Genomic DNA, 121,896 nt, shown 5'->3' with positions numbered 1-121,896 from the left:
TGACCAACTTACTTGCAAATTAATAAACACCCCTTGAAATTTAATGTGGTATGACTTGAGCATGCGTTTTCAGCATTTTTCTGAATATCTTCATGTAGAAGAGTTCTTTTTAAGTACCAGGTGATATTTTAACAGCTCTTCAGCTGGGACTCACAGACATGTATTGCTTTCAATTCAAAGCCAAGGGCCATTATAGTGAAAAGATCTGAGTTTTATTGTGCTTTTCACCGTCAGCCTCTGATACATTGCATAGGGATGACTAGAAAGTCTTCGGTAGCTGCACGTGTCTTACAGCAGTTTAAAACAACCTCTGGGGATAGAGCAAACATATTGGCCTTCTTAGAATCATGGAATGGTTTGGGTTGGAAGGGACCTTCAAAGGTCATCTAGTCCAACCTCCCTACAAGGAGCAGGGACATCTCCAACCACATCAGGTTGCTCAGAGCCCCAGCCAACCTGGCCTGGAATGTTTCCAGGGAGGGGGCATCCACCACCTCTCTGGGCAACCTGGGACACTGCTCTACAACCCTCATCGTAAAAATTTTTTTCCTAATATTTAATCTAAATCTACCCCCCTCTATTTTAAAACCATTACCCCACATCCTATCACAACAGGCCCTACTGAACAGCCTCTCCCCATCTTTCTTGTAGGCCCCCTTTGGGCACTGGGAGGCCGCTCTCAGGTCTCCCCGGAGCCTCCTCTTCTTCAGGCTGAACAGCCCCAGCTCTCTCAGCCTGGCCTCACAGCAGAGCTGCTCCAGCCCTCTCAGCATCTGCGTGGCCTCCTCTGGACCCTCTCCAGCAGCTCCACGTCCTCCTGATGTTGGGGGCTCCAGAGCTGGACGCAGCGCTGCAGGGGGGTCTCCCCAGAGCGGAGCAGAGGGGCAGAATCCCCTCCCTCGACCTGCTGGCCATGCTCCTCTTGATGCAGCCCAGGATGCGGTTGGCCTTCTGGGCCGCAAGGACGCATTGATGGCTCATGTTGAGCTTCTTGTCCACCAACTGGATTTCTAGTTTTCAACTAGAAATACTCAGAAATACTTTGGAGATAAAAGGCTCCGCCATTTAACACCCACAAGCCCAGTCTCTTATATTAGCTGCTGTTGCTTGAGCTTTCTCTCTCCAAAGGGAAAGCTAAACAAGCTCTTTTAACCACACATCTGTGGCTCTAAATTACATTATTTAATAGGCATTCAGTGGCAAAACTTAAGTTTTTCCTCTTCTTTAAATAGCCCACAAACCTGAAGTATTTTGCTCTGCACTTGCAATCATTCCGTCCATCGGTGAAGCGTGTTTGCTCATTTGAGTGATTTTGCAATGACCTCATACCCCAATAAGAAGCACGTGTTACTCGGTCTACAGCAGAAATAGGAATTACCCTCAGCCACAAGGTCATTGCGTCCTTTCCCAAAGCTTCTAGCACGCCAAAGCTTGTGATAAACTCTATTAAATAATCTCTGTAATGACCTGCAGGCAGCATCTCTCCATCACAAGTCATTTGAAAGGACACTTGCCCATGTGTCTCCAATTCGGTGCCACCAAGTGAAAAAAGCACTGATATAGTAGGGCTTCAAAAATGACACTTAAGTTTTCAAACAGCATTTCTCACAATTCCTAAGTGGTGTTTCATCCAGCATTCTCAAAAGGTTTTTTGAAAATGTGCTTTATGCTAACAGGCAATTTACCCTGTTTTCTTAAAATTGTATTTTGAAATTCTGTTTATAATAATTTTAATTGTTTTCTGGTCTTCCTTTCCACAAACAAAAAAAAATTTTAAAAGAAGTCCATAAGAAACTGTTTCTTGCTTTCCATAAGGTTAAAGTGAGGAGCTGCTGGTGTGAGTTTAGACCACATGTGAGCACAAGACCTGCTCACTAATCATAGAATCACAGAATGGTTTGGGTCGGAAGGGACCATTAAAGCCCATCCAGTCCAACCCACCTCAACCCCCCTGCAAGGAGCAGGAACATCTCCAACCAGATCAGGTTGCTGATTCCTGGCCTTGAATGTTTCCAGGGATGCTGGAATCCACCATCTCTCAAGGCCACTCTAAGGTCTCCCTGGAGCCTCCTCTTCTCCAGGCTGAACAGCCCCAACTCTCTCAGCCTGTCCTCACAGGAGAGGTGCTCCAGCTCTCTCATCATCTTCATGACCTCCTCTGGACTCACTCCAACAGGTCCATGTCCTTGCAGCACCTGGTTGAACTTCATGAGGTTTGCACGGGCCCACCTCTCCACCCTGTCCAGGTGCCTCTGGACGGCATCCCTCCCTTCCAGCGTGTCGATCGCACCACCCAGCTTGGGCAGATGGGCAGGTCATGGCGATGGGAGTGCTGCGTGCAGCCGCGCACTTGCTGCAGCCACAGAAATTTCATCTTTTATGATAATCATCCACAGGAACATCCACTGGGATGTAATAAAGGTCGTGCTGTGATCTTCAGAACGATGTAGACAGATAATGCCGGCCTTTTCATGTGGCTGAAAAATTCAAATTACAGTTTCCTACGGCGTCATTAAATTACATAGGGTCCTATGTAACGCCGCGTCTGCGGCCGAGATCGGCAGTACTGCTCCAGCATTACTGCTCCGCGTGACTGTTCCTAAACCAGGGATAAAAAGAAACCACAATCATCCGTGGCTGCAGCTTGCAAATACCAATCCTGATTAATTAACACATTATTTTAAGCCCAAAAGGGGTGATTATTTTGTTCTAATTCAAGCGCAACCTGGGTTATTAAGTGACTCTCATCTTTTTGAATAGTCGCTGGGCTGAACTACGCAAGGGATGGACTTAACCTCTCAAAGCTGATGAAAATCAAATGTAAAATTGAAACCTTATGCCTAGAAACTCCTCATTTTATAACGCTCTTGCAAACAGTTCCTTGTCACGCGAAGAGAGCAAAATGCAGAGATAAGTCTGCAACGTAGAACACGAAGCCAAAACCTTAGGTAGCATCAGCTGGAGATCTGCAGGGACTTCTTTGGAGCTGTATCGGTTCCTCTACTATAAAATGATTAATAAATTAACATGGGGTTTGGGGTCGTATTTGAATTTTCTTCTGGGGGGGAAATTTTGCTCTTTAGTCCCTGAATTATGGGTTAGATGTCTCCGTGTACATTAAGCAGCAAATTAACTTCAGTCTCCATGTACAGGGCATGCGAGCAGCTATGTTAAGTGATTCATTCGACTCTTCTAAACATTAGGATTTTAAGAAAATTTTGAGATAGTCATCTACTCCTGTGGAAATGAAGAAAAATAGGAAAATCCTGCTGTGGTACTGTTGTATGGACTTTAAATTCACCAGATCAGCATAACTTGGTCATAGAACAGTCACATATCACCCAAGGATTGATTTTTTTTTTTAAAATCCTTTGATATTTTGGGCAAACAAACAGTGGCATCTTCATGCTGTTTCCATAAACTGTTTTTAGTGATTTATCTCAGGAATAACTGTTCTTACAACTGTCATCCTCTCAGATTTTATATATAATTCTGAGCTAGAACTAGTTCTGCCAACTGGAGGAAGCACACCTAAAGAGCTTCAAACTCATAAAACATTCCCAAATGTCTTGATTTTATGATAATTTTTGTCATTCCAAGTGCATTTTTCACACCTTGGGCCAAAAAAAAAACCAACCAAAAATTCATATTAAATAGCAAGCTTTGATCCTCCAAGGTGAAGATGGAAAGTTCCAAAGGAAGGAGCACATGCATTGTAACGAACCAGAAACCTGGAGGTGATTCAAACTCATACAAGTCCAAAATTACAATGTTTGAACCTCCTGATCTCCAGAACGTCTGCATCCTTGAAAACAGTGCACTTTGAGAAGAAAACAGTGCATGAGAAGAAAAAATGGAGATGCACTCTTTCTCAGAAGATCTTCCAAAAAAAAGTCACTGTGTTGAAATTTCTCCTAATCAGTGACAGCAACATCCAGAACTCAAGCACAACTCCAGGCTCACAATGTCTAAAATTTAAACTCTAGGCATCAAATTTATTTGGGACCCACATGTAAAATCACACAATTTGATTAAAAAAGTCCACAGCAACGTGTCACTTTATGGTGAAATGTGGAATTATCGAGGAGGAGAGTTTGGCAGCTCCATTTTCCACAGGAAATACTTTGGAGAACGACAGTGCATGGTGAGCGGCTGCAAGAGAGGGTGAGGACGGAAAAGGATGGAAGAGGATGACTTCTCCAAGGATGGTCATCAAACTCCAGAAAACTTGACTTTCCACTCCACTTTTCACTATTCTTCCTCTTTTTTTTAATGTATTTTTAATGAGTTCACCATTGAATACTCAAGACCAAAATGCATGCTGAAAAAAACACCAGTACAATGCACACGAACACAGCATGCACATTGCAAAACCATGAGTACTGCGGGTGAACGAAGGCTTGGTGGCCATCCAGTGGTGAAGATCTCCATGGTGTGTGAGATGCAGAGGGCTGGAAGGGGAGAGAGGAGAGGAGGACAGGACTTTCCAGCACTGCACGCCACACTCAGTCCTTCCAGAGCCGCCCAGCCCGGTGGGAACAGGCATTTCCAGTGCCGTGGCGTGTGCTGGGGACAGGCGTTCCCAGTCCTGCTGCTGGGCTGGTGGGATGGGCGTTCCTGGTGGTGTGGGGACGGATGTTTTGGCACAGCCCGTGCTGGTCCCCAGCAGTGCAATGGGGATGAGCGTCTCCAGTGCAGCTGCCTATGCCGGGCAGGCGTTGCAGGGTGCTGTGGGGACGGGTAGTCCCGGCAGGGTGTGGGGACAGGACTGGCGCTCCCGGTGCTGTGTGGTATGTGGGGATGGTGCCACCTTGGTGGGGATGGTCCTTCTGGCCATGATGGATGTTGCCTGGGTGGGGTGGGATGGAGGTGGGTGTTGCCAGGGGATGGCTGTGTTGGGCTTCAGTGAGTGTTGCATCAGGCCTGACGCAGAGTGGGTCGGTGTGGTGTGGGATGGGTTTGGTGTGACGTGGGATGGGTTGGCATGGTGTTGGGTTGGTGTGATGTGGGACGGGTTGGTGTGGTGTGGGGTGGATTGGTGTGATGTTGGGTTGGTGTGGTGTTGGGTTGGTGTGGTGTTGGGTTGGTTGGCATGATGAGGAAAAGGTTGCCCTGTTGTTGGTCAATTTGGTCTTCTGTGGGGCAGGTTGGTGTGATGTGGGGCAGGTTGGTGTGATGTGGGGCAAGCTGGCCTGCTGTGGGGCAGATTGGTGTGACATGGGACAGGTTGGCTTTCTGTGGGGCAGATTGGCCTGCTATGGGGCAGACTGGCCTGCTACAGGTCAGGTTGGTGTGATGTGGGGCAGACTGGCCTGCTGTGGGGCAGGTTGGTGCGATGTGGGGCTGATTGGCCACCTGTGGGGCAGACTGGCCTGCTACGGGGCAGGTTGGCCTGCTGTAGGGCAGGCTGGCCTGCTATGGGGCAGACTGGCCTGCTATGTTGCAGATTGGTGTGATCTGGGGCTGGTCGGCCTTCTGTGGGGCAGGTTGGTGCGATGTGGGGCAGACTGGCCTGCTATGGGGCAGGTTGGTGCAGTGTGGGGCAGACTGGCCTGCTATGGGGCAGACTGACCTGCTAAGTTGCAGGTTGGTGTGATGTGGGGCAGACTGGCCTGCTATGGGGCAGGTTGGTGCGGTGTGGGGCAGACTGGCCTGCTATGGGGCAGACTGACCTGCTAAGTTGCAGGTTGGTGCGGTGTGGGGCAGACTGGCCTGCTATGGGGCAGGTTGGTGTGATGTGGGGCAGACTGGCCTGCTATGGGGAAGGTTGGTGCGGTGTGGGGCTGGTAAGCGGCAGGGCCAGGCCGCTCCCCGTTGCCATGGCGACAGTGCCCCCTCCGCCCCCCCCGCGCACCCACCCAGCAAAATATTTTCGTCCCACCACGTGATAAAAACAGCTTCCCCCCCGCCACACGTGACGGAGGACGACCGACGTCAATCAAAAACCACCTTCCCCCAATCATCATCCGCTCCTTCAGGCGCCGTCCCGCCTTCCGGAAGTCAGCGCTCCAATCGGCGCCGGCTCCCTTTCCAACGGTTTGACAAGGGGCCGCGGCGAGGAGCCTTGATCGGCGTCGGGCGCAGCCAGTAGCGTCTCAAAAACGCACCCGGGCTCCCGCCTCAGTGGAGCGCTGACCAATGAGCGAGCGGAACGCTGCTTCCCGCCCGCCCCCCCCCCCCCCCAGCACTGCGGTAATATGGCTCCGTAGCGAGCGGCCCGGGCCGGTGCTGTTGCCGCCATTAACCCCTGGGTGCTCGGCGGCGGAGCGGCCCGCGGGGCTCATGCGCAGCCGTTGCCCGGCCGTTGCCCTGCCGTGAGGATGAGCTCGGCCGCCGGCCCCGCCGCCTTACCCCCGGGCCCCGCCACCCGGGCCTTGCATGTGGAGCTGCCCTGGCAGCAGGTACGGCGGGGCTCGGGGGAGCCACGGGCCGGGGGCGGCCCTCAGCTGGGGAGGGTGCCCTGAGGGGTGGCGGGGGGGGGAGCTCCCTGAGGTGTGGGGTGCCCTGAGGTGGAGGGAGAGGGGTGATCCCTGATGTGATGGGTGCCCCGAGGGGCAGTTGGGGTGCTATCTGAGATGATGGGTGCCGGGAGGTGTAGAGGGGGAGCTCCCTGAGGTGTGGGGGTGCCCTAAAATGAAGGAGGGGTGCTCCCTGAGGTGTGGGGTGAAGGGGAGTGCTTCCCGGGGTGATGGGTGCCCTGAGGTGGGGGGGGACTGTTCCCTGGGGTGATGGGTGCCCTAAGGTGAAGGGAGAGGGGTGATCTCTGGGGTGATGGGTGCCCTGAGGTGAAGATGGGGAGCTTCCTGAGGTGTGGGGTGAAGGGGGGTGCTCTGAGGTATAGGGGCGTGATCCCTGAGATGTGGGGTGCCCTGAGATGAAGGAGAGGGAGCTCCCTGGGGTGTGAGGGTGCCTTGAGGTGAAAGGGGGGGGGTGATCTCTGAGGTGTGGTGTTCCCAGAGGTGAAGAGAGGCTGTTCCCTGAGGTGATGGGTGTCCTGAGGTGAAAGGGGGTGCTCCCTGAGGTGATGGGTGCCCTGAGATGAAGCAGGGATGCTCCCTGAGGTGATGGGTGCCATGAGGTGAAGAGGGGATGCTCCCTGAAGTGTGGAGTCCCTTGAGGTGAAGGCGGCGGGGGGGGGGTGGTGTGTGCTCCCTGAGGTGTGAGGGGTAGGGTTCCCTGAGGTGTGGGAGTCCCTGAGCTGATGGAAGGAGGATCCCTGAGCCAAGGGGGTTTGAGCACCCTTTCTCTTGGGCTAGTAGGAAGATGAGAGGCTCTGCACTGCAGGAGGGCAGGGGTCTGTTCACCTCTCCTGCCAGGACTGGAGCATCAAGATGGGAGTCCCATCTCCCCGAGAGGCTGCTTCTGTGCCCACAGAGGTGCTGGGCGTGAACCGAAGCTGGGAGTCGCAGCACAGATAACACCCAGATAAATTGGCTTTAAGCCTGGGTCACTGATGAAGCGGGAACAGCTGGGGTGCCCTCTCCTCTCCTGCGGCGTCTCTTGACGAGAGGGAGGGTGAACATGGATAAAACATGCAGTGTATTCTGAAAAGTGCTGAAATGTTCCCTCCCCATCACATCCTTCCTTCAGCTAACTCTGTTTTTCCTGTTTGCTGATAGTTGGCTTTTGGTTTACTGGGCAACCGTCCCACGTTTTAATTTTGGAGAGCATTAGGAAGAAGGTTAAGTGAGGAAGTCTAGGCTCTGCGTAAGGGTTTAGCAATCCGTATCAAACTAAGTCCGTGCCCTTTCCCCTCTTGCAGGCAAGAGGGGAAGACTTTTATTGTACGCGTCTGGTCAGCTTAAGCAGTGGTGGAGGGGAGAAATAATTACTTAGTGCAGGCGTGCTTTTCTTTAGAAAGACTGGAAGATGTGAGTCTGCACTTGAAGTTTTGCTTCATTGCCTTCGTGCTGTTGATGTTATTAAGAAGTAGACTCCTAATCTGAGTTACTGGAGCTACGTGCTTCCAGGTGTGAAAATGAAGAGTTACTCGAGAAAAATCAATAGATGTCCACTTGAAAGGAAGATTTAACTGCTCCTCAGATAAACATGACTTACTAGACGTCCACTTTGGGGTGAAGGGAGGGAACGGAGATGGCTTTTGGCCACCGGAGCTGTGAAGCATGACCCTACTTTGAAAGCAAGTTCTGATTCTAAAATATGGGCCTGTTCTATAAACACGAGCACTGCTTTGGATAAGCATTACAGGGAGCTGGGGGTCATTCAGGAGACGAAGTACAGCCTTTTCCCGGTTGAATTTTTGGTTTTGTTCCTTCCCAGGCTTGTGCAAGAACCAAGCGAATGCTGCAGGGAGAAGCCTTAGTTATTAGTCATTGCCCTTCGTTTGTGAAAGTGAGACCAAAACACTGTTTTTTTTTTTTTTTCTAGGAACAGAAACTTTTGTAGGAGTTTGTAGGAGCAGAAGCTGAATCATCAATTATAAGATGTTCCAGTCGAGTAAATATTTAGTTTAAGTTATGTAGGATGCTGAAGAAAGGTCAATTGTAGCAAGCGCGAGCCTGTGACAAAGTCTGAGGAATTGTTTTGCTGTGTGCTCTGCAAATACAAGGACCATGTGCTGAGGTATCTGCGTGCTGTGTCAGTGCTTGTAATGAAATCAGGAAGCTCTGAAACTACAGTCAGATACGCCGATAACAAATCCTCATCATTATCTGAGCTTAAAAGTCTGTTACTGAGTTTTAAGATGCCTTACCTTGAAGGAGCTGTTACCCTGGAGCTATTTTACTGCAGAATCGTGAAAAAGAATGGAAAAGTCATTCCGGTCTATTGTAGCACTTCTATAATGCAAAAATCTGGCTGATCTGAGTGTGGTGCTACGTAATGCAAGGTAATTGTTTTCTACCTGCCAGCACAGAAATCAGCCCGGTGATTCGTTTTAGTCGGCAATTTTCTCCAGAACACTCGGTGCTGCGTTTTTTGACTATAAGGATGAGAGTAAGATGATCTGAGTCATGGCTATAAATCTATCTAAAGCACCAGTTCTTAAATGTGAACTTAAGGGGAGTGCTTTTAATGATTGAAGTGACTTTAATGTGTAAGTAACTGAAGCATAGAAGGTGTAATCGAGATTTAGCCTAGACTTAATTGTGCCAGTGAAATTCACATTGATTAGAAAACAAAGCTCCTGCTGTTGACACATCTGTAGGAGTGAGAAGTCGTGTCCAAAACCTTTTGCCAGTGTGGCCACACTTCTCTGCCTAACCTCTTCTTTAACTTGTTCGTTGGTGGCAGGATGACCTGGCCCAAGAAAGCCTTTTGCTGTTGTATTCCATGTTTTAAGTGGGAGAAATGGAGGATGTGGCTGTAAAATACATCTGGTTACGCATAAAATTCCAATTTGTATCCCAAAGTAATTGTGCCAGGATGTCATTTACTTTTGCTGGAGTCTAACAGAACTGAAAATGTGTCGTGGAGTAACTTCACTTCAAAAGCAGAGATTTTTTAGGACTATCTCTTCCTAGTTGTTGGTGGAAGAAAATCAGGAGTGTCACGATAACTTAGTGATTTCTAAACAAAAACAAACTCAGTCCTGTCGTTATAAGCAGTTCCAAGCAATGGGGAGTGGGGGAGCCAAACCTTTCAGACTCATATTCGAAGTGGAAGGAGTTGGATCAAAAAAATGCAGTCTTAACAGAGAGCCAGTCATGCTGCAGTCAAATGATCCGTTGAATGTTACCGTGCTAATTGCTGACCAAAACAGATGTCATGTGTGGCTGTCTAGAGTCCGGCAAGCACATCTTTGCGGGCTCCAGAACCAGTGTCTCCCGCACTTCAAACTCTTCTTTCATGCTGAAATTGAGAAGCTTTTACTATCAATTCCAACATGAGAGAGACTGAAGCTTTCAATGAACTGTGAGACAGCGTTTGAAGACTTGCAAGCTGCAACTTGAGCTGCGTGTACTGTTGTACAAACAGCTGTACTGATGGACAGTTTGTGGTGAGTGATTAGGGAGTTGTAAGGAAGAAAAAGAACTCATACTTTTTAAAAACCAAATGATTTCCAGTCAGTCTGTGATTCCAGGCATTCGGTCAGATCCATGTCTGTAGACTGAAGTGTCCCTTTTGTCTAGATGGCTAACCAGGGCATGAATAAACTGTAGGTATAACTGACCTTGGATGGAGCAGAGGAGGATCCCTCAGAAATAATGGCTAGAACCCTTTTAGAAAATGACAAAAATGTCCCCTACTACTTTATTGTGGTAATGATGGATGACACAGGAAAAGTGAACAAAACCCAATGTGGATTCCAGTGTCTTAGGTGAATACTAAGTCCTGGGTGTAACAGCTTAGCGCTTCTGTGACTTAGAATCACAGAATGGTTTGGGTCGGACGGGACCGTTAAAGCCCACCCAGCCCAACCCCCCTGCAAGGAGGAGGGACATCCCCAACCACATCAGAGCCCCGGCCAACCTGGCCTGGAATGTTTCCAGGGATGGGGCATCCGCCGCCTCTCTGGGCAACCTGTTGGCTGATTGTGAAGTATTTCAACAGCTCCTTCGCAAGGAGTTTGACTGTACACCAGCCGCACAGAAAATGCTCATCAGACAGTTGCGTTTCTGCCACCAGTACTTGCCAGTTGTGAGCTGGAGAGTTTGATCTGCTGGTGTTGCTGATTTCCACTGGCCTAATTGACAATCAGCCTCAAGAAGCTTTCTTCTGCAGATCAGCTATGGTTTACTTCAAAATTATAGGGGGAAAACAATATTTGATGTTTAGACTGTACATACAGCATTATCCTCTAATGGGACCACAGATCACCTCCATCTCTATCTGCTTTTTTTTTTCCCTAGGAAACAGTTCAACTTAAAGCCATGTTATTGAGACCTTGATGTAAGCAATCTTCTGCTCACTGGAGATAGCCTGGGTAATGGGGGGGAAAAAAGCTAGGTCTTATCGATACTAGGGGATGCACTAGGAGCTGTGCACGGAGTTGGGTTTTTTCCATCAGAAGTTTTCGTTCCCGTTCAGTGTCAGTCAATCACGTTTCACCGTGCCCTGTTTAGTGATGTCCAAGTGGGATTTCCAAGATGAGCTGCTCAAAGGCTTTGGATGTATTGTGTGCCAGGGTGCACGTGAGGGAGTTAGACATGCTCTGGTGAATATGGACGTGGTGGTAAGGAGGGAAGGGGTAAACTCTGGCACTGTGCACAGCTGGGAATAGTCCAGGTGACCCGATATCGTCTGTATCTTTCAGTTCATAGACACCTCTTGTCAGATGGTGAAAGTTTCTGTAGAAAGGAGCAGGAATGAGCTTTGAGTCACACAGAAACAGGTGTTTCGGGCAGAGCAAAACAGAGCAGTTAGTGAAACTTCCAAGGCTGCTCTGGAGCCTCCATTCACTTTTAGACTGGGATTCCTAAAGAACTAGTTGGAATTGGAGTGTGATGGATTTTTTAGGAACCTGAGAGCAATGCTTAGCAAACACAGTTGCTGTGGGTTCCATGCTAGCTCTGGGAGCAATTCGGCTCACATAGTGCAGGGCAGAGGTTTGAGATGGTAGGGGCCCTGAACTGGTTCCATGATGAGCCACGCAAGGCTTCTTTACACTCTGAACTTCAGCAAACTGCGGAGCATCATATTTGTTTATACCCGGTACCGATACAGACTTGTCGGACTAGATCCATGTTGGTGTTTCAAATAGCCAGGTAAAAGTATCATGTGGCCAGGATATGTTTTCTTCTGTCCCACCACTGCTCAAACAATGGGTTTTCCCCATCCTAAGCCTGTTTGGCAGGGAAGGATCCTTTGTTTTGAATACGGAAGATGCAAATCTTATTTAGGAATTGAAAAACTTCTCTCAGCCAAACAAAGTTCTGGAGCAGACCCCTAAGTGGTAGGAAGAAAATCCCCCAAAATCTACTTTGAACGTGAAACTGTACTGTAATGTTTACCTTTCATGGACTGGTTGCCTGAAACTGAGAGATTGAATGCCAAGCCTGTGAAGATCCTTTTCAGGTTTATATTCTTATTCTGTGGTCCTTCCTGTGCAGAAATGTGAAGTTGCTGATGAGCTCTGAGTATCTCATTAATGACCATAGAAGTAAAGATTCTGTCCATTCTGTAAAATTTCCTCTACAAGAAATCATTCAGTTGAGCTGCATTTGAAGAAATCTTATATACTAAACATTGAACAGTCTTTGAGCTTCTGGGATTTTAGTAATTACGTGAATTTTACATGCACGCTTCAGAAACTTGCGTTGCTACCCTGTTTGAAGCCAGGATGCAAAGGAATGGAAGTCGTGAGTGAAGTGAAATTAAAAGCAAAAGACGTCTTTTTTTCTTGTAAAAGTACTTCTGGAAAGAACTTCCCAGGAAAAAAGAAAGTACTTCTGAATTGCAAGCATTTATTTCTGTATACCAATGAGAAATAAAACCATATTTTCAGCAGCTGGAAGACAATCCAGTGTAATCCAGTGCTTTGGGTAAGTGTTTAGATACTTGAGATAATCCAAGTGAGCAGAGGTAAAACAAGATGAGAAGAATGAGTGAATTGGAACAAGGTTAAAATTTCGTAGTTTTCTATAAAAATGTGTGCGACAACTTGGGTAACGTGGCAGAAATGGGTGATTCAAAATGCGCTGGCAAATGAGTTTTGGAGGTCTTGTATGTGGGAGAAGTGAAGAAAGCTGCTGTACAGGCTCAGGGCTGCACATATACTAGTTTTTCAACTAAAACAGTGTGAAGAGAGCATCTTTTTTTTTTTTTTTTTTTTTTAATAGTCTTAATATACCTGTTGTTACATATTCCACTAAGTAATATGAAAACAAAGACTGACTCTTAAGCATTTTGCTTCCTGTTTCCTACTAAATATGCTGGGGGAAAGCAGAATAGCGGATAGAAAGTGTCATATTTGAATATTGCTTTCACTTCTCTTTGACGTGCTCTGTCTTTAAACACTGAGCAGGGAGGGAAGTGCTGCTCCAGTGAAATACCACAGTGTGAGTGCTGACCCAATGATCTTACGCAGTTGTATCCATGCCCACCTGTATCAGTGTCTAGTGATTGTTAGAGATAATTAGGAGGAAATAGTTGTTAAAAGTTACTGTAAAATTGTAGTTTTGGTTGTTCATCTGGGACTAGATTTTTACTCTCTACAGTGTACTATTTTTTTTAGGTTTTTTTTTTTTTCCCCCCCTAAGGAATGCAAGTGTGTTTTGCAGCCTGGATGATCTGTCGGTAAGTTAGAGAGAGACTGTTCTGTCAGAAAGCTGTGGTAAATCAGTTTTGATGCTTTGAGAGATATGTGGAGGATTAGGGAATAGTAATTGTGTGAAGGAAAGGTCTTGGTAGCTGGTAAGTAAGGACTTATTCCTTGTTTGTGGAGGGAGGCTTACTGGTCTGCCCTTGGTTTGTCATCCAGTAGCATGATGCACATTAATATGCTTCAGGTTATTAATCAGTGTACGCTGTTTGCCTGTGCAACTCGGTGCATACTGAAAATCAAGTGGTTCTTTAAGGTCAAAAGTACCTTTGCTTTGATTTTGTTGATGCTTTATTCCGTAAAGCCCTGTTTACGGGTCCTTCCGGGACTTTTTGGGTCCTTCCTTCTGAGCATCACCTTGTTTTCCGTTGCTTAACCGGTATTCCCAGGTCATTCCCACAACTAATACAGACTAATGCTCTTTTGCCCCAGGTGATATTAAGAGGCTTAAGAGACTTCTCTGAACTGCTCCGGTGTGTTATTAATGAGGTGGGACTTGCACCCCAATGTTCTTTTCTACCTCGTGGTGTGGTTTCCATGTTGTGCGAAAGAAGCAGTCACAGTTTTGGCCTTTCAGCTTGCAAGGGAGTAAATATTCCTTTAGACAAACTCAGAGGAAAGCTTCAGTAAGGAAAGATGGTATTTCTAGCTTCTGCTTCTTAAAGGTCTTGGTTAAAGTCCCTTGGTATTTGTATCTTATATAAACAGCTAGCAAGAGGAGCTTTGTCTGGCCAGTGCTTGTAAGATTTTTCTTAACATCAGTTTAGAGCAATTTTTTTTTAGGGTGTGCTGACAGTTTTTATTCTTTAGAGATGTGGTCTTTGCCGGCTTGCTTGGTCTGTCGCTCTTGATGTTGTAGTGACCATAACCAAACACAGCTGTTGAAACAACACACAGAAAGAACTTGACTTGCGTAAGTCCCTGTATGGGCTTATGACTTTGGTTTTGAACCCTTCCTGCTGACAATACATTTAAGTAAATTCTGTGTTTTGAGTCTTGTTTTGTCACACCTAACCAGCTATCATAGAATCATAGAATGGTTAGAGTTGGAAGGGACCTTCAAAGGTCATCTAGTCCAACCCCCCTGCAAGGAGGGGTATCCTAAGACTGAATACCCGTGTCTTCTGTACGTGTCCCTACCTTATATTTTAAATAACAGGCTCTTTCAGTCTTTCTGCAGAAATGAGCACAAAATATGGATGTAGAAAGAAGGTCAAGGATGCAGAAAATTAGTGAAGAGTGTGAACGCTGTGGGCTTACACTGAAAATCAGTTTTGCTCTTAGTTGTCTCATTGGTTCTGAGCCCTAAAATAGTGATTTTCTACGTGTGGTTATTGTGTACAAAGAGGTTTCTTGCTCCTGCTGAGCAGATACCAGCTGGCTACGTCATTGCTCTGAGCTAGAAGTTGAGTTCACAGATGTTCATCAGTGTAAATTCAGTTATTAGTGAGGAAAGAGTTCAGTGGGCTAGCTAGTAAGCGAGGGTGCAACGGAGGACATACCTAAGAGTAATATACAGCCATCTTAATTTTTTCCAGTTATTATGTAATTAGCTATCTTAATTATTTTCTCATACGACTGTTGCTGTTTTAATTAGCATTAAAGGAGCAGACTGTGCCATAGACTGGCATATTTTGCCAGATATGACATTGACTTCACACGTTGCATTCTTTAAGTGTAGGTTGAACTAATGAAGGGCTCTTTTACACTCAAGTAGCTGGAGAATAATTTTAATTTGGCATGGGCCATGTCAAATATACAGGTATTCCTTATTCTTCCTCTTTTACTTTCTCCCTATATGAATTAGGGAAGACTTGGTGCCTTTTGGACCAGGTCTTTCATTTGCTGGCTGTCCTTGTTGAAACTTAGTGCAGTACAGAAACAGGAGTAGTGGCAGAGTAGGGATGATTAGAAACCTGTATTGAGCCTTAATGTCTTTAAGTGAAAGCTTTATAGGTGTTTTCTGTCTAAAATGAACCTTTCAAAAGCCTTCCAGAAGTGTAAAGGAGAGGAAACACCTTGATTTAAGGAACCCTAAATTGAAATCCACAATTGCATGTCTGTGAAAACTTCAAGCCCATGTTGATGAAAGTAGTCTTGACTTGTGGTCATTTAGTTTGGGTAAATCACACTGCACTGGCTCAACGTGTCTCATTCCTTGCGTCAAATCTTTAGGAATGTGAGGGAAGAAGATGTTATGTGTGTATGTTGCGTCTTCATAGAAAAAAGAAAAACACGCAGTTACATTCCTACCATGCATCTTTGAGCTGGTGATGGCCTTGGGTATGATTCATAGCAGGCATAACTTTTTAGCTATTTTCTGGCAACAGTCTTTAAACCTGAGAAAGAGAAATGAGTTACGGAACTGCTGCTGAATCCCCTCACTCGACATGAGGAAGTTGAGATATGAAGGGGGTGCAATTATAAGGAGATCCGCAAGCGATTCGTTGAATTAGTGATGGTGGCGTAGCTTTGAGGGCCTTGCTGTCTTCCAGTGTGTGCTGAAAGGGCATCACAACAGAATTCCTGAAATTCCTTATGGTGTGCCCTACAAAATTGCATATCAAACACTTCTGAAGTAGATCTGAAATCACGTGTGATTCTCCTGACTCTGAGCTGTCGAAAGCTCGTCTGTGAAAAAGTGTTTAATTACAAAACTTCTGAGGAAATCTTCCTAGCAAGCGTGTTAACTGGAGCACTACTGGAGTGTATCAAATTGGGAAACACAGCAGCTTGAAAACTTATCTAAAATTGAATTAAGCATGAATTCTTGTCTACCGTTTGACTTCCAAGATCTCGAATCACATGATTGCCTCAAATATTCAAACTGGTATAGCTACGTAAAAGCAAGTAGTTAGTGAAAATCTGAGTAATTATTTTGATATATATCTAATTTTTTTTTTTGTAGGGCTTTTATGCTTTGTAAGAGAAGAAAACCAGCCCGACCTGAGTGCTGTGTGCTACAAAACACACAGAGCCTTGTGTTTTTCTGTGACTTAATTATGAGAAGTATTCGGAGCCTCAAATACCTGACCTTGCAAGCTCAGTTTTGTTAAGTTTGAAGCAACTAGATTTGCTGTAGTAACGTTTGTGTTGCTAACTAATCTTTGCACCCCGCTTTGATGCTAAAATAGTTGGAAGGATTTTACTTAAATTCTTCTAGAGCTCCTGTGGGCCCTAAAGTAAGCGAGCAGGGAAGCTCGTGTGGAAGCCAGGTAAAACCAGAATACATACCAGCCTGTACAGAGGTCAGAGCTGATCCTGACCTGAAAAGAATTTATGGAATATTCTCTCTTGAAACAGTCAGAAGGAGGGCAGCAGTCGGAAAATCAGAGATGATGTCCAGAGATGAAGATTATGTCTTGACATTTATGTTTTAAAAAAAAAAAAAAAAATCTGATAAGTAGGATGCCGCATTAAAGGCGAAGTAAGGAGAATTGGTGCTGAAATTGTAGCCATTTTTTTTAAAGTCCTATAGAGTAGTTCTGTTTTTCTCCAGTTCTTCTGGTAAAAAAAAAAAAAGTTTGCTTTTCAGGTAATCAAGCCTCTGTGACAACCTCTGTGAGCGGTGATTTGCCTTCGGCAACTTTGAGCTTTTTAAGTAATTTCTGTAAATTTTGACTTTCCTTGTACAAGACGACTTCCCAGCCTTCTTCCACTGGTTTTACACTTGTATTTACACTTCAGGCAAAAGTAAGGTTGTTTTTTTTTTCCTTTTTTTCCCCTTTCTGCTTATTAGAAACACTCTCTTAAACTTGTATGGTGCTTTGCACTTTACATGCGTTACATGGAATGTCGTCAGGAAGGTGGCAGTGATGGGATGGAGGGGGAAAAAAAACCTTCTTCCAATGCAGCCACAGATTTATAAGGATTTCTTCCTGGGCAGTTGAATTTAAACTTTGTTCTTTCAAAATTAGACTTTTCCAACAGAATTTCTGAAACTTCCTCATGGGCATGGATGAAGTAGGCCCACTGTCGTTCTTTTATTAACATCTGGAGGAGTTTTCAGCCTAATTCCCTTTTCAGAAAGGGGGCTATTTAACAGCATCATGCATGGCTGTTGCTGGAAGAAACTAAACTGCCCACCTTGCTTAAGTTTAGATGCTCCTTTGATGCCTTTGCAAATTTAATGTGTCAAAATGCTAGTGTTTCTGTTGGGAGCAAGAATTTAGGAATAGTTTTGCAGAAAGAGCCAGCGCTAAAGAGGGCAGACCATGCAGCTGGAAGAGAGGGCAGGAGAAGACAGATGTGGTACAGAAAGAAGACAGACCTTCCCCTTTTTTCCGGTAGTGAGCCATGAGATCATCTCAGCTGCTCCATGTGATGAAGAAGAGGCTTAGCTGTTGCCCATGTTGATGGCCTGAGCTTCACAATTCATACTTGGAGCCTGAGCTAGTCAGTGTGGTAGATCAGTAACGAAGATAGAAAAACAGTGTGTGGCTGTGTTCTCATCCAGCTCGGATATACTTCCATTATTTTCTTTTTTTCCCAGGGTCATCAGAGTCTTGTAAGAGAATAATAAAGCGGTTAAGATGGAAGAGGAGTCGGAACTCTCCCTACTTGTTTTTGCTGCCCATAGTGTGACCTTGAACAAGTAATTCTGAAACTCCTTGAATACTTCTAGGCTGTTGTAGGTAGCTGCTGGTCTCCTTGTGGTTCCATGAACAATCCAGGCCTCTTGTAACAACCGTGCGTTTCTGTCTTGTTTTGACTTATTCCCTTTTCTTCCCTTCCTCCCCACTCCCCGTCTCTGCAGTGATTTTTGTTAATGGTACCAGATTGTTAAACTTAACCCAACCAAAAAACCAAGGGAGTAGCTTTGTCACTTCAGTTTCTCAGGCCCAGAGGGAAGCAGAGCAGGGTGTCTGGATCAGTTTAAGCCATCAAGAAACTGCAGTGTTTAAAAAAAAAAACTCCACCGCCTTCTGCTCAGCCCTGCTTTTTTTTTTTTTTTTTTTTTTTTTTTTTGCCAATTGTAGCGTGGATAAATACTCTGACCCTCACTATGACACAGCACAAGTGCACGAGAAAGCATTGTGCAGGATGGGGAGAGACTCTTCAGCAGGGCCTGCTGTGATAGGACGAGGGGTGATGGTTTCGAGACAGAGGGAGGTAGATTTAGCTTAGATATTAGGAAAAATTTTTTACGCTGAGGGTGGTGGAGCACTGTCCCAGGTTGCCCAGAGAAGTGGTGGAAGCCCCATCCCTGGAAACATTCCAGGCCAGGTTGGCCGGGGCTGTGAGCAACCTGATGTGGTTGGAGATGGCCCTGCTCCTTGCAGGGGGGTTGGGCTGGGTGGGCTTTAAAGGTCCCTTCCCACCCAAACCATTCTGTGATTCTGTGGGAACAGGTGTCTAGATGCAGAAGGTGATATTTTAGGCAGAGGTAGTGAAAGATTGTGGTATCTTAGTGCTGAGGGAACTAAAGCATGAAGGAACCAGGCAGTTTCAGTCCTTTAAACCTCAGAAAACATGACAGGCTGTAGAGTTCTGGGATCATCTGATGAAAAAGCAAAGTATTAATAAGGATGTTGATAAAAATACCTTATTCTGTAGCAAACTGACTTGTTTATGGCCTGCGGTAAATCTGGAGAGGTTCCCAGAAAGTCATTGAATGGGAGCACTAGATACATTAAACAACTGATAATAGTTCTTCAGAATGATGAAAACTGAGTGCTTTTCTTAAAGGAGAAAAGAGACCCCTGACTTCTGAGAGAAGCTGGTTGTTGCTGAGCGTGGATGAGCTCGCTGCACTCTGAATTCCAGGAAGCCGGTTTTGTGGGTCTGCAGGCACGAGGGGTGAAACCTGATGGTAGGCTCTGCTCTTCTGACCTCATCTGAAGCTTTTGTGATCAGCTTTCCTGTGTATCTTTGGGATAGCTGTGTGCTTATAACCTGGGGTATCTTTACCTCCGGCGGTGTTCTTAAAACATAACCTGCTACTCAGGGTTTCCTCTAAGGGAAAATGAATGGATCTCTCCTGGTTTGTAGTAATTTATTTTCAAGGTAGAAGGAAGCACTGATTACCTTCATGTAGGTCAGCGTAGAGTTGCTGTGTAGCAGTTGCTTTTACTCCATTGCATCTTAGATTGGCGATTAAATCAAATGATCACAAGGCCTAGGGTGTAATTTCACTGCTCCACTGACTTTCTTGGGAAGTGCAAAGGACTAGGACAACGGTGGTGATCAAAATAACTTGTGTAACTTGTATCACAAAACCCTTGGAAGGAGCTGTTAAACCTGCTCTACTGCTCTGCTAAGGAATGATCCAGATACACATCGTCGTTCAGTCTGCGTGCAGTAAGTTCAGAGCTGTTGGAAAAGTTAAATACCTTTTTAATGGCATCATTTCTTCTTGTTGGAGCTTACCTAAATAACTGCTCTGCTGAAAAATAACATTTTTTACAGTAGGATATCTGACTAAGGTGCTTAGTGTAGTATCAGAGATGGTCAGTACTGCGTTGGTGATAGACTGTCAACTGTTTGAGGAGATAGAGGTGAGAATTATCTATACTCATCTGCATATTTTGCTTATCTTTTTTTTTTGTCCTGCACTATCAGCTTGCAAACACAGCTGGCCTGTCTTAAGTTATGCGACTCGCAAGGCTGCCACAGCACTTGTCGTGTTTTTTAGCGCTTGCATTTTGATTTTTAAGCTGGGCTTTTTGGAATGGCTGTTCCGGTTGCACAGCATCTCATCTGTGGGGATCCCTCCTTGTGATAAAGGATACTTTTATAGAAAGGTACTTTCTGATACTCCTGAAGAAAGAGCAAATAGCTAAAACTTACCTCCTAATGAGAAGTGACTACTCTTTCACGCTTCACCTAAAAGAAAAAGGAAATGAAAGGACTCAGGATTATTTGCAGCTACTGCATTCATTGTAATGGGTCACTTCTCCATAAAGAGTTGCTTTTGCAGCGTGAAATGCACTGGTACCTCATGGTGAACCTCTCTTCGCTTTGAGTACCAGGCTGTATGGAGGTCCACACATATTTTAAGCTGGCGGTTTCATTTAAGCGATCCTGTCTGTCTTTAGAATCATAGAATGGTTTGAGTGGGGAGGGGCCTTCAAAGCCCAGGGATGGGGCATCCACCACCTCTCTGGGCAACCTGGGACAATGCTCCACCACCCACACTGTTTTGGTTTTTTGGTTTTTTTTTGTTTTTTTTTTGTTTTTTTTTGTTTTTTTTTTTTCCCCTTATGATCAAGCCTGAATCTGCCTCTCTGTTTTAAAACCGTTACCCCTTGTCATATCACAACAGGCCCTCCTGAAGAGTTTCTCCTCATCTTTCCTGTAGCCCCCTTTAGGCTCCAGCCCTCTGATCATCTTCGTGGCCTCTCCTGGACCCTCTCCAGCAGCTCCACGTCCTTCTGCTGTTGGGGGCTCCAGAGCTGGATGCAGCGCTGCAGGGGGGTCTCACCAGAGCGGAGCAGAGGGGCAGAATCCCCTCCCTCGCCCTGCTGCCCACGCTGCTGGGGATGCAGCCCAGGGTGCCGTTGGTTTCTGGGCTGTGAGCGCACGTTGCCGGCTCGTGTTGAGCTTCTCACCCACCAGCACCCCCAAGTCCTTCTCCTCCTTCTCCCTCTCCTTTGATTACTTGTTTCTGCACTGTTCCCTCTTTCATCAGCACAGCTGCTCATACGGACAACGTTGTGAACCACACTGAGGAACCGATCTGGTGAGGCTAACCCAGCGAAAGAGGGAGGTGGTTAGTTTTCATCCAGCTCGGTTCCCGGTCTGATGCGCTGAGCAAGCTGCACAGGTGCTTATTTACGGCGGTACGAGTGAGGGGGGCGATGCAGCAGTGGAAGTAAGCAGCGGGGTTGGCAGCAGGGCAGTTTGGCTGATGCCAGTGATAGCTGAACTACACGGTGGGGTTTTTGTTTTGCATGTGCTAACGTCTTGAGCAAAAAAAAAAAAAGATATGAAACACATGGGACGTAGCACTTCAGAGATTTGCAAATGCCCTCAAAATAATACTTACTGTTTGTCACAGAGCAGCTGCAAGCCCCTGATGAAGAATTTTAGAGGCTATTTGAATTGTCTTTTAGGTATGTCCTCATAGCTGATGGTCTCCTGGCCAAAGCTGATTATCTTTGGTCAGGAGAGGTTAATTAGCTCTGAGTGCTGCCTCTGCAGAGTTCTGAGGAAATCTGAATCAACAATGTAGTGGACGAACTGGAAGGTTTATTTTCAGGATCCAAGTCCCTCTGTCATCATGACCTCGTACTAAAGACTGTGAACAAGAAAATTATCCGTATAATTGGAAACTGGTTCCCTATCAGCTAGGCTAAATGGACAAGTACTGGGGCAGCGGGAAGGAGGAGGGTGATGACGAAGTTGGTGATTTAATTAGACATTCATTACCTGTTGCGTGTTGAGTCCTGAACTGTGGTGTGGTCTCACAACCCCAGATTTAATGCTCCTCTTTCAACTGGTTTGGGAGAAGTGAGACTTTAGACTTGGGGATAAACTCCAGACTTTGAAGAATGTGAAGAAGTTGCAAACCATGGAGATAAGGACTCCACTCTTGTCCAGAGATGCAGCTGTTTGACACTCTACAGCTTTTTCCAGACTTCGTTGCTTGTAGTGAAAGATTAGAAACATATTTGGCTTTGCTTGAGGGCTACTTCATTGTAACACACTACTTAAACCAGTCACACAATTAAGTTTGCAATCCTAAAAAGACCTGGAGAAAGTTATCCTCTTTGTTAGATGCTATCTGGGCTATAATTCTTGGGTTGTAAGGGACAAAAAAAAAAAAAAAAAAAATGAAGGGAGGAGTGAGCATGGTAGATGATTGATTTGTATGCTACTGGAGTTAGTTAAGGAGGAGATATGGCACATAAAACCCTTAAATCATTTTTATAGGGATTGCAACGTATGTTCAAAGCCATTTCTCATGCAGTGTTTAAGTTGCTCATAAAAATGGCCAGCAAAACTACGCAGCTTTAAGATTAGATTTGAAATAATGTCCAAGGTCCATATAGTATTTTTTAAGTCAGACTTAATCTTTCTGTTGAGATTTTTTTAATACCGATTTCTGACAAAATAAGACCATGTTGTTCTGCAATTAAGCACCTTAGGGGTTTTTTTTAAATTTTATATTGCATTTATATGTTATAAGTATCTGAGCATGTCATCCCAGGCTCTGTTTTTAGTCTAACTCTTAAATAGACTTTGCAGGAATGAATCCACCGGTGGCTTTGATACTATCACATGAACAGAAATTTAATATTCTCCTCATATATTTCCAGGAAGGAAAACTAATATGTCACTAATATAAGTGATATTAAGTGAGATAAGGTGTCATATGATGATTCCAAAACAGATGATGGCCTTTCAACTCTTGTTAAAAGCCTTTTGGGACAAGCTACAAACAGAAAAATTGTCTTTTAGCTTCAAAAGCATTTTAAATTTGCTTTTGGTAAATGTGAGCGTGTTCCTTTTAAAGTGGATCCAGACTTACAAATTAACAAGCTTTTGGGTAAAAGCAGTGTGCTGTAAAATGAAATCTGTGGTAAAAGGAGGCACTAAACCAGTTGTTTGAAGCTTGTAGGTGGTTTGTGGTGATCCAGAAAGGATAAGGAGCAGTTTGTCAACAGCCCCATGGTCGATGGGTGAGACACGGGTAGGTTGAGATCGGTTGGGAGAATATGATACTGAAGGGTTTGGCCATTTGGCACTTGACAGGCAGGGATTGATGGAATCTGATTATTTTCCTTCAAGATATAGGATTGTGGCAACCTAACATAGTGTTAGAGTTGGGTGAAATAACTCAGCCTGAAGATTTTAGTGACGTATTCCCGTGTATTCAATCCAAGAGGAAAGGGCTGTGTTATCCAAGCAGGAGGTAGCTGACAGACATCACAAATTGTCTGTGCCCTTAATTTTCTCTGAAAATTTCAATGTGTCTTTCTGATGTATTTTACTTTTGATTTATGTTCTTACAGCAGTTTCCAGGACTGCTGTAAATTCAGGAAGTTTTATTCAGCCAGTTACGTATGGCTCTGGATTAGGTGGTGGTTTATGTTGGAGCTCTTTGTTTGGTGTTTGTTGGAAAGAGCTTTGGCTAGGAAATATTTCCAGTGTGGTGGTAGAGAACACCTGGGCGATATTACCGATCTTTCATGCTGATAGTGTCATGTGTGTGCTTGAAACTACTCGAATAGTTGGGATGATTTTAGACATGTGGAATAAAAACGATGTACAGGATGTGAGTAAGGATAAGCTTGTCTTGTGTATCGGTTTTGCTTAATCTGAGCTCGTGGGTGCTGGTGTTGCTTGTCCAGCCAGTTTCCTATGGCTTTGCTGAATGCTTATTGTTCACACTAGTGTTCTGGGAATCATTCAAATGCTTTAATTAAAAAAAAAAAAAGTTTGATTTCAATCTAAGGAAGTTCTTAAACTATTCAGGCTTTTTTTCTTATTTTTAGCGCCGGCTTCGTCATCTTCGGAATATCGCTGCACGTAACATTATAAATAAGAACGGTTATCGCCTCTTGGATACGTACTTCACTCTTCACTTGTGTGATAATGCCAAGATATACAAAGGTAAATCAGGCTTCTATCAATTTTTTTACTAGTTAATCTTGGAATTCTTACGATAGGAATTCTCTATCCTTTTTTTTTTTTTTGCCTTGACAACCTGCTGCTGTTATTTGCATCACATACACTAGCAGTGGAAAAGAGCTCTTCGGTTTCCTAAGCTTCATAAAAGCTTTCAATGTTAGCAGCCAAGGAAGCAAAACAGATGACAGATTTGCTGGAGTTTTTTAAACGAGTCTATTTTTGTTGTTGCTCTCCTCTCCCCCTCACCGATAATCTGAGAAATGTGGGAACTTCCAAGAACACCAAGAAGTTGAAGCTTTTGGAGCCTTAGTTGTGTTGTGTGGGGGAGAGTTCCACTCTGTGTGTACCACTTATTTTACAGAGCATAAACCAGCGCTTACTATCATCAAAGTTGTCCAAAAATAGAGTTGTCAGCCAACGACATGAAGCATCCAGGCATCTGTTCTGCTTTCGATGGCTGTGTTTGAGTGTTAGATCTCATTTCTTTTTAATGCTTTGCTTTCCACTACAATGTATTGTTCTTCATTGTGGAGAGATGTTATTAAAATATATGTTTTAATATTCCTTTTGATATGATCAAAACTTGGAGCTTTGCAGGTGAATTTTGTTTTTATCCTGATTTTTATTTTCAGCTAGTGTAGTTGAATATTAGTTCTTTTTTTTTTTTTTTTTTTTCCAAGGTTACTACTTTAGAAGGATAAGAATACATGACTTCAGCTTGCTATCTAGACATTCTTGTGGTGACTGTTGAACCTGTAACTGATCACTGCTTCTGCTGTCTTTGATGTATGAGAATATTCTGCAGTCCATCAGAGCTTTATCCTTTGACTCTAATGGGCTGAAGAATATTGTGCAAAATCTGTATTCCAGCCTCCAGAGCTGTCCGGCTAAAGAAAGCCAAGGTCCGTGCGTCAGCAGTTGCTTATTTCCATTTAAATACAGGTTCTTGGCACCTCTGGGAGGTAATTTGGCTGTTCACTTTCTAAGCATCTGGAACAGGTCACCCTTGCTCTTCAGGAAAAGCCATGCAATCAGTTTATCCGTGCTCCGCTCCTCCAGGAAGATGTCGGATGACAGTGGTCACTTTGCAGATGTCATCCAAGTATTGTAAAGTACTGGGGCACGTTCTTTGCCCAGAAACCAAAGCCTCAGTAAATCCTGAGGATTATCTTTGGGTATAAAGATGAAACGCTAAGTTTAAATAATGACTTCTAATAATTAAGTGTGAATGAGTCCTTTTACTCAAAAGCAGAGTTTAAAATGCAGTAATTTCTCATGGATCTGTTACTGATAAACTAGACCCGCTAGCATTTGTCTTTCATGAGTGTTACTTATTTTAGCTTTTTCTGTTTCAAATACTAAGATTTGTGTCACTGAAGCTAAACTAAAGGTGTTTTTTTACTCATTTTTCTTTAGAATTTTATAAGAGTGAGGTGATCAAGAATTCTCTGGTAAGTCATTTTAATATGGAAAAATCTTTATTTTAAAAATTATATATTTGCTGCAGCATCTTGATTTCCCTGCTGAATACCACAACTGTTAAGTGTGTATTTCCACTCTTCAGTTCTACTAGGAGCATCACCTTCTCCTCCTTTTGAGGTTCTTTTCACAAGGGTTGGAATAGCGAGTTAATCAATAGTAGACTTGTGTATTTGTTTGAACAGCTGTGGAGCAATGGTCTGTTGGTTGGTACTCCTGTGGACAGGACTAAACGCTCCAAGGGTAGGGCATTTTCACGTGAAAACTGTTCGGTGCTCAGGGTAAGCTTTGCAGTATGTGTCCATTTTAAATATTGAGAACACCAACTAGGCTAAGTAATGTTAGCTGGATTTTTACTGGTTTAACTTGGAATCACAGAATGGTTTGGGTGGGAAGGAACCTTTAAAGCCCACCCAGCCCAACCCCCCTGCAAGGAGCAGGGACATCTCCAACCACATCAGGTTGCTCAGAGCCCCGGCCAACCTGGCCTGGAATGTTTCCAGGGATGGGGCATCCACCACCTCTCTGGACAACCTGGGACAGTGTTCCACCACACTCATTATAAAATATTTTTTCCTAGTATCTAATCTAAATCTACCTCCCTCTATTTTGAAACCATCACCCCTCGTCCTGTCCCAGCAGGCCCTGCTGAAGAGTCTCTCCCCACCTTTCCTGCAGCCCCCTTTGGGCACTGGGAGCCGCTCTCAGCTCTCTCCGGAGCCTCCTCTTCTCCAGGCTGAACAGCCCCAGCTCTCTCAGCCTGGCCTCACAGCAGAGCTGCTCCAGCCCTCTCAGCATCAGCTTCTTTCAGTATCTGAGAACTGTATGCACGATAATGCAGGGTTGTTTACAGTTCATTTTTTTTTTTTCTGCTGTTCTTGCTGGTATTAGCAACAGAAATAGCTGCTCTTATTTAAATATCTGCAAATTACTTATTCAAGTAATGCTACTCTGCTTCATTAGAAGCTCATTCATTAGCAGCTCATGCTGTTTAGCAGCTTTGGTGGAAAAGCAGAGGCCCTGCTTGCATCCCCCCCCCAAATAAAGGGAGGGTCACACAGTGTTGCAGTTTATACCACTGATTTCTTTAGACATCTTTTTATTATATAGGTGAACAGTAAGGAACCTGCATATATAAACATATATCCTCTTTGAAGAGCTAATATCTTTAAGAAAATGAAGTTTGAAAATGTGTTAGTTTCTAAATTTTCTGGTTCAGATGAGTGAAGGGACCAGAGCTGTCTGATTTATTACAACTGAGAAGTGATAGGTCCTTTGTGGGATTAGGATGTTGCAAGTGTTGGGTAAGGGAGTTTGAAAACTTGCTAAACAGACTAATGTCTACATTAACAAGGAAGAACTACTCAGTTTAGAGCACACTGGGCTGTAAATGCTTTGAAAACCTCCTGAATGGAGGAGAAGCTGTCTACATCCACAAGGCTTTTAACCTGACCAAGAGACAAATTCCTTGAGACTTTAGGATTTTGAGTCCTGCCTTGGAAATCAGGAAAAGGAATAGCAAAAAGGGAACCTAACCAAAGGAAGTATAAGGTGCGATGACAAAAATCTGAACAAAGGATGTCTTGAGCAAATTCTATACAAAACTTCTGGATATTTTAATGAGCTGGTATTCCTGTGCCTGAATAGCTACCAAATATCCCTTCTCCCTAGGAAAATTTGATGAATGCATTCCTTCTGTAATACTTACTGGGTAACTTTGCCCCTCCCTGCTTTTTCAGAGGCATCTTACTTTAAATTGCTTAATACCTGTTCAGAGATACTTGGCCTGTTCCAAACTACCTAAGCACTATAGGGAAAGGCTTGTTCTTCATGGGATGATGGGTTCCTACCTTTTATTTTGGAGGAGCTACCATTTCTGTATGCAGGAAAAGAGGGAGATTATATATATAATCTATCTATCTCGATATATATATGATTGAAATGTTATCAGAGGTGAGTACAAGTTCTTGGAATGCCTTGTGTTTGCAAATCTGACTTCTAGTGGAATAGATACTTGCAATTTAGCTTATCGTATGCTTCTTCTGTAAAGCTGAGATGTAAGTCTAACCTCTTGGAGTAAAGAGGAGCTCTCTGAGGATTGCCATCAGCATCAGTCAAGGAGGAGAAGAATGTGAACAAACCTGTCAATAAATTATGCAAACGTAATTACTGGGGCATAGATAAGAGTTTTAAATTCGACTTTTGCAATGTAAGCTATACCCTAGGTTTCAAAAGCTGAATTACAACTTGGAAAAGAGTGTTACTTCCACTTTTAAAATTCCTGATTTGGCAATTAGTGAATTCTAAATTAAATTCTTAACATCTTGTCATGGAAGGAAACAAAGCCCACTCTGAGTTTCTGAAGTACGTTACAGCGTGTTACTTTTAACCCAGGATTTCTCTCTAGAAAAGGATGCAGCAGAACCTGTTGGCTTCAACTCTGTGTAAACTTTGAAATGGCTGATGTTCATTATTCTTAAGGGTTTTTTTTTAATCTTTGATATGGACTTTGCTACTTTCTAAATTGTCAATTTTAGGACTACTTTCAGCTTGCTTGAATTGTTGTTATCCCTCTTTGAATACCTACAGAATCCAACGTGGAGGAGTCTGGACTTTGGAATAATGCCTGATCGTCTTGATACCTCTGTCTCTTGTTTTGTTGTGAGGATCTGGGGTGGCAAGAAGGAGCACTTTCAGCTTTTGATTGAGTGGAAGGTCAATCTAGATGGGTTGAAGTACTTGGGCCAGCAGGTAATGTGAAAGGTTTTTATCAACTTCTTACTTACAGAAACAAAACATCTGGATGAACAAAAATATAGAAAGCTAAGAAAGGAAATTAATGCATTTGGAAGGGTGTATTTTAAAGTTTAATTGCAGAGATTTATATTGGCTTACTTCAGAGCTTTAAATCTTGACTAGCTGAATATTTTAAGTTACTGTTGCTGACTGAATCTCTCAAATGATACTGCTAGCTCTCAGTGCTTTAAATTGCAATGCCTCCATTCATATGACCATGGAATGGTTTGGGTTGGAAAGGACCTTCCAAGCCCATCCAGTCCAACTCCCCTGCCAGGAGCAGGGACATCTCCAACCACATCAGGTTGCTCAGAGCCCTGGCCAACCTGGCCTGGAATGTTTCCAGGGATGGGGCATCCACCGCCCCTCTGGGCAACCTGGGCCAGCATTCCACCACCCTCAGTGCAAAAAACTTCTTCCTTTTATTCACTTTGCATCTCCCCTCTTTTAGTTTGAAGCCATGACCCCTTGTCCTATCACAACAAGGCCTGCTGAAAAAGTTTATCCCCATCTTTCTTATAAAGCCCCCTTTAGGTACTGGAAGGCTGCTCTCAGGTCTCCCCGGAGCCTCCTCTTCTCCAGGCTGAACAACCTCAGCTCGTTCTGCCTTTCTTCACAGGAGATCACCTGTTCTTCATAGGATTCAAGGAAATAGCAATATGATTGTACTTATAGCTAAATGAACATAGGTCATAATGTTTGTGTATCTTTGAGTTTTAATCCATTCTCATAGTAATGACATCCCATCAAACATCTTCAATCCAAGGAGCTTACTATGTAAGATCTGTTTTAGTCCTGGTATTTATCTCTCAATTGTAGCCTTTTAAAAGAGGTGAAAAGTGAGGTGTGTTCTGTATTGTGGAGCTTATAGTGAAAGCATCTCAAAAAAGAAACCCCTATCACTTAAATAACAAAAAATCAAAAAATACGGTGCCTTTTGACTCAAATAGGTTGTCCTAATCCCAGTGGACACTGTTTCATTGGTTAATTGATAGGATCTACTTAGAATAGATCATCATTTTTTTCTCACTTTAAATTATTATTATTTTTTTTTTAATTGGGATGTTTCAAAGCCTGGGAAGAAAACTGTAGGAAATGACTGCTCTAGCTTCACGTGGTGCATTGATCCTGGCCAGCACCCCCTGCACTGCTGGACTGGGAGAGAGTGAGAGGAGCAAAAGTGAGGAAAAACTCGTGAGTTGAGATGAAGACAGTTTAATAACTGAAAGGAAAAAATAAAACCAAACCCCCCCCCCCCCCCCCCCCCCCCCAAAAAAAAACAGAGCGAAGGAGAGGAGAACACCACACAAGTGATGCAGAGGTAGTTACTCACCACCTCCCTGTATTTCACTGCTAAGCGTGATGTTATGGGGTATGGAATATCCCTTTGGTCAGTTCAGGTCAGCTGTCCCAGCTTTGTCCCCTCCCAAGCTTTTTCACACCCGCAGCCTACTCGCTGTGGGGGCAGAGTGAGAAACGGAGGGTCCTTGATGCTCTGCAAGTGCTGTTCAGCAACAGCTGAAACGCTGGTGTGTTACCAACACTGTTTTAGCCGCAGATCGAAAACACAGCGCCATATGGACTGCTATGAAGAAAATTAAATCCATCACAGCCAAAACCCAGTACCCTTCATATTGTACCTTTTCTTCCCTTTTGTTTTTACTGGGCAGAAGAAATGACTCCCTAAACAAAATGCTGTAGGGCATAGTTTTATTTGAAATAACGTTCTTTACATTAATAGCACGATATTAGCTATAATACTGAACACTGATTTTGTGTTTACTATGACCACAAAAGTCTAATATCTAATATTGTTTTAAGTAATAAAATGTGAAAGCTTATTACTCTTGAGACTTATCTCTTTAATTAGTTTCCTCGTCTTTTAGTTATTTTTGTCAGCTGGAAATAGAGCAATAGGAAAGATGCTCTGAACAGTGTTTCTGATTTCAGGGTAGAATGGCTGAACACACTCAGTGACTGTTATTAAAGCTGTGAAGCAAATGCATTTTCTACGGTTAAATTCAGTTTTCTCTGAAGTTTCAGGTGCTTCTAGAATTACAAGTGCTGAAAAACTGCAACAGAGCAATTTAGGCTCACTTACAGTATGAAGTCATAGAAAGCTGACTGTAAAATTATTTGTTTTCGTCTCTTCTTACAGATACACGCAAGAAACCCCAATGAGATTATTTTTGGTCTCAATGATGGTTATTACGGAGCTTCATTTGAACAGAAGGTAAGGGTGTCTCGTATTTGTTCTGGCTTGTTAGTACCAGTGACGAGCTGAAATGCAACTTCTGAAATTAAATTTTCACACTTGGATGCTCAGAACATTAAAATGCTTAGTTTTCAGAAAAAAAATACTTTTTTGACATGACAGATAAGAACTGTTATCTTGCCTGTGTTGTATGGACATCTGAGCTGTTTTGGAAGGAGTTAGAGCGTAGCATTTTACATCTTAAAAAAACCCTCGATACCGAAAATAAGCCTTGACTCGATTCTTTGAGGCAGACGTTTCATTCAAACGTAGAACATTTTGAAAATGATGTGGGCTCATTTTTGTGGCAAATATAAAAGCCCATTAAGTTTAGATTATCAATTTCAAAACTTGACTTTGTAGCTCTTAAATGGGAAGCTATTTATTTGCTCTGTTGCAACCGTTTCACCACATTTGTGGTTCCCCCTCCCCACCCCCCCCCCAAAGGCTCCACTGTAGTATTTGTGTTTGTCCAGCCAATATTGTGACTGCAGGCAAATTAATTACATGGCAATGCTGATGACTCTTGACACGCAGCTACGGTTTCTCTGTTAGTCACAACCAACCAGTCCAGTCTTGTGGGGATCTGAATGGAGACAATGGCTTTATAGTCAGCAACACAGGGAACCGTTCGTATGTCGGGGGAGTGGAGCAAGGGACGAGGTGACCATCTGTGCGAAACTCTGTTTGCAAGCCTCCAAACTGTGTTTGATATTTTGATGGTTATCCTTCAAATTGTAGATGGTTTGGCACACAGCTCAGACTCTGCTTCCTGTTAACTCAGTTTTCCTGAAGCAGGATGCAATTCTAGTTTTTCATCATTTCAGTATTAATAACCCGGGCCTGACTTCCATGATGCTGTCCTCTTTGCTGATGGCTTGTTGTCAGGACTTGCTCTCTAGCTCGTAGGGTTTAGAAGTTTTGGTTCCTGTACGTGCTCTGTAGCCGAGTTGCAAGTACAGTCGTAGCCGATGTAGAGCACAAATAATTTCCTTCTTTGTCCTGCCCTATAATTGATTCAGTTCTTTCTGGCTGCAAGAGCTAGAAATTTATTTTGTCACCCTGTTATGAAGCTTCCGATTGCTTTGTCGGTTCCTTGACCTAAATGTCTTCTGGTACAGTACATATCTCCCGTGTTTTGATGACCTGTCTGCCACTGAAGCCAAACTAGTTGGCACAAGCAAACTCTTCCTTCAGAAGCTGTGTGCACCTAAGGGATATTTCTGCTCTTAGTTGATCTTGCTTTAAAATTTTCCTGTCAATGCTGTGTATTCTGAATGTTACGCAGCCCCACTTTGGTGGTTGTACTACATACTATTTATGAAGCACCACCTGAAACCTTCTGTAGGGAGGGATTTTTTGGTGTTAGGTTTCTGATCTGCTACAGAGCTTTTTTTTTCTTTCTGGTGGTCGTGGTGAGTCTGTGTAATACTTCAAGGCATCTTAGCCTCAATTTTTGAGATAATATGTGGATGGAATAGCAGTTTTAGTTTCTTTGCACTGCCACATATGAAACTTTATTATGAAAATAAATGTGTACAAATACCATTTTGCAAGTCTAATGAAAACCTTGTGCACAAAGACACTTCAGTCCATGGTGGACTCTATGTGTCCTCTATTTTTGCACATCTTAGTATGGACAAAGTTCAGGTACGGTACTTTTTTTAACATTGCTCCAAATAACCCTTGTTACTTCTTTGGACTGCCAATTAAATTGCCAAAGCAGATCTATGGAATCTTACAATAAAGTGCTCTTTATTAGTGTACTAAATGTCTTTGTCGTTAATTAAGACCACTTATGAGCCAAAATAAGAAAACTGTTGGAAGCTGACTAAAACCTTCTGGTGACATCTCATGATCTCAGACTTTGACAACATGCTATAGATGTACTTGATCCATCTGGAGATAAATGCAAATTCCCATTTTCTGCCCTGCGAACTTACCTGTGATAACAGAGGTAGGAGCTTGAAAGCAATTGTAGCAGAATAAACTGAAGTGGGGCAGGAATATTAGGCACTGCCACAACTGTTATTTCTATTGATGAAAATTGTAGGTTCATTGATTAAATGGGTATCTCCTTGGTAATCAAACAGCAAGAACAACATGTCCCTACAGGAATATTATAGTTGCTAGATTGTTTAATTTAAAAGTGAAGCACTGGAAGCTTACAGCTTCACTAGGTGATGCGCTTTCCCTGCTATTTTAGAACCTTCAAGCCCACTTTCATGTAAGGTAACCTTCAAGCTTTTGCTCAAAATGCTTGCTTTATAGGAAGCGAAGTAGAAAACTCAGCGATACAGGTGGAGATATTCTAGGTAAACCACGCAATTACAGGATAGCAATTGTCTTAGCAGACTAAAATAACTATATCCAGGTCCTGTTTATTGTTATTAATATCATCACTGACTCTTCACTTCTTTTTTTTATCTGCTGGATGTCAGAAAGCCTTTAAATTCAGTATCCTTGGCGATACTTGGGTATTTGGAATTTTACCTTTCTTCGTTGCTTCTGTCCAGCAGCAGCCTGGCTGTTGCTGATACACAATGCCAAAATGAACGTTTTCTTTGGGTAATGTTCTTATTCAAGTTGCAGATTTTTTTTTTTTCTGCAATAGATACTTAGCTTATGGCAAAAAAAAAAAAAAAAAAGTTGAGAAATAAGGTTTCAAAAGCCCTTGCGTGTGCCTGCTGAGCCCTGAGGAGTATTAGTGCTTTACTGCAGGTGTCTAACAGTGCTCATGTAGCTCATCTTTTACCATTTACAGCTTTTTTTTACTCAGTATAAATCCAACTATGTGCTGCCAACATAACTGTGTTCTTCTTAACCACGTTTGACTTCCATATAATTGTACCTCCAACTTATGGTTTTGTTCTGGTATGTGCTTTTTGGGGTTTGGGTTTTTTTTTTTGGTACTGAATCATGCAGCAATTTTGCTAGAAGATTTCAGCAGGATTCAGTTTCTTTCATCACAACCATGTCCAATTTATTTTCCTGTTTCCTTTCTGGCATGGGACCACTGGAGCACTTGTTTCTGTCTTGGTTTCATCTTCTTTAGTAATGATAGGGAGAGAGTCTATTTGGATTTGCTTGAACTGGACCAATGTTTGAAAAAGATAGATGTGAGCTTCAGGGATTTTTTTTCTTTTTTTTTTTTTTTTTTTTTTTTTTGAAGCTGTTAACCTGGACTTAAAAGGATTCTCAATCCTTTAGCTTGTTTTTTTCTGGGACTGCATGCTTGTGTATAAAGCCACTTTTTACCCAGATTCAACAAAATCAGTCCTGGGTGCTATCCTAGCTTTCTAAAAACAAGTTTCTTCTCTGGTTTCCTCAATGCCTTCCTGGCTTTCAGATTTTCTTTCAACCACTTCATGCTTGTTGCTGCTAACCGATAAGACTTGCCCTTGATCTTACAGTGATAACTTTTCAGAAAGTACAATTAGGAAACCAAGTGTAGCTTTTAGTTAATGAGTAGCCTTCTGTTGTGTCCTTAAAGAAATAAAACCAGAACTAGTCTGCACAGCTCTCCATAACTCAAAACATTTGACTGTAGTTAGGGGTATGTGGGAACAGAAGAATAAGTTATATTCTTCAGGAATACCGAATTGCGGCTACTTTTTCAGCCATCAAGCAGGAAAGACCCTTATCTTTGGAAATCTGCATCTCTCTCTCTCTTTCTCCATTATATACCCCCCATCAATGCAGGCAGTCTTTTCCTACATCCACATTTTAGGTTTTTTTTAGCAGCTAGATCCTGGACACTGCTCCTAAGCAAAGCCTTTTTGTGTTACCTGTATCTAATAAATGCTGTGGCAGAGAAGATAACAAACTCCCTTTTCACAGGGCAAACATCTGTAATAACTAAGTGTGAAACTCTTCCATTTGCACGTTCTGCAGGTTTCCTCAGAGTAGAACAGTTTGTATAGACCACTTTGTGTCTGGCTCCTTGGGAATTTCCTTTCAACACACTATAGTATGGGGGAAAAGGCAGCAGAAATATATTGCTACTCTAAATTCTTTTCCTCCTGAAACTAGTTATTCTAGGCCACTCCACTTGTTCTCTGAAAAATTTTGCGCTTTACTTTCTGAAGGCAGCGTTTTCTTAAAACGAGATCGACTTCATGGTGTAAAGTGGTGATGCTGGTAGTTGTGCTTTTTTTTTTTTTCCCCACCATCCTGGTTCATCCAGGCATTAAAACATATATTTTGATATCTTTTCAGGGGATTTATGTATAGATTTCAGTTTATAGGATCCAGCATCTTGAGACTGGAAATGAAAAGCTGAGGCAGCTGCTAATATGGGACATCTATTGCAATATGATGCATAATGTAGTGTATAGATCTCACGATTTAGGTGGAACCTTATTTTTGGTGGAAAGGAATGTCTGCTGCATGGCCTGTGGCTAACACATTTGTGTCAGTAGATGTTGACCTCTAACTCTGCATTTCAACATAGAATCATGGTGGGGGTTGGAAGGGACCTTTCAAGGCCACCCAGTCCAACCCCCCTGCCAGGAGCAGGGACATCTCCAACCACATCAGGTTGCTCAGAGCCTCATCCAGCCTGGCCTGGAATGTTTCCAGGGATGGGGCATCCACCGCCTCTCTGGGCAACCTGGGACAGTGTTCTACCTCTCTTGTTGTGATTCTAATTTGAATCTACCTCCTCCTAGTTTAAAACAATTACCCCCTGTCCTGTCCCAGCAGGCCCTGCTGAAGAGTCTCTCCCCACCTTTCCTGCAGCCCCCTTTGGGCACTGGGAGCCGCTCTCAGGTCTCCCCGGAGCCTCCTCTTCTCCAGGCTGAACAGCCCCAGCTCTCTCAGCCTGGCCTCACAGCAGAGCTGCTCCAGCCGTCTCAGCATCTGCGTGGCCTCCTCTGGATGTGGTCCAGGAAGCCTTCTATACAGAAACAGCCTGTTGAGGCGGGAAAGAATACGTAGGCAGGGATTGTGGTACCTGGAGTACATCTCTATCACTGTTGGAAAATTGGCTGATCATGTACACCAGCTGGGGCTACTTTATACATTAAGATAAATCCCTTTTTTTCCTATAATCCATAAACTTTCTGACAATGCTGCCAGGTGGTTTGACCTACTTAGAATTTGCTTTATCACGTGAAGGAACAGTTCTGAGTTTGCAGCATTTCTGGGAATTTGTGTGACTGTGCCTGATATGGAAAAGCTCGGTATCTGACCTTTGCAGGTTTTGGAGAATTGCTCTTCATCTTACTGTTTGGTGCCTCTTTTTTTAGAGTGTACATAACTTTTTATTTTGTAACTTCCAGAAACTTGTTCACATCACTCAAAAGTAAGACTGCTTTGATCTTTTAAAAATATTACAGCATGGATAAAGAATAGAGCTTTATCTCATGGTCTCGTACATCTCTGGGACATTACTGACTAGGCTTTCAGATCTGCAGCTGAAGACTGGCAGTACTCTAAATTGCATCCTTCAGTATTTCTGTGCATAAAACTTGTGCAGTAATTGATTATGAAGTTCAAAAAAAATACACTCCATGTCTGGAGCACAAGTCTGATGAGGAGCAGCTGAAGGAACTGGGGTTGTAAAGTCTAGGAGGAGGCTGAGGAGAGACCTCATTGCTCTCTACAGCTCCCTGGCAGGAGGGTGCAGGCAGGTGGGTGTTGGTCTCTTCTCCCAAATAACTTGTGATAGAACGAGAGGAAATGGCCTCAAGTTGCATCAGTGGAGGTTTAGGTTGGATATCAGGAAACAATTCTTTGCCGACAGAGTGGTCGGGCACTGGAACAGGCTGCCTGGGGAAGTGGTGGAGTCCCCATCCCTGGAGGTGTTCAAAGAATGTGTAGACGTGACACTTCAGGACATGGTTTAGTGGGCATGGTGGTGTTGGGTTGATGATTGGGCTTGATCATCTTAGAGGTGTTTTCCAACCTTAAGGATTCTGTGATTCTATAACACAAAGTGATTGGTCATTAACATCTTTATAGGTAAGTGCTGCTCCTGTAGGCCAGACTTGAACTTGGTGTTATTGCCACCTTAAATTGTTTCTAAAACTGTATGAAGACATTTAAAATACAATAAATGCAAGATCATTTGTTATCCTACCAAAAGTGCATGCTTTTAGTCATGATGGAAAAATTTTTGATTCTTAAATTAACATTATTTCTTTGCCTTAAGGATCACTCAGGTACCCTGAAGAATAGTCTTCTCCAGGTGGATCAGAACTGTGTTCGTAACTCTTACGATGTCTTCTCTTTGCTTAGGTAAGGTTTTTGAGAATATTCTGTGTAGCTATTGTAACTTCTTCAGCGTGTGTGGAAGGAGCCTTTCCAAATGTTAAAAAAACAAAACCAAAAACAAACCCTTCTGGACTGGAATGTGCAAAGGAGATATCTAGGTAGTGCTGATTTACCACTGGTAGTAAGATGGTTTTTGATGTATGTATGTTCCTTGGTGGTCTCCATGTGGGTGCTTGAGGAGGCTGTGGAGCCTTGCGAATGTTGCAGTCATGGAGCTTCTCTGTTGGAGAGCTTCCGTGGAAAACCCCTACTCTATTCTCCTCAGCAAAATTTATTTAAATAAATTAGAACGATGGACAAAAAGCAACTTGCCAAAACTTAACTTGGTAGAATGGTGCTGTAGTTGGAACAAAACAGCTAAGCACCTAAGTGCACGTGTGAATTTATTTATTTATTTATTTATTTTAGTGTTGAAACACTAGATTGAATTTACCTTTTGCATAATTCTCCGTTCTAATCCAGAAAGGAGACACTTCATAGTCAGGACCTAGTTGCTCCGACACGTGCGGTATAAGCAAGGTGTGGTAACTGCGCTTTTGGGTGATTACTTAGCTGTCTCTGGTGCTAAAAAAAACCCACAAAATGCTGGTATAAAGGTAAATAAGAAGGCTTTTTTTCAATTCTACAGTAATTATGGTAGTTCAAGAATGTTAGCTGCGGGAAAGTATGATAGAGGTTTGAAATACTGTCAGCGGGTTGGTTTTGAGGAATTTGTATTTAAAAGGCATTTTACAAGGCGGGTTCTGCAGTAGTAGCAATAGATGTGCTGCAAAGGAAACCCTTGAAAATGAAATGTTCAGTGTGCTTTCCGAAGTCCTTGGAAAAACGCATTTGGTTTTATCAGCTGTAAAAGTTGAATGCGTTTGATGGTGTTGACAGTAGGTGTCACTGTTGCCTGTGCGAAGCATCAGCCCTAGAATCTACAGTGAAGGAAGCGATAGGAAAAGTTAACTCTAGGATGCTTATTCAGAAGTCTTTATTTTATAAGCTCTCTTAAAATTTACATGTGCTCTTTCTTGATTCTGTAAAGCATATTTAAACTAAAGGCTGCTTTCTAAATATCTGTCTCCTGTACTTTTGGTGGAAAGCAACCAGGAGATGTTGTGAAGTTCCAGTTACATTCTGGCACAGTCCATTAGAGCAGAGCTCTTATACTGCCTAACGTTAAGTCTTTGTTAAATAGAAAGAAAAAAATGTGTGCCGGTCATCCTGACAGCTTTGTTCATGCATTTTTTTCCCATTCCCTTTACATTTCTTTGTAGTATGCAGCACACTCCAGAAAAAACACTCACTATTATACTGGCTGGTCATGAGCTTGAACCAGCCGGAGCCCTGTCTAACCTTTTCTGATCTGAACTATGGTCCTTGTGAAAATGTCAGCTGTCTATCATAAAGCTGAAAAGAAATGAAGATGTCAGCTTTGGTAAAGCTCCTCTTGCTAGATGCTCACAGTGCTGTTTTGAAACCTGTGCTCTTTGCTCTGTCTTGGGAAGGCGAGAGGCCAGGCACTGTCTCTAACAGTTTCCAGGTATGCTGTTGGATGTAGCTCCTGTTTAGCCCTGCCGCTGAGCTAAGGCATCCTCCTTTTGTTTTTGCTTTGTTTTAAAAGAAGCAGGTTCTCTCCCAGTCCTTAGCACCAGACCTGCTGCTGGTTATATTTCAGTGGATGCTGTGTACCCTATCAAGGAGTATATATTGCATTGTCTAGTTCCAACAAAAGATAGAAGTTATAATTTTTGACTGTACCTAGGTGCTATTTTTTGCCTGCTTCCTTCCTAGCTAGGAAAGTTCTTCAGGAACTGATGCTGAGAGGGCTGGAGCAGCTCTGCTGTGAGGCCAGGCTGAGAGAGCTGGGGCTGTTCAGCCTGGAGAAGAGGAGGCTCCGGGGAGAGCTGAGAGCGGCTCCCAGTGCCCAAAGGGGGCTGCAGGAAAGGTGGGGAGAGACTCTTCAGCAGGGCCTGGTGTGACAGGAAGAGGGGTGATGGTTTCAAAACAGAGGGAGGCAGATTCAGACTGGACATAAGGAAGAAATTTTTCACACTGAGGGTGGTGAGGCACTGTCCCAGGCTGCCCAGAGAGGCAGTGGATGCCCCATCCCTGGAAACATTCCAGGCCAGGTTGGCCGGGGCTCTGAGCACCTGATGTGGTTGGAGATGTCCCTGCTCCTGGCAAGGGGTTGGACTGGATGGGCTTTGAAGGTCCCTTCCAACCCAAACCATTCTATGATTCTGTGAACTGAGGCAAATTCTTCTGTGTAGTCCTGAATCCTTTCTATTCCCTCTCACGTTAACTCTGCTTTTTTACAGGTATGCTTTCTCTACTGCTGCTTAACTTGATATCTGGCTTAAAAGACTGGTGATGGCATGTATTTCTTTAAAAATAATCTCTAGTCTCTTTTTGTCAGATGTCCTTTTTCTCTTACCAAGCAGTCTGGTTTGCCACCTATAGTAACTAACACAGTAACTCCAAAGTTTTTTTTTGTGAGAGCATATTCCCCTTACAACCAGAAGAGAGAGGTGGGCATAATTTGAGTTGTGATTCATTTGACAGGACATGTAATTTGGGAGGAAATGAATCGCTGTCTGCCTGCTTCTGTCCATTGGCTATAAAGAGAATAGGGAGGTGTCTGCACCGTAAAGATTTGTGTCTGGTCCCATAAATCCCACGTTTTGACGACTTTCTCATTATATGATACTTGTCTGTAGTAAAACTTCACATGTGGTTTCCTAATGTTTTCGTGAGACACGTGAATATGAAGAACAGCTTGTGCTGGCTTTGTTTAAACTCCTCAAAAAAGGAGGATATCTGGCGATGGTGGTGTCTGCGTCCCGGTTAGTGTGGTGATGCCACGCTGCCGGGTGTGACATAGCCACTGTGTGTGGCTGTACAGCGTGGAAATTCATTGAGAGAGCAGGTTCTGCCTCAACTCTTAACTCTTTAAAACCAGCAAAAAGAGAACTTCTATGGTTGATCTCTGTCTGCTACCAAAACTGCTTTTTGGGGAAGAAATGATTTTTTTTTTTTTTTTTGGTTTCCTCAGAAATGTAGGGCTAAAACTTTTGAAGCTAATGAACAGGCCTTAATGAAAAGCATGTGCTTGGCTCCAGTTATGTTGATGAAAAAAACATTAATTAGGAACACTAGTGCGTGTGAACAGTAGAAATTATTTTGAGTGTTGGATTAAAATAGTGCCTGTGTGCTCAGATGCTTAATTATGTGGATTTACAGGTTAATTAAGTAGAAGGAAATGTTTAAGTACCCAGGCAGCTTAGCTTTATGCGAGGAAGTTCTCAGCATCTCTGTAGCTCGTGAACCTTCTTGTTTTGGGGCAGGGACAAGATCCTCAGGCAAATTTAGTGGTGCTAATAAGTTACTTATGCCATATGGAAATGACAAATGTTCTTCCAGCCATTTTTTTTTTTTTAAAAAAAAAAAAAAAGGCTAACTAACAAAAATTAACCACCTCAAGTGGAAAGCTAAAATTTTGAGGATTTTTGTCCCATGGCCATGTTGTCAGATTTCCTGAAAAGAGGTCACTTAAAGGCTTTTTAAATATTATGTAGCTGGTAGTAATAGGTTATACAGTAAGACGTTTCACCTTTCATATAACACTCAGGATGGGCCAAATTCATCTGAGGTCATGTTCTGGACGTGTCTCCGTAATCATGCGCTCGGCACGTTTGCAGCACTAATGGGAATAGGTTTATATTTTAGTATTCTCTTTGTTTTCTATCCTTTCTTTTCTTGAAACTTTGAAAAATAGACCTTTCAGGACTACGTGGTGTGGGGAAGATGGGATATGCTGACGATCACTAAGAAAGGGCTTAAAATCTTGTATGTTAGCATTTTACTTCATAAATACAAAAAGTTTTATCTTGTTTTCCACAAGAGCTTTTCATCATGTTGTGACACTTTGAAAACTGGCCTGCTAATACCTTTTGTGCCTCTGAATATGTGAGCGCCTGAAATCCTCCCAAATTCTGCCTGGAGACAAAAAGTGCTCTACGAACTTGTGAAACCTGCCCCTTTTTGAAATTTTGCTTGCTACATTTTTATCTCTCCAGTCAAAACCTCTTTCTCTATGGTTTAAGCATTCCTTCAGCAGATGGGATGGCATGTTTGTGCTGTTTGGCTAGTTAGTTAGGGCAAAGTAAAAACACTCTGGCTGTATTTTTATTTAAAAAAAATGGTTTTTAACAACAAAATCTGACATTGATACAGTTTGAGTGCTGGAGATGAGTAAAAGACCTGCTCCGGGCATGTGCTGTGATATTGCTAATATCTAACCTGGCTGAAGTTGATTTTAATATTTCTAGGTGTTAAAGGGTTCCTCTGCTACTGCTGCACGTGCATCTGATCTGCTGGATTAAATCTGGAAAACTAGAGCAACTCCAGAGACCACACAGGCTATGCCTTCACTGAAAACAACACATTCTCACAGTTCTGGTGATAAGCAAATGAATCTGGTTGCAGTGCCCTGGACAAGTAAACATGACTTTTCGGACCAAATTATAACAATTTCCCTGTATTTTTTTTTTTTTTTTTTTGCATCACAGCAATGATGGCCCAGGTTCAGTGACTTTAAGTGGTCCAAGATGACAAGATAGTGACAAGACCCTACTCTGAGGAGGACCGCAGCTCAACTTCTGAACTAGCAACTAGTTACTGCTTTCTGTATTAGGGGCACAAAGAAACTTGCAGTGCACTGTTGAACATTGGGCATGTTGATACATGACAAGTAGAAATATAAGTTACTAGAAATTCTCTTAAAGCCCACCCAGTCCAACTCCCCTGCAAAGATCAGGGACATCTCCAACCACATCAGGTTGCTCAGAGCCCCGGCCAACCTGGCCTGGAATGTTTCCAGGGATGGGGCATCCACCACCTCTCTGGGCAACCTGTGCCAGTGCTCCACCACCCTCAGTGTAAAAAAAAAAAATTTTCATAATGTCTAATCTGAATCTACCTCCTTTTTTAACTTTGGTGGTGTTGTGCAGTGTCTGATAGCAAACCCAGAGGTAAGGCACATAAAGCTCTACTGTCTCTTGAATTTTCCTCCAGTTCCTTTACTTCTGTCCTCATCTCAGTGAAAGAAGTGAACGGAATGGAGCTGTGCAGTGGGTAGCATTCAGCCTCTTGCCACTGCAGTTCTGACTGCTTGGAAATATCGAGTGTCTCTTTGCTACCCTGTTCACTCTAGGGTGCTGCTAGCAGATGTGTAGTTAGAAATAAGGGGAGGTAGGAAAGAAATATTTATTATTATTTTTTTTTTAATTTAAAAATATGTACTGACAGTTAATTCTTGTTTCTCGCTTTTTCCTTTGCTGTTCTTTTCTCAGAGAGGATCCCAACTCATAGCTGTGACCAGAGCCTTTCTAAACGTTGTAGTTATGGACGTTCATGCAGTAGGAACAGTGCCACATCCTGTAAAGGATGTGTGTGGCAGGAAAATAGCCTAATGCTCTTCCAGTGCCTTGCTCTAGCTTTTCCTGTGAGTATCTTGGCAATCAAGTTACTGGCTCCCATGACAGACTTTCAGGCTTTAACATTGCTACTGCTGCTGCCGTCACCCATCTCAGCAGATGTCTCAAGTGTGGAATGGGCAGCAGGATTCCTCTTAGCCTGAGTTATGCTCTTAAATCAGTAAGTTCCTCTGCTAAAACTTCCCTTTGCTAGTGACAAGCGTGGTTGGTTTTCTGTGGTGGCCAGGCTTGGTGTTTCGAACTAGGAAAGATTTCCACCTGGAAGACTTGGCGCTCTGTCCTGTGTAGACAGCCAAGACAAGGCAGGCATCCCCTTGGCTTTGGATGTGAAAACCAAGGTGGCCCAAGGCCAGCGTAAATAAATAAGAACTGTAATCGGACCTCTTGAGTGCCTCTATATACTTTAATAAGCAGTGCTGAAATGGGTGAACAATATAACAAGTGTCATCTCTCTTGGCCTCAAAACCATGTGAGCTGGAATTGTGGGATGGTGTCTTCCTGGGAAGTAGCGATGGAGATGGAAACTGGGGTCTGAATTTTTTTTTTTTTTTTTTTTTGGAGGCATTCCTTGGGGGTTTTCATCTGTGGAATCAGACTTTTGGACAGGTCTGTTCCCAGGCGTTTTACTTGTGTGGTGCTAAGCTATATGGAAGCTGAGGCTAATCAGTCATCAGAATAGTCAATTTACAAGCCTGATTTTTGCCAAAATCTGTAGAAGAGAGCGGTATGGGTCATAGCAAGTTGAAACAGTCCATGAAGCATGTGAGAGGTGAGGTTTTTTTTGGTATGTTGACTTCACTGCAGGGTTATAGTTGTCTGCTGCTGCTGTTCTTATCTTCACCTTTCCTAATATGCCATATGAAATAAACTGCCCCTAAAGTGACGGGTTTTTAGCATAAGCTTGATAAGCATGTTGCTAGCTCTTGATCAAATTTGGTTTCAGAGCACTGTTTAAGAGAGAGATTACACAGAGCTGTGCAGAACTTCAAAAGTAGCTTTATCCTGCTTCTTGATTTGTGACGGCCTGTAAAAGTCCGTATCAACGAAACAATGTCCAATTAGATTAGAAGTTACAACCCAGTCCTCCTCTTTTTTTTCTGGCTTTATTAGAGTGGATGGAAAACAGAGCACGTCACTTAGCTGAATAATCTTCTAACAGGTACATGAAGGTGTTTAAGAAGAAGGATATTATGAACGGTGGCATTGGGACTCTTCCTTATTTTTTGTTACGACTCTGTCCTGGATATGGCTGTAAGAATGGTGCTGGTAATTGCTCTGTCTTTCAGCCTGAGCTTCTCTTGGAAGTAAACTTTGGTTTGAGTTTGGGGATGGCTTCCAGGAAAAAGTTCAGCAGTATTCAGGTGAATATTGACTGATGCTTCTCCTCCTTCTCCCTCCAGTGGGTAAGGTCCGTGCTCACTTGTCACAAACACCTTGGCAGTTGTGTGGGCTGCGACTGGAAGAACGCAGTCAACTTGAAAGCAGCTCTTTCCTTTTTGAGTTGAGCCTGTAACCCATTCAACCTGAATTTATGCATCTTCCTTTTTGGTTGTGCAGTGAACTCCAGTCTTAGGCTTGCTCACTGTCTCAGAGTGAGAATTTAAACTTGTATTAATATTTATTGGCAAGTTACACGCAGCTGAAGGCTGTTGGATTCTGCTACTGGATTCTGTCGCTATCTTTCTGGTAGGAGTCATCTTTACATATTTATGCCCTTTGGAAATTTGATTTGCATGTAATTTACCTTTTAGTATATACAACATCTTGAATGTGATTGTCTTTTGCTCTGGCAGCAAGGTTTCTGTAAGCACAGACTGATAAGCACCAGTATAAAGAACAAAAAGAAACTTCCTTTGTTATTTGACACCAATACATTTATTCTTTGAATAAAAAAATCAAACTGTAAATCCATCCCAGTGCTGGAGTTAAATCTGTGAATTGGAATAAAGGAACTAGAGATATCTCAGGTTTTGTGATTTTTTTTTTTTTTTTTTTTTTTTTTTTCTGGAAAAAAGAATTGTTTAATGTTAAGATTCTCCTCTTCCATTTGTGCTCTGTGTGTTTGAAGGTGATCTGTATACTAGCTACCTCCTATAAATATTCCTCACACCGGAGACGAGTGCCTCCCCTGCTGCCAGTCTGGCAGACGTGGTTTTTCCCTTTTCTTCTCCGTTTGCAAATGGTTCAAAGCACCCAGTATTGCAGTATCCACATGGACTTGATTATACATAAACTTAATTTGAGTCTTAGACATGTAAATCAACTCAAAACTGTTTGAAGGAATGGTGGAAAGTATCTATGCTTCAACAGCACTATCTTATTTGAGTTCCTTACAGCACTGGCTCTTGTAGAGGTTTAATGCCGTAAATGAACAAGTCAGACTTGCATTTTATTCTCTTCTTACTCCCTGCTGCCTTCTCTCATCCTACATCTGCTTTTGACAAATTGTAGGTATAGGTTTCCGAAGAAATTGGGAAAGGGAGTGTATGTTTATAAATTAGAAAAATTTTTCTTGTGGGAAAGCAGATGTAGCAAATGATGGTTTAAGGAGCTATGTAAAAACTATGTTATAGCTGCCTGGCACGCTGCATAATCTAATTTCTGGACTGATCTAAAGTGGTGTATGTTCCATTTTTTTTTTTTTTTGTATTTAATAGGAAAGTCTTGGATTTTTTTTTTTCATAATAGGTTTGAGTATTTTACTTCCAGGATCCTACGTCTCTCTTACTGCCAGAAGTGTTCTGTTCTATTTTCTAAATCCCTGGTAATAATTCCCAGTTTAAATTTAGTCTCGTTGTAAACTAAGGTTGTTCTGGCAAATAAGACCACAGGCATTTATTTCTCATGTGAGAAGAAGCTGTAGTATGAGACTGCTGTAATTAATTGATGTATTTATGGCTTAAAGCTCCGTACATGAACAATCCAGATGTCTGATAGAAGCAAATAGATATTTGGAGTATGTGACAGAACTACAAAATCCTGTATCAAATGTCCAATAAAGTTGAAACTCTTTCATTAATGTAAATATAAGCATATGTTAGCTTAATAGGCACAACTGTCACTGCACTCCAGCTTTCAGTTTTTCAAAGATTGCAGCCAGGAACGAACTTGCTATATAAACTAGTAGATCACTAGACTAATTTATGACCAAGAGGGGGTATCTCAATCGCAGGATACTGCAGCATGTCTTAAAGGAAAGTGCTTCAGCTGAACCTTCAAGCGTTGCCTCAAGCTTACTGCAAGCTGAAGGAGAGCAAACGTTGTTACGGCACATTCCCAAGTTGTAAAGTCAAGTCATGCTGGACCGTCGCGTTGTGCAGTCTTTGGGATGTCAGGAAAACTGCTTCATCTTGCAAACAAGACAAGGATATTGTTGCAGAAAAAAAATCCTGTAATGGTGAACAAGTTCAAAACTTGACAACTTTTCTTTTTTTTTTTTTTTCCTCTTTGAGTCAGTACCCAAGTTGAATTGATTGGCAGAACGTGGTACGCTAGAATTGTTTCAAATCTTATAGCCAAGGTAGAAAATACAGGTTTTTTTGAGGGAGAAAAGAAACTTTTGTCAGACTTGAAAAGCCTTGAAGAAATACCCCAGATAGCCAGTCTTTGAGCAACTTGGGAACTAGCAAGTGAGGAGGAGAGATGCTGAAATTTTGCCAGCTGGTTCTTCCTAGATAGATTCGGGATGCAGCTTTTGTTGGTCTTAGCTTACAGTTCATAGCTAATGTTTTTGTATCTATCCCACTGCCTGTTAAACTTCCAAAGGAAGGGAGAGAATTTTGTTTCCTTTGAGTCTCCCCCATCCTAGAAAGCAGGTGATGCGAGAATGGAAGTAGAACAACAGCTTCATGGATCTCCACCTCCACACTCTATTAGGGTGGTAAGGAATTTTAATGTCTGCTTTGCTTCCCAGCTCTTTCCCAGGCAGCAGCGTGCAACTCACCTGGTGCTGGACAATTGCACAGCAGCTCTCAGGGCCCCAAGCAACAGCGGTAAATCTGTCAAGTTTAACGTCCGTATTGCTCTGCTGCTGGCTGACAATGTCTGTGAGCTGCTGCAGAAACACCGGAGCAGGCTGCAGACACAGGATGACGACACTGTTGGCTAAGCCATCTCTTTCAAAAGGCTTGAGTTTCTGCTGGAACTGGCTTGGCTTCCCTCACCGCCGAAATTTGGTAGCAGGCCAGTGGCCTCTTGAAGCCCTGAATTAGCTCTTAAAGTGCTATGGAAGTGCTAATTTTAATAATAAATAATAAAAACCCCTCTTGAACAATCGAGGAAGAATCTTGCGTTGGCTGATGGCGTGTAGATTATGCCATAAGTTGGCTCTTCGTTGTCAATTACTAAACCAAGCCAGATTATACTCAAAGCACAAATTGTGCTCGCTTTAGGCTGTAGCCTTGGACTTGCGTTCAGACTAGAAATGGAAACAATATGGAGTCTATTAGCGTTGAAGTTTCTCTCCATTCATTAGATGTAAAATTTTAATTCAGATTTATGGCCTCAGCTTGCTGATCATTGGTGCGATCATAATTGCCTCCACTGAAGTCTATCTTGTGCATGCAGAAATGATGGAGAGAATTTCCACGATGATATTCTTGTGGCTTAGTTTGTGTTCCCGTTGTTGGATGACCAAAGATTTCCATGCGAGTGCAATGGGGGCTTTTTTTGGCTGAGGAAGGGACATAGCGGTTGACAGTTGCTGCTTTTGTGGCACGAAATCTCCAAAATTTTAATCTTGGAAGGCTTAACTTCAGATGTGGTCGTGATTTTGCTGTTACCGTTTTAAAGTTCTCAGAACAACAATTAACATTCTGGGATTGTGTCAACCATTATCAGCAAGTTTTCTGTCTTGCAATGTAAATAGCACTATTTGGCATCAAGGCAGCCAAGTTTAACTGTAGGGGGTTTTTTTATATAACAAGAAATAACTGCATGATGTTTGGCTTGAAGTAAAAAATCAAGTAAAAAAACTTGATTGCTGAATTATTATCTATAGCAGTCTTTATGGGTTAGGAATATACATTTAGATACTTTTAGAGAAGAGGAGGCTCCGGGGAGACCTTATAGCAGCCTTCCAGTACCTCAAGGGGGCTGCAGGAAAGGTGGGGAGAGACTCTTCAGCAGGGCCTGGTGTGGTAGGACGAGGGGTCATGGTTTCAAAATAGAGGGAGGCAGATTCAGATTGGATATTAGGAAAACACTTTTTACACTGGGGGCGGTGGAGCACTGGCCCAGGTTGCCCAGAGAGGCGGTGGATGCCCCATCCCTGGAAACATTCCAGGCCAGGTTGGCCGGGGCTGTGAGCAACCTGATGTGGTTGGAGATGTCCCTGCTCCTGGCAGGGGGGTTGGGCTGGGTGGGCTTTGAAGGTCCCTTCCCACCCAAACCATTCTATGATTCTATATAGATTCACCAAAATGAAGAAGTATCCTAAGGTACGTGCTGATTTGAGAAGTCGGTGTGTGTAGATGTTTGTTCCTTATACTTGGGCATGGGCAGAGGCACTTGAAGCTTTTACAAAATTTGTAGGTTGTTAGCTCAGTATCACTGTGAGGAGCTCACATGGCAAATGACCCTACTAACAGTTTATAAGTTTCATAAATATTTTTTCAAAGAGTAAAACACTTTTCAGCAGTCAGATTTTGCTACTTACATGGTGTGACGTGAAGACTTGTAGAATTTCTTTCTTAATCACCTAAATCAAGAATGTTCTTCCAGTATAAATTTAGATGAAGGGCAGAGAAAGGGAAATGCCACTCAGTTAATACTCTTTACCTCAAAGTTTTAGCTTTGGGTAATGGTTTCTTATGTCTGGAAAGAAAAAGTTCCAGACTTTTGGAAACGGACAGGCTGGAAACTGTTGAAGTAGGAAACTTAGACCCTGCTGTATGATGTGACAGCAGAGCTCTGATGAGGTTCAGGATGGTCAGCAAGCCTTGGCTTTGACCTGTGTAACGGTATGTTACGTAGCCAACAGCCTTGAGGTGGATTTGGGAAGGTGGGAGGTATAAGTAGCTCCCAGTAGGAAATAAGTGTTTCCAGGAGGTCCCAGTACTCCATCAGGGATGTGAGACTGAGCCTTTGGGTGACCCAGCACCGTTTGCCTCAGTGGTCTTTTTGCCCCCCCCAGCAGCCTTTAGCAGGCTGCAGAGCCGTGCTGCTCGCTGTGTGGTTTAGGTGGGGTACAGCTACCCCTAAACCCGCTCTTTGGCTGCATGTGCTGTGAGCAGTCTGAGAAGCTCTAAAAAACCCCCAGTGGAATCACTTAGCAGATATTTGTTTCAAATTATACTACAGAGATTAGGAGAAGCAATAGTGCGAAGGAACTAAAGGTGTCTGGTGACTTAAATATATTAATTTAAAGTTATGACATGTAAAAATCCTCAATCACAGTGACCTTATTTAATATTGCTAGCACTGCTTTTCCCCTGTTGTCTGTGTATAATCTCTTCTCTGTGTATTTTTTTCTGGCCTAGGTGACTTTGGCACTGTCCTCAATACATACCAGTATGTAACACGTTGAGTTGAGATGAGATGCTGAGGGGAGGTGGTGAGAAAAAGAGTAATGCTTTGTGGTTTCTCATACCTGAAACGTGTAGCCTAATGGTCTTGGTCTGACTGCATACAGACCGTTAAAAATTGTTAGCCAAAAACTTTAAATAGCAATACCTCAGTTGCTTATGAATCTGGAAGAGATCAGAGAATGTGAAAGGAGCTGAGCAGCCTCTTCTGTGTGCTCTAGTGCTTTGGTCCTTGGCTCGCAGAAAATTTGTAGCCTTGCTTTAGAAAAATTAATCATTCTTACGAAGATGCAAAGATTTTTAATTTTAGCAAAGCAGAGATGGTTATCAAAGCACGCGTTGAAATAGGCTTGGTTTTTTCATTACATTTGCCTGGCAAAGCACTAATGTCACACCGTAGGGTTACCTGACTGTGGTTTTGCTGTTCTGACCTTCGTTAGGTGGTTAACCCAGCAGCAAGGCTGCCGGAAGAATATCCTTACAGAAGGAGAAGCTGTTAGTAGTGAAACTATGAATGGGAAAAGTAAATCTAGATTTGCGTGCCTTAAGACATAGACTGTATCTGCAGACCAACTCTCATTTTTTTTCTAATAAATATATTAATTTCCACTCCATGTTAATTTCAAGAAAGATGTTAGTGCCTCTCTTAAACTTGTTTTTGCTATTACTTTCCTCTGCCTGTTTGGTTTTTGGGTTTTTTTTTTTTTTTCTTCAATAAATCTGGTAAATAGTCAGTTTTCCCTCTTCACCCTGAAGCCAGGGCTAATGATCAGAAGGAAGCACATCATCATCATCATCTTTTTGTGCATCAAATGTGATTCAGTTAAAGAAACCTGTGTTTTCGTTGCAGAAGGGCCCATAGCACGTTTGGAGATACTAAAGGGTAGTTACGCAGCGTTATAACTTAATTGTTACATGAGATCCCTCTAATTACCTGCTGTCTCACCTACAGCTTTGCGTTTTTGGCATCTGTTGAATTTAATAAATTAAAAGAAGATTTGGTACTTGATCGAAGGTAGAAACTTGCTGGTTTGCTTGGATGCTCATTTGTATACTGTGCAAGTTACGATTCCTCTTTTAATGGTTTATTTCAAAATAGAAGCTGGCAATCTGAATTCATATAACTGCTGCTGGTTTTGAGGCGGCTGGCGCGTTCGTTATTAGGGGACGTGTGGGGAACCTTCAGTACAGCTGTAAACTCTCTTCTCGTTACAGGCTTCACAGAGCCCAGTGTGCAATTAAACAGACTCAGGTAACTGTTCAGAAAATAGGAAGGGAGATTGAAGAAAAGCTGAGATGTACATCTACAAGCAACGAACTGGTAAGTCTGATTATTTAAAACCTTATTGTACAGGCTCGCTGCAGCATCCAGCTGATGTCTTGACCTTAAGCTAGTTTCTTTTAAGACTTGAACTTGAATTCTTTGTTTAAATCTGTCCTTTCAAAAGGGAACTTATCTGAGAAGTGTAATGTGATGGGATTTAGATGTGTGTGTTACTCAGGTGGATCGACAGGTCGCTTATCCTATTTTTTTACCTTTATTTTGTATAGTTGCTTTTATACTCTAAAAGCATAAACATTGCACAGTGCACGACAGAGGTTTATCAGGAAAAACAAACTTTTAATGATGTAGATAAATCTTGACAGGAACCTGTGGTGGATTTATAGTGAGGTGAGTCTTCTGGCTGTATCTTCTTGCACCCTACTCCCTTTGGGTGAATAGAATCCACACAGAAGCTGTCACTCAAGTGACTCATTCATTTTAAGCTGGAATTGTATTACATCTTGCAATAGCTTTTGACAGTTTGTTTTGCCTGTCCTCTTCCCCTCTCCAAAGAAATGTGCTGGCACTAGTTTCTGCTTTTTGCCCAGAAAGGCTGAGCTCAGGTCAGAGCAGTGAGTTGACAGAGCAAGAGTGGCTCGTGGTGACTTTATTGTACTGGTACTCACTGGCACATGTCTGGTGCTTTGGGTAGGAAAGGGAAAACTTGTGATATGAAGTTACTTTATTGCTGTAAAGTAGATTCTGGGTTGACAGGACTCAGCTGATTTCCAGAAGTGTCAAACTGGTTTAAGGGTTTGACAAAATGGAAAAATAGGAGTGTGTTTAGCCACCCTAATGATAGGGTTGCGTTGTAGACAAGGAAGCAAAGAGTCCAGTCCCTTAAGGGGCAATATAACATCTCCTGTGAGTGACTCTCGCTTCTTTTTCTGCTGGTATCTTGACTGTTTAAAGGTTTTAAACCATCTTTTTTTTTTCAGTTACGAGTATTCTTGTCCCTACTTGGAAAGGCTTTTCCTTTATAAAGGAAAAAGAAAAACAGTAAACCCCAAAATTACAATACTCATACATGTGATGCAACTTCTTAGCAATCAGAGTTTTACAGTATAAGGAAACTTTTACCTATTTTTCTTTTCCTTTTGTTCAGTAGTAGAAGCTGTTGTTGGGCTTCCATTCCCCTTTATAAATATATGAGCTATAATTTTATTCCTTCATCTTGAGTCGTGTTTCCAGCTGCAGTCTCGACCCAGAAACCTGAGCATAGATGTGTTATTGCATCAAATATGAAATGGAAGGAAGAGTTCAGCAAGAGCTGACTTTTTTTTTTTCAGGCAGCTAGCGTTGAAGTAACATTATCTGCATTACCTTCTTGAAAAGGTAGAAGCTGACCGAGTTATGCAAAGGGACAGTGTCTGGTAGTACTTACATGAGACTTACTCACAAGTATGTCTGCCCATCCAGGCTTTGAACTCTATCAGGAGTGTGGTTGAAGGGGTGTAACTTCTCTTTTCCATTTTGAATCTGTCTTCAGATATTCTCAATAAGTGTCTGTTAATGGCAGACATTCCTTCCTTAAAACAAAACAAAAAACCACTCGTAATAAAAAATTCTGCTTCACTGCGCACGTGGCAGCGTAATTTCTTAGTGGAGACAGTGCATCAAAGGAAAGAACAGATTCCTTTTAAACACAGGAATAGATTTAGAGTAGGCACAGGACAAATCCTAAAACTTTTAAAGAAGGGATCCTTCAGATATAATTGTGTATAATCATCTGCTCCTAGCTAAGTGTTCTTTTTCCTTTTTAATCTTTTTTTTTTTTTTTTTTTTCCTTATCACCCTGAAGCTGGGAATTGCATCTAACAGTGCAGCTCAGACATTTCCAACCTTTTTCCAGCTCCTTGCCTCCGTTTAGTATAGGCTCCTCATTGCTCACCTTCCCTATTGCTGCTGAACCCTTTGCCAGGGAGCGAACGCTCATCGTCGTGCTGCTGGCGCTCTGCTGTGAGTCTCTATGTACATGTCCTGCGGAATCTTCCTCCCACCAGCTGAGTTTCTGTCCTTACAAAGCAGCAAAATTATTAGTCTTTGGTAATCTACTGCCTGTGGTAATCTGTGATCTCAGCCTAGAGTCTGGTTAACTAATCTTGTCCTATTTTTCCCTTCCCTCCTATCACCCCTTTTATGGAACTATTTGTGTGCAGAAAAAGTTTTATATTTAAAAAAGAAAAATCTCATTTTCTTACAATAGAAAAAGGAGAGTGAATGTTTACAGCTGAAGATCCTGGTGCTACGTAATGAACTGGAGAGGCAGAAAAAGGCCCTCGGTCAAGAAGTAGCCTTGTTGCATAAGGAAAAAAATACTTTACTTGACAGAGGTGAGTGTGGAAATGTTACTGCTTCTCTTGCAGATATTCATAATCCTCTGATCAGAAGAGTAGTAGCCTAGCTTTTCGTCATGGTGACCAAAATGAAGGTGCTGTTTGTTTTTTAATTATTTTTATTGGTCTGGCTCTACTGTGCTCCTGTTTTTCTTTATCTGAAGTTTGCAGCCAGATATAATCTCTTCAGCATCTGTGTTATACTGAATTCTGGACAGCAGTTCCTGGTATCCTGTCTCTAAATAACTTCTTAATATGATACTGTTCTAAAGCAATCTTTAAATCTGTGCTTAAGTAAAATTGGATGAGAAAATCAGAAAAGCTGTACTGTAATGCAGTAAACAGCAGCTTGATGCGGGCGCATGATGATGTCATAAGGGATGTTATTGTACCTGCGATTAGGATTCTATTTTAAGTGTTAGAAGACAAAAATCACTCTTAATAGCTTATTACAGAAGTGCAAGGTGAAATGCTCAGTCTTCTTGCGATTTTATTTTACTGGGAAAACGTCCTATAGTAAACTGCTGCATCGTTGTCTCTTTGGAGCTCACCAGAGACCAAGCTGCACACAAATTTGATCTTCTTGCAGGACTTTTTAATTTATTTTTTAAATACCTAGTTGAGTCTAAAATAATTAGTCACTACCAAAAAATAAGGTGTTTGCCATTTATTTAATTCTGGCTATGCAAATATTGAGGTGCCATTAAAGCACTATAGTGCCTTAATTTAATTACTCCACTACGGTGGACATGAGGTGGACAGGTGTTAAAGGAGAATGAGGTTTTGTTGGTTGTATTTGCTTGGTGAATGGTGTGTAGTGTGTGAAGAGTTGTGTTCCTCCTGCGCTGTCGTTCCCCAGTGTGGCAGGATGACATGGAAATGGGCATCTAAGAGTAAATGAAGGATTATTGCCAACTTGTGTGTCAGTTTTCACTTGTAAAAGTTCAGATAAATAAGAAAATACTTGATACTAATTTTTTTTCCTGGTTCCTCATGTTGTTTAGAAAAGGCATTTGAGACTGAATACCAGAAACTTCAAGAGCATAACAAATCCCTGCATGAATTACGAAAGGAATGCACTGATAAGAGGTAAAAGAACCTATGCTGCTTCTGCAATTGGAAAGGAAGGACAGGCTTGAGAGTAGGACATTTGTAGTGGGACCAAAGGCACCAAATACTTCCTAATGTTGCCCCAAAACTTCTGTTAAGACATCTCTGCTGCAGTATAGAATCATAGAATGGTTAGGGTTGGAAGGGACCTTTTGAAGGCCACTCAGTCCAACCTCCCTGCAAGGAGCAGGGACATCTCCAACCACATCAGGTTGCTCACAGCCCCGGCCAGCCTGGCCTGGAATGTTTCCAGGGATGGGGCATCCACCACCTCTCTGGGCAACCTGGGACAGTGCTCCACAACCCTCATTGCAAAAAACTTTTTCCTGATATTTAATCTAAATCTCCCTCTCTCTATTTTGAAACCATAAGCCCTCGTCCTGTCACAGCAGGCCCTGCTGAAGAGTCTCTCCCCACCTTTCCTGCAGCCCCCTTTGGGCACTGGGAGCCGCTCTCAGGTCTCCCCGGAGCCTCCTCTTCTCCAGGCTGAACAGCCCCAGCTCTCTCAGCCTGGCCTCACAGCAGAGCTGCTCCAGCCCTCTCAGCATCTGCGTGGCCTCCTCTGGACCCTCTCAGGCAGCTCCACGTCCTTCTGATGTTGGGGGCTCCAGAGCTGGACGCAGCGCTGCAGGGGGGTCTCACCAGAGCAGTGTAGATAGGGTTGGAAGGGACCTTTAAAGATCATCTAGTCCAACCCCCTGATCACTTTAGATATCTGAAGTGATAACTGAGATAACTAACAATGGCAAGTGTAGAAGAGAAGAAAAGAGGTGCTTGGTTGCACGTGTAGACTGTGATAGGACTTTTAGGTCTGCTTTGGTGAAGCACAGCTTTGTAATACTTAATTGTCAGAATCAAAATATGCCTAGAATATGAGGTACAACTGAAAATGAAAAGTTAGCTATGTCTTCTGTAGTTATCTTTGTGGAATTACCTAGCTTTTTGGGAGAGGGGAGCTGATTCTTGGGAAGCTGCAGAAGGGATAATGAGGGCTTGATACCTTTACTTAAAGCTTTTGAAGAAACTAATGGTTTTGGGATCTCTTTCCCCAAAGAGAACAGTTTTTGAAGACAAATGCCCAGCAGACTATTCGATGCAAGCAATTGCTGTCGGAGCTATCCTATATCTACCCTATTGATCTGGTATGTTTTTAACGTTCTAAAAATCTGCTGGATGAGAAATGAACTTCCTATTTATTACCTTTTGGGCAAATATCGAGCAAATATTATGTTTTATTCGTGGTGAAACTTCATCTTCAGTCATGCTGTTTTTTCCGGCTTTTTCTTGGATTTGGTCTTTAGTTTGGAAACCTCATGGGGGAGAGGAGTTATGCCAGCATCTCTCAAATAGTCTCCACTATAAATCTAGAATAGCTGTAATTAAATGGATACTTTCCATTTTGTTTACTGTTATGTAAAGTAACCCTGACAGTAGGCTAGCTGAACTTTAACGGAGTACGCATAAACAGATGTAAAAATATTGAGCTCCAAAACCTATCATATAATGAATTGACTAAGATGAAGCTCTTCCTTCTTTAAAAAAGTTGCATTTGTTTCTGAATTATGTGAAATGTGGACTAAAGCACTATGTCAAAGTCACTTTGAGTTTCATTGAATATTTAGTTTTTTTCTTGACAAAAATGCTTTATTGTCATCAGATTTTGTGCGGGTTTCTGTTTTCTGGATGTTACTGCTCCATTCTCATTTTCCATTGTTGATTTTAAATTTACAGAATGATCAAAAGGATTACTTTGTTTGTGGAGTCAAGCTTCCTAATTCTGAAGACTTTCAAGGTAACTGGATATTCTTAATTTAGTCGTTACAGTTGACACTGCTTCTAAACTTTGTAAAAATAAGTAAACTGGTAGCAATGGCTTAGGATCCAAATTTCCGACTGGAGAGATCTAGACTGGAAGAAAACTTATGCATTATTTATTCCTGCTTCCTAGCTAGTACAAGGGAAGTTACTGTTGACTCTTAGAAAGGTGCCTCTGTATTCTAAGGCTTGATACTGAAACTCTGGAACAGGTTACCCCGAGAGGCTGTGCGGTCTCCATCCTTGGGGATTCTCAAAACCCAACTGGATGCAGTCCTGGGCAACCTGCTGTAGCTGACCCTGCTCTGAGCAGGGGGCTGGGACTATGCCCTTTCCAGAGGTGCCTTCCAGACTTCAGTATTTGTGTTTGACCTAAAATTCCATTGTGGCTACTTTCAGTCCATAAATCTTGATGGGGCAACGTGCACCAATCCCCATTCAGTTTGTTGTAGGTGCCCGTGAACTTACCAAACAAATACTTTGCGTAAGTAAGGCTTTAAAGCTGCCTGACAGCATGGAGTATTTTACAAGCCAGCCTCTGCTTTAACTGTCTACAGTCATCCTTTTGCAGAAGCAAATATATAATATCCCAGTCTGTGTAACAGTTGTACAGGTAACTGCATGCGTTCATCTCCAGATGTTTGGCGTGAATTGGAACGTCATTAAAATCCCCTTGAGAATTTCTCTCTCCCAGTACTTGCTCGCTCTGCAAGGCATGTGGTTTCTTGGGCAGCACCTCCATCAGTTGTCTAACTCTTTAAAGCCATCCCATAGCTGTTAACTTGAGCTAACGACATGTAGCTAGAACATTGGATGCTAGAATAATGGAGGAATAGATTTTAAAATTTAATTTGTCAGTGTGACAAAAATCAGTTCATTACTTAGTTTTCCTGATTGCATTAATGAACTCAGTTTGGTAATTCTTGAGAAATCAGTGACCTGCATCTTTTGGCCCTTTTTCAGTTTGCTGGTATTAATTATTTACAAAAGAATTACTAATTCTTTATCAAAGTCTCTAGAAATATTGTATTACAAGGAAGAAGTACTAATCATTCAACTTGAGGAAATGTGCAGTTAAATTTGGAAACCAACTGTCTGACCTGTATCTTATTTCAGACTCGTAGTAAATAATAACATTTTTTTAAAAAATCCCCAAGAAGTAGTTTTGCTGCAGATGTTGAAGACTTTTTACGAAATCCTTTTTGAAAGGGGTTTAACTTTTAAATCCTTATGTCATCTTGTGTTCTGATAGAGCTCAGTATGATTTCATAGTTGTTGAACATCATAAGCTTTCTTAGAAGGTCCTCTATTTAGTTGATTTCTCAGGACTCCCTTGTGCCTCGGAAGGGATAAGTCTGTTATGTTGTTTGTATTGGTGTGTTCACTGACAAAGAGGAAAAATAGAGAAAACCAAAAGGAAAAGCCCTAACGTGGCTAACGAGTGCAATTTGAATCGAAAGACCTGCGTGTATTCCCGGCGAGTGAAACTTTAAGGTTGAAACCTTAAATGTCAAATTGAAAATGATGCTTTAAAACAATGGGATAATCTAAATTATTCCAGCTATTGGCAGAGAACGGAGTTCATACCCTGGGGTCAGTGTCTCTCCAGCAGATCTCACTAATGAATGAAGTTACGGAGGATTGCTGTTTTGTTTTTTTTCCCTGACCCTGGTCATACACGTCAACTGCATCCAGAGAAACACAAAAAGTTTTAGACTTAAATTTTGCCTTGGGAATTTTGTTTCACTTTTCCCATCTCTTCTTTACCCTTCCCCACCCAGCCAAATGTCCAGAAGAGTAACTTTTAGCTTTGAAAGTGTAAAATTGGAAGGATAACAAGCCATCATCTATTTTTACATTGCCCTTTAGTGATCGAGGCAAATGGCAAACTGCAAACAATTGTAGAGCAGTCTAAATTTGTTTTAGACTTGCACCTATTCTTAAGTTATAACTTCTGATCGCTTCATTAATTATATCATTCACTAAAAAATAAGAATGAGCTTATGCTGAGCCTGCAGTGAGATCCAGTTAATGACATAATGGAATCTTTTTGTTATTGACAGCGAAAGATGACGGAAGCATTGCCGTTGCCCTGGGCTACACCGCTCACTTGGTTTCGATGATCTCCTACTTCTTACAAGTGCCACTCAGGTATCCTATCATTCACAAGGGCTCCCGCTCTACAATCAAAGACAATATCAACGACAAACTGACGGAGAAAGAGCGAGAGTAAGTATGTCGTGAATATGCTGATGTACTTTCTTCACAACAGACTATTCAAAAATTTAAGGGTTTTTTTTTTTTTTTTGAAGTGACACAGAGTTTGAAGTTATTTGTCACTGCTTTCAGTAGCCGTGGGACAATTGTTTGAGTTTCTCCTGTTGGAATTTTGTGATTGAACAGAGTAGCTAGTCCAGCTTTGTCATTCTAGGTCTGTTGGCAGACATATACCATTGTTTAGGTAACAGAAAAATTAATAGAAAAATTTAAATTACTGTCTCTTATAGGTAGGTTTTGACTGCTGATTGAAAAACTTGCCTTTTATATTCTGCTACTGGCTATGAGAATAAACTGCAGGTGGCAACTGTGGCTTCACTGAGTGGTATTGCCGGTACTGGAGTAGTGGTTGGTGAACGTGAGAAAATAAATAGCTTTCTTTAATGCAGAGGATTTTAACCAATTGAAAAAGAGTGCTGTGAACTGCTATCTACTATAAATCTACCTAATATTTACTGAAGAGTTTTCCACCTGGTCTGTAATCATTGTCTTTCGACACGTAGCTACACTGTTATTGTTATTTTGCTGTTAGGAAACTATTTTACGGTCCTTAAATCCACTTTCTGAATGCTGTCTCCTGCATTTTGCCTGTTTTCCCACTGTCTTTGCACCTGTGTGCTCTAATATGAAAATAGTGGCGATTATCGGTTAAGCTTCACTTTGTAGCCTGCAATCACAGAACTGCAATCAAAGGAATTCAACGCTGTGGGAGGCCAGCTGCTCCGCTCTGATCCTCTGCATGTACGGACAGCGGCAAAGTCGGGCTTGGAGCACCAGTAACTTTGTTTTTCCGTATGCAGGGTTTGTAAAGGAAGCAAAGGAGATGGCTGAGGGGAAATGAATTTGTGGAAAGACATGGAGCCTGTTTAAAAAAAAAAAAAAAACAACCAAACAAAAAAACCAACCACAAACAAACAAACAAAAAAACAAACAAAAAAGTGCCAAAACTCTCTTATCTTTGGAAGTATGCAGTCAAAGTGTTACAATATTTTTACACTAATTCCTAGCAGTCCAAATTAAGGTGGAAGTCTTACTGTGCATGATTGATGGTATCGGGATGCTTGGAAGTGTCTGATTTCTTCTTGAAGCTCAGTGACGTTTGGCAGGACAGCAGAGGTAACTTGCCTTAAGATATAAACTCACTGAGGTTTTCCTGTTTTGACACAATAAAATATGACTGTGTAATGATGTCTTGCAAATTAATTCTGATACAATTTTAATAACTTGTCCGAACACTTCCTGGATAACCTAATAGAACATTAATCTCTTTTGCTTCAGTTCAGTTCTCTAAGCGTACGATCGTACTCCTTCCTGTGCACCACTTTCAGAAGGGTAGCAAACCAGAACATTTATATCTGGAAAACAAATTTCTGAGGAGTAGAGCTGCCTGCGTGTGGGTGTATAAAGATTAAACCAATTTCCTGTTGTCTGAGACAGATGGGAAGGTTTATTCCTTCAGGCTATAGCCTTCCAAACCCTCATGACTTAATACTTTATTTCACAATAGATTTCTGAAAAGGAGAAAGTTTAGCTAAGTAGATGAATCCCTGTTGGGCCATTTACCTGTGTTCTACAAGATTTTTTCAGGATTAGCTCCTGCCTGAGATCTTCTCTTCCCAGCTATTGGAGAGTCAATCCTACCAACTCTCGAAGGAATTCAGTTGCTATAGAAAACCTTACTAGATGACCTGTAAAGGTCCCTTCCAACTCAAAACATTTATCACAGAATCACAAAACTGCACGTTAAACTGTTCTGTTTCTAAACTGTTAGCTCATGTTTCTCACCTGCTCCTAACTGAATTGAACCTAGCAATTAACAGGCATCATGATTTTTTTTTTATTTTATTTCAGTGACCTGCCCCTTATCAGCATTTCAAACTCCAGTATAAACTGTTGAGTAATTACAGCGAGGCTTTCTTTATGCTCAATCTTTACTATAACACATTTCACCATGATTATTGATTGGGTTAAAAACTTTACTTAGCTTTATACTTTTTTTTGGACTACAGGATTGCCCCGAGATCCATGTTAAAAATCGTGCACTGGGGGAATAGCTAATGTTTTCACCTGAAAACTATTTCATAAGTACACGTGTTTGTTTTTAATATCATACTGTATAAATGTGTTACTTCACTTTCAAGTTTCTGTACCAGAAACCCCTGTAATAAGCTGGTTAAATATTTTGAGAGCTTTCATCTGTTTGGGAAATACTTTATCCATTTCAGATTTGTTTACTTGGATGATCCAGATCACCTCAATCTCAAGATTCTTGAAGTATTCCATTTTATCTACTGCAATCGCTGTTATTTTGGAAGTTGAGAGTGTTCAAAAGTAGGAGGCTGTGGTGAGAACTCAGCACTTGTGTCTGGCAACGTTACTGAAGGCAGAATGAGGTGTAGAATGCCTGCCAGTAGCGTACAACGTATGGTCAGCTTTGTAATAGTAGCGATATTGGTGTTTATAATCTGTTCAGTAACTGTTCCCTTCTTGTAGTCCATAAAATAGCTTTGGCACTATTAAAAGGCTGTGAGTTTTCTGCTGTAAGTCTACTTTTATGACTTTCCGAACCAGCAAGGTAAGGCAAGAATATAATTTTCACTAAATATCTCATTAAGGCACTTGGTCAGTGTTCCGTTTCCACATCTCCAGAGTGCATCAAATACGTTGGAAAAGGAGCACCATTCCTCAAAAGTTCTGAAAGATCTCAAAGCAAATGATGGATATATAACTACAAAATTGAAGCTGCTTAGAACAGCAGCATGTTCCTCTCTCCAGTGACAAGCACACATGCTTGCGGAATAAACTACCTAAATTCCTTGGCACTGTTCTTGTGGAACTGAAACCTAGCACTTCATCACATCCTCATAAACATAGCAAGAATGCTGAGATTAAACTATTTATGATATGTTCTGACACTGTCTGTCAAGCACTGCATTTATTGCTTCTGTTAGTCTGCTTCCAGATTTTTCAATAAAGAATAGCTTCCAGTTTAGAGCAAAATAAGGAGTGTTATGTCTGGAGTGAGGCATACATGTGTTGGTGTTACTGCTATTGTCGTGTCTCTTAGATAGTCTTCACTTCAGTTCTCTTCTTTCAGTGCCAATAGAAGCTAAGATGATGAGAGGGCTGGAGCAGCTCTGCTGTGAGGCCAGGCTGGGAGAGCTGGGGCTGTTCAGCCTGGAGAAGAGGAGGCTCCGGGGAGACCTGAGAGCGGCTCCCAGTGCCCAAAGGGGGCTGCAGGAAAGGTGGGGAGAGACTCTTCAGCAGGGCCTGCTGGGACAGGATGAGGGATAAGAGTTTCAAACTAGAGGGAGGCAGATTCAGATTAGCTATTAGGAAAAAAATTTTTTACGCTGAGGGTGGTGGAGCACTGTCCCAGGTTGCCCAGAGAGGCGGTGGATGCCCCATCCCTGGAAACATTCCAGGCCAGGTTGGCCAGGGCTGTGAGCAACCTGATGTGGTTGGAGATGTCCCTGCTCCTGGCAGGGGGGTTGGACAGGATGGCCTTTGAAGGTCCCTTCCAACCGAAACCATTCTATGATTCTAAGGTAAACATCTCTCAAAGTAAATGCCCACGTTTTTCCATCTGGAAGCTACTGAATCTTTTGAAACAGTATCAGTCTCTTTGTTCATTTTAAGATAAACACAGTAAAGCACCCTTAATGCCATCTGGTTGGGAGTCTTTTGGCATCTTTGACTCAAAGCTGTGCTTGATTGCTAGCTTTTATAATTGAAACTTCACTTGGCTCATCTACAACCTGCAGTTGAATATTTAAGAACAGAGTACTTGTTTAATCAAATCACGTTAGACAGCTTGGAAATATGTGTACTCCCCTAAGAAAATTATCGTTCTTCCGAGTTTAATCACTTTTCTGGTATCTGATGTGTGTCTGGACAAGTGAAGTGCACATTCAGAGCAATTATTTCTGTTGTATTTTTGCATTCTCACTCATACTGTGTCTTTTAAAAGATTTTTCAAGAACTGTTATAGAATCGTAGAATCACAGAATGGTTAGGGTTGGAAGGGACCTTCAAAGCCCATCCAGTCCAACCCCCCTGCAAGGAGCAGGGACATCCCCAACCACATCAGGTTGCTCAGAGCCCCGGCCAACCTGGCCTGGAACACTTCCAGGGATGGGGCTTCCACCACCTTTCTGGGCAACCTGTTCCAGTGTTCTATAACTCGCATTGTAAAAAACTTTTTCCTAATTTCCAATCTAAATCTACCCCCCAGATTACTTCCCTGGTAGGTAATTTGGAAATGAGAAAGGTTTATAAAAATAGTTTTGCTAATATTATTTCTCTGTAGCAATAGTAAAGAGAAATCAGATACCTCATGCACTGTGAGGATGGTGAGGCACTGGCCCAGGTTGCCCAGAGAAGTGGTGGATGCCCCATTCCTGGAAGTGTTCAAGGCCAGGTTGGCCGGGGCTGTGAGTGACCCTGCCTACTGTAAAGATTTCCTTGGTGTTTTATAGTTTATAGGAAGATTTAAGGTCTTTTCTTCTGCTCTGCTTGTCGAATACAGATGGCAGCAGGCCAAAGGATGCACAAACAGGTGCGATGCAGTCTTAGACACCTGTATTCAAAGGCATCTGACCTCTTTGCAGTTATGCTTTATGATTTTTTTCTTTATATAGCTTAGGAAGCAGGCAGTTGTGTGAAATAACCTGAGAAGGAGTGAGTTGAGCATGCTACCGTTTACCTGTGGCTAGGTTTTGGGGACACTTGAGGAATTGAACTAGACCCCTCTCATTGCCAGAGCTCTGTCTTGTGACTGAAATCTAGTTTCAGGAGGACTAAATGTTGAAAACAATTAATTTTTTTTTTTTTTTCAGCTTTAACTGCTTCAATTTCTATATAAAGTTACAGTATGGAGTAACAGTTGAAGTATTTATTGGTGGGAATGGCGTTAGTAGCAATGGTAGATTAGTTCCCTGACTTGCTTAGTTGGAATGACTTCTGTTCTGCTTGATTTTGTAAATTATGCTGCTACTTGTCCTGCCTGAACACCTTCTGTTGTCACTAGGAAGTGTCTGCCCATTGCCCTGCTGTGTTCTCATGGAAAACGGGATCAAAACGTACACTGTCTTTGCAGCTAAAAGTGAGAGGTCTGATCCTGAAGTAATTTTCTAGAAATTATTTCTATGATGTGGAGTCATACCTCAAAACTGTATTTTTCTGTAACTCAGCTTCATCGTTATTGCAAACTTTGAGCATGCTGGAGATTGTAATTATTAGTAATTTTTTTTTGTCTTGATGTTTAACGTAGGTAGGTGTTCTAGACGTAGCTGTTGTGAGCCGTAGTTGTGATGATCTGCTGGCATCGGACTTGATCTGGAAACAAAGTCTGAGTGTGTCTAGCCTTGTAGATCACAAAGGGCACTGCAGGACTTGTAACTAACTGTGTTTGTCTGGATTCTGATACCTTAAAGACCAGTTTCATTTCGTTGCCATCGCTCGTGTGGGAAGGGCAAATGTATGAATAATGAAAACCAAGTCTTCTTGGGTTGAGGCAGTCTTGTAGCAACTAAAGAGCACATCAAGTATGAAGCACAGGTGCCCTTGTTGGATCTTCAGGATACTTCTGGATTCCTTAAGGATGTAAAGCCATCAGTGAGTTTATCCTCCTACATCTTCTGGACAGGTAAAGCCGATATGCAAGTGCAGGGCCAAAGGGTTGGAGCTCTGTGTGTGAAAAATGTTAATATGTAAGTGGAGGTAAGTATTGTTGAGCAGGCGTATGGATCGTTTTGGAGCATTTGGAAACCACTTGTTGAATGACCGTAGTCTAAAAGTGGTCCTCACCACTGTGGCCTTGCTCTTGTTTTGAAGAAGGGTGAAATCAGAGTTTCGGCTGTAGTAGACTTACTACAACTGAAGATGGTTATTGCTTTGTGCCTGGTAGCAGATAAGCCACTTGCAACAAAGCAGCCTGGAAAATCATGACACAAGCAAGTGAAGAATAACTTCTCCTTGACATTAACACCTTCCAACTCAATCGAGAAGTCTTTAATCATATTTGGTACTTCAGCTGAGATAATAAAATGGCAGCTTCGGGAAGAAATCTTGGCAAACTTAAATCAGATGGAGGGAGATGGTTTGTTGAGCAATCTAATAGCTGTCAAAGAAAAGTTGATTCTTTCTGGTAGATTGAGTGTGTGTTAAGTATTTGACTATATTGCTCAAAGAATGCTTCTTGCCATGAACTTATCTTGAACTGGTGTTTTACGTTCCGCATTCTTGAGGATATTTTGCTAGAATCCAGGGTTATTTTATTCTTGGTCACCAAAACAATGCTTTTGCCTTCATTGGGTCAGCAAATATTACTGTCCATAGATCAAGAATTAGATCAGGTGTTCTTTAATAAATTTAGATACTGTTAATACTCTTTCTGGGAACTAGAAGCTTTTACATGTTCCTGGCTGGTCTGAGAAAGCAGATTTTGTTTACTGCAGTAGATGAGACCACTGACCCCAGACATCTACAGCTGAGAAATGTTTCTGTGAAGACATACGAGTCTTAATTTACTCCCACTGGAACACTATACTCCTGATGAGATTATTTTTCAAAACATTACTTCATTTTTCAGTAAGCAGGGACTTGACCTGTATAAAGTGTCCTCTAGTTAAAAATGATCCTTAGTGGCGGAGATTTAACATTCTGATAGGGAGATTCTGTCCTGTCCTCACAGATAGTCCTCGCGTTGTGGTATCTGTCACGGGTATGTAGCAAGCCTTGAGCTCAAGCTGAAATATGTCACGGAAACGCACAATCTATAAAAAGCCCTCAGTGTCTCTTGTTCCGTGGATTGCTGGCTGTGTTTTTGAGGTGTTTGAAAGCATGATTTGCTGAACTGGTAGAATGATACTCTTGTATAAATTGGTGACTGCCTTATCGAGAACTGCCTGGCTTTCATAATCTGCGTCTTTGCCTGTATACAGCCTGTACATCTTGAAGCTATTGTACATTCTCCAAGAGCAAGGTCACAGCAGTTACACTCCTTAATAGAAAGATGGCAGCGCTTCTGCTTTCGATTATCTTCTTGTTGAGCTATTCAGATTGGCATTTTGAACATACACTTTGTAAAGTTAAACTGCCAATATGTTTTCCTTTCCCAGTAAACTGATTATCTTTGTATTGTGTAAAGCTTGAATGAGGATATGCTTTTTTTTTTTTTTTTTTTCCCCCTTGGCAGTCTGTATTTTTGTCATCAAGTTTGTTTTACAAGTATAGCTTTTTCTCTTTAACTAGAAACTAAAACCCATATAGTAATCAAATCTGAATTCACTTGTGATTTGTGATTCATATTCATGTCTTGATCTCATCTCTAACAAAGCAAAGTGCATGCTTGTAATCCTTTTTTTTTCTGCCTTTCCATGTGATTCCAGCATTGCTCACCAGGTGAGGATCTTACTTTTTTTGTTTAAAACTTTTCCAGTCATGCTGATTGTTGGCAGACTACTTAGCTGTTCCTGGTGGGCTAGTAGTGACCCTAAGGTCAGTTTGTGGCCTCCACCATCAACTGGTAGCTTGATCTAAAAAAGATCATAGAATCACAGAATGGTTAGGGTTGGAAGGGACCTTCAAAGGTCGTCCAGTCCAACCCCCCTGCAAGGAGCAGGGAAAGATCCGAAGATGCATCGCTATAATTGAGAGATCTGGTGATGGAGCTGCTTTCGTACTATTGCATTCTAGTTGTGTTCCTTCCAATAAGCACTTAGCTGCTTGCATCTGCTGCTTAAGATCTGTGCCAGTCTCTGCTCTGAAGCTGTTATAACCATGGCACAGCTTACCTGAGAAGGAAACAGGTTTTGAAGCTGTGCAGCCAAAGCTTCTTGTGCCTTGGTCTTCTGGTGGAAGAGGTTGGAAGTCCTGGGTAGTTTGGTGCCTGTGGCTCTTCAACAGACTACTTTTCCTCATACTTGATTCAAAGGGTCCTGGGGAACAGAGATTTCAAGTGAGCTGGCTGAACAATGGAAGTGCTTCTCACTTAAAAGGCTTTCAAGGTTTGCTTTATGCTGGTTGACAACTTTTACATAGCACGAGCTTTCTCCTCTGGATACAACATTCCTTTACAGTGAGCAAACAGGATGTGGTTAGGTTGGAGGGAAAACACTAGCTCCTTCTTCCTCTTCTTGTCCCCCTCACAGCCCCCTAAAAAGGGGTGAGGTTGAAATAACTCAAACTTCAGTAAATATTTAAACCTTATTCTTGTGCACTCCTCATACTTCAGTCACTTCAAGCCAGAACTTGTGACTTTTGCAGTCATTATCTTATCTGGGTTGGGCTATTTGGTTCTATCCTCGTACAGAGTGTCCTGTCCGTGGGCTTAAGCCTGAAATTCATCATTTCCTAAACTGCCCTGTTTTTTGGTGGTGCTGCGTGAGGCGCAGTTGTTCCCTAGATCTGATGGATGACTCTGCTATCACACCAGCGACTGTTACAGTCACAGAAATTACACCAGTCCTTTATCTGTATAATAGTGAATAATTGGGTTTCAGCTGCACGCTGCCAAATCCGCTCTGCAGTCATCTCCCTGCGGCCATTCTGCTTACTGTCCTTGAAAATAAGAAGTGAAGGAGAAAGCCGTGTCAGGGTTGTCCTCTGACAAATTCGATGGATGCGGTTGAGCAGGAAGCAGTCAAAGGTGCAGCAAATACCGTGATGTGAAAACACAGTGGTATCAGCTTCATTTAGTCAGTAGCCTGAGTTTCTGATCTTCAATTAACTAGTGGATAATGAAGTGTTCTTAAAACATACATGTCCTTGCTGTTCATTTAGCTTGCAAAGCTACAGATATTGGCAATCCTTGAATTTTTGCATCACTTTTTGGAAATTAAGGTTATCTAACACAGTTCCAGACTAGATTTGGAATTTTACTTATATTTGCTAAGTGGGATGCTATTTAAATTGTGCCGCGCTTCAGCCTGTGGAAAGCAGTTAAACGTGATGTGTAAAAATCATTATTTTACTGACCTCTTCCCTATAGAGCTTTCTAAAGCAGAGATTAAACTTTCAGACTTTAATATAATTTGGGATATGGCAGAATTCTGAACAGAAGAGAGAATAAAAGATCTAAAACATATGGTGTAATACCAAAGTAGAAGCAGGTGAAAGCAGTTAAAAATGAAGCAATTTCTTAAGCTTTAAAAATAGTTTGTATTAAAGACAGGCACTTATAGACAATAAAAATTGGCCACCAATATATTGGTACATATGTGATATTTTTTTTCTGGATACAGAGGAGTTCATAAATCACAGATCGCAACAGTAAATGTATTTGGACTTGAATTCATAAGAGATACTTGAGGTCTGAAAGAATCCTTGTTCCATACATTTATTTCAGCTTTTCCTAACAGTTACCATCTGACTGAACCGAGGGTCCTGTGGTGATTTACTTCATGCTCATCAAACACTGGAGTCACTCTGTAAAACAGCTAAAGATTGGCTGAGGATGTAAAATTAAATGAGATCTTGATGGCTGATAAGTACTTTTGTCTACAGTCAGCTGAAAAAGGTAGGACAGTGAAGAGAAGTTCTTACTGATTAGAGTAAAATAATTAGGATAGAAAAATTAGGGCAGTTCACGAGTTGTAAGGAGGGTCATCCTAATGCTTAAAACACTGAAATTAGGCTAATTACATTTTTAGCTTTGAAACAGACATCTGGTTTTCCAGAACCAGTGTCTATGGGCAACATAATCTTTAAAAGACTTTTTTTCTGTAGTTGGCTTTCTGATTTTTTTAAATACATCAGTATCAGTGAGCAGTTTTCGTCGGAGATGTTATAGTAGCAAACTTCTTGCCCGTCCTTATCAAAACCAGTGGTTTAGTCCATATATTCAAAAGTTAGAAAGAGATGGGTTAAACCCCTTTCTTCTATTAAGTAATTAATACTTTTTATAAGGGGGGAAAAAAAAAAAACAACCACTGCACCTAATTGATCCAAACTGTAGGTGTCTCACCTTCAACTGCAAATGTGAAAAAGAAAAAATCATTGCAAGCGGCTTTTTTCTACCGTCTACCTGAAATTTCTGAGTTTTTTCAGCAGCACGTAAGCGTAGTCTCCTTCATTGTGCCTTGAATCATAGAAAATAAGGCTGAAATGAACACTGGGAAGTAATTTAGACAGTCTTCCCACCCCAAGGAGGGATGAAGTTTATTTAGAGGGAAGTGTTACCGTAGCTGAGATACAGGTTGGTTTGAATTTGCCTTAGAGATGATATATCAGACTTCTAGCTTTACAATTATAAGATGATCTGCTTGTCTCTGCATGAATAGGTAGCTTCAGCAACACAGAGCGATAGCTGGTGGTCTCGTGGGGCACGCTGCAGATCTTGGACCAGATTGCTGCGGAAATGTCGTAGTCACACGTAGAGACACTTCCAGCAGAAATGTCTTCAGGCCCCTAGGGAAGTGCAGGTGGCAAAGGCGTTCACTGAAACTCCTGTCTGCACGCCCTATACTGCTCTTGGACCACAAATGTTTCTGGACGTATTCAAGACTACATCTTCAACTGAAAATCGCAGTCTGCCTTGGTTTAACATTGATGTTTCTGTTTAGCTTTTTGCATCTTAATGATTCAAGTAGAGTGGAAATGATGGCCAGCAGCTGCCATTAGTTTTCTGTATGACTGGAAATGCATATATTGAGGGGTTTTTTTTTTTAAATAGACTTCTAAACCAGAGTTGACAAGTTAGTACTGTATCTACATCCTGTGTAACCTTAAAATGTGATTTACTGTAGTAAGGCTATACTTAGCTTTTCAATTTGAGGTATGCGTGTTGATTATGTCTTAAGATCATAGAATCATAGAATGGTTAGGGTTGGAAGGGACCTTCAAAGGTCATCTAGTCCAACCCCCCTGCAAGGAGCAGGGACATCCCTGACTAGATCAGGTTGCTCAGAGCCTCATCCAGCCTGGCCTTGAACGTTTCCAGAGATGGGGCCTCCACCACCTTTCTGGGCAACCTGTTCTAGTGTTCTATAACTCGCATCGTAAAAAAATTTTTCCTAATTTCTAGTCTAAATCTACTCCCCTCTATTTTAAAACCATTACCTCTCGTCCTATCGCAACAGGCCCTACTAAACAGCCTTTCCCCATCTTTCTTGTAGGCCCCCTTGAGGTACTGGAAGACCGCTCTCAGGTCTCCCTGGAGCCTCCTCTTCTGCAGGCTGAACAGCCCCAACTCTCTCAGCCTGTCCTCATAAGAGAGGTGCTCCAGCCCTTTTATCATCTTCGTGGCCCTCCTCTGGACCTTCTCCAACTGGTCCATGTCCTTCTTGTGTTGGGGGCTCCAGAACTGGACACAGTACTCCAGGTGGGGTCTCACCAGGGCAGAGTAGAGGGGGAGAATCACCTCCCTCGACCTGCTGGCCACACTCCTCTTGATGCAGCCCAGGATGCAGTTGGCCTGGGCTGCAAGGGCGCATTGCCTGCTCATGTTGAGCTTCTCACCCACCAGCACTCCCAAGTCCTTCTCCTGATGTCTTCTACTTGACTAAATACGATGTTAGGAAAAAAACCTCTTTAGAATAAAGACTAACTCCAAAATAACAGCTCCCCAAGAGTCCTGTTGATGATGTAGTTGGATGCCTGGAAGCTTGATACCCATCAGAATGGTATTTCTTATGCAAATGTTCAAACTGACAGTTTTAAAACTTAGCATTTGTGAAGTATCGCAAGATCCTTGAAGAACTCAAAAATTAATTCCATTGTTCATGGGAGGGTGCTCGTTCTGTAGTTTCAGGTCGGAGAAGAGAGAGAGACTTTCAGCCCTATTTTTTATTTAAAAGGCTGACTTGGGGTTACTTTTCCCCATCAGAGTAGCTGTGAACAAAGCATGTAACCTTTGTCTCGCTTTTTCCTTTTCACAGCTTTTTTGGGAGGGTTTATTGAGGGTTAGTACTCTAGAAACTTTCACGTGGTCTACAGTGTAAAATAATACCAATGTTGACCCTTCACTGAACCACTCCTTTTAGCTGGGATTTCTTCCTTTTCCACCCCTGTTTGCCAGGGCAGTTTACAAGAAAATTAGAGATTCTTCCTCTTAGGCTTGATTCACTTGAGTGCACACTTTGATTTGTTGGTCTCACCTGGGTTTCTTACAAGTAGATAGATTTGGTTTTGTAGATCAGCAGTAGTAAGCCTTAAACCGCTCATACTTGTTTGCGTACTTGTTGCCATCAGCAAAACCTCCTTATGTGTAAATAGACTGAAACTAAATTGCCCTGTGTACCCCCAAAACCCAACAGTTCTTTGTTCTTACAACTGCTCAGTGGCGTCCAGTTGTGTTATCCGCAAGATTTCAGTGCTAAGAGTGGTATCTGATTTGAACATGAGGTGTCTTTGGACGAGGAGAGTTTCTGGACTAGCTGTTAATAACATGCTCCCTTCCAACTCCCATGGCAGTTTTTCTTGGACCAGGTTTAAGCTGAAGAGTTCTTTATCCAGCAGCTGATGTCTGGAAGTGTGACAGTAGTTAAGAGGGGATAGGTTGACATAAGGCAGTTGATGTTGACTTGTTGGAATTAAGATTGCAGGTAGAGGGGAGATGCTTATTCCTCCAAGCAGGAGACGTGGGAGAGAGGTAAGGAGGATGCAGATCAGTTGCTGTCTCTATTCAAAACTCTACTAAAATGAAATTATTCAGAGATTAAAAGTGCTTGATTGTTTTTTAATTTTTTTTTTTTAACTGTTGCCTATGAGAAATAGCAATCAAAACTTCTTGTGAGACTAGGAAAACTTGGATCTCAGTGTTGGCGTGAGCCTTGTGTGTGCTTTGAGACTGTAAGTTTCTAATTCATTGTGGAAGAAACCGTTCTGCTATTGTGGTGTCACAAGCAGAAGAATGAATCTTTTTTTTTTTTTTTTTTTTCCTGTCCAAAGCAACATGCCATGAAAGGGGAGGTGAGCTATGTGTCTCAAAATGTCATGCGTGTGTATGTTTTTTGCAATTACACATTTGTCTCTGTTCAGTGTGGTACAGCTGGGTAACACTGGTCATCTGACTTCTATCCCGGTGAGTCCTGCAAAACAGAACATGTGACTCAGATAAATTAATAAAAACTTTGCATTTTTCCCAGTCCTTCAGGATTAAATAGGCAAGACTTAAAACTTCCAAAACAAACGTAAGCTGTAAAGGTAGAGCATCCTGTTAATGATGTCTGAGATTTTAGAAGGCACATGTTGACTGGTGTGCCGTTTGAGTCACTTTGAATTCAGAAGGTGAAGAACACCGTGTAGGAGTTGGGGCTTCTTTAATTTCAGCATCTTTGGCACAATTGTCATAGATCCTAGAGCTGCCTTTCCAAGTGCCTGCTAACTTGTTGTTCCCGTTATTACCGGTCCTTGTGCCTTTTCCCAGTACAGGCTCTTATTACTGATGTCAGATGTCTTAAGCGGAGCAAGAGTAGCCTGAGTACAGTGGAAACATGGGTGCAGAAGCGGCTCCAGATGCCATTAACCTGTTATAAGTTCCTAAATGTCACTTTTTTTTTTTTCTTGCATCAAGTTAATGTTCTCTGAACTAATATCTTCTTTATGAGTCTCTGTTAAAATTATTACTGCTGTATGCCAGCTGCGCAGTGTGCTCTTTATATACAGAAATAGAATATCTACTGTAAACTCCGGGCTGTGTTTTAAGAAGTCCACACACTACTGAAAAGTAATATTCCATAGTCATAAGAGAAATACCAATTTATTTTTACAGGGGCACACTTTGAACCTCGCTGAGCAGAAGGTTTGTTCATAATCACCGCTTCTTAGCGTGGTAGGTGTATGGTTTCCTCACAGTCTGCAAGGATGCTGCTCTGAGGAGGACCAGAGCTCAACTTCTGGGTGTACTCAGAACAGGTTTCCTACTACTTGGTAACCTCTCAGATGATGTCTTCTGGTGATTGCACAACAGACTACCGTAGCTTGCTTTTTTTCTTCTTTCCACTAAACATTTCACACTTATTCCTTTGAATTTGTCATCAAAGCATAAGTCTGTTTTCTGCTTTAAAGGAGCTTAATGATTTTTTTAACTGTATCAGCAAGAATGGGAACACGGAGGGTACGTGTTGGAGTAGAATGGGCAGGCGGATGCCATTTTGCATTTTATTGAGTGCTTCATGATCGTAAAAATACTAAAATAGTAGTTTTCAAATGTATTTTTTTGAGCAAGTCTAACTAAAACCTTACACAGCAGACTTAAATTTTTGCAGCATGCCAAAGTGAGAGATTTAGGTTACAGTCGTGCTTTTTCTAAGGAGCAGGCAAGAAGAATTTCACGGAGGGAGCCAGCAGTTAGAGTTGCATTCAATTCTGCTCAATGAAGCACTACGTAAAATGCCGTGGTTCCTCTCCCTTGAGTTTATTGCTTCTGACCAGGCTTTACGGGCAAGCAAGGTAACCCACAAAGAAAGAGACATCAAAGTAGGTAATATTTTTGCTTCATCAGTGTGCAAACACAAAGACATCCACTGACATTTTTCAAGACTTTCATGTGAATGATTACGTTATGAAAGCTGACACGAGGATGTGTGTCATTTAGAGTCTTTCAGGATTAATTAGTGGAAGTTAGAGGGCAGAAATGTGAATATTAGCGAAGAAGCAGGATCAAGGTGATAAACAGAAAAGCTTAATCTTTACCGCTTAAAAGGAGCTGTGTGTGGGAGATCGTAGCGAGCGCCGTAAAACAGTTTTTATCCTCTTTTCTCTACTGCCTGTATTGAAGAACTCTGTGTCTAATAATAGAATACATGGTTCCCATTAGCAGTGCCTTAATGAAATTCTATCTTCTACTGGAACAGCCTTGTGCTCCTAATGGTGCTTTTACTGTCAAGCCTCAGTTAGTTTTATACTGTTAATTATGAAGATATCTTTTAAATCTAAATCTTTGGGTAGTGTAGTTGTAGGTATTGAAATGAATTCCTTTTTATTGGTATTTTACACTTAGGTTAATGCGTCGTGGAATTTTTCTAGCATGTATTCATTTTGGAAGGTTATATTTTGTTGCGTGGTGAACTAGTTGGATTTATAGATCTATTAAGCAAGGTGAGCTAGATATATACTATTCACAGTGATTTTTATATTCCTCAACTTGAAGTGACCTAGTGAGTTTGAAAGGAGCATAAAACGTGAAGCTGACATCTTAATATTTGATCTGCTGTGATCGTGACCTGTTAACCTTTAGCTTTAATGGCCCTATATAATTCTCCTTAAAAGTTGCAAATGTACTCTACCGCGGGGCTGATTGATGATAAAATACACTTTGCGCAATCACCCCTCCAGAACGTGTGTTGTTTCTAGTAGATATTCATCTCCTGTGTTTGTTATCTTCTGTTTGAGAGAGGCTTTGGTGTCTGATGTCATGTGGGTTTTGTGCAGATAATAGGCTCGGCATCTTGATTAGGAGCTAGAGAACGTACAGTTCCTGAAAAGGCAAAAGCTCGTTTCACGGTGTAGTTCCCATAAAAGTAAATTTTAGATTGTACTAAGATTACTGTACTGACCATGACGCCCTTGTAACCCCTGGAGGTAAGGAAGAGTCAAAAGACAATCCTAAGAAATGCAGTGTATGAATATTAAACTTGTTTGAGAACTGCCTCACTTAGGCAAAGAGAGAGGGTCCAGAGGAGGCCACGCAGATGCTGAGAGGGCTGGAGCAGCTCTGCTGCGAGGCCGGGCTGGGAGAGCTGGGGCTGTTCAGCCTGGAGAAGAGGAGGCTCCGGGGAGAGCTGAGAGCGGCTCCCAGTGCCCAAAGGGGGCTGCAGGAAAGGTGGGGAGAGACTCTTCAGCAGGGCCTGCTGGGACAGGACGAGGGGTCATGGTTTTAAAACAGAGGGAGGCAGATTCAGACTGGACATAAGGAAGAAAATTTTCACGCTCAGGGTGGTGGAGCACTGTCCCAGGTTGCCCAGAGAGGCGGTGGATGCCCCATCCCTGGAAACATTCCAGGCCAGGTTGGCCGGGGCTCTGAGCAACCTGATCTGGTTGGAGATGTCCCTGCTCCTGGCAGGGGTGGTGGGCTTTGAAGGTCCCTTCCAATCCTCACTCTTCCATGATTCATAAAGTGTACGCATGAAATTATATATATATATTTTTTTTTTTAATGTAGACTGTCAGTTTCAGTACTTCAGGGACTAAATTTTTTGATTCTCTGATGTCACACAGCAGTTAAGACAGAAATAAGCTGTGCTACTTACAAGCTATTTAGTACATCTTGATATTTAAAAAATATTAAATAGGAGAAATAAACATTAGGAATGTAATATTTGCAGGGGCTGTAGTGACCTGTGATCCTCTAACTGACCTGTTTTCTGTGCGTAAAGAGACTTGTGCTCTTTCTGTCATAAAATAACAATCAAAAGAGAACACCTTTCTTAAAAGATCGTTTCTGTTTGGAAATGAGCCAACCAAAGGCGAATGGCTGAGTACGAAGGAACAGGTAATGATGCTGCACGCTTCTTAAAATGTGCTTCAGTTAGTGAGAGGAATGTTGCAGCACTGGGAGAGTTGTAAAGCATCTTTTAAAAACCTCGAGTCCTTTAGATAATGCGAGTCATTAGCTGAATTTTGACATCAGTTTTTAAAAGGCTGATTGGCTGGATTTGCAGGGGGTTCCTAGGTACGTCCTGCAGAGCCAAGAAGTCAGCAAGGGAGGCTTTTCAAATGCTTAGCTTCTCAGAAAAGGTTTACTTAAGCATCTGAATAGTCTCACCTTAAATGCTTGTTTTCATTTTTTTTTTTTTTCTTTCCCGTCAGGTTTCCTTTATATCCAAAAGGAGGAGAGAAGCTTCAGTTTGAGTATGGAGTGTATCTTCTCAACAAAAACATAGCACAGGTTGGTACACGGAGATTTTATAATTATTATTTATCTCTACTTAGTGTCAGTGTGGCGTGAGTGTGCATGTACTGTCTTGTGATGCTATTTTCTGTGGTGAACATCTGTGAACTAGCGGAGGTGTGCTTCACATCACTGTCTTCGCTTACCTGACACCTCTGTGCTTGAGATTTTCCTCTGTGGTGCTTGGAGGTGGGCTCGCCAGCTAATAATGAATCTTTTTCCTTTTCAAACAGTAAATGCTCTGAGTCTATGCACACTGTTTTGAAAACTGTAAATGTTTTCTGTTATTTTTATTCTGTCATACTTGAAGATTGAGAATGTCATTCTCATTGCCCTGTCTTTAATTTTGCTGAATAATTACTTTAACTGGTATTCTACTCCTGTACTTATGATAAGAAAACACAACAGGCTGGGAAATCTTGAGTCTTGCAAATGCATGACTTGAGAGGACTTTTTTTTTAAATATAATCTTCTTTACTTCCTTGCTTTTAGTGTATTTTTCAAGTCATTCTTTACTTTGCCAAGTACATGAGAGTTTACAAATTTGTATTTGAGATTGTGTTAATACCGACCGCGAACTCACTTGGTATGGAACTCGGAAAACGTTCAAAAAGCTGATCTGAAAGGGACCTGGGAGGCCATTCAGACTGTCACCTAGTCCTAGTGCAGGGTCAGCTGCTCATATGCCATCCCTGGGATGCTTGTATAACTTTCCCTCAAGGAAAGCCTGTGATCTAAGTATCTCTTCCAGTGATCGGCTGTCCTGGCCGTTAAAGTATTTTCTGACATCTAATCCAAATCTGTGCTTAACCACATAATCTCTTATTACAATAATCTGCTCCTCTTTGCAAACTTCTGTGCACTGAAAGACAGCTTCTTTCCCAAGTGTTATCTCATGGGTCATGTCTCTCCATTTCTGAGCATTCTTGTTGTCTCCTGTTCTCCATCTGAATCCACATCTTTCTTGAAGTACAGTGCCCAAAGCTGGATACAGTGTGCAACTGTTGCTTTCAGAACAGTGAGTAGGGTGGGAGGAATGCTTCACAGGTCTTGGAGATTTTGTTCGGTTCATTATGCTCCAATGGGTTTGTGCTCTTAACCCTAACACAGTGAATTTTGTGAGACGGTGCAACCAGCAATCCCAAGTCTCTTTTGCACAGCAAGAAAATAGTCCATTCTGAATTTCTGCAGGTGACTAATTTATAGAATCACGGAATGGTCTGGGTTGGAAGGGACCTTTCAAGCCCATCCAGTCCAACCCCCCTGCCAGGAGCAGGGACATCTCCAACCACATCAGGTTGCTCAGAGCCCCGGCCAACCTGGCCTGGAATGTTTCCAGGGATGGGGCATCCACCACCTCTCCGGGCAACCTGGGCCAGGGCTCCACCACTCTCAGTGTAAAAATTTTTTTCCTAATATATAATCTAAATTTAATTCATTTTTTACATGCTGTACCTTGAATGTACCTTAGATACCTCTTTTTCTTCTTAACCATGTCTCTGATTTGGTGACATGACTCTAGAAGATGGGGGGCGGGGGGAAGGTAGGTTGAGAACTCAATCTCGGCTTTGTGCTGTCTGCACCTGAGCCTATTCTCTATCCAGCTCACCTAATTAAAATATTGAATAGAACTGGGGTAAAGCCTAGGCCCAGGTGGAGCCCTGCTTCACTAGCACTTCCCTTTACAGCAGTGAACCATTGTTTAACTATGCCCAAAGAGTACTTACTTGCTCTTATTCATTCATACTTCATCAATATCCCATTTCCCCGCATGGTTGCGAGCATATTACACCATGAAGTGCCAAGAGATTTATTTAAATTCCAACAGAAATATGGCATTTCGTTTTCTAACCTGTTTGTAAGACTTGAAATTAGATTGGTCTGACAGTTTTCTTCTTGAAAAATCTGATTTTTTTTTTTTTTTTTATTGCTTAGTTCTTAGTTGTTTGGTTTATTTTTTCAGTTCTCTCTTCTGCTAGTTTTTCCCCATTCCCTACCCCAAGTTGAAGTAAAGCTTCTGGATCTTTTTGTGGTGTTTGTTTTTTAAGCATGGGTTGCATTTACCATTTTCTAGACTTCTGGTATCTTGCCCGTGCTTAGTGTATTTTGGAAGATAACCTTCAATGGCTCTGAAATTACTTAAAGGCTAAAATATCTTAAGATGAAGGTAATCAAGTCCTACTAATCTTGGAAATTCACTTAACCAAGCTGTTAATGTAACTTAGACTGTGCCTCTTTGTTGCTGGTATTAATAATGGCAGCCAGCTGTTCACACTTGACTTTCATAAGGAAGACTAGGGAGAAAAAGGGATTAAATACTCTTTCCTTCAAATGCTTTGATGGCTTTCTCTCTTCATTACTATCAAATCAATGCTTCCCTTCATCTCTACTTATGTAAATACATTCGTTCATTCTGTAACTTGTGAGTCGTGATGCTGCTCGCTTTGCTCTTCAGCCTCGTGGTTTTGTTCCTATTCTGGGGTTTGCTGTTCAAAGAATCATAGAGTGGTTTGGGTTGGAAGAGACCTTTAAAGCCCACCCCGTCCAACTGCCCTGCAAAGATCAGGGACATCTCCAACCACATCAGGTTGCTCAGAGCCCCGGCCAACCTGGCCTGGAATGTTTCCAGGGATGGGGCATCCACCACCTCTCTCTGGGAAACCTGGGACAGTGCTCCACCACCCTCAGCATAAACATTTTTTTCCTAATATCCAATCTAAATCTACCTCCCTCTGTTTTAAAACCATCACCCCTCGTCCTGTCCCAGCAGGCCCTGCTGAAGAGTCTCTCCCCACCTTTCCTGCAGCCCCCTTTGGGCACTGGGAGCCGCTCTCAGGTCTCCCCGGAGCCTCCTCTTCTCCAGGCTGAACAGCCCCAGCTCTCTCAGCCTGGCCTCACAGCAGAGCTGCTCCAGCCCTCTCAGCATCTGCGTGGCCTCCTCTGGACCCTCTCCAGCAGCTCCACGTCCTTCTGCTGTTGGGGGCTCCAGAGCTGGATGCAGTGCTGCAGGGGGGTCTCCCCAGAGCGGAGCAGAGGGGCAGAATCCCCTCCCTCGCCCTGCTGCCCACGCTGTGGGGGTGCAGCCCAGGGTGCCGTTGGTTTCTGGGCTGTGAGCGCACGTTGCTGGCTCGTGTTGAGCTTCTCATCCACCAGCACCCCCAAGTCCTTCTCCTCAGGGCTGCTTTCCATCCATTCTCCATCATTATGTGATGCAAACGTTCTGTGCTTCTTTCTTGGTTGAGCTTATGAACTCTTCACTGAGCCCATGTTGGTAGTCTTGCCAGTTCTTGTAGTCTGGGCTAGCTGGCACTTCTGCTTGGAGTATTTTTTATAGGAATTGTCACCACTTCATTTGTTTTCCTGTTTTTTCTCTTTGGCTTGTCTACTTTGAGATGTTACCACTGTTGGACCTACTGAAATCTCTCATTCTGATTTTGTTCTTGTCCTATTTCTGAAGGACTGTGAACAGTTGAACATGTGGTTACTTAGCCATAGTGCCTTCCAAAGCCTTGCAGTTGGTTTCTGAAATCACTGGCGTGTGTTTAAACTCACAAAAGTAAATGAAGACTTTAAGTATGTATTTGTATTAAAAAGGTTTCTAAATTCACATGGGATCACTGGTGCTGGTACAAGCTAGAGTAGTTGGTGACCAAACTTCGAAGTGATTTGTACAACATCAGTAGTTCACATGTTACTGCCTGAGATCATATGCTGATGAATATAAAAACATAATAACAGTAAATTGGAATTTTTGAGGGGCTTCTACTACTTATTGAATAAGGAAGGTGTTACTGAGGTCCGTATAAACTGCTGTAGTCACCTTTGTTTTGATGTCTTTGGTCAAATATTGCGGCTTTTCATAGCTCTGCTAAGGGGAAATTCCATTGTGAAAGCAGAACAGGTAGATAACGGGCAGAAATACATCACAAAAATTCTGTATTCAGGGGCTGACTTGATGTAAAAACCTGAGATTGTTCCTTTGGAGGCTTGAACTGCTGAATTTAAGTAGCTTTTAGAAGATCTTAAGACTACTGCAAGAAAGGCTTCCAGATGTACTTAGTTCATGTGAATGTGTCAAAATAATTGTAGATTTGGATGGAGAGTGAGCAGCTGCCTCTTCCTTATCTCTGGACCATCGCAACCTGTGAGGGAATCCCTTTAAGACCCGAAGGTGTTGGCCTTAATTCAAGGAACCAGCCCTTCAAATTATTCTGTTGTGAATAAGCGTGGAGCGGTTGCCTGATTCCCTCTGGCTGCTGTGGGAAGACTGGAGGTATCTAGGAGGAGCTGTGTTGACTCTACTGGAGCGCTGGACTCTACTGATGGTCTTCATCACCTTACTTGAATCGTTCATGCGGTGCATCTGACCTAAACCTGGAAAGGTCATGCTGTAGACTTTCATCTCAACAAGCTATAACGCAGCAAGACTACAGCCAAACAGTAAACACGGCTTTAGTTTTTGGAGTGCAAGTCTTGATCACCATGAGTGAGAAACAAAGAGCCCTGAAAAACTTGTATCAGCTTAGAGACACTTGAAAGGATTTGTACAAGCTTCCCTGCTCTCACAGCTCATTATTATTTTTTTTTTTTCACAATTACGTGGGGTTCTGGCGGCAAGGAGGAGTGTGAGTGGGGAAGACGTGGGACTGGGTTGATATTAAGTAAATTTACTGAAATCAAAACTCTTCTGGAGATAAAGTGGTACTGTTTTGTAAAACAGCAGGATAATAACAATGAAAACCACATCTTGCACTCGGGAGAATTCAGCTGGAATTAGAAGCAGCTCAGTGCTAGCTTGGTAGAGCATTTATTTGGAGAAACTTGCTTTGCTGTTACATTCCGAAGTCAAAACAATGTGTGTTAATTCCGAGAGTCCGTAATAACTTCCATCTGTACGTGAGCACAAATTGTTTCAATCCCCATATTTTCTATTTGTAAAATTGAATCCCTCACGAAGTTCTTAGACCAGCTTTTTATGTTGGATAGTATTAGGTAAGACCATAAATTTCCAGTTAAGATTTCACCTCTTTGACTCTAATGAACATACAAATGTCGTATTTTTTTTTTTAAGGAAATTAATAACTTATGTCTAATAATATCAACAAAAAAATTAATTCTCATTCCAGAGCATTGTCAAAGGTGAAGCACAACACAGTTGCTAAAAATGGAAGTAAATTGCTCAGCTCTCAAAAGCATTTAGGCTCTGGGAGATAATTCAGTAGGTAGCTGGCCCCACAAACTCTGCAGCTGCTAAGTTGTGGATGTGTGGAGTATCTGAGTAAGGTGAGGCTTCAGCAGGAAAATGAAATGAACTCTTTCATTGATTTTTCACAGCAGAAGAGTTGAAATTACACCTTGAAAACCACCTGTTATAGTGGATGAATATTAGGAACTCACTGAAGTGTTGTGAGGTTTTTTTTCTTTTCTTTGTGAGTGATAAGCAAACGCAGCATGGGCAAGCTAGCAGCTCTCAGAGTTCACAGAATAGAACGGAACCGTAGAATAGTTTGTGTTGGAAGAGATCTTTCAAGGCCATCCAGTCCAACCCCCCTGCAAGGAGCAGGGACATCTCCAACCACATCAGGTTGCTCACAGCCCCGGCCAACCTGGCCTTGAGCGTTTCCAGGGATGGGGCATCCACCGCCTCTCTGGGCAACCTGGGACAGTGTTTCACCACCCTCAGCGTAAAAAAATTTCTTCCTAATATCTAACCTGAATCTCCCTCCCTCCATTTTTAAAACCATGACCCCTTGTCCTGTCACACCAGGCCCTGCTGAAGAGTCTCTCCCCACCTTTCCTGCAGCCCCCTTTGGGCACTGGGAGCCGCTCTCAGCTCTCCCCGGAGCCTCCTCTTCTCCAGGCTGTGTTCTCATCACTCTGAACATAATGCATGTGGCACACAGCTCAGCTAGGGCATAGACATGGACCTTGCTAAGCCGAGATCTTGGAAGTCCTTGAGCAGTGGTCTTGGCACTCCAGGTTTTTTCCCTTCAGCTCGTATTATTATTATTATTATTTAACCTTAGAATGCAGGGAAGTGAGAGTGCAGCAGCTTTGAGTTTCAAATCTCAGCCCTGTAGAAAGAAGGAAGCTTTATTACTACTTACTGACTGTTTTTGCTGTCTCTTTCCTTCATTCCAAGAGCTTTGATTGCTTGGGCTTGACTTCAGTGTAGGCTCTTCATTACATGTGAAGAGATGATCTTATTTTAGTGACCATCTTTTTTGAGGTGAGTCCTTTGTTGAGCACACACGGAGTCGCTCCTGGAGAATACTTGGCCCAAAGTTGTATACAAGATGGTATTAAATATGGGTTTTTTTCTTGTATTGGTCATTATTTCTAACCCATGCGTATACGGTGTGTAGCCACGCACCATCGTGTTCATGAAACCTCCGATTCCTGTAGATACTAGAGAGGTTGTCTCTTGCATGATACTTGACAGTCACTATTCCTTGTCCAGTTGCAAGATTCCTTGAGAGGAAATAATTGCTTTAGAGCTGTAGAATTGATTTCTTCTGGTCCTGGTCAGAAGGGATTTACTGCAGCTATTTTCTTGCATGGGACAGTCAACTTATTTGCAACTCTTGAGTATGAAATGATGATTCGGGCTTCCCTACAGAACCGTAAGCCAGTACTATGATCGCTACGAGACCCCTTTGAGTCTTGTTGCTGCTGACTCCTTCATCACCACCACTGTCTGGCTTTAGTGGACATGGCCTCAGAAATGGTGGCATTCCTGGCTCTTGAAAGGAGACTCGCAAAACTGGGTATCAAATTAATTTGGACTGTTCTACAAGCCTTTAATTCCCTAGGGCCAAGCTAAGGAGTGGTTGTGTCTAGTCTTACCCCAGTTCATCGCTGGTGTTTGTAAGGAGGCTCTGCAGTTGGTGGCAGTCACACCATACCTTCTCAGGCATCGCTTCCAGGTTTTGTGAATTCTTTTTGATTTGTTACACTGCATGAGTTAAGGTTTTTTTGTTTTTTTTTTTCCTATTCGTGTTGAATGCGTGCTCACAATCGCCTCACAAGGCAAGACTTCTCTTCTGATCCAGCCTTGATTTGTTTTGTCAGGCAACTGTTGAGTGATGTTAGTCTGCTATTCCTATTCACACTGGCAGGATTTGCTCAGCCCTGGCCAAAGAATAGTTCTGCTTTCATCTGACAGTCATTAGCAACAGATGAACTTCGCTATTTGACATGAAAACTCCCTCATCTTTTGTCAGCTCCCCCAAGGATGTTTGTTTTCACATCAGTGCAACACAGATCCAAGCAAGTAACTTGTGTCTAGCCCTTCTTTCGTGTGTCCAGAGTCTCTGTGTCCACATGGTGGCAGACAATGTTTACGTGCTTTGTGTAACCTGCTAGAGACCTTGATCCACCAACGCTGCTCTCCTGGGAATGGTACTTTTTGTTTCAGTTGCTTGTCTAGTGCACAAGGTAAGTAACTTTCACAGAAGCACAGAAGAAAAGCAAAATACTCTTTGACGTGTTTTAGTTTGATATCTTTCTAATAGCTGCATGGAATAAAAGTTGAATGCACTAATGCCATCTGTAAGAAACTGAACTGAAATTAAGCTCTTAAATGTGAAATGAGGCAAAATGTCCAGTTCCTGGCTCTATTAGACTATCTAACGTGTGAGAAAATCAACTTTATAATAGAAACTATTAAACTTTTCCATGGGAAGTTGAACGGCAGAAATGTTAGGACGAGAAATTTGTTTTGGCAATAAACGCTACGGAGCAGAAGTGTCTTTAAGAGTTCTGTGGGTATCGGTGTAGATGCAGTGGTTATGACCCTTTGAGCGTAGGATACTGTGACTTGCACACTACATCTTTTATGAGGCCCCTAAACTAAGATCATAAAATGTACAGTTCAGAAAGAATGCACTGTCTGAATTTGGGGCCAATTTTAACTGCACAGGGAAAAGTGTTTTTGAAAGAGCGCAGGTTGAAGCCAGAGCTGAGTCCTCATCTTGTAAAGTGCCAAGCATTCATTTTAATGTTAAGAGGAAGGGACTGCACCTGAAAAACCATGCAGTACCTTCTCCAGCTGTGTAGAGCCAAGAGCTTTTAGGAGAGGTTTCATTCCTGAAAGTCTCCTAGGGTAGCAATGGGCTGATACCTAGCCAGATCATTTAGAATTGGGGAATTTATGTATGTTTTTTGCAAACTTGTTGGAAAGCTTTCTTTTTTTTCCTTTCCTATCGCCCGTGCCAAGATAAAATAGGTTGAAATGAGACTGGATTAGCTGCAACAGTCACCATTTCGTTCAGATGAAAGCCTGCCTGGCCGTCTCTGTAGGCAATCCGTACCGATCAGCGGAGGCCAATGTTAACTTGCAGAGGAGCAGATTTTGGCTCTCCAACCTCCACCGATCGCCGCACCTGCAGCTTGAGCCCAGGCAGTGCTGGAAGCTGTGCTTCTTGCTCTGGTTGCGGAGGAGTACGGAGCAAACGAGGTGGGGTGAAGGTGGTGGGGTGGGAGAAGGAGAGGTGGCACCACCGGCTGTGCCTTGAGTCACTTCTCCAAAATAATTTTCGGGACCACTCCCCACCAGCATGCTCTGTGTGTGAGATCACTTGTGTACTACGCAGCTGTCATCGTCTTGGTGTGTTAAGTCTTCAGCCTGCAAAGTTTTTTGTGTTTTTTTTTTTTTTTAAATGACTGTGTGTTTAAAATAGAACCAAAATTTAATAATCAAAAGGCAAATGGATTCCTGATATAGTGAAGCTGACATAAACACGTGTGATTTGCCAAGTTAAACTGCTTTGTAGTATATATAAGCACTACATTTGGAAATTGAAAGAGATAGGAAAGTGGGAAGTCTGTTATCAAGCCATGGCACAGTGTGTTAGTGTACGAAAAAGATGTAGTGTGTAATTTTTCCTAACGAGCAGGGTGTGTGCTCTGGAGACAAGGCTTGACTTTCAGATACAAAGTGTTAACACCTGTGGAATTCATGGACCTCATTTGTGAGCCAATCTTTTCCTTCAGGAGCCTTCTCACTTTTTGCCATGTTGCCATCTCTTAATGGGGGGAAAAAATAAAAGCTAAAATGCATATTGTTTCCTGAAACCTCACTTCTTTTAATGCATAAAAATTACTGTTATCTGTCATTAGCAAGCAGGTGACAAGCTGTGACTTTTTTTTTTTTGCTAAGCTTCTGTTATTTTCGCTTCTCCATTCACCCATATCTGTTATTCTTCTCTTGTGTGGTTTGATACTCAGTGAGGCAGGGTGTGTCTCCTACTTCTACGCATAGGATTTGGCACATCAGGGCACGGATCCTGTCAAAGCTTTGGGTATGACAGCTGCTTAATCATCCATAAATGCCTTCCAGGCTTATTATCTACTGTGGTTGAAGTTTAGCAAGTGGTTCTCGAGCAAAAGGAGTAAAAGTGTCTGGTAGGTGTTGGCTCATTTACTTTTTGATGACTCCAGAACGCTTGGAAATCCAGAGCTTTGAAGTATTTCATTTTTTTAAGAGACTGGAAACGGGGCTAAAAGGACTACTGTGTCTTTCTTTGGCCTTGTGTTTAATTCATATGAATATTTCTGGAGCTAATTTTGTGTAAATAGGAAAAAAAATAAAAGCAATCTCTGGTTCCGTTTAGCAAATGTATGTTGCTAGTTGTTTTCAGGAAGGCCGTTAGTGACTAGATCTTGGTTTACTGCTCCCTGACCTCAGCTTTTAAGTTTGAAATATGCTCCATCAAATGAGAAATGATTTCCAGTATTGGGCTTCCTTAGTGCTATTTGGTGTTCGCTGAATGACGGTGTTATCCTGATAGGAAATGAGTCTCACACAGGTTCAACTATTGATTCTGTACTCCTTGATTGAGAGGTCTTCACGTTGGATCAGAATCTTATCTTCTTTAGAAGTCAGTCTCCTTTGTGCGTTAAAAGTAGTATAACGGATACCTGGGAAGCAGTTCAGCTTCGGTGGAACATGGAGCTGGGAGCTCAGAATTCCCAAATTCTTCCTGCATTTAGGCTCTGTGACAGGGGCTGTGAATCAGCTACTCTTTGAGTAATGCTTTCTTGAAGCAAGAGCCTTTTCGTTTGAAGGAGAAGGTTTCACAAACCTGGATGAATGCTTCCAAAAGCTCAATTTTACCCCTTTTAAAGCCAAGAGCTTTCCAAACGTAGCGTAAAAGAACAAATAATTGAAAGGCTTTGTTTGCAATACCTAATGGAGTGCATTGTTTGTACACACTGAAATAATTCCACAGGTTCCTTTCCTGCGGTATCTTAAGGTACAAGGTAGGACTGGGCTGATTCCACATGGGAAAACTGCCTGGATTTGGAGTGGATTTATCAAAACAGAAACAGAATGAATAAATGTAGGAGTGAGTAGGACAATATACAAATTTCTAAATACTTACTTGGAAACTTTATTATATTGCTCTGAACTGTCATTCAGCAGTCATAGAATGGTTTGGGTTGGAAGGGACCTTCAAAGCCCACCCAGTCCAACCCCCCTGCAAGGAGCAGGGACATCTCCAACCACATCAGGTTGCTCAGAGCCCCGGCCAACCTGGCCTGGAATGTTTCCAGGGATGGGGCATCCACCGCCTCTCTGGGCAACCTGGGCCACTGCTCCACCACCCTGAGTGGAAGAAATTTTCTTCCTTATGTCTCTGTACCCACCTGTGCCCTCCTGAGACTGTTGCCCTTTTGGTGTCTGTAGGTAAAAAGCAAACTTCAGATGTTTTTGTGCGGTGCAAAATTACGCTTGGGGAGCTAATTGCGTAAAGAAAACATCATGTTTCAAGTGTAGGCACAAAATATAACTTGTTTTTCTCTTTCTGGCTTTTGCACGTCTGACCTTTTGTTCCCTGCCTGATGTAATGATTTTTAATACAAAAGCTCAGGATGAATGAGGTCATAGGAAGTAAGTGTGCCCGTGTCTTATAATCCAATAAACATCACTTTGTGATACCGAGGTGTTTTAAGAAGTTCTGACCTGAACCTGGAAAGGTCATGCTGTAGAGTTTCATCTCATCAAGCTATAACGCAGCAAGACTACAGCCGAGCAAACGTGGTTTTAGTTATTGGAGTGCTTCACTGGGGAAGGGGGGAAGCTTTTCCGAGGCCAGTAACTGCTTTATCTTCTAAATTGCTTTTTTTTTTTAATGTTCTTTCTGTAAATGGTCATGGTATGTGAGAGGCACCTTTATGGGCAAGGGGGCTTGTATATGTCGTTTTTATAACGAGCCCACTAACCACCAAATGTTACAGCAATAGTTTACTTTTTTAAGTGGCTGTTTCCCCCAGCCTGCCTTTGGCGATGGTTTCCCATATCCTTACTGGGACACCAGAGTCGAGCCATGAAGGGTGATGTTTGAGACCTCTCTGGAGGGATTTTGTGTTTACTCTCAGGAAGGGCTTCAGCAATACGAGCGAGGGAGTCCTGGGGGAAACGCGGCTTTTGGCTCATCTGAATGTTTAGTTCTACAGTGCGTTCTGCATGTACTCACACACGTACTCCTATTTCCTTATTTTCTTGTGGTCTGTCTCCAATAAACACTATTGCTGTGAAACCAAAATCCAGTATTAAATGCTGCTTATTATCACATTTCAGTTCTAAAAATTAGAAGAGAACTACTTCGTAAATGTTTGGCAGAATATTGCTGAGCGTTAGCGTCCAGGCTGCTGCTGTGTTTGAATAACGATCAATCTTTGTATTTTGGTGGATGTGAGGGGAAGCAGCAGCTTAATATAATTTTAAGGCATATCAAAGAAGGCAGAAGGGAATTTGATCTGTTATCAGATGAGAATGTAGTTTCCCTGCTCACTGCTGAATCACTCTTGATTTCGTGCATTAATTTCCCCTGCCTTTCAGATGGAAATGAATTAAAATTCTCCAGCCTGAGAGGAGAGGAAGAGGAGATAGGCTGTTCTTGGAGTAGCGAGAACCAGTGAGTGAGAAAAAGTTACCATGTGGATTTGATGCAGTTTGTGAGAACTGAATCAGTTAGAGCTCAATGCTAACCTAATCCTGGGAGACCTGAGAGCGGCTCCCAGTGCCCAAAGGGGGCTGCAGGAAAGGTGGGGAGAGACTCTTCAGCAGGGCCTGCTGGGACAGGACGGGGGGGGTGATGGTTTTAAAATAGAAGGAGGCAGATTTAGATTGGATATTGGGGAAAAAAATTTTTTACGCTGAGGCTGGTGGGACATGGTCCCAGGTTGCCCAGAGAGGTGGTGGATGCCCCATCCCTGGAAACATTCCAGGCCAGGTTGGCCAGGGCTCTGAGCAACCTGATGTGGTTGGAGATGTCCCTGCTCCTTGCAGGGGGGTTGGACTGGGTGGGCTTTGAAGGTCCCTTCCAACACAAACCCTTCTGTGATTCTGATGCATGCAGACACTTAGCCATAACGTAGAGATTGACATTTCCAAACTGTAGCATTGACTGTCGTGGACCGGTGACTTTGCAGCATCTCGACTGTTCGTTATTGCTATTACATATCAAAGTAAGAGAAGAGGAGAGCATCTTATTGATAGCAGCCTCTACCGTTAAATGGGGAGGAAATCAGGCTAGTTTAGACTAAGCATGTCCTAAAAATAACAGCGTGATTATAAGCAGCCTTTGAAGGGACAGCATGAGATGGAATTGTTATCTCCTGTTTCTGCTTTGGTTGCTGTTTGTATGCTTTATTTGTTATTGCTAAATCAAAGTTGTGATGGCAGTCCTTTTAAGATAGTTTAATTAAGGCTTTCTTAAGCACGCCGGGTCAGCTTGAGGAACTTTAGAGCGTGCGCCCAATGGATTAATGAAGGACATGGGTCTTGAAGGATGTTGATGTAACTTGTTTTTCTTGTTAGTTTAGTACTCTTAGAGGAATCGCAAAAGAAACATCTGCTTTTCAGGGTGGACCTCTGAACAGCACTGAAATCCACCTGGGAGAAGGAGTCAGGCGTTGGCATATCGAGATACAAGTCAGCATTTCCATGAAAGTAGCTTTGTATTCGAGCACTTGCTCTGGTTTGGATGAGGCTATCACTGCTGTGGCAGTCTTCTATTTGCCTGTTCTGAAAGCAAAATTGAAGACTTAAAGACTTGTTATAATCGCAGGACTTGCTACGTTGCTTTTTTTTTTTTTTTTTCCCTACTGCTTCCTCAAGAAGTTTCAAAAAAAAAAAAAAAAAAAAAGGAGGGGGAACCAAAAAAGCCTTGATTAGATTTTTAGATTTACTTCCAAACTGTCATAGATGTATACTGACAGTCTTTTAAATATGAAAAATAAGAATGAGTTTTAAATGTTTAGATTTGAGGTACGCTCTCTAAAGAGCTAATTGAGACCACGATGAGTTTCACTAAGGGTTTTTTAATAAACCCATGTAGCTGTTCAGAGCTAGAACAGCTAGCTAGATTTAATAAAACAAAGGCAAGCAACATGTTAACAGTGCAAATAATCTAAAATTTTATAATTTCCCCCAAAAGGTATAAACACACACAACTGTTTATATAGCAGCAGGCATTATTTCACTGATCCCCCAAGGTTGTTTATATAGCAACAGGCATTGTAACAACACTTTGTGTTTTCATTATTGCGGTGCTTAGTCATCTGAATCCCAGCCGGCGCTCCTTCATACTCTGACAAGTCATCCAGAATCTTGTAAAACAATTAACTATGTCGTTTTATTAAAACTTGCATTTTAGATTTCTGTCCCGGCGTTTGACATCCTCTGAAAACCTTATGGAAATGCTTGGCCTCTAACCAATACTACGCGCTTGATTGAAAGAACACTTTTGCTTCTCTTTTTGTTTGCGGGTTTTCACATTTGCGGAGCAGATGTCCTCTTAAATGCTTGATGCTATCAAGGAAAACTCTTTATTGAGCTGAAAAGAATTCAAAATTGCTCTTGACTGCTTTAACGGTACGTGAGCTTGCACGGTGGAGCAGTGGGTTGGGGCCACCTCTTGTGTAGATGCAGATGGTGCTACAACATCAAGGACCGGTTGCCTGCAGTAGAGGCTAAAGGAAGCGCAAAAATGCTGGAGGTTTCGGTGTAGACACCAATATTATGCATAAAACGTACTGAAGTGGCTGGTATTTTGAGCTTTATTAACATAATCTGAGCTGTAAGGCTGCTTTCACGTGCCTTAAAACGCGATGAATATGGCTGGGGAAACAATGTGGTAAATGATGAACAGATGAGTTCAGAGTTGGAGTTGTTCTGAGCTCCCAAAAAAGGATATTCCAGTGCAGGTACTGTGGTTTCTGACTGGAAGTAAATGTATATTAATTAGGCGTTAAATACTGCTACAGGAATTAGTATGGGAAATGAGCTGTTCTTCTTTGCACATCAACGCAGGATATCATTGTTTTTCTTAAGAGACAATCCCTGAGTGGCAGAAGCCCTAATTTGGATCTTGGGTGCAATCTGATATTACCCAGAAACAGAAAGATGGCTTAAAAATAAACTATTTAGCTAACTTATTTGAAAAAAAACTTTAATAGTTCTAGTACTTCTTACGTTATGGACTTGATAAGAGAGTAACTGAACCTTTGCAGGTTTGTATTTTAATTAGTGAAGAAATGAGGTAGCTACACTTGTCATGATTTAGTGAGTGAATGTTTTATCGTGGAATTCTTACTTTTAGGAAGGTGGTAAGCTTTTATGTTGATTTTAATGAAGTCTAACAGTCTAGTTGTCAAAATAAATTGGTTGGAAGGTGCGTGGATGGCAGTGGTGGTTTAGAGATGCTCAGGGTGGAGCTGATTCACTGCTGAGGATGGACAGCTTCCTTCCAGTGGAAGTTCAAACCATTGCACAGAAAGAAATGCAGGTAGAAACTGGAGCAACTGAATATTTTTCTTTTCCTAAAGAGTTGAAACCAATTATGCCCAGCTTGTTACGAGTAAGGTTTAATTTGTTTGTCGTTCTTCACCTACAGCTAGCGCTGTGGATGTGTTAGCTGGAAGGATTTTCTTCGTCTTTGATGCAAATTATGTGTTTAAACCTTCTATTAAAAAGCTAGTGCAAATTCTAAGAATAAATCTACCTTTCAGTATGAGAGAGATTGTTTTAAACAATTTCAATTTTTACTGTTTTCTGTGATGTTGGAATAAATAGCAAGTATAATATAAAATTCCAGTAGTATGACAGGCTGTTCTTCTGAAGATGTAGAGTTGATTTGATCTCCTTCTTCAGATTAGAATCATAGAATCACAGAATGGTTTGGGTTGGGAAGGGACCTTCAAAGCCCACCCAGTCCAACCCCCCTGCAAGGAGCAGGGACATCTCCAACCACATCAGGTTGCTCACAGCCCCGGCCAACCTGGCCTTGAACCTTTCCAGGGGTGGGGCATCCACCATTCACTGTACAGGTACTTCCTGAAATTGTCTTTAGAGCAAACCCAACCTCAGATTTTACAAAAGCAGTCTCCAGCCAGTTACCTACTGACAGTTACAAATACTGCTGATCCTCTTTTCAAACTCTTTTCATCATGCTGAAATTCCTAAGTGTGTCACACTGCATTTGTCGTGTCAGAGCTGCGTGATACAAGTTTTCTGAGAAAGGAATCAACGAGGATGAGCCTAGATTTGTCTTCTAAAATCATGTAGAAGTGTAAATGTGGTGATTTTTTTTTTTATTTTTGTAGTTCAGTTTACTAGCCACTTTTTTACATCTGTGATTAAATAGCTGGCTTCAGTTAACAAAGCAGGGTAAGATGTTGAAACTTCCTAAGATGAGTAAAAGGAATAAATCTGTGTAATTGGAAGAAATTGAAGTGAGATATTTTTTTCCCCCTTAAATATCAGTACCCTTAAGTTCTTCTGTCTTGAACTGTTCATGAAATGTGGTGCATCCCATCTGCTACGTCTTGTTTCTGCGGAGTAAGTGCTGCTGGTAACTGGTGTTGGAGCAGACTCGGAGTCCTGTCTGAAGCCTTCAGCTGGTTTCCCAGTTCATGTTTACTACGTGTTTTTGTTCAATCAAGTAACATTTCACACAGCTCTTGGGAAAACAAAGCTGTATATAGGAGCTAAATATTAGTAAGGAAATGGCAATTAATATTTTATTGCTTGAACATCATTAATGATTTACTCAGAGTCCCGTGGAGAATACACGGTCATAAATGTGAACACAAATCTTGGACACTTGTTCACTCAAATTAAACCAGACACGTTTTCTTTGGATGGCTGGGTCTGTAATGTCCTGAAGGAACAATCTAATTTTTAAATAAAATACTGCTTTTGCAAATGATACTAGATTCCTTTGGAAACTGAGTGTGGGGCAGGTGGAGAAGGGTGATGTCTGATAGCAACAATTAAAATGTGAACTCAGGGGAATCATGACAGCCGCCAGTCTCCTCTTTCTGCTGTTGTTTGCCTACCCAGACATCTTGTTTCACTATTCTCCTTCTTGTCTCTTTTCTCTTTACATCTTCCATAATGTTAAGCTCTGTCCTTAAGTTCTTTTTAACTCTCTTGGGCAAAGCAACTGTCGCTTTTGGTACATTTTTCTCTTTTTAAAATTGATTTTGATGTTGAAGTGTGGTTGTGTGAATCCTGCTGCAACAGGTTATAGGTGATGGTGTTATTGACAGAATCATAGAATGGTTTGAGTTGGAAGGGACCATAAAGATCATCTAGTCCAACGTCTTGACCCTGGGCAGGGACACCTTCCAACAGACCAGGTTGCTCAGAGCCCCGTCCAACCTGGCCTTGAACATCTCCAGGGATGGGGCATCCACCACTTCTCTGGGCAACCTGGGACAGTGCCCCACCACCCTCACGGTGAAAAATTCCTTCCTTATGTCTCATCTAAATCCACCCTTTTTTCACTTGTCTTATCCTGACATGCCCTTGTCAAAAGTCCCTCCCTGTCTTTCCTGTAGCTCCCTTTAGGTACTGGAAGGCCGCTCTCAGGTCTCCCTGGAGCCTTCTCTTCTCTTATTGCTTTTTTTTTCTGTCACCAGAAGGCAGATGAGTGTTTTAACAGCTTCTGGGATTACTTGAGATTTGTTTCTAATCAGCTTGTATTGATACAGACACATAAGGCAATATTTCTTTGTTTTTAACCTATTACAAAGCCAAAATAGAATGTAGTTTTTAAAGTGAAATCATATTATTTCTAGAGGTTTCACAAAACTTACATCCTAACTTCACTTGCTATGCATCTCTGCTGTTTGCAATATGAAAACCTGTTTTAGCAGAAACAGTGGTTTTGCTCATGTTTTGATACGAGAGTCTCACGTGCGTTCCTCTGATCTTGGCTGTTGGAAATGGAGAGATCCCTTAATCCAATTCTTTTCATGCTCTGAAACCTTAGAATTTAAGGATGACTGTAAAAAGGGGTCTTCTGTGAACATTTGATTGTAGTATGAGGAACAAATGTAATGGTTTTGATTTGTTTTTTTTTTTCTTTTTTTTCTTCATTTCTTTTGCCCCAGGCTAGTTCTTTGGTTAACCAAATCCACTGTAATCCCATCAGGAGAATGTGGTGATCATGGAGTAATTTATATTGTATGGTTGTCTTAATCCAGGTTCTGTCATTGTAGCAGAAAAAAAAATGACTCCAAGCCCACCGTATGACTCGGCTGTGTCCATATGGAAATAATAAACCGGGTAATAAATGGCCTCCTGTTGTACAGCACAATGCTGAGGATTATTTTCTTACAAAGCAATTTTTCTTTCTAAAACTCAGACGAGCACAGAAATCAGTCCCAATTTCAAGAGTTTTTGTGTGAAAAACTGATTGGCCCATTGTTTGGAAGTAACAAAGAAATCTTGTTAACTTAGAGGATGCTTGCCTACGCCTTATTTTCCTGTATTGTGGAAACAGGTGTGTAATCCTAAAAAAAAGAATTTAACTTTGAGATTGTTCCATGTTTCAGCAAGGAACTCGATCGGTATCAAATTTGTGTAGCTGCCGTACGTGTAGATCAGAGGCTGCTAACATCTGCTGAGAACTGCATATCAGGTTGATACTGCTTCGTTCCAGTAGTCCTAAAGATATTGGAATTTAGGGATTTTTCTTTTTTTTTCCATATTTTAACCACACAAGGGATAAACTTCCTTGCAGTTTCCCTCAAGTTTTGAGATTGAAACTTAAAAGAAAGACTTTCTCTTCCACGCGCTGTTTTCTTCGGAGGTATTTTTAGTTTGGGGACTTCTTAAATAAGTAGTTTATACTACTTGTGAAGTGCAGAGGCCAAGTGCAAGGTCCTGCATGTGAGTCATGGCAATCCCAAGCACAAATCCAGGCTGGGCGGAGAATGGATGGAGATGGAGAAAGACTTGGGGGTGATGGTGGACGAGAAGCTCAACACGAGCCGGCAACGTGCGCTCACAGCCCAGAAACCAACGGCACCCTGGGCTGCACCCCCACAGCGTGGGCAGCAGGGCGAGGGAGGGGATTCTGCCCCTCTGCTCCGCTCTGGGGAGACCCCCCTGCAGCGCTGCGTCCAGCTCTGGAGCCCCCAACAGCAGAAGGACGTGGAGCTGCTGGAGAGGGTCCAGAGGAGGCCACGCAGATGCTGAGAGGGCTGGAGCAGCTCTGCTGTGAGGCCAGGCTGAGAGAGCTGGGGCTGTTCAGCCTGGAGAAGAGGAGGCTCCGGGGAGAGCTGAGAGCGGCTCCCAGTGCCCAAAGGGGGCTGCAGGAAAGGTGGGGAGAGACTCTTCAGCAGGGCCTGCTGGGACAGGATTGAGGGGTGATGGTTTTAAAATAGAAGAAAACAGATTCAGGCTGGACATTAGGAAGAAATTTTTTCCACTGAGGGTGGTGGAGCACTGTCCCAGGTCGCCCAGAGAGGAGGTGGATGCCCCATCCCTGGAAACATTCCAGGCCAGGTTGGCCGGGGCTGTGAGCAACCTGATGTGGTTGGAGATGTCCCTGCTCCTTGCAGGGGAGATTGGACTGGATGACTTTTGAAGGTCCCTTCCCACCCAAACCCTTCTGTGATTCTATAATTACCAGCAGCGATGGTTATATTATCTGTACCTCATGTGTGGCTGTTGTGCAAGTTGTGGTTTGCATGGAATTGAATCTTTTCAGTGATGTTTACACCCACGTAGGAGTTGATACCTGGGCTAAAGTCAGTCAATGTTTGAAGCCTTTAGCTACATGACATTGTATTTGAATGCTGGATTTAATTACGAGAATAATAGCAGCAGTTCAAATGTTGCTGTAAACTGTGTAAGGAACACAGATTTAGCTCAGTTGTGTGGCAGTGTGTATTGTTATTAGTTTGCGTTACTGTAATGATTCCAATCCTGATTTTGGCTTAACGTTGATACACTCAGGATGACAGATGACACTTGTGTTGAAGTTTGGTCCGTTCACTTAATGACCGTGTTTTTATTGAGCCGTGAGGCTGCTCTCCCGTCGCAAGTAGGAAATGGAAAAAGTTGTGATGAGGTTTAATGGTCAGGCTGATTGATTATTTTGTCCCTGTTCTTGGGTTGGTTTTGCTAATATGAGGTTATGAGTGCTAAATGGAACATTTCCTTAGGGGGACTAGATCTCTTGGAATGGCTTGATTATCCTACATTTTCTTTGAAAACCTAGTAAATTAAATGACCATAATGTTATATTCCTTGAGATCTGGGATTTGGAAAGCTGTGCTAATTTTAGGTTTTTTTTCTGTTCTTGTAGCTTAGATATCAACACGGGCTGAGTACTCCAGATCTAAGGCAAACTCTTCCTAACCTGAAAAACTTCATGGAGCTTGGGCTAATGGTTAGATGGTAAGTATTTTTCCTTAATTAAAAAGAGGTGGATAGTACAAAAAAAAAATAGCTGTAAAAATTTCTAACAAACAAGCAGCTCTTCTTCAGAAGAGTTAAGGGTGCTTAGTGAAGATTGTGACTTCCTCAAAACAAGGCTGTGTAAAATGTCCACAATATTCTACTATTTTCTTCTGCTTTTGTTATGCCATCCATGTGATGGGCCCACAATGCTTCTTGCTGGAGTGGGAGAGCAGGGGAAGAGTGTTTGAAAAGTAACGTGCTTCGCTAAAGGGAGGTGAGTTAATAATTTTCTTGAGATTCTATCTAAGGGTTGGCAGCAGATGCACCTTCCGCATTATGCTTGTCCAGGGTGGTAGAAAGGTGTAACAACCTTAGGAGAACAGGTCTTAGTCAGTGCCTGGCTTCCCGTTGGCTTTAAATGTGTAATTCCGGTGAGCTGCGTGGAAATGTGCGAATTATAATCAGCACAGTTTGTGTTGAGTATAATTGATGCTAATGAAAATAGCCGTTGTGTTTTGAGTGTTGTTGCTGAATGGGAAGCTGCATTAATGAGCAGTTGGAGATTATCGTAACCTTCCAGCAAAATTCTTGGTGCTTCTGCTCTGATGCACGCTGGAGGATCCAGACTCGCTCTCCTCTGGCAAGAAAATCAAAGCAGACTGGTTTCTGTGTTTTAAGACTAAAGTTAGCGCAGGCTTATCTTGCAGCAGTTGTTTAAGCATGAGGCTTCACCAATTCTCCTTAAACCCACTGAGATAAACTTTATGTGGAAATGTGGAAGGTGATTCACTAGCGAGTGTGTTTCTGCAGGAGTTACATGCTTTGTATTCTCATTTTTTAAATTTATGTTCTTTGAATTGTGTGCACTCATGCAGCCACTTACTGTAAAAATTTTTGTCCTGCATTCTCATCTTCATTCTTCAGGTGCCTGAATCCCACCCAAACGTAGCCCTGTGCTGTTGTAGGATCTCTAGATTAATTATTTGCTGCTCCAAGGTTGCACAGGTCTTGTGTGGTCCCTGTGTTGTACCTGGCCCCATGCAGATGCCCTGGATACTCCAAGGTATAGAAAATATCATCCAGTGTGAGGTAACCCCACCAGATTTTGCTGCCAGATGCTCTGGTGATGCCCTGGTGATGGATATGGACTCCCTCGCTGCTTCAGTTAATCTGAGATATTATTTCTTCTGGCACGTATAATGCTAAATTGAGGTGAAAGACTGCTTCCAGTCTTCCTAACAGAAACTAGATATTCTAATATAACTACAAAGCATTAATAGCCAAACCTTAATATTTTTGGGCTTGTACAGCCTTCTCTTATGTACCTATTTCTGCAACATTTAAAGGATTTTACTGTTCCAATAGCATTCGTACTGCTGTATTTTAGTAGGGTCCTAAAATGTTGCTAAGCTCTAAAAATCTCTTACTATTTTTATTTTTATTTTCCTGCAATATGTAGAACATGGAAAGAATAACGCATCAGTTCTAAAGACAGTACGTGATCACACATCCTTTTATGCACAAGCAAAACCAAGCTTTTTGTTGTTGCTCCGTTTGAAAATTATAAGAGCAGGTTTCAAAAAGGGTTAGTGTCTCAGAGCAGCACAGCTCAAGATATCAGACTTTTGGGACAAAAATTCTCCTTCAGTGGGTAACAATGACGAAAATCCTCTGGGATGCCATCATGCCACAGCTCTTCCAGCCCTTATTTCAGTGTCACTCTTTGCCTTTGTTATCTTTCATTCCTTGCTCAGAAACGCTGATCCGTGGGAACTCTAAGCTGGCGTCCAAATCACTTATTTTGGGAGGAGAGTCTTGGCAAAGGAAAACAAATACAGGGCTAGAAAAAAAATATAATCTTTGAGCAATACTGCAGAAGTGTTGCCTGATGGAAATTCAGCTCAGCCGACAAAACAGTGGAAGTAAACAGGCCCTGAGAAAAGGAAGCTCAGTCCCTTCTGCAGTTTTGTACTGTCAGTAATTTCAGGCGCAGCTGAAAAGGTTCTCCCTGCTTTTCTTATCCCGTAGCAAGGTGCGTAAAGAAAAGCTTTCTTCATTGGGAAAATATTAACCGGGTTTTAGTGTGATGTAAAAACCCTACGATGATGTGTGGTCCCCTAAGCAAATCTGAAACTGAAGGGCCAAAGTACCTCAACTGCGACTTTTGTAGCGCTTGGGTGTACTCAGCAGAGCGGGAGGGGTGCAGGTTGTGGATGTCTCCTTCAGCCTTGAATAAGCAGAGGTGGGATGGCTCTGGGACATGTTACACGGGAATCGTTTCCAAAGCGTAGGTACCTGTTCTTCCATTCTGCTGCGTGCTAGCTTTGAAGATCTGATAATGGAACCTTCAGGTGCACCTTAGAGGTTTTGCTGTAATACAACCAGGGTTTTTTTTCCTAGAGATGATACATAGTCAAAACACATTTTTCTTTTTTTTTTTTTTTCTTTTTTTGTCTGGATAATATTTCAAAACATGTAGGAATATTAAGCATAGTTCTCCGGGAGTATCGCATTCCCTCGTTTCCCCCCCTATGAATTTCCATGCCTCATTTCCTTCTCACCTCCACCACTTGTATGAATAGTTGTTCGTTTTTTTCTTTAAGGCTAATGATTCTAAACAATGTTTCTTCGTACTTCCTAATAATAATAATAAGTCTAGCTCAAGGGGAAGACCGGCTAGACTTTCATAATCGGGCGTTGCAGTTGAGCACACGCATAGCGGAGTACAGATGCCCGCTGTCTTATGGATGATATCTGATTCCATACATTTAAGCAAGCATAAAAGCCACCAGCTGTTGAAATGAAGATTTGGAGGAATTTTTTGTTTTCCAGATGATGTAGGGGAGTCATCTGATACCCTCTGCCACAAACTGTAGTCAGTAGAGTATTTCCAGGTTATTCTTCGTTTGCAGGGTGAGAGCAGGAACATATTTGCCCAGAGAGGTGGTGGATGCCCCATCCCTGGAAACATTCCAGGCCAGGTTGGCCGGGGCTCTGAGCAACCTGATGTGGTTGGAGATGTCCCTGCTCCTTGCAGGGGGGTTGGACTGGATGGGCTTTCCCCTCCAACCCAAACCCTTCTGTGATTCTACATGAGGCAGTGATGGGTCCTTCTTATCTACAGATTCACTTGCACTGTCTGGTTTATTTGGCTTTATTCAGTTGTTGGCCTTCAGTTTCCTTTCTGCAGCTAGGTTTTGCTGAATTTAAGTTCTTCCAAATCATAATCACGGTGGTAAACACAAACACTTGTGCTGTACTTGGTTTCTTTTTGAATAGGGCTGTTTTTAAGTCCTAGCCCGTGCGTACTCCTTGGTTTTGCTTCTGGCTGGAGACATCTATTTCTCTCCGGTCTGGAATGGGTTTGACTCCCCTGGATATTCAGGGTAACTGAAATGTGTAGTTCTTTCAGGCTTATCCTCTTTATCTGATAAGCATCACTTTAGATTTGATTACAAAATAATTTCTTTACACTTTCAGATTAAAAACAAACAAACAAAAAAAACCCCACAGCTTTTGTAGAAGAGCCCATCTACTTCATACTTCCCCCAGAGCAAATTTGTCTTTAAAGTCCCTGCTTCAGGCTTTTGTGAGCTCTGGAGTTCTGCCTGGAGCTCTGGGGCAGCCCTTGGCCCCGTTGACGTTCCGCGGAGTCCAGCGCCTTTGCATGGAGGTTTAATTGCATTGCTGCTGGATCCCCCTGCCTGGTGAGATTTGTGTTGTTTTGGTTTCTCAGGCATGACGCCGAAATGATTAATACGTGTTTTCACATCGCAACATGCGTGATTTATTGCAGCAAGCTTGCAGGTCTACAAGCTCTGCTTCGCTCTTCATATCTCTCCTGGCACCTATATTCTGCTGTGTTTACTTTTCTTTCCTCCTTCCCCCTACTGCAAAATATTATTTGTACTGTGTGTAGATGAAATCAAGACAGATCAGTTGTTTCCCCGCGCACGCTCGTTATGGGGGCTGCAGAACTGCAGCAACTTATTTTTCTGCTATCAAATCTGGATGTTGGCTCTTCAGGTGAAAGATGATGAGCTAAAGTTATTGTTGATTTAGACTGTCCCAATTGTGGCCCCCAAATCTCTTCTGTTTCCTTTTGAGAATAATTCTCTCCGTTTTCAGTGTTTTAGTCCTGAAGTCTCATTGACTTCCAGAAGAGCAGCTCACTTTTAAGATTATATTTTGCTGATGCGAAAGACCCTATGCAATTTTTCTCTTAAATTCTTTTTCTTTCGAGGAGGCGGTTTGTTCCAGCTTTTCAGACCAAATCTCTACTTACGTGTAGCCTGTACGTTTTTTGCATGTTCAGATTTATCCTGAGTCAGGCTCTTTAGATCATGGTTGCATGAAATCAAGAGACCCTTTCATTTTCTCTCTTATTCTTCAGCTTAATTTACTCTGTGTAACATTTGAGATTATTAACGGCAAGTAAAGAGCACACTGCAAACTTGACCAGTCCAGGGAGAAGATTTTTTTTTTTTCCTAGTGAATAGATTAGACAATAGGCTTATCTAATGCTGGCAAATACAAGATATTCCTTTAGAAAGTCTTGTCTGTAGTCAGGGAGATGTCCTTTTGAGCATGCATTTAAAAGCTTTGCTCAAAAAAAGTTGTGTGCCCAGGCTTAAATTTATGTTTCAGAGGTACATCTAGATTCAAGAGGAGGCTAAAAATTAATGTTTGAGTTCAGAAAACACTGGTAGCTTAATTTGTGAAGATTTTGGGTTTTTTTTTTTTTTTTTAAAAGCGCGTGTCGGAATTTCATAGCTGCCAAAAGACGCAATTTCACCTTAACTCCGTCTTGGCAGCCTCCCTTTGCAGCCCTGTCGCTATCGTGCGTTATTTGAGCGGTAATCTCCGAGAAGGTGAGAAACTATTATTGCTTTTTAGCACAGTTGACGTGATATTGGCTCGGAGCGGCGCTTGGAGCTTCAGACATTTCAGATGGCTATAAACCAACTTAAACACCTTCGTTTAGCGTTCTTACTGCCATGAGGTCATAGTTTGCAGCAAAAAAAAAAAAGATCAAATGGTGTTTAAGTTTTTTTTTTTTTTTTTTTAAAGTATTCTCATACCGAAGAGCTGTGGATTTTGGCTGTTGGCCAGACAATCAAGATTTAGTATTTTGCCCAGCTGTGATCAGTAATGTTCCTCAGAGGAAACATTTTGTGGGGAGGAAAAGATACCTGTTTGAGGCTGTGAATTGTGTTCTGTCTCTCGTACTGCTTCACGGTTTCTCTGAGCCCCGTGCAGACAGATTAAATAATCGCAAGTGAATCTGACTGCAGAAACTTCTTTTTGTCAAAACTGCAAACAGATTACAACCGGAATGTGTTCACCAAGAAAATAACTTTAGAAATGTTTGTGTCCTACTTCAGTCACTTTATCTCTGCTGTTTACAGCACTCAGCCTGTGTCTTGAGCCTTAGGTCTGTTAATGGACTAATTATTGACTAGTGAAAACTGATGTTTTGGGGAGAAAACAGCTACGTCGTAGCTTTGCTGCCAGTAGAACTTACAGCTGAAGTTAGACTATTAGGAATCAGCTTTTGAGATGTGGATGCAACTGAAACGTTGAGGTTGCTGATGATGTAATTCTCTTATCTATAATGTCCAATAAATCTGAGTTTTCTCCTCTTTTTTTTTTTTTTTTTAATTTACAAATCCTGCTTCCTGATAGCAATTCAGCATACTCCAGTACGTAACCAGTTCTAATCTGATCCAACTTGATGACTAAAAGTCATTAAGGCCTGATGACAGTTCATCAAATCATTTCTTGTACTCCACTAAGTCGCAGGTCACCTTTATTTTTGGACAGATGTCCACATCTGTTTGCTGTCTCGGAAGACTGACCAAGTAATCATGGCTGGAAGCTGGACCAGCTCAACCCTGGTAATTGGGATCAAGGTTGTACCTTAACGTGAAGGGCTGTGTTCTGCAAGCCAAGCTGTTTTCGTTAGTGACGATACCTTACGGTCTCTAAAGTTTCTGGGCAACTGGATGTTATTTTTGTAATGTGATTTTTTTTTTTTTTAATATATTTTGTTAATTCTGTGAGCTGTGAAGCTGGTAAAGCATCTTTCTCTGGACTTTGCCATGATGCAATGCTATGAGTTCTGGCAACAGTACAGAATTCATTTTCCTCAAGGAAGATGCAAATGGAATAGAGACCCTCCATCAGTTGCTTTTTTAATGAAGACTAATAGCAAATTTGTATTTCTGAGCTCTGTACCTATCTGTAAACCTTATTTTTTAACCAAAACCACAATTTGTCTCCTCATTCTCACCTGGAGGGTGGTGGTGGAAGGAAAAGATCATTGACTTAAGTGCTTAACCCACTCTACCTACAGCCATTTTGTTGGGTTTTTTTTACTTGCCTGTAAGACTATGACCATTGTTCTACTTGAAAGCGTACAGAGAGCTATTCATCTTCTCATGTTTGCCTTCAAGACACTCATCACTCAGCCTAAACATAGTTGCCTAGGTTGCCCTGGTAGTCAAGAAAAGGCATCTTGACGGGGCGATTGTCCCACTGATCACAAATGCCCTCAGTAGGGTATTACCCACCCTTCTCTCCAGTGCTCGTTTTCTTTCTCCAGTGACTGTGGAAGGAGCCTAGGTGATGAACTCTGAGATGGCTGATCTCCAAAGTCCTTCATCCGTATTTACTTTTATCGAAATGCCTTGGATAATATTTGATAAGCAGTTAAGCCATGCTATTGACTTCATTCCTGCTTTCTCAGATTTGGGCTGTTATCCCCGTATTTATTCCCGACTCAAGCTAAACCCATCCTATTCATATTTATTGGCAGCAACCAGCGGTTTCAGAAATCTGCCCGCGTGTGTCTCCAGCAGCTTAAAACCTGGTTTTGCAGTCTTAAGCAAGGTCCATTTCATTGCATGTAGCTTAAGGAACCTGGCTGCAAGTGCTTTTTGTTCTAATTCATTAGTTTGAGCGCTTGTGGGATAAACGAAGGTCGTTCCTGCTGTACTGCCCTGTGGGGCAGCCCTTGCGTACTCTATTAACTGGGAAGTTATTTTGTAAGCGAGGGAGGTCAGCTTTGTATCGCTGCTCCGTTTAGGCTGTTAGATCACTTAGGATAGATTGTTCTGCCAGTTCAGCTTACGAAGGGAGGGAAGATTTTTTTTTTTTTTTTTTTTTTTTGGCTGCGGGACTGAAGAGGTGTTGTTCAGGCATACATAACATGTTAGCTTGAATAGCCCTGTCATAACAAGCTCTTTAAAAACTCTCCTAGTCCTGCAAACTAATTAATTTCTCACCCGTTTGCCTGTAAGGCCTAGATTTACAAAGGAATTTAGGCATGTTTCTTTTTAGGAGGAACTTAAATTTACATGCCCACCAGAACAGTTTGTGAAGCTGCTTCTCTGGAGCTAATTAGACACCACAGTTTTCATGTTGGTTTACTCTTACGCTTACATTTCTTCTGCTGCTGCTTCGTTCTTCTGCTTCATAGAAAAGTTACTGTTGGGCTTAAATTGAACTGATCAGCACTTGCTGAATGTCATTTGGGATTTGCCAGTTAGTCTTATGCCATGCTTAAGTCTTTTCACTTTAAAGAGTATAAGAAAAATGTATTTGAGCAAGTTTAGACCACAACAAGTAAGAGTAGCAGGAATTGCTCATTCAGATGGTGAAGAGGCTTTGCCTTGGGTTTGATCTCTTCAAGAATTACTTGTCTTTTGCATGACCATGCGCCTCTGCGACTTCAGGAGCCAGGATTAAACCTAGGATGGCTTTCTGCTCTTCTTTCCCTCCACATCCTCCTTGTCTGAGATGGCTCTTATTCTTGTGAGATCTTGCAACGTGTGCTGCAAGGTGATGTATTCAACAGGAGGAGCCACTCCAGCCATGACTACAGGCTGGTGTTCAGGCTACTGTCTCTGTAACGTGTCTGGACCCTCTTCTAGCTGCTTACATTTCAGGCAAGAGCTTTTATCACTAAAATATTGTGTAAAGAGTAGATATCTTTGATTGTCTTGAGAAACGCTCCTCTGTACTTAGATCCACATGGTATGTCTTGAAATTCTTCCTGGATTAGATTATTTTAGTCTCTTAAATGCCTATCCCAGGGCTGTAGATGGTTGAATAAAATCCAGAGAAATGGCAGGATTTCCTAGAAACCCTCCTTGCCACTGTGCCTAGAGGAGGAGATAGAAAGCCCTCGCTTGCTGTACAGGGTGTTGCAGATCTGATATTTTCCTACACCCCACCTCCTTTTCGAATTGCATACATACTTGTTGTTTTAAATGGTGTTAGACAACTGGATTGCCCAATAGGTCCATCCTGAGGAACATATTCTATACAGCTCATTCTAGAGCTGCAAAAATCAAATGTTGTTGCCCTTTGGATCTTGAATTGACAATACAGTACAAACAAATCAAAGCAAACTTCAACAACGTGGGGTTTTTTCCCAACCTGAAATACTAGCCTGAGCACATAACTCATCTTGTCTCTTTGCCCATTTCTTTTGAGCTTCCTGCGTTTAGAGCCACAAGGTGATCCTAGAATCATAGAATGGTTAGAGTTGGAAGGGACCTTCAAAGGTCATCTCGTCCAACCCCCCTGCAAGGAGCAGGGACATCTCCAACCAGATCAGGTTGCTCACAGCCCCGGCCAACCTGGCCTTGAACGTTTCCAGGGATGGGGCATCCACCGCCTCTCTGGGCAACCTGGGACAGTGTTCTACAACCCTCATTGTAAAAAATTTTTTTCCTAATATCCAATCTGAATGTGCCTCCCTCTATTTTGAGACCATGACCTCTCGTCCTGTCCCAGCAGGCCCTGCTGAAGAGTCTCTCCCCACCTTCCCTGCAGCCCCCTTTGGGCACTGGGAGCCGCTCTCAGCTCTCCCCGGAGCCTCCTCTTCTCCAGGCTGAGCAGCCCCAGCTCTCCCAGCCTGGCCTCACAGCAGAGCTGCTCCAGCCCTCTCAGCATCTGCGTGGCCTCCTCTGGACCCTCTCCAGCTGCTCCACGTCCTTCTGCTGTTGGGGGCTCCAGAGCTGGACGCAGCGCTGCAGGGGGGTCTCACCAGAGCAGAGTAGAGGGGCAGAATCCCCTCCCTCGCCCTGCTGCCCACGCTGTGGGGATGCAGCCCAGGATGCCGTTGGCCGCCTGGGCCGCAAGGGCACATTGCCGGCTCATGTTGATGGATCAGCCCAGTGCGCGTGTCCAAGCCCTTGTAGGACAAAGCTCAAAGCTCCTGCCTTGGGGCTGCCCCTTGGACTTCTCAAAACTATGGCAGGCTTAGACTCCTCTTAGCAGCAAGTCTGCTCCCAGCCAGTGCTTTAGGCTCCGATTTTTTTAAGGAAAGGGGAGGACGAGGACTTTCCTACCCGGTTCCACAACTGCTTGGCCTTGGGACCTGCATTTTGCCACATCTCTTTGGTAAGACGTGCAGATCACCGTGTTACGTGCAATCTCATCCAAGCAGAAGGGAGATAATTCAACTCTGCAACTTCTCTGTGTCTGGAATGGGAAAGCCAACAAAACCTGAGATATCTTGAACTGAAATATCTACTGATTTGCATTGTCTTACAATTTGAGCAGTGATCTGCAGTGATCTCTTGCTCTTGACGAACTGGCTCACACAAACATAGAAGGATGTGTCCTTGGATCCAGAGAGGTGTCTTGAAATCTTTATGAATATACGCGCGTCTTGGAATTTAGTTAAAGTCCGAAAATTTATCATTTAAGTGTAAAATTTCTAATACCTTGATATACAGCAAAATACTTTGCTTTGCTGTTACAGCTGAAAACATAGCGCACTGTTTTACTTCCTATACTCTTTCTTAAGGAAGATTCAGCAAACCTAGAAGAAACGTGAAAAAATTTCTTAGCTAAGATTTAAGATTGAATTGTTCATTTATTTTCTGAACCAAGGCAGAAAGCACTAATCTGGGGATGGGGAGGGGAAAACAGACCGTCCCCAGTACGTCTGCGGTGTGCACATCGCCTAGGTCAAGTTCAGAAGCGTCCTGACTCAGATTCTTGTGTTTTAAAACTAAATGGTTGATTGTGGAGGGGTTGGCTGAAGTATTTTAAAGTCTCTGGTCAGCAAAGAACTTGAGGGCTGGTCTCCAAGACTGCATATACAGCACTTACTGGCATCTGTGGCACATATTGCTTTCTGGTTCATCGCCCCTGTGAAGAATGCTCCAAAGCTTTGCGAAGAAAGCTGCGAATGCTATGCGGAGTTTGAGTTAAAAAAGATCTGAAACCTTTCTTCTAAGAAGAAAGTTTTTGCTGCTGGCTGCCTGTGTGGTGCTTATCTCCCTACTTCATTGTCCGCGATTGTAAATTCTGAAAAGCAACTTTTCCTTAAGATAATTTGAGGTTTTTACGGAGGAGAAGGAAGCCCTACACGCGTGTTAAGGGGCAGGCTGGGAGGAGGTAAGATGGGAGAGGAAATTAAAGAGCGGTAGTCCTCCGCACTGCCCTCTGTGGGGGTGGTTATTTTTCACGGAGGGACTTGTTGCGATATAGCTTATCCTGTTTACAAAGGGGAGCAAAAAAAAAAGAAAAATAATGTGGAGAAGGATCCACACTAGGGACTACTCATAGCTGCTATTCCAAGATTTTCCCCTGCAAGACTGATCCCAAAATGTGTAAGGCCTTGAGCAGAAGGAGTTTCTTTTAAATTGAGTTGATGAAGGAGACTCATACTGACAGCAGTTGAATTTTGGAGTTCTGTATTCAGCAGGTCAGTAATAGCTGTTGGGATTTGGGTTTTTTTTTTGTTTGCTTTTGTGGGTTTTTTTCCAAATTTGGAAGGAAAATGAACCGCTTGCTTAAGTTAATGTACAACATAGTATTTGCGTATAGGCTGGCGATTGTATTTGGATAAGGATTAAGCCAATGAAGGAAAATTCACGTAACACACCCCAGATGACATAAAGTGGCTGTTCCAAATCACAGACCCTGAGACAGCGTGAGTGGTCTGTGGAACTGTATTAAATAGTAAAATCAAACTTGTAAATTAAGCTTGATTAGTTCATGTTCCTGAAGAAGCCGAGGTTGACGTTTATCCAAAGCGTTTTGGGATGATTGGCGTAGAAAAGCAGAAGACCTGGCAAAAAGAATCCTCTGCAAATAGCAAAGTTTGTGTGTTGTTTCTCCTTTGTGCAGCTGTCAGGAAAGTCCACTGTTGGAAGAAGTCGCTCTTGGAGGATTCAGCCATCATTACTCCCTTTTGAAGAGTTTATGATGGCCCAGTTCAGGCCATAAATACATAAATATACGGTCAACAGTAATAATTCATAAAGCGCAGCTTGCTCCTATAAAATAGTGTTAACAGTACGAATTAACGTAACGTGGTGGTTTCTTGGGTGGTTGACTCTTCAAGCTGTAGAGCTTTGTAAATGTTCCCATACGATCTTGCAGGTTTTCAGGAAAGCTGTCCTCTGGGGTGTCTTCTGTAATTCATACAGCATTAAACACATTTGGGGTTTTAGCACTTTCGGATACAAGTCGTTGGCCAAACGGAGCCCAGAGTTGGTGATAAAATAATTGCTTCAGCCTTTGGTTAAACATCTGTACTGCTCGTGAGCTTGCCTGACAGCTGTGATTTATCCTTTTTCTTCTTTTATAGTGATCGACACCATACATCCAGTGCAATTCCCGTTCCAAAGAGACAGAGCTCTAGCTTCGGCAGATTGGATATCGGCTTTTCCAGTGGGCTTCCTTCTCCGGATAAAGGACTCCGAAAACGAGCCAGCACGGGAAATGAAAGACTACAGTACAAAACTCCTCCTCCTAGTTACAACTCCGCTTTAACGCAGCCTGTTGCCATCGCAGCGCGCGTGGGAGAGTTAGATAAAAAACCTGGATCCATATCTTCCTCCTTGGATACCTCTATGGACTCCTCGAAAGGAAACACCAAGAAAGGTGAGGACCTGTGCAGCAGTTTAAATGGAGAAAGCGGGAGCTTAAACAAAGACCAGCAGGAGTCTTTCCTAGGACATACAAGTGCAATAAACGGGGCGTTTCTGCCTGGCGAGTGCTCTGGCGCCGCAAGCAACGAGCAGCACCCCTCTGAGTTTCGTCCCCCGCTCGGCCCTGTCCTTTGCTGCACCGTGGAGCAAGCGGAGGAGATCATGGGAATGGAAGCGACGGGGTTCAGCGCGGGAGATCAGCTCGAAGACTTTAACTCCATCCCAGTGGAGCACGCCGTGGCGGTGGAGTGTGACGAACAAGTCCTAGGGGAGTTTGAGGAGTTCTCTCGAAGGATCTACGCACTGAACGAAAACGTCTCCAGCTTCCGCAGGCCGCGGAAAAGTTCGGACAAGTGAGCTTGGACGGGGATTTGATAGCAGACATTGAGGTGAAAGCGGTGATCTGGAATAGAGATGAAATTGCACTTATTCTTTATATTAATTATAAAATAAAAAAAAGGTAAAGCTATTCCTATGGTGTTAGACAAATGGACTTAAGCACGATAACACAGGATCATGGTGTATTCACAGCCCAGGTAAATTTTGATTCTGCTTCCAGTCCTCTTATGTCTAGTATTTATAATCTGTTGGAATATTATTATTATTTTTTTTTTTTTAGGCATTGGAATCCATTTATAAAAGGCTTTCCTGGAAACAACTTCTAGTGCTGATCAGGCCCTTATGTGAATATTTGTTCATTTCTTAATTATTATTTAGAGTTAAATTTATTTTAATCTTTTCAAAAGAAAAAAAAAAAGGTTAATTTAAAAATACGTTTATGGTAAGACCTCTTTACCTTCTCCCATGTACTCCTGTGTTTTCTTGAGCAGTGTAGTCAGCGTTACAGAAATACCATGGATTTGTTATAATTGGACAGCTTTCTCTTGGCTGTGCTCTCTAGCCTTTGAAGTTCTAGTTTGCACTGATGGATCTTCAGTTCGTGGTGTAAACTTGCCAGAGAATGAGCACCTGTGTGATATCTGCGGTTTCCTTGCACCTGATTAATCAGAAATGATGTTTTTGTTCCCCTCCTTTCCTCCATATTCCCTGTTCCTCCTGGTAGAAGCCTTGAGGATTAAATCGCCTCTAAGGTTTCGTATAAAAATCTCAGCCTGACCGTTCCCCGCTTCAGCTGGGCGCAGACCTCATCAGCAGAGACCTAACGAACGCACTGCCTCGGTGGGGTTCAGCCGCCATCCTCCGCAGTGTCCCAACGGGGACAGCGTGCTGGGCGGCACGTCAGACGCCTTCATCAAAAAAAAAAAAAAAACCCCAAAAAACATGGGACTGAAAATGCAGTCAGCACTTTGGAATTAAGTGAATTTGTGGAATCGCTCCACCCTCTGTAGAAAGGAGAGGCACTAAACATTATTCATCTAAATTAATATCCTCTTCACCATCTGGGCTTAAAAGGAAGAAACGTCCAGCGGTTTGCTGGCGGTGCGGTTTGCCCTTAGGTAGGTTACCGCTGGCAGAGGTGTTCAGCTGCGCTAAGGGGAAAGCGATTCGCAGCCGTGCTTTGTGATTCCTGGTATTTGTTCCGGTTTGGATTTCATTGCTCTTGCTTTCTATTATTGTATACCCAAGAATGTGGGCTCCGTTGTGAGCTCTCAAATATAAAAAATATATAGCAGAATAAAAAACACTTCGTCATGCCTGACTTTTTTTTTTTTTTTTTTTTCCTCCCTGGTCTATGCTTTCTTTTGAACCGATGACCTAGTCTTTTTCCTAACTTCACGGTAAGGCTAGCCTAACTTAACTTTTTAAAATGTGGATATGTAGAATCTCAACTATCTGTTGTCCGAACAAGACGTGTATGTGAGAACCAGTATACATAATGGCACTGTTCTAGAATATGCTTTTTTTTTTTTTTCCAGGTAACACCTTTAATGATTGTATTAAAATTATTCGCATTTCTTCTGTTAGCTTTTAACGGTTGTGTCTGCTATTGAGTCGTTAGATCGAGCCTTTCTACAGCGATTCGTTGTCTTTGGTCTGGCCCGGTACGATGTGCTTAGATGGAAGCACTCAGAAGCAGAAACCTCCATTCTGTAAGACGCTGAGCGTGATCCCAGGTGCAAACTTGGGCACCAAGTTGAACACATCTGAGTATCTTCTCCTCTGAATAAGCTCTTCTGTTCCAGCATAATTAAAAACTTCCCTAAACGAGACGCTGCAGCAGCTTAAAGCACTGCCATCATCTTTGAGAAGAGATAGGTAGGACATTCAGATATAAGGAAGAAATTCTTCACTGTGAGGGTGGTGAGGCACTGGCCCAGGTTGCCCAGAGAGGTGGTGGATGCCCCATCCCTGGAGATGTTCAAGGCCAGGATGGATGGTGCTTTGAGCGACCTGATGTGGTTGGAGGTGTCCCTGTTCCTTGCAGGGGGGTTGGACTGGATGGGCTTTAAGGTCCCTTCCAACCCAAACCATTCTGTGATTCTATGAAATTCTCACTGCTTTGGCATCCTGAGAGCCAGAAATGAACACCTGAAAGCATCGCATAGTTTTAGGTGAAATTGGGGAATGTCGAGTCAGCTGTGCGCCGTGCGGGATGGCATCTGGCAAGCTCGAAGCAGCACAGCCCTGCTGTTCGTAGGCACGCTCGTTTTCCTCTGTAACAGAAAGGCATTGGCTTGTGTGCAGTGATGACTTTTCAAAGCAACCCAAAGAGTAGTTGTGAAGTCACTGATGTTTTGTAGGCAAACACGGAGCATCTCAGTGCAATTAAACGACACGTGAAATTAGGTTCATAGAGCATCAGCGGGACTTTGGATTTTTTTTTTTTTCATTAGTTGTGCGTTTTCTCAGGTTGCACCTGACCAAATGAAGTCTAGTTTTCCTCCCTGACGCTGTGTTGCTGTTCCTGTTTGAGCCCTGTAATTGTTAATGTGTCAAACACGCTGGTTGATTCCTGCATCTGTCACACAAAGCTTCTTCGACGGGCTTTCTGTGGACGTGTCTTTAGTTGGCCTTAAGTTGTCCCCGTGTTTCTCTTCCACTTTCATCGCTTTCTTTATAGAAGGTGGTGTGAAGAGGGGCACCATCACAGGGCCGATTAAAGCATCGGCAAAATTCTCGATTGTACCGACTGCAGCCACCTCATGGCTTTCTTTAGTGTGATTATTTTTTTTTTCCCCCTTTGTAAATTATTTTGAAAATGGGAGAGAAACAAATAGGTTTGTAGGTGAGATGATGTATCACAGGGTACTTTAAACTGTCAAGAGTCTTTCAGTTCCTGCACAGCTGTGACACTGTTAACTGTCTGCAAATGTCTTCAAGTGGAGAAAGCATTTCATGGCAGTCTTTTCCCCTCACTAGGAATTCCTAAGATTTTTGAGAATATTAGTTTTGGAAGATCATAGCCCACTATATTTTTATAGCAAACACAACAGCGTTGGCTTATCCTTGCTTGTCCAGGTGTTTAAAATAAGCGAAACCAGAATATCCCATAGTAAATGACACATTAAAACCATGTTGGTGATTGCGGGAGAGCTCATCTGTATTTATAAAATAAAACTGATTAGTATCTTTCAACTTGCGTGTCTTCTCTTAATGGCTCCTTTGTGCTTGTTTTTTCTTTACGAGCCTGATTTGTACCACAACGTCCTCCTCGGCCCCCGAACCTCTTTGGTTTATTGTTCGTCAAGCCCATATTGACCCAAATGGGAATATTTGGGCGAGAGGGCTTGCTAGAAGACCTCCAAATCCTGTTTCACGCGAGATGGTTCTGCAGTTGTTCTTCACGCTTCTTCCGAAAAGATGGCACGCAGCTGGAAAAACAACGTACGGCGGGGCTGGGAGAAAGCTGGCTTTGCAAAGCTTTTATGGACGGTGGAAACGCCGTGTTCCCTCATCAGGGAGGCATCGCTGCTCATCCAGCACCTTCTCTGATCCGAGCTAATAAGCAACATCTGTCTGCTAAAAAAAAAACAACTTGTGTTCCCCTTGAACAGGAGTCTACTGCACGAGCTTTGGGAGGAGAATGTCTACGACACGGAGTTGCTGGTGGGAAGCGGTGTAACGTGAAGAGCTACAGCCTCTCCAGGCATCGTCAGTGCAACAAAGTTTTTTGGGTTGGTTTTGTTTTTTTGTTTTTTTTCTCTTTTCTCCCACCCAATCTGTCTGTCAGCAGAGAGTAAAATGCCAAGATGCCAACTGCATAGTCCTGGAGCTGAAGTGGGAAGACGCAGGAGAGAAATTTTACTTCAAGCTGTTTTGCAACGTTGAACTGCTTTATTGAAATCTGCATGGAAGTGAGTAATAAACTCTGAATGGAAAAGGGTTTTGTCAAAATATAACTGAGGGTGCTGCTTGAGAGTGGGCTTGTTCTAGGTAAACCTTGAGCTCTTCTCTGCCTCATTTTGTCACTTTTCAAACGGCCAAAGAGGGTGTTTCTCCTTGATTTCTGGGTTTTGGCCTTTTTCAGGTGGAAGTGTTTGCACATTCTCTGCGTCCTCCGAATTGACCCGGGTTAGCGGGTGTCTTCGGGCAGCAGCGAGCACCTCCTGTCTGCAGGCAAGATCTTCTAACCCCTGGGGAAAAAAAAGACTATAATTTTCCAGGAAAAAAATACCTAAGACTTCTTTTAATTGCGGGTTATTTTGATATCAGCTTATATATATAGGAAAGAATCGTTTTACAATTATTCATTAAATAGTATGAAAACTTTTTTCCGCAAAGTAATTGGTTGTCAAGCATCAGCTCTGCTGCTGATTAAATTTGCCCTGTATGTATTGTGTTGACTAGCGTGACACTTAATCTGTTGAACTCCTCAGTCTAACTTTGAGGTTACTTTTAATGGGTTGTTTTGATAAAACCACACTTGAATTTCTGAATTTCCGACTCATAGAACAGCTGTATCCATTCTGTCCCTTCTAAAACCATTCATAGAATCAGACAATGGTTTGAGTGGGAAGGGACCTTCAAAAGTTATCCAGTCCAACCACCCTGCAAGGAGCAGGGACATCTCCAACCACATCAGGTTGCTCAGAGCCCCGGCCAACCTGGCCTGGAATGTTTCCAGGGATGGGGCATCCACCACCTCTCTGGGCAGCCTGGGACAGTGTTCCACCACCCTCAGTGTAAAAAATTTCTTCCTAATATCAAATCTGAATCTGCCTCCCTCTATTTTGAAACCATGACCCCTTGTCCTGTCCCAGCAGGCCCTGCTGAAGAGTCTCTCCCCACCTTTCCTGCAGCCCCCTTTGGGCACTGGGAGCTGCTCTCAGGTCTCCCCGGAGCCTCCTCTTCTCCAGGCTGAACAGCCCCAGCTCTCTCAGCCTGGCCTCACAGCAGAGCTGCTCCAGCCCTCTCAGCATCTGCGTGGCCTCCTCTGGACCCTCTCCAGCAGCTCCACGTCCTTCTGCTGTTGGGGGCTCCAGAGCTGGACGCAGCGCTGCAGGGGGGTCTCCCCAGAGCGGAGCAGAGGGGCAGAATCCCCTCCCTCGCCCTGCTGCCCACACTGTGGGGATGCAGCCCAGGGTGCCGTTGGTTTCTGGGCTGTGAGCGCACGTTGCCGGCTCATGTTGAGCTTCTCACCCACCAGCAACCCCAAGTCCTTCTCCTCAGGGCTGCTCTCACTCCATTCTCTGCCCAGCCTGGATTTGTGCCTGGGATTGCCCCAACCCATGTGCAGGACCTTGCACTTGGCCTGGTTGAACTTCATGAGGTTGGCACGGGCCCACCTCTCCAGCCTGTCTTGATTTGGTTTGGTTTTGTCTTAGTTTTAGCAGGGAGAGGAAGTTGGTGTCTGTGTTGCACTGACTTGTTAAAAGAAACTAAAGAACTGGCCATCAATTTTTTTTTTTTTAAGTGCTGTCCAGTAGTCAGATATTGCAAGAGTTTCATTGACACAGGTCCTCTAAGCCTTGAATTGGCTCCAGTAACCCGTGCAAACTGGTGCTGCTTTTCCCAGCTATAGCAAGCAGATGCTTTCCGCTCTTGCGCGGGGGCAGCGTTCTCCCAAGACCGTTAGCGGAGGAGAACGTAAGCTGTGTTTTTTCTGCTCTGCCTCGAAGCCTGGAGAGGGGAGCAGCAGCCCTCAGCCTGACGCCGAGCGCCGATGTTGATCACCCGCCGTAACTGGAACGAGTTCAGACTGTTTATTTAGGCAAAACTAAATGTAGTTTCCTTGGCTGGGCGGAGGTGAGACAGGGAATAAATCTCACATCTGCTCTAATTATTGACTTTTTTTTGGCCTTTTGGCAGCAGCGCTCCGGTTTTCCGTCATGTGTCCACCTGCCAGCGGTGGCACGCGGTCTGCGTGCCAGCTCCAGAGGCATCGTGGAACTGCAGCAACGAGCCCTTGGCTCCTGACGGGGATCTTGGGAGCTCCCTTACCTGGTCTGTTGTTTCATATCTCCGTTAAAAAGGGGTTTGCAGAAGAAATTGCGTGGTTATCTCTCAAATGTTAGTCACGGGCAACTCCTGAAGTGCTGTCGGTTGTTAGTGCTGGTATAAACAGATCTGTAAACATAAAACAGCCCCAGCTGCCTAAAAATTTCATGTAAAAAGCCTGTATTTTTAAAATAATGTAATAAAGTACTTCAGTCAATTAAGCTGCAAATGTATGAGAAGCTGTTAAGCTTGAACTTGTGATGGGTATGGGTGGAAAACCTGCCAACCCGGCCGTCGTGCTCCCGCCAGGCACGTTGGCTTGGGTGTGGGGACTGCGCCCCAGGGACAGGATGGGCGGAAGAGGTCCAGCCATTGAGGAGAAGTTTCTCTCTTCATCTTCCTTCTTACAGAAGCTGGCAGATCAGGGCATCATGATGCGATGGTTGGGTTCCCCATGTCTACCCATGGATTTTAGTCCCAGCTCTACCTTTCAGCGACTGTTCTGCTTGTGCGTCTCCTTAGGCTTCTCCGCTCGGGAAGGCAATATCCCTCCAGCTGGCCGGTTCGTTGCTGCCGGTGCCAAGTGCTTCTATTTTCAGCTGACTTGGACATGCTACCAGCAAGTGAGGCGCTTTTTAAGAAGGAAGATCTCCTTTTCCTTGCAGGGTATCTCCTGATGGAGAACGCAGGTGGACTTCTTTGCCTTTCCTTGGTGAAGCTCTGCAGCAGAAATCTGTCTGTCTCTTCTTTCCAACCCTTGCTTTTCTGGTTTTGCTTTCAGGAGACCGATTTTGGTCATTGGTCTGAAATTAGCAAGAATCTTGGTGAAGTTTGCGGTTGTCTTCAGTGGTTTCATCTGACCTGGCTAGCGCTGCTCAGAACATGGCTCCTGGGTTTGGAAATAATTTTCTCATATTAATCTTCTTCTCCCTGCAAATTTGCAGTGATGGTGAAATTTCACTGCAACCGGATACATTCTCGATGGCTTAATTGGCCATTGCGCTGGCAGAAAGACAGAGGGCCCTTACGTGTATCTGGCTTCCATGGCTTTGGTCGTATGTGCCCTACATGGGACTGAGAGGGAATGACTTCTTGAGGGGAAATGAGGCATCTGACAGCATGACAGCATCATGACATCTTGGATATTAGGAAAAAATTTTTTACAGTGAGGGTTGTAGAGCACTGTCCCAGGTTGCCCAGAGAGGCGGTGGATGCCCCATCCCTGGAAACGTTCAAGGCCAGGCTGGATGGGGCTCTGAGCAACCTGATGTGGTTGGAGATGTCCCTGCTCCTTGCAGGGGGGTTGCACTGGGTGGCCTTGAAGGTCTTTTCCAACTCTAACCATTCTATGATTCTATGATAGACACGGTGCAGATGTTTTGGTAACATCTCAGCTTTATCGTAATCTCACTGAGTTCCTCCTTTCTTTCACAGATGTTTAAATCAGTGCTGGAGGGCATGGCAATAAACTAAGTTCACCTCTGCCTAACTTGGATCCCTGTGAAGTTCTCCTGTGTCTTGATGCCTGGTCTGAAAGATGGGGATGATTCCCAATAATGGACCACTGTGCTCCTGGCCATGGCTTAACACCCGGCCCTCAGAGAGCTGAAATCAAATATGTCTGGTTTTAAAAGATCCCTAGGCAGCTACAGCTCTGGGTCTGGAGGAGTCTGGGCTTCTAGCGCTGCAACTGTGGATTGTTCTCGTCTCCAGAAGTGTGCTGGACTTCCTCACTTCTTTGCAGAAGGCAGCAGCATCGGTGTCCTGTTTCTTGACCTCAAAACCAAAGTGCTGGTTACAAAGCTGATTTTTTTTTCACCTGTTCATTCCAGATAAGACTCCAGCGGTGAATGCAGAGCTGGGTGGCTCCGGAGGAGCTGAAGGTCCCTCCTTACAATCTGGCTGCGATTGCCTTGGGATGGGCATCGTGTCGGAGGAGCACGTGCGGTGAGATGGTGTCGTAGTTCAGCCCCGATCGGACCAGACTACGCAGTCTCTCTCTCACTCCCCCCACACTCCGAGAGAACAGGGAGAGAAAATATAAGGAAAAACGGCTCAAGGTTTGAGATAAGGACAGGGAGAAATCCTTAAAGTTACCGTCACGGGCAAAACAGACTCGACTTGGGGAAAACTATTCATTTATTACTACAAACAGCAGGATAATGAGACAGAGAACAAGATAACCTCCATCCACCCCTCCCTCTTCCCAAGCTTAACATTACCTCTACTACCTTCCCCTCCCGAGCGGCACAGGGGGAAAGAGGGAATGGGGGTTGCAGTCAGTTCATCATATGTTGTTTTAAGCCGCTGCTTCATGGTCGGGGGAAGAACTCCTCACATTCCTCCCCTGCTCCAGCGTGGGGTCCCTCCCACGGGCCACAGTCCTTTGTGGAACTGCTCCGGCGTGGGTCATCTCTTCCACGGGTGCAGTCTCTCCAGAACAGCTGTCCCAGCGGGCCCTCCACGGGCCACAGCTGCCTTCAGGCATCCACCTCCCCCGGTACGGGGTCCTTCATGGGCTCCAAGTGGATCTCTGCTCCTCCGTGGACCTCCATGGGCTGCAGGGGGACAACCTGCTCCACCATGGTCGTCACCACAGGCTGCAGGGGAATCTTGGCCAGGAGCCGCATTACTCCTCCCCCTCCTTCAGAACTGACCTTGGCGTCTGCAGCCGTTCCTCACAACAGGCTGGTAGGTGTCTCTCAGGATCTTTTTTACATCTTATTCACTTCTCATCTCCTCTCCACTTCTTGCAGCCGGGCCGGACCGAGTCAGGCCCAGTCGGCCGCCTGGCGAGAGGCCATAGGGTGAGGCCTGCAAGGCCCATGAGGCCTGCGCCTCACCCTCTGCGCCTCTGCCCCCGCTCAGCTTCTTCACATCTTCTCTTCTCTCTCCTTTTTTTTTCTGTTTTCCCATTCTTAAATACGTTATCGCAGAGGCGTTATCACGGGACATTCTGCTACCAATCGGCTCGGCCTTGGCCAGCAGTGGGTCCGCCCTAGGCCTGGCCAAGTCCCCTGAACAAAGGGGAGCGACTTCTAGCAGTTTCCTACAGAAGCTACCACCTTAGGCCCCCCCTCACTAACAAAACCACGACAGATGGGTTAACGGGAGGAAATTCCGCAGGCGTGCTGGAGTTAAAAAGCACCTTTCTGGAGGCAAATAAAGGTAAAGCCACGCTGGTTGTAAGGGCGATCAGGGCAGGGCACAAGCTCAGCAGCTCTCCTGTGATTCCGGCTGTATTTGGTTTTAAGAGCGGGATGGTGACTTTTCCTTGGTGATGGGCTGTTCCTCCTCTGCCATGGGTTGTGTTGTTGAAGGCGGGACAGCTTCAGTTCCCATGCAAGAGAAAGACAAAAGCAAGAGGATGGTGGTTTCCTGCGGTCCAGGAACTCCTTCTTTAAAACAGTATTGATGGGCTGAAGGATAGCTGGTGATCTCTAAAAACATTCCCTATTTTCTGTTTCTCAGTAACATTTGTAACAAAAAACCAAAATTGGATTAATTTGTTTTGAAAAGAGATTGGTTTACTTCACATATTTTCAGACAACCTTCAAAGGAGAGAGTGCCCTACGGATTCTGTGGGGCGTCTCCACCCGTTGGTGTCTGTCATTGCTCCCCTTTTTTTTCCCATCGTTAGCACTGTTGTGGAATAGGTGTTTGCAACTCAATTAATTGAAAGCTCAGCAGTTGCTGGGCTCTACCAGCAACTCGTAATAACAGATCTACCTGGATATTTTTCCTCCTCGGATGTTTGCCAAACCACAAGCCATTAGCAAGGCTTAAGCATGTTCCTGTCACCTGAAACCACAGACTTGGTGCTCGAGTGAAAAATTACCATCACAGTGGTGAAGAGCTGGTCATAGGCGTGTAGGGCAACCACTAAACGAGGAGATCCAGCTGCGTGTGGAGAAAGGGCAAGAGGCACTGAGCTGTTCCACTTCGTGGATCTTCTGTGGAAGGGATGCTTAATGTCCATGTAACATGACACACGTTTCTGCTTCCCAGCCCTGTGTGTTAGAAAAGCATGTGCCAACGGGCTCTGCTGAGTTTTTAGGCTGGTCTTGCTTAAACTATAATGGTCCACTGAGTTTCACCTAGGTTTTTCACTGTATTATAGAATCACAGAATGGTTTGGGTTGGAAGGGATCTTCAAAGCCCACCCAGTCCAACCCCCATGCAAGGAGCAGGGACATCTCCAACCACATCAGGTTGCTCAGAGCCCCGGCCAACCTGGCCTGGAATGTTTCCAGGCATGGGGCATCCACCGCCTCTCTGGGCAACCTGGGACAGTGTGCCACCACCCTCAGCATAATATTTTTTCTCCTAATATCTAATCTAAATCTACCTCCCTCTATTTTAAAACCACTACCCCTCGTCCTGTCACAGCAGGCCCTGCTGAAGAGTCTCTCCCCATCTTTCCTCCAGACCCCTTTAGACACTGGAAGGCTGCTCTCAGGTCTCCCCGGAGCCTCCTCTTCTCCAGGCTCAACAGCCCCAGCTCTCTCAGCCTGGCCTCACAGCAGAGCTGCTCCAGCCCTCTCAGCATCTGCGTGGCCTCCTCTGGACCCTCTCCAACAGCTCCACATCCTTCTGATGTTGGGGGCTCCAGAGCTGGACGCAGCGCTGCAGGTGGGGTCTCACCAGAGCGGAGCAGAGGGGCAGAATCCCCTCCCTCAACAATATAAGCCACAGTATTTCACAAAAGCTTGGAAATCCTTCCTAGCGTAGCAGGTGGTGCGGCAGAGACAAGGACTGTTCAGAGCATCAACTTGGACAGCTAAGTGCTCTTACTTGCAACCGCAGCATCTCCTCATTTAATTCCCAGCTGAGCTCTAGCACATTCAACCATGTTCCTCTTAACACCTTTTTATCATCTACCTAGTTGAGTTTTAACATCTAGCCTTTGGATTTCATACTCGTCGTCTACCAGACGGAGCCCTCCTTTCACAGATCACCTTTCCCAGACCCTGAACACCGATGCACGGCAAGCGTAGCTCCACAACCTGCGGCAGCAATCTTTACCTTTGCCTCCGTGTGTCTCTTTCGTAACCTTTTCCCCCGCGCTCGCAGGAAATGCTCTCATGCTGGAGTAGGCGGAGGGCCCGGGTTGGCTTGGCCTCCGGCTTGTTTTTCTAGCGATAACTTTGTCAACAGCGCGTAGTGCGACAAGGCGAAGCGGTTGTTTGGCTACCCCTTCGTCCACCGAGGAGGCTTGCTAAATTGGGATAGGATTTGTCCTGGGTGAGAAGTCCAAGATGCTGTCAGCTTCGCTGGGAACCGCAGACGGCCCAGGAGGGAAGCTTTAATCCTCCCTGCCCTGACGTTAGCCAGATATCAGGCACTGGAGTACGTGGCCTGATTAGCCTGGGCTTGCTCTGTGCTGCAAAGCTTCCAGCGTTAATGAAGAGCATTACTGCCTCGAGCGAGTATTTGTCAAATTGGGGACCAGCAGAGCAGCGTTTTTCATGCTTTTTTGGCTCACCGTCTCTGAAAGCAGCAGCAACCTCCTCCTCTGCTGTGATTTTCGGTGTAAGATGAATGAATAGGACAGATAGCATCGACACCTCCCTACCTGCCAAAGCAAAGGAGACCCAAGGCTTTTCATCATTAAAGGGTTATCAAGCACTGGAACAGGCTGCCCAGGGAGGTGGTGGAGTCACCATCTCCGGAGATGATTAAACGATGTGTAGACGTGGTGCTGAGGGACATGGTTCACTGGTGGCCTTGGCAGTGTAGGTTGACAGTTGGACTTGATGATCTTAAAGGTCTTTTCCAACCTAAAAGATTCTGTGATTCTATGATCTTCCTTTCTCCTTGATAAACCAGTGTAAAACAGCTGGCTTTATCCTGACCCAACATCCCTGATTTTCATCCAGGTGCTGGTGTCGTTTGTGAAAGCACAGTGAGTTAGAGGCTCAGGAATATGAACCACATAAGCAGCCACCAAAGCAGAGGAGGGAAGGGAGAGCATGCAGTCTCCAAGGGGGATTCTCAATTATTTGGCCGGGGCAAATGTTTCCACCCTGAGCTGTTCCCAGTGACTGGAAGCCAGAGGGATGGATGGACAAAAGGGGTGAAGGTGACCGGCTTCTCATGTGGCTGAACAGGGAGGAAAAGAGGCTGCAAGTGCCCTGCAAACCCCATCCCTGACCTCGATAACTGCACTGGGGCCGTGGCCATGGTCTCCAGATGATTGTCTCTGTGCACGTGCAAGGGAGAGGAAGTTCAACGCTTCCTCAAAACAAATAAAGGTCTAATGTCATTGCCAGCTTCACAACAAAGTGGTTGGAGAATTATGGGGGAAAGAGGGGAGATCTGGCTTTATGAATTAAGAGTTGTTTTTTTTTTTTTAAGACACCAGTCCTGTAACCTTCAGTTGGAGGAACCAAATTGCGCCTTCCTTTTGTCCAAGTGTCTTCTCCATCCAGCTAACCACAAGAGGCTGTAGAGTCTCCATGAGAAGGATTTAGGAGGAAGTTTCAGGGAATGTGACATTAATTGGGGAGAACACCAAGGTCACAGAGCCCCTGGCTGGTGGAAACTTCAGCAAAACCATTTGTTTAAAGAACATCCGTGTCCTGTGGAGAAAAGGGGAGGGATGGAAGGACAGGCACAAGCTGCCCGCAGCCCCGGAACAGGGGCAGGGCTGCGGCCGCGTGCCTGGAGAGGAAGGTGTAAATTATCCCTCCTACCCCCACGCACCTCTCCTCTTGCATCCCGTGCTCCGGATGAATTCCTGCGTGTCTTTAGCTCAAGGCTGGGGAGCCAGAGCTTGTCTTCACCTGTGCGTCTGGGAGGATGGGAATCCTGATTGTGCCTGGGAGTTCAGGTCCCAGAATGACACAAGTGGCAGTGATTTAGATGCGCGCTAATAAAGGCATTTAGCCTCCCAACGCATCCGACGAGCCCTGAGCCCTTTGGGCAGCCTCTCATGAAGCATCCTCAGCCAAGGAAGCCCCATGCAAAGTGGAAGAAGGCGCTGGGGAGAGGAGGAGGGGGGCTCATCTCCAAGACGCAGTAGGTTCGTTCAGTCTTAGCTGTTGTATTTGCACAGGGGAAAAATATAAATCAAGGCTGTGCTGGTCTATATCTGGCCAATTTCAGTCTGGAGTTCCTGACAGGTGACCCCAGGGTACAGTTGCATGCTCTCAGTGCTTATTTTTGACATCGTAATCCAAATTGACGTTCAGTGCTTGAATATACAATAAGTTCATTACAGCTAAACCCTCCAGCTCAGGGATTTCCTGTTGGTAAGTCTCGGAAAAATCAGGATTCCCAGCGGTATCGGACTGAAAACGTTTGCAGATAAAATTCAAGTTAGCAAGTTATGCCAAAATGTTTTTGGAGCTAAAGCGAAGCTGTATTTTCGGTCCAGTGTAGTGATGCCTTATCCTTCCTTGCTGCTCGGGACTGGAGGAGGAGGCCTCTGCCCTGCGCAGCTCCCAAACAGGGTCTCAATGCTGCTCCCAAGGGGAGCTCATTAAAAGCAGTGGATGAATCCACAATCCTACGGCTCAGCACGTGTCTGAGTATTTTTTTTGGAATGTAAACTGTTGCCTTTCAGCCCATTTTCTAAAGAACAAGAGAAAAATCTGCACAGCATCTTACCAAAACAGCCTGCGATCAACCACGATAAACTCCACAAGCAGATAAGACTTCAGATACCCCCATTACCTCCGGGAGCGGGATGTATCTCCCGATATTCCCATGTCCACATGAAGGTTGCAACACAGTGGCCTTCCTACTCAAGCCCTTGACCTGCCAGTTAATAAGCTGTTATGATGAGGTGTGAACTTGGCCTGGGACTCGTCCATGCCCGTCTGGCACACGGACAGCATCTCTTCTCCTTCCACCTCCTCCCCTCGATGAAACTGATACCTTACAAAAACAGACACAGCTCTTTCGATCTGATGGGTCTCAGCTGAGATTTTTTCAAACTACTGATGGAATTTGAAGATGTTTTTTGCAATAAGATGGCCAGAAAACTTTGCTGTGTCCCAAAGGGAAAAAAGTGAATTGGCTCCGTGTGGGAGCTGAGCGGTGGGAGAGGAGCTGAGAGGTTCCACGTCACAGGTGGAGCAAGAGCTTGGGCTGATGCTGTTACAAAAGAGAGATGCATCTCCTGCGAAGAATTAACAAGACAGAGCAGGAAAGATCTCATTTCTACGCATGCCCTGCCTTGTGGCAAGAGGAAATGCGTGCGCACACAGCATTTCAGGCCTGTAGAAGTAGAAAATACTAAAAGAGAAAATGCAAGGACACAGTAGTCCCTGCTACTGGATAGTCCCAGAACAGGTAGAGACATATAAAGTGCCCAGGACTGGAAGGGGAAGTTTGATTTGAGGTTGGCCAGGGTTTGCTCAGGAGAGTTTTTGATACCTTCAAAGATGGAGATCCCACAATCTGGACGCCTGTTCCAGTGTTTGACCACTTTCATAGGGAAAAGTATTTCCTAATGGGAATTTCGTATGTTCTAACCTGGGCTGTTGACTCTCTTCTCATCACTGAGCACCTCCCTTCAGAGCCTGTGTCCCTCTCATCTCCACACTGTCCCAGTTGGGAGTTGCAGGCAGTGATAAAATCCCCCTTTGCCTTCTACTCTCACTGCACACCCAGCTTGCAGCCTCTTCTTGCATGTCCTCAGCTCCGGCCCCAACCAGCTTGGTGGCCTCACTGGGTTCTCTCACCATCTATCTCATACTGGGGAGCCCAAACTGGTCCCAGTGCCCTGTTTGACAAGTGCCTAATGGAGAGGAGGAATAATTTCCCTGGCTCTTGCTGTCACTACCCACAGCACGGTTGGTCTTTTTTGTCCCAGGTCCTTTTCCCAAAAGCTGTTCTCCAGCCCATCAGACCCCAGCCTGTGCTGCAACGTCCCTGAGGGATGTCCCACACTGATGTGATCCTGTCTCAGCAACCGAGGGTGGTCTACACAGGCTCCTGAACCCCTTTCCAGCTCCGTGTTTTTGTTCATCCAAACCACACATATCCGTAATTCCCTCAGACTTCAATAAAAAGCTCAGGAAAAGGTTGCTATTCTTTCCTCCCTTGGTGGTTTTTAAGTTTTACACATCTTAAACCTAATTAATTTGCTAGTCACTGGAAGCGTAGCATCCTATATGGCTCCTGTGAGAAGAACACATGATAAAAGTAGGATTATCACTTGCAAGAGCAGCGCAATGGCACAAGAACAAATCTGGTAACGTTTCCTTCTGAAGCGTGGGACCTTCTGAGGAGGATCAACCATGAGCTTTGCAAAGCAAGCTATTAACCACTGGGCTTGAAAATGATTCCTCGCTGTGCTCTGCTGTCTGCTTCCCTTGGTAGCTTTTTGTTACGACAAATGGCACACTATGGCTCTTCCTACAGTCTTGTGTTTGTGTTGCAAAATTGTCTAGAAGCAGCAGCTGAGGCAGAGACCTTCGTTCTTCCAGGGGCTGCCTGGTCACCTGGAAGGGGATGGGGCTCTTCCTGATGGCCACATCTGGCCATCTAGGTCTTAAAACTTCATTTTTTTAGGACTCATACTTTCCCAGACTGTTCCTTCTGCCTGCCCCTGTGTGCTTCCTTCTCCTCCTCTTCCTCAG

General features: G+C 43.2%; 1 protein-coding gene across 4 annotated transcripts; it reads left to right on the top strand.

Moving 5' to 3' along the window:
* Window positions 1-6,199: 6,199 nt before the first annotated feature.
* UVRAG (UV radiation resistance associated) lies at window positions 6,200-109,504 on the top strand. 4 transcript variants are annotated; one of them, XM_086739750.1, is made up of 16 exons: window positions 6,200-6,401; window positions 13,655-13,711; window positions 23,662-23,779; window positions 25,214-25,248; window positions 27,866-28,027; window positions 30,231-30,305; window positions 36,481-36,566; window positions 49,825-49,930; window positions 52,140-52,266; window positions 53,274-53,358; window positions 54,434-54,521; window positions 55,111-55,171; window positions 57,258-57,423; window positions 74,224-74,302; window positions 93,916-94,007; window positions 105,625-109,504. In XM_086739750.1, exons 1-16 carry the CDS (start codon window positions 6,321-6,323, stop codon window positions 106,322-106,324), a joined length of 2,118 nt encoding a protein of 705 aa, XP_086595876.1. In that variant the 5' UTR covers window positions 6,200-6,320; the 3' UTR covers window positions 106,325-109,504. The 4 variants fall into 4 exon arrangements, with proteins under 4 accessions (XP_086595876.1, XP_086595877.1, XP_086595879.1 ...); XM_086739751.1 differs by lacking the exon at window positions 13,655-13,711 and having other exon boundaries at window positions 6,201-6,401; XM_086739753.1 differs by lacking the exons at window positions 6,200-6,401; window positions 13,655-13,711 and adding an exon at window positions 8,771-8,848.
* The last annotated feature ends 12,392 nt before the right edge of the window (window positions 109,505-121,896 follow it).

Source organism: Chlamydotis macqueenii, chromosome 1 (genome assembly GCF_036417535.1).
Source record: "Chlamydotis macqueenii isolate bChlMac1 chromosome 1, bChlMac1.mat, whole genome shotgun sequence".
Lineage (NCBI taxonomy): Eukaryota > Metazoa > Chordata > Aves > Otidiformes > Otididae > Chlamydotis > Chlamydotis macqueenii.
This window is presented reverse-complemented; position numbering and strand designations above follow the sequence as displayed.

Excerpts from the sequence above, each read along its gene's own strand:
- UVRAG (XM_086739750.1), top strand. The coding sequence starts at position 6,321 with ATGAGCTCGGCCGCCGGCCCCGCCGCCTTACCCCCGGGCCCCGCCACC. Across the intron at positions 55,172-57,257 it reads TAATTCTGAAGACTTTCAAG|CGAAAGATGACGGAAGCATT; the intron begins GTAACTGGATAT and ends TGTTATTGACAG. Across the intron at positions 57,424-74,223 it reads CTGACGGAGAAAGAGCGAGA|GTTTCCTTTATATCCAAAAG; the intron begins GTAAGTATGTCG and ends CTTTCCCGTCAG.